General features: G+C 38.1%; 6 protein-coding genes, 6 non-coding genes and 1 pseudogene across 12 annotated transcripts; 11 read left to right on the forward strand and 2 right to left on the reverse strand.

The window, feature by feature from the left end:
• Window positions 1–3,373: 3,373 nt before the first annotated feature.
• Window positions 3,374–6,382, forward strand: LOC139144483 (solute carrier organic anion transporter family member 2B1-like). Its single transcript, XM_070715185.1, has 3 exons — window positions 3,374–4,088; window positions 4,776–5,117; window positions 6,213–6,382. Exons 1-3 carry the CDS (start codon window positions 3,380–3,382, stop codon window positions 6,380–6,382), a joined length of 1,221 nt encoding a protein of 406 aa, XP_070571286.1. The 5' UTR covers window positions 3,374–3,379.
• LOC139138586 (solute carrier organic anion transporter family member 1C1-like) lies at window positions 6,382–10,987 on the forward strand. The gene is made up of 5 exons (XM_070707060.1): window positions 6,382–6,900; window positions 7,623–7,782; window positions 8,459–8,646; window positions 9,021–9,085; window positions 9,685–10,987. Exons 1-5 carry the CDS (start codon window positions 6,788–6,790, stop codon window positions 10,008–10,010), a joined length of 852 nt encoding a protein of 283 aa, XP_070563161.1. The 5' UTR covers window positions 6,382–6,787; the 3' UTR covers window positions 10,011–10,987.
• An 11,124-nt stretch (window positions 10,988–22,111) lies between these two features.
• On the forward strand, window positions 22,112–25,267 carry LOC139144494 (solute carrier organic anion transporter family member 1A4-like). The gene is made up of 4 exons (XM_070715193.1): window positions 22,112–22,811; window positions 23,472–23,600; window positions 24,682–24,843; window positions 25,068–25,267. Exons 1-4 carry the CDS (start codon window positions 22,112–22,114, stop codon window positions 25,265–25,267), a joined length of 1,191 nt encoding a protein of 396 aa, XP_070571294.1.
• Window positions 25,268–41,061: 15,794 nt separating this feature from the next.
• LOC139144503 (solute carrier organic anion transporter family member 2B1-like) lies at window positions 41,062–45,261 on the forward strand. The gene is made up of 4 exons (XM_070715204.1): window positions 41,062–41,770; window positions 42,145–42,489; window positions 44,537–44,614; window positions 45,092–45,261. The coding sequence occupies exons 1-4, from the start codon at window positions 41,062–41,064 to the stop codon at window positions 45,259–45,261; spliced, it is 1,302 nt and encodes a 433-aa protein (XP_070571305.1).
• A 4,979-nt stretch (window positions 45,262–50,240) lies between these two features.
• On the reverse strand, window positions 50,241–66,516 carry LOC139136147 (ryncolin-1-like). Its single transcript, XM_070703909.1, has 5 exons — window positions 66,084–66,516; window positions 59,925–60,048; window positions 58,927–59,121; window positions 57,423–57,972; window positions 50,241–50,562 (listed from the first exon to the last, which is right to left on the reverse strand). Exons 1-5 carry the CDS (start codon window positions 66,444–66,446, stop codon window positions 50,448–50,450), a joined length of 1,347 nt encoding a protein of 448 aa, XP_070560010.1. The 5' UTR covers window positions 66,447–66,516; the 3' UTR covers window positions 50,241–50,447.
• An 8,452-nt stretch (window positions 66,517–74,968) lies between these two features.
• Window positions 74,969–109,209, reverse strand: LOC139136161 (ATP-binding cassette sub-family C member 9-like). The gene is made up of 30 exons (XM_070703915.1): window positions 108,466–109,209; window positions 104,568–104,807; window positions 103,339–103,536; window positions 97,775–97,927; window positions 95,888–96,043; window positions 95,139–95,273; window positions 94,231–94,393; window positions 93,790–93,830; window positions 92,313–92,585; window positions 91,218–91,418; window positions 90,215–90,293; window positions 89,882–89,987; window positions 88,805–88,903; window positions 87,531–87,696; window positions 86,995–87,132; window positions 86,263–86,482; window positions 85,824–86,035; window positions 85,260–85,499; window positions 84,442–84,599; window positions 83,970–84,062; window positions 83,528–83,630; window positions 82,638–82,751; window positions 82,075–82,186; window positions 81,568–81,698; window positions 80,495–80,573; window positions 80,117–80,225; window positions 78,865–78,968; window positions 77,131–77,264; window positions 76,655–76,717; window positions 74,969–76,351 (listed from the first exon to the last, which is right to left on the reverse strand). The coding sequence occupies exons 1-30, from the start codon at window positions 109,060–109,062 to the stop codon at window positions 76,214–76,216; spliced, it is 4,755 nt and encodes a 1,584-aa protein (XP_070560016.1). The 5' UTR covers window positions 109,063–109,209; the 3' UTR covers window positions 74,969–76,213.
• An 8,763-nt stretch (window positions 109,210–117,972) lies between these two features.
• LOC139146493 (U1 spliceosomal RNA) lies at window positions 117,973–118,121 on the forward strand (annotated as a pseudogene).
• A 2,626-nt stretch (window positions 118,122–120,747) lies between these two features.
• LOC139146471 (U1 spliceosomal RNA) lies at window positions 120,748–120,912 on the forward strand. Its single transcript, XR_011555225.1, has one exon. It is a non-coding gene; the product is annotated as a U1 spliceosomal RNA (small nuclear RNA).
• Window positions 120,913–124,997: 4,085 nt separating this feature from the next.
• On the forward strand, window positions 124,998–125,167 carry LOC139146482 (U1 spliceosomal RNA). The gene has a single exon (XR_011555236.1). It is a non-coding gene; the product is annotated as a U1 spliceosomal RNA (small nuclear RNA).
• Window positions 125,168–126,078: 911 nt separating this feature from the next.
• Window positions 126,079–126,243, forward strand: LOC139146538 (U1 spliceosomal RNA). The gene has a single exon (XR_011555290.1). It is a non-coding gene; the product is annotated as a U1 spliceosomal RNA (small nuclear RNA).
• Window positions 126,244–127,119: 876 nt separating this feature from the next.
• LOC139146549 (U1 spliceosomal RNA) lies at window positions 127,120–127,284 on the forward strand. Its single transcript, XR_011555301.1, has one exon. It is a non-coding gene; the product is annotated as a U1 spliceosomal RNA (small nuclear RNA).
• Window positions 127,285–128,207: 923 nt separating this feature from the next.
• LOC139146460 (U1 spliceosomal RNA) lies at window positions 128,208–128,372 on the forward strand. Its single transcript, XR_011555214.1, has one exon. It is a non-coding gene; the product is annotated as a U1 spliceosomal RNA (small nuclear RNA).
• A 2,814-nt stretch (window positions 128,373–131,186) lies between these two features.
• LOC139146527 (U1 spliceosomal RNA) lies at window positions 131,187–131,351 on the forward strand. Its single transcript, XR_011555279.1, has one exon. It is a non-coding gene; the product is annotated as a U1 spliceosomal RNA (small nuclear RNA).
• The last annotated feature ends 592 nt before the right edge of the window (window positions 131,352–131,943 follow it).

The raw sequence follows: 131,943 nt of genomic DNA on the forward strand, positions 1-131,943 counted from the left end.
GCGGTGAATCTCCAGGGATAGCTCGGTTCCCGCTTTTTGTTTCTAAAAGTTGAAGATAATTATTTCTAATACCGTTTGTCAGTAGAAGAACGGTGGAAATCTCGGGAAGATCGAGATAGAGATGCCCACTGTTTGTTTTCAGAAAGATCTGATCATAAAACGTTCTCATTCAGAAATCGTGGGCATTATTGCTTCAGAATGCCTGCAGGGAATTTTCAGAAGATATCATGGTAATGTGATATGAATGATAGTAGCAATGGGAGGCTATGGCTACAACACCTAGTGTTTGAATTCCGTAAAATTGTAAAGAGGAAATGATAAATTAAAATTAAGATAGCCAGAAATCTGCTTCGTTGATATTTGTGTTTTTAACCCTCCGCAAGGTAAGTCGATTTATTTTGACTATGGGCATATTAGTGTTATCCGACTGGTATAATATCAATAGTTCGCAGTAATAGATTGAACACAATAAATCAGACCACCCTTTGTTCTCCTCTTCGTTTTACGATGCCTTCACTTCATTAAGAGAACACAATGCGCAGATCACAAATGCGAGAGGGGTTTCATGACTAATCTCCTTAATGAACAATGGCAACAATCGTCTTATTTCTCGAATCGTATCAGGGGCCTATAGTTAGACAAACGTGAAAGTAGTTAAACGAAAAGAGATAGTGCATATAATAAAATTTTTAGTATGAGGGCTACTATTTACGGCGATGGTAAAATTCCTGGCACCGTCTACTTTCAGGTCTAAATGGAAGCCACGTTGGAGACTTTTTCCCTGATTGGCTTCCCGCAGAGTGTAAAATACCATGTTCTGATTGCAATTTGAAAGAAACACTGGTTGTTATTAAATACTCAGTAATTTCATTTTGAAAGTGAATTCAGACAAAATGTACCCGCTGCACAGCGCGTTCTATTTCAATATGCCGTAGCGATGCCGTGGAAACAATGATTTTAGAACCTTTTAAATGACTTCAGATGAAGAAAATTAATAGCGGTGGCATTCACACTGTGCCTTTCAGCATATAGTTTGGTAGACATCTAACCATTTGAGTCATACTTAATACACAATTTATATCTAGAGAAATGGCGATTCGGTTTTTCTCATACATCGTCTTGTCATTCAGATTGTGCTCTGTCTGGCAAAGTCGTTTAACTGTAATCATTGCTAACCCATGGTTTTCAAAACTTAGCTACACATTACAATGTAATTTGCTGTTTCGTCTACCTGGTCAGTGTATGTAGCCTTGAAATGTATTCTACCATCTAACGATTTCCAAATGTAGATCTATTTCTCGTTATGAAACAAATTTAACACCCGTGTAACCTTACGACAAGAGTACAGTATTTTTTTCTTCATTGTTTCCCTGAGTGACACCTTATGATACCAATGTCTCTCGGCTTATGGTGTGAATGTCCTTCATCTTAAATATGGCGCATATGTCTCACACCTTATGGTTTGTGAGTCTTTCAAGTCAACTTATGGTGTCTGTGTCTATCAACTTATGGCAAGCATGTCTCTCAGCCTATGATGTGTATGTCTCTAAGCTTATGGTGTGTATGTCTCTTAACTTATGGTGTGTGTCTTTCTCAGTTTATGGTGTGTAAGCCTCAAAACCTATGGTGTGTTTGTCTCTCAGCCTAGGTATGTATATCTATCATCTTCTATTTGACATCTTGGGGCATGTGATTCATATACGATGATTTTCTAGAAGCACGGTCAATTCGCATCAAAACCAGTGAGACAGAGATGGAACGAAGACTGGAGATGTAATGCAAAAGGTTGTAGTGAGAATTGGAACTATTGTTGCTAAATACAACCAAAAAACGGGTAGGTAGCATTTCCCCAAAAAAGATGGTAGATGTTTTCAAAAATATTAACGGTACACAATTAAATACGCTTCTACCTTATAATTGAAAGATGACCAAAAACCAAATTGCAAGCAAAAATAAATGTTCGCTTTGACAAGTTAATTGAGACTATTTAAGCGACACAATAACGTCAATAAAAGGGTATTATGATTGTTGTGTGTATGAAGCATATGGTATAAGCTGCTGCATGAATGGTGTTTCATCTGCCAATTACAGAGACCAAGTTTCAACAAGAGAAACGAATGTTTCTATCATATCTTGGTGATTAATTTGCTTCGTGTCTACTCTTATTTCACTTAAGAATATCAAGTAGAGAAAAGAAAATTACCTTTCTGCTGACGTCATTTATGAAGTCAACCGCGATGTCATACGTGACTATGAAGTCACATATTACGAAAGATAAGTACCTTTACTGCGCTGAAAAAAATGCAGGTGCATTAAGTGCCCGGTTTCAAATTGAATAAAGGTGTAATAGATTGTACACATTACATCCTTGTATTACATACAATATATGCATTTTCGACAATGGTGTCGACAGTAGTTGTGTTTCAATGGAAAGATACAACAGGTGAGTGATAACCTTGATGTATTAAGCATCGTTTATGTCTGTCGGTAAAACACAGTGTATTGTTCTAATCCAAATATCTTGCTTATATGCTTGGTATTGCACTTGCAAATAACACTGCAACGTGTGTGTGTATAGGGGGGGTTATATGTGTGTGTGTATGTGCGCGTGCGCAAGTGAGTGTAATACTCGACGGTATTTTTGACAGGTGAATGCTTTTCTCTCAGTGTCATCAAGATAAGTACACTGTCACACATTGATACATAGATACATGCATAAATACGTACATACATACATACATACATACATACATACATACATACATACATACATACATACATACATACATACATACATACATACATACATACATACATGCATGCATGCATGCATGCATGCATGCATGCATGCATGCATGCATGCATGCATGAATGAATATATACATACGAAAGCATTCTGATCGCTTTGATTGGAGGTTGCAGAGACACGTCGGTTTGTGGACACGTGACTACATTAGGATTAAATAGCGGCCCTGTACTGTTCCTGCTCTAATGTGTGCGTGGAAGAGGATACATTTCGACATCTGCTGTCCTTCTATAAGCCGCTCATACCTAAGCAAAGGGCCTTGACGTCGGTGAGCTTTAGAGATTGTTGAGAACACGAAATCCTTTTTCGGTTTCGTTGTTCATTCAGCATTATGAATTTTAAGGTTTACATGATCTTCGTGGCTCGTATGAAATCATACGGACGTTTCACTATTCCAGCTTACCATGCATCTGCTGCATCTATCTGTACAAAGTTTATTACGAATGTAGAATCTGCAGTAACGACAAAAACGGTTTGGTTTTTAGCCATTTTAATGCTATACATTCTCCTTTCTCCCAACAGCGTACATGTGAGACATTATATTGTGGCTTTTTAATACGAAGGATTTTTAAAATGGCAGACACCGACTTAGGGTCTTTGAAACAACCTGGTCCTGCGCTGAAGACCAAGAGTAGTGGTGCTGACTCCAATTCCGGAGCCGGCAATTTTATAACCTTTTGTCGCCAAAGATTGGCTTCGGTCAATTTTGTGTTTCTCGTGTTGATCCTGAATACTTTCACTTTAACCGTCGAACTTAGTTTTACTTACATTAGCATCACCAGCATTCAGAAACGGTACGGCCTGTCGAGTAGATTTATCGGGCTGACAGAGACACTGCAAGAAATCACCGACATAACTTCTGTCATTTTCATCACCTACTTCGGCGGCAGGCCCAACAGCCACAAACCGCGTTGGATTGCGACGGCGTTTCTCGTATGCTCTCTAGCTTTCTTCACCAAGGCCCTCACCCAGTTCGTGTCGACACCTTACAACTACGATAACTCCCAGCTTCCCGCGAATTTCCATGAGGTAAAGTTTCCAGACGTGTGCGTCGAGCAGAATGCGACTCAATACCTGCAAGACGTTGATGACATTTTACTGTCAAACACCACTGAGTGCCAGAGTACGCTGGCATCGTCACTGGTACCAAAGGGTTCAGAGCCGGTAATTCTCATTTTAGTGGCTTCTATATTGCAAGGCGCAGGCAGAAAGGCGGGTTACGCGCTCGGTGTACCGTATATTGACGACAACGTATCGAAAAACAAGTCACCTATGTACATCGGTGAGCAAGCACTACACATATTCTATAAAGTATTGGGTATATTAGCTTCCGAACATTGTGCTATCTTTTTCGCCAAGGCGATATCACCTTTTCCTGAATATAAGCTTTCATATGATTTGTTGCCCTAATGTGCAAGTGTCATATCATCAGAAAGAAGCTGTAACTGACGACGAATGATGATGTAGAACTTGAACTTTTTTATTGAATACGGAACCATTTCTACGCCTTACGGCCAGCCGCTGATACACCAGTCCGTGAGACTGCGTGAGTTGGTCTTTGTTGGTTTCACTGTGAGTTATAGTGTGCATGATCCTGATCGAGAGGAACTGTGCGTGATTTATCGCCTCCATGAACGCTATGTATCGAGAGCGTGAAACATTGATTTTCTGTGCGTCAATTAGGAAGAGTATGACGCAAGTATATATTTATAGTATATTTGCTGCATGTAGCACACTCGCAATGGCAGTCTTCTGCATGTCTGAAATATTGGATTGCTGGCTGGAGGGACAGATGAATGGATGGATGGATGGATGGATGAATGAATGAATGAATGAATAAATAAATAAATAAATGTAAGGATAGCTGGATGGATGGATGGATGGATGAACATAGGTGTGTACATTTCAATTTTCATATTTCCTATCTTATATGCCAGGAACACGGAAAAGTCTACTTTTACATTTTCAGGAACTCTGCACGCCGTAAATTTCATTGGTCCTATAGTAGGTATGCCATTGTCGGTGCAATTCATAAAACGATACGTGGACTTCTATCGAGTGGACCAAACAACGCTCGACATCGATCAACGTGATCCACGCTGGGTTGGTGCCTGGTGGATGGGCTACCTGCTACTTGGATGTCTCATGTGCATCTTCGCTTTGTTGATGTTCCTCGCGCCAAAGCAGATTCCGAGCAACCGAAAACCGACACAGGACGAACAAGGTGACGGCGAAGAGACATTAAACACAGCAAGAAACCGCCGAGTTAAAGAAATGGTGGGAAGACAGAGTATTGCACGAAATCTGAAAGGTAAGCTCACGTGATCAAGGAAAGGAAAATTCGAAAATCAAGTTCGTCCCTGAGCATTTAAGATGAAATGTCAAATAAGTGAGAGGAGTGCCTTTTGCTGTCAAAATTTAGGGAAACACTGTAAGAATAAAATCTTAAACATTTCGGGCTGGATGAGGGCCACTGTAATCTTCTAATTTATACTTCTCCAAAGCAAGCAAAATTTCAGTTGACATAACGAAGTGTCTAGGGCAATTTCTCGTAATTTGTACTAACGTTTATGAGTATAAGACAGGATATCTTTTTAATGTGTGTACGATAAAGATGTACCTGTGAAACTGTTTCTCAACCTTTATTTATCTGGCACGTTTAATTCCATATGGCTCATTTTGATTCTTCCGATCGGAAGCTACTTCAAATCAGAAGTTATAGTTTTCCAGGCTCCCTTTCACTTCCAAAGACGTCTCTCCTCTAGATATGTCTTTGAAGGCAACATAGTATCAAAGATTAGTTATCTATGTTCTAACAATCAAATTCCCATGTACTCAAACTTTACAGTATGTATACAAAATACTGAAAGCAGGAACAATCAAAGGAATGAGAGAGAGACAGACGAAGCAAGAGAAACAGAGAAAGACTATGGGGCAGGTACAGACAGAGAATCAGAGAGTGCCATAGAGTGAAAGATGAGACAGCCAGACAGTGGCACAGAGACAGGGAGGCGGGGAGAGACAAACATACATAATAGGGCAGTTAGAGCGTAGAAAGACAAACTCAATGACTGACTGACCAACTGACAGTCGAAGACAGACGGACAGAAACAGAGAGAAACAGAGAGGCTGACAGACTGACAGATAGGTGGAAGAAAAGAGGTGGTTGGAAAGAGATTTACGTTCTTCAGTAGTGTATTCGTTAAACGCCAACTACAGTCATAGGGCAAATATGTTAGATTCAGTAAAAACAGTTTGGTGTTGAATAAGAACTCGTTTAAACCTTACAGCAGATTTAATAATATTGAAAGCAAACATGTCGCACGTTGAATCAAAGATAATAGAATAGAAAAATTGCTTATTTCCCTGTTCGGCAGAGTAAGAATCAACCAACTCTTTTTCATAGATTTACCAAGAGTGATGCGAAGACTTGCATCCAATCGGACGTTGGTAGCCATTGTGCTCGGCAACACGGCTTTCTTTGCCAATGTCGGTGTTGCTATGTTTCATCCAAAGTATCTTGAAGAACAGTTTCGCATCACAGCAGCGCAGTCAGGAATGTTTGTAGGCAAGTAATTCAGTAATTTTTGTTTTTGGTATGTCTTGGTAAATTATAAAAACAAAGTATATGACGTTGGTAAAAGATAATGTAATGTTTCCAAAGGAGTTTCACGTGTTTGGTAATTCGCTCCGGGCGCATGTAGAGCAACGGTGCAATACCATGCATGCATAGCCATCAATTATTGAACGAGGAGGGAGTTGGGGTGAACACCAACCCTAAATCACACGGTTAACTCGTGTAAGTCAAAGACGATAACTGATATTGATACACATTGAGGAACAATATAGTGTTTGACATTCGTTAAAGTGCTGAACAACTACCTTTAATTTCTTGAAGTTTTAAATGTGTTTCTACCGACGTTTGCTGGCTTTCTGATCGGCGGTTTTGTTCTGAAACGCTGGAAGCCAAGCCTCAAGAAGATGGCTGTCTGCTTGGTGGTTCTGGATCTTGTTGTCTTCTGTTTTCCCTTCATCAAGATGACACTCGGATGTCAGAACGACAGGATCGCTGGGGTGACAGTGCCATACCATAGGTAATAGCGATCATATCCATCCGTAATCAAAACACCTTTGGTGAAAAGTAACATTACATCGCCCTTCTAAAAAGACAAATACAGCATAGCACATCATTGTATGCCAAATGCAGATTTTTTATCCACTCCCCAAAGCAATTTGAATCACACATTATTTAGCTTTTTAACATAGCCTGTATGTAAAATTCACTGCTATTATTTGCATCAGTGTTCTGGTCCGGACCAAAATTCTGTTGCCAACAATAACAATGCAGTTTATACAACGACAACCTGATCATACAAGCTGGATAAAGTGAGTTCCTACTTACGTTTTGGAGTACAAGAAGAAGACGACGTTGACAGCAAAGACAAAAATAGGGGGAAAAATCATCAACGGTTACAGCTACTGAGCCTTTAAATCCATAACGTAAACGCATTCCTGGTTGGAAAACGCTTGAAAATAATGATAGGTGTAAATATACTTACTCAAATTATGTATTACGAAGCATCACAGAAAATAACACAAATATCCCTATGCCATTGACAGTGGTGTAATAAAAATAGTCGTGAAACAATAAAATGCATCTTACAGTTAATGTGTCGTTTTAGATGGTGGCTTGTATTTATGTTTATCTTTTACCAATTGGAGGCATCCGCTCATTTCAAATGTTTGCAAAGATATCGGTAAAATCCACGGCACATTGTAACAGAAAATGAATGTATTTCCTGTTCTTCTTCTCCAGCACGGCATCGAAACCAAATTTTCATACACAAATGGATCTCGGTTCGACATGTAATTCCCGATGCGCATGTACAGAACGATACAGCCCTGTTTGCGGCTCTGATGACGTTACATACTACTCGGCTTGCCACGCTGGTTGCACGGTTTCCAACATTAATAAGGTAAGTCATTTTTAACCATCCAAACACTGTCATGCAATTTATTAAGCCTGTGATAGCTTCCCCGTTCAGGACAGCATATCATGGCAAGTTTGGAGACTCGACATAACTTCATCAACGACTACGGAATTCAATCAATAAATGGAAAATAATATACACTGTATCAATCGAGACAGTTTTCAAAAACGAATTCAATGTAAGATACAATCTTCTGAAAGAGATTGACTTAAAAGTTGACATACTGAATGCTTTTGAGAGAACTAACAAATTAATGTTAACAGCAGACTTGTTGTAAATGTAGAGTTTCCCCATCAGTCGTAATGATATTTTACAAAAAAGGTAAAAAATCATATATTAATACACTGAATGACGTGCAATAGTTCACTGCTGCCTGAATTTGTATAAAGTGTTTTAATTTATGGTAATCATTAAAAAAGGTTTAAACAAAAATTCATTTTTAAAACACCTTCACGATCTCGGAAACACAAACTGTGAATATGTCTGAGCATTTCGTGCTAGTAGAGACGTTAATAAAGCAAACTTGTTTCAAACAATCGCAGGTCTAGATGTTGCAATGTATATCCTGTGAATTACTCTTTTATCTGTTCTACGATGACTCTAAATCGACCATTTTCTCCAATGTGAATTATTTTCATGTCTTTACTCATGTTCTTGTAAGACTTTCGAAGAGTGTGGGTGCGTTGGAAAGCATAGAAACCTGACCGAGAACGTTAAGGAAAGAATTGCTTCAAGAGGAACATGTTCGAAGCCATGTGAACGAGACCTGTTAATATTCACCATTCTGTCGGGGATTTTCGGAACTCTGTTGGCAATGGTTGTTATCTTAAATGTGATGATAATTCTCCGGTAAGTACGATCAGTGCTGTTTGGAAGGGGTCTAATGATGCAAAGGGTCGTATTGCTTGGCTACACACCACAGTTAAAAATCATGTGAATATAAAGAGTAGTGTACTGCAGGAAAATTTTGTTTCCCTAAAATGACCATCAAGTTTGGTTTACTTTGAGGACAAAATTTCAACAAACTGCCAAGAACTGTGATGCTTAACTGTGTATATTTGAATGTTGCATTCGACTTCATTATATCATTTGGTAAGTAACAAAGTGTTCCCTTCCTCCATATCGGGAAATTAATCGACATCACGGGTTTCATGGTAACGAAAATATAATACTCACGCAAGTAAGACAGAAATCATGGATTCTTCTTGTTTTCAAATTCACAGGTGCGTATCTCCAACGGATAAACCATACGCGTTGGGATTCAGAGCTGTCGTCACTCAATTATTCGGTAGGCAAATTATCAATACTTAGGAACATTCAATAAATCAACATCATCACGTTTTGAATTCTCAGTAATTGGAAGCGTTTGATTACATCTTAGACATACCTTAGGGATGGCATATGTTTCAATGTTGCATGGATCTGCATTTAGGCCGTTTCAATAAATTACATGATTTTTTTAATCTATTGCACAGACGCCACATTCGAATAAAATGCCCCGGCCCTTTAAAACAGCCCGGCGTTTGATCTCTGCAGTTTTCTTTACGAAGTGTTAATATTAACAAGCACATTCAAACAGTCGTTCAGATAGCCGTAGCATTTGTAAGTTGTCAAACATTTTGGGGCACAGTACCAATCTCGACTGTTTGATTTGGGATTTTTGTTTTACTCAATGGTCGATACATGAACTAGAATACCGTGACATTTTCCCTTTTTCGCAAAAACTGTTCGAAACATTTCTTGCATAACAAGAAACTCTGCCGAAAGTTTACTTTGAAGCCAGAGCAGGTACATATTGCGCTTAAAATGATTTACGCCCATAGTGTAAACCCTGACAGGTTTTATATTAAAATGAATACAGCGCGGATTTATGTCATGCGTACACAGGTTCCATGCCGTCACCATTGTACACGGGAATTCTCATCGATTCTGCCTGCACCCTGTGGGGAAAGACACCGTGCGGACAACGCGGAGCCTGTCTCCTCTACGATCTGCCTGATTACAGATACAAGTTGATGGGCTTATTCGGGTTTCTTAAGGGAACATCCTGTGTTTTCTACATCGTGGCCATGGTCACGATTTTCAGGAATCCCGACCCGGGAAATACTGACAACATCCAGGGGAATCAAGGAGTTTTCGGACAGACAGCAAATTCTGAACCTCGACCGGTTTGTGACTCTGAATCTAACGACTTAGACGTGACGTCAGTATGATGACCCTAGTGTACAAAAAGTGATAAATTCACCTCAAAAGTTAATCTTTGTATTAATTTCCCATTGGAAATGTGCGCTAGCCTTCAGAAGGGAATAACTCTAGCAGGATGGTCGTTGATCGTCTGTTTTAGCTAATATGCTGGTTGACAGAGTTGTCTCCGAGGCTGTCTTTCGCCCAGTTTAAACGATTTATTCATTGCTTCGCTTCGATAAAGTTTGTGTGCGATGTATGATAGTGAGCGTACGAGTGTGAGTGCTTCACGAACTGTACAGCATGTGGAGGGGGATTGCAGTCAGAAATTGTAACATCTTAGCTCGGTTATTGAGCCAATCACTTTTGAGATTGGAAATTTGGCCGAGCGGTTTTGTCTCTGGCTTTTCCCGTAGGTGATTGGGTACCGAATGTTGTGAGTTAGAACACGACTGAACCCACCATATTTCAAAAAGGTAGCACATTGACATTTTCATTGTATAACTTTTAATAGTGTCGATTTCTCTTTTAAAAAGTAGTTTAGGCCTACCTTTCAATTATTAGGACTGGTTACAATGTGTGTAAGGCTATGATTCCAATTAACTTGAACGTCGTTCAACTTCCATAAATTTGTTGTTCCTGCTAGTGTGAAGTACCAATCCCGAAAATATCAGAAAGTACCACTCTAGAAATAGATTTCAACGATATTTGAAAAAGCATAATGTATTGTTTCGTTCTTATCAAAACTCAGATCCTAGGGTAGCATAAGTATCTCTAGCAATAGCATATATGTATATTGTACTATGTTTCATTATGCATGTGATCATTGAGGCTAAACATTATTAGTTGATATTTCAGTCTATTTGTGGCCTGTTCATTGTTCAGCTCCCGTTGGTTAAAGTGCCAACTAATAACGCGGGACGAGTGAACGATGAACAGACATGAACTACTTTTGTTGAAAGTGTGTACGGCTGAATTGAACATCCTTCTCAGTTAAAATAAATATATATATATATATATATATATATATATATATATATATATATATATATATATATATATATATATATATATATGTATGTATGTATATATATATATATATATGTATTATATATAAATTATTATGACTCTTATTATTCTCATGACACTTGATGGCACTTATGTCTACGAACGAACGTATTTCATGCTAGTAGTTACTTCTACTTCTGTCCACTTTTCCCGCTCAATGATACGTTTCGGGCATTGATAACTATATTATCAAATAAACACGATTGGAACTAATTTGGGATAATTGGATCTTCATATATTCTCAAAGTGTTAGGCGCCCTACAGCTGACTGTTGCAACATTACAAATCACTCATAAAAAAAAATGTGTAACTTAAAAAGAAAAGCAGATGAGATTACATTTGCAGATTAAATCAAAATTACTTCACCATCCAATTATCCCAAATTAGTTCTAATCGTGTTACTAGGGATTTGAGGTCAACTGGTCAGAAGAATGATGATCAGCTGATCCCACACTTTTGATGGCACTTTCACACTGCAGGATTTATGTCGCTTCGTTGAGAGCTCTTGTTTTGTAAAACTATTGAAAACGCGCAATTTTGACCCCGGTGCCCATTTGTTGGCCCACAGTGTATAGGGTCTGAGGGAGTTAAGAATCGTCATCAATTTGCAACTGGGGCTCAAATTATGTGAGAACAATTTATATCGGACAGCGGCAAATTTGATACCCTGGCAGTTGGCCTAGAGCGGGGTCAATAAGTGGTTGAGCAGCAAGAGATTACAGTGTAAACGCGGACAAAAATGTGTTTTGTCTTATCACAATCCTGAGCCAGGCCCAGAGGAGACAGGGATCTGAGTGTGAATGAAGCACCAGTCACTTATCAACCTCGCTCTAGCCAACAGGTAAGGCGTAAACTTGGCCAAGGACCGACCTCAACCGTTTATACACACAGTTCAGACCCTGTCGCAAATTTGTGTGTACTATAAACCCAACCTTAGACACTACGTATAAATTTTTCCGGTGAAGGGCAATGCATTCGCATAGTTTGTGTGGTTTTTTACAAAACAACCCAGGACCGACTCAGAAACGCGATCTAAGCTATGTAGTGTGATAATGTAACTTTAAAAAACGGCAGATAAGAATGCAAGCACGGCCATTTATTTCGAAATGTTAGACAATGCTAACAACAAAACCTGATATGAACCGAAAATGCTTATGCTTTTTAGTATATATTGCATTTGTCTGTAAATTTAAACTTTCACCACATTTTTTCAATTTCATTGAAAGTATTATGATCAACATGAAAATATTCACCACAGATTAATTCCAAAGGTGATGAAGTGTATAAATATGGAATTTGCTGAAATAAATATACTAAATTTCTTTGACTACTCTCATTATATCACCACTTTATATAGTAAGTTTTATTGCCTTTGGTCAAGTCCTTCTGGCTATATGTGCCAAACTGTGAAAGACTATTAGATGTACAAATTATAAATTAGCTGACATGAAAATGCAAAACATCTTCCACTTATACAACATAAATGTTATTATCAATATTGGTTTCACATACATTTTTAGAGTCCTTCGTGTATTATATTCGTAATTGGGAATGTTAGTTAAATATGCACATTTTTAATTTGCTGATGTAAAATGCTAAACAACTTTCATTAACATTTTACCATATTTCTTACTGAACATAGCAATTTTCATTACCTTTGAGGTAGTCAATCAAAAAACATCCGTAATAAGAAGAGTTGGTGAAATATGCAAATTTAGTATTCAGATGTTTTACAAAATCAAAACTAACTTTTGATAATATTATATCATAATATCTACGATATTCGTAGCAAGTTACGTCAACTTTGGTCAAGTCAATACAGATATACATCCCTTATTAGGAAGGTTCGTTTAATACGCAAATTGGTAATTATCAATAGGTAATCGGACGAGTAGGAGGCGGTTTAGGAGGCAGGAAAACATTGACGCGTTTTGACACCTTGTTGAACGAAAGTATAAAAAATAACCAATGATTGGATAAAACAAAGTTGACATGTGTTGCTATTGTAGTGCGATGACGTGGTTGAGCACCTGGTTTGATTTGAATGTATGAATTATGTTTGATTGATTGGTTGGTTGAATGAAGTGGAAAGGTGTTTGCAGATCGACGTTAGAGTCACGCTTTGCTCATTTTGGTCGAAAACTTTGTGCAGCATACACGCAATTGCCGAGTCGCTCTACGTATATCGATATGGCGGATGAAGTACAAATGAAAGCTGTATCCGGTGCACTTCAACTACCAAAGCCAAACATGGAAAAGAAAAGTCCCCCTGTCACGCCAGTGCTAACGGCCACAATCGGAAGACCAAGCTACACATCCACGTCAGAGAAAGGCGCAACAGAAACTGCAAGTACAAAAAAAAACGTGTAGATCCACAATGACTGTGGTACTGCGTGTGTGTTTGCCTGTAGCTAGATTTAACTTTACCAAAGGCGACTGAAACCTCTACATTCAGTGTTGATAACTGACCTTGAAGTCTTAAATTTCAGCTCCAAATGATCGTAATAACAATACCCCTAACACAGAAGTGATATTTGCAATCAATACCGTTATTTCACGGTGACCTGTAATTGATTTTGAGATGTACAGTCGTGCAAAAGTAATTCAGTCCGGTGATTCTTTTAAAGTGTCTTTACTCTGTACTTAATGGTGAAATAAATTTCTTCTGGTTAATGTCTCGCATTTGGTTTTTTTTACTCGTCGCCACGTGACTTTCTTATGTTTAAAAAGTGTCCATTTTACAAGTTCTTTTGTTTAAAAGAGTCAGATTTACTAGTAAACCGGACAGTTTTTAACAAAAGAACTGTCCGATTTACTAGTAAATCGGACACTTTTAAACAAAAGAAATCCAGGTGGTCTATAATAAAATATTCGGTTATGGAAATTAGAGAGCATGGTTAGAACAATGGGCACGAGGCGGAGAGTGTAACTGAAATAAAAGTGCTACATGTCGTAGTATCTTCAATATACATAGCACGTGTGGCCAACTTTGATTAGGCCAATCAAGATATATGCAAATTAGTATTTAGATGTTCTCAAAACGCTTAATAGACTTTTGGTCGTTGTAGTTTCTTCAATGTACAGAGCAGGTTTTTTAATGTTGATCCAGTTAATCCAGATATATCCATAATTAGGAAAGTTCTTTAAATATGCAAATTGGGAATTGCCTTAAGGAAAAATGCTTAATGACTTTCAATAACGTTGTATCATGGTATTCTTGTATTATCTTCAATTAGCACACCAAGTGTCGCAAATTTTTATTGAGTTAATTCAGATATAGATCTATAATTATAAAAATTCGTGAAATATGCAAATTAGGAATTTATCACTTTCATGGTGGATAAATCCTTGTGTGATCAATATTTATGTCAAATCTCATCCAATTCTGTACAGCTGTTCTCATTGTAGGTCTGTTTTTCTAAAATCATCAATTATGCACATGAGCAATAAATATGCAACCCACACTACCCAAAATCTAGTTACTTCTTGCTATTAGCATTTGGTACTTGCCTACCAAATCTGATTTGAATCCGTTAAGGAGTTCTTGAGATATTGTGTAAACATGGGCAGACACACAGACACACGAACACACTAACATAGACAGACAGACATCGATTCGACATGAACGCACGTATGTGACCCCCTTGAGCTAATTAACTAATAACGTAAACGATGAAACGACCATGAACACATATAACGTTTTATGTAGAAAGGAAAATTTTTAATCAAGTATAACACGAAAATCCCGTAAAACAGCAGAAAGTCACCGTATGAAAAACATCGGTAGCTTTTAACGGACTTTCATTTGAGTCGCCATCAGAGAGAGTGGGCCATCGTTCCAGGAACTCAAAAGTATGCCCACATTGGCGACGTGTTGCTCTCCCCTGTTAACGTATATACTTCCTGCGAATTGAAGAATCAAGCCCCTAGGCTAAGTTGGGATTTTTGCCGTGTTTTGTCTACACGACAGGATGGAAACTCCTAAAACAGCAAACTTGAAATTAAAAAATCAATAACTAATAGATGATATGATGATTATTATTATTAGTATTATTGTAATTATTATTATTATTATTATTAGATTTTATTTAAGAGGGTAATCTGAGTTACAAATCAAATTGCAATTTACATCAGAGCCCTCTGAGAGCTCGAAAAAAGTACATGCGTATAAATAGCAAATACAATGTTCATGTAAATACAGCAAGTGTTCAAAATAAGGATGAGTAACATCTTCATTGCAACAAAAGAAAATAAATTAATCTAAATCTGAACCCTCATTTGTAAACTTCATCATAAGATAATCTCGCAACTTTACTTTGAAAGTGGGTAAAGTTGAGCTATTTCTAATCGCAGGGGGAATTGTATTCCAAGTACTCGCAGCACGGAAAGAGAAAGACTTTTGACCTCTATGATAAGTCAATAACGGCGAAGTATTTGTGTAACCTCTACTACAAAGGGTAGTTCAGTTCATAAAATTACTCGCTCCATCATTTCTGAGAAAGAGCTTATCACATAGCTGATTTTCCTTAAGAAATTTTGATATGAAAAAAGTGTGCAGGTAACATGCAGCGCCACCTTATATATTACTCTTTATACCCACATTTAATCACAATTTCAGTTCGTAAATTATACTTCCCTTATTTCCTTTTTAAATCTTTGAAGATGAAAGAACTTCATCATGATACTATGGTGTATGTTTACCACCGTCAACGACAAAAAGCATTGTCCATTGCTACAACCATCATAATTTTTTCTGATTGTGCGAGATTCCCAGGCCGCTGCTTCTTCTCAGAAAGGGAGTTGGCTGGAATGAACCTTAACTCTTTCACCACCATGGTTCCACCCAAACCCATTGTTATCAATGGTGATCTTGGACCTGTATACAGGGAACTGGGGGTGAAAGGGTTAAGAGCAAGCATGAGAAGTCAGCAATCGACAAGGATATCAGAACTTCAATAGTTAGTGAGTCTAATTCTTTTGTACACTTGTCTGGTGGTTCATTCAGTGATGAGCTGTTGTGTAACAAATGTTATACTGATAATAGTCAACGGAACCGTAACTGTCTCTTTTCAGGATTATTATTTCTTCCTTCTTGTATTCACCATGGTTATGTCTCACTCCCTAAAGTATCTTAGATACCCAATATTCGGCTTGTCAACACTCCTATACCTGTAATTTGCAATGTTGTTTGCAAGTTTATTTTAGTCAATATAAAAATTTACTTATTAAAGGGGAAGTTCACCAAGGCTGATTTTGTCATATGTGTCTCTTTTAGGTTCGGTGAGTATGGAAGAGTCCTTTTCACCAGCCATAAATCATGCAATTTCTGTATAACAAAGGTGGAAATTTTGATAGGTATGCATTTCCAGGGCTTCAAACGAGATGCCTGGGCTCTTGAATAAGTATGAAGGATGAACCATTTTCACCAAGTGGACTTCAAAACCATGAAACTTTTAGATATTATTCCCTAATATTTTTCTTCGTTCAGCGAAGGAAAATACGAGTGACGTAATGACCGTGTCACCACGAGTCGGAGACGAGTGGTGACACGGTCATTACGTCACGAGTATTTTCCGAGCTGAACGAAGAAAAATATTAGGGAATAATATACTTATCACATGCACAAGCCAAGAATTCGTTATTTTTTGCAATATAAAATAAGTTTTCCATGACGATTCCGCGTTTAAACTTTTGAACTACTTTAGGAATAAATATCAGTACGCCGTGCACAAGTTGTCAATCATTTCCAGTCGTCCGTCGTGTGCGTTAGCGCTCACGGTCGCTCGTGTGTGGAGCAAATGACAGCTCTCGGTCTACACGTAGGCTACCTTCCGCAAAGTTATACTCTATTTCAAAGATAGCATAGTCCTAGAAATTTATCACAGACGAAGATACGCTATTTTTCGGGAACAAATATCGACTGAATCTCGACGGCGCGAACACTGTAAACGTCGCGCCTGACCCTGTTTGCACTGCGTACGGAACCCACGGTATACGCGACCAGCTTCGAGTTCGTTGTTTCCGCAAATTATTCACTTAATTCCTTCGGAATGTACAGGCGGTACACTCTTGTGTATACATTGTTCGGATTAGTAATGTCTTAGTCTGTGAAAATATCGATTTCATTACATGACTTTTGATCGTGGGAGAAACATCGGCCGCCATGTTGTTTGTTTACATATTTACGAGCACACCGAAGATCGACAAAAAAAAGGTCCGACGCACCAAAATTGATGACATAGACGCGGGTTGTCGTGACGTAGAACGACCAGAGAATAAATCCCGTATTTTTTGTTCGGAGACGACAAACTTGGCTTGTGCATGTGATAATACTAATTGTCAGTGACTGTAGAATCGCATAATTTATACTTCTGTACTTAAGAAAAGTAATATAAATTTAAAAGTTACACAAAATTTCTTTTACACAGGGTGATAAATGAAAGCAATAGATATTAACATACCAGTAACCATGAAAAGTCAACTGTATCAGCAGACCCTGTCCCTGTGCAAAAATGGTTGGCCACTCGTACATACTCAAGAGCGCCACCACTCATACAATTCAAGAGCGCCAGGAGTTGGATTTGAAGCCCTGCAAATGCACACTTGCCAGGTATTTAGCCTCTGTTTTAGAGATATCGCACGATTTATGAGCAATGAAAATGATTTTTCCTTTTACCTGAACCTAAATGAGAAACATATGACAAAATCAGCCTTTATGACCTTCCCCTTATTAACTTCCTATGACCAAGAAAGCTCAAGAAAGCATAGACTGCTTCAGTTTTCAAGGCATAATAGATATCATTTCATAACACATATTGAATATTAAATGTCAATCATATTCGTGCATTATTATGTGATTATGAAAATATCAAATACATCTACATGTATTTAGAGATGTTTTTCTTAATCTTTTTACTGTGCATACCAGTATTCTGTCAGCATAACTGCTAAGTGGACTAAACTGATGCTCGAGTGAATGCAGCAATCCTCAATCTTTTTACGAGAACAAAACATGGTAGCTTAAAGAAAAGAAGTTTGATTTTGAAACTTTGATTATTTCATGATTTGTTTTATGGCATTTTTGTTAGATTTATTTACTCCTTTTATGCATTTTGAATATTGACGTTCCTCAGTAAGTGACCCTACCTTAGTTGTCTTTGATTTGATTTCTTCACAGGAACCATAGTTGCGACAAGCTTATTTAATTTGATTCACTTGCTAAATTAGAAAATTACAAATCAAGGACAATGGATTATACTTACTGTGTGTTTGTTTTATGTCTGAATTTGACTGTTCAACTTTCTCTCACTGAATTTGACATGAATCAGGTCATGCTTTGTTCTTGACGCTGTTGATTTGTTTCTCAGCCCTCATGTAGTCCTCTTCACATTGAGAAAATAATTGATCAATGGCTCTCAGATTTTGTTCACTGTGCATGTAGAAAAATGGTCCAGTATGTTTATTTTGAGACAAATCCGACCGTAAAACCCTCTCATTCACATTTTAATGGACACATTGCTTCAGAATCTTTGCAGGGAATTTTCAGAAGATATCATGGTAATGTGATGGGAATAATAGTAGCAATGGAAGGCTATGGTTACAACACCTAGGGTTTGAATTCAGTAAAATTGAACAAAGGAAATGATAAATTAAGCGTAAGATAGCTAGAAATCTGCCTCGTTGAAATTTATGTTGTTTTACCCTCTGCAAGGTAATTCGATTTATTATAGCTATGGGTATATAGGTGTAATCCGACTTGTATAATCAATCGTTCGCAGTAATTGGTTGAACACAACAATATGAACAACCCTTTGTTCTCTTCTTCGTTTTACGATGCCTTCACTTCATTAAGGGAACACAATGCGCAGATCACAAATGCGAGAGGGTTTTCATGACTAATAAACAATGGCAAAAATCGTCTTATTTCTCGAAATGTATTAGGGGCCTATTGTTAGACAAACATGGGAGAAGTTAAACAAAAACAGATAGCGAATATAATCAAATTTTTAGTATGAGGGCTACTATTTACGACGATAGCAAAATTCCTGGCACCATCTACTTTCATGTCAAAATGGAAGCTACGTTGGAGACGTTTTCCGTCATTGATTTCCCGCGCAGTGTGTAAAATACCATGTTCTGATTGTAATATGAAGAAACACTGGTTGCGATTAATTACTCAGTAATTTCATTTTGAAAGCGAATTCAGGCAAAATGCACCCATTGTACAGTGCGTTCTATTCCATGTCGCTGCAATGACTTGGCAAGTCATAATTGTTACCTTTTTAAATGTCTTCAGATGAAGAAAATTAATGGCGGTGGCATTTACACTGTCCCTTTCAGCATATAGTTTGGTAGACACCTAATCATTTTAGTCATACTTCATACACAATTTATATGCAGAGAAATGGAGATCCGGTTTGTTATATATGACACATTACATTACATCATTTTCATTCAGTAATTACAAATTCAGTAATCGACTACGTCATTAAGATAGTGTTGTGTCCGGTAAAGTCATTAAAATGGCCACCTATGGGTTTTAAAACTTAGGTAAATTTGCTGTTTCGACTTTATCTTGTTCGTGTGTATGCTTTCAAATGTATTCGAACATCTAAAAATTTCCAAAAGCAGATCTATTTCTCTTTACGGAACAAACTTGATACACATGAAACCTTACGACATGAGCAGAGAAGTTTTCTTCTCATTTTTTTCGCTGAGTACAACCTTATGGTTGGTATGTCCCTCAACGTAATGTCTCTCAGCCTATGGTGTGTATGTCTCTCAACTTATGATGTGTATGTCTCTCAGCCTATGGTGTGTATGTCCCTCAACTTAAGGTGTGTATGTCTCTCAGTCTGTGGTGTGTATATCTCTCAGTATATAGTGTGTATGTCCCTCAACTTAAGATGTGAATGTCTCTCAGCCTATGGTGTGTATGTCCCTCAACTTAAGGTGTGTATGTCTCTCAGTTTATGGTGTGTATGTCTCTCAGCTTATAGTGTGTATGTCTCTCAACTTAAAGTGTGTATGTCTCTAAGCTTGTGGTGTATATCTCTCAACTTATGGTGTGTATGTCTCTCAGCTTATGGTGTGTATGTATTTCAGCTTACGGTATGTATATCTCTCAGTCTGTGGTCTGTATGTCCCTCAACTTATGGTATGACATGTTGCTCAACTTATCGTGTGGAGTCACTTCGCATCAAAACCAGTGAGACATGGATTGAAATTAGACTGCAGATGTAATACAAAAAGTTGTATTGAGAATTGGAAATATTGTTGCTAAATACAACCACTAAAAGAGTGGGTAACATTCCCCATCGGGGAATAACAATGGTTGATATTGTCAAAAAACGGTACACAATAAAATACGCGACTTCCTTACAATTGAAAGATGACAAAAATTAAATTGCAAGCAAAATAAATGTACACTTTCACTAGTTAATTGAGACTATTTTCCCCCATAATAATGTAAAAAAAATTCAGGGCTATTGCGATTGTTGTCTGTATGGAGCATATGGATAAGCTGCTGCGTGAATTCTGTTTAAGCTGCCGCTTAAGGAGAACATGTTTCTATGAGAAAAACGAAACTCTCTATTACATCTTTGTAATGAATTAGCTTCATATCCACCAATATTTCACTTAAGAATATCAGATGAAAAATGAACATTATCTTGCTGCTGACATCATTCATGAACTTCAAGTCAACCACAACATCATAAGTGACTATGACGTCACCTATTACGAAAGATAAGTACATTGACAGGTGCATTGAGTGTCCGGTTTTGACTTGAATGAAGGTGTAGCCTATTGTACACATTACATCCATGTTATATACCATGCATGCATCTTCGACAATGGTTCCGACAGAAGTAGCACTAAATGGAAGGATACAACAAATGGCTACCAATTAGGTCTGGTTTTTTAACAATTCGGTCAGCGATAATCTTGATGCATTTACCATCATTTATTTCTGTAAGTAAAACAAAGTAAACTATACTTATTCGAACATTCTTGTTACATGCTTGGTATTGAGCTTGCAAACAACACTGTATACTTGTATGCGTTTGTGTGTTTGTGATCGCGCGACGTTATTGTTGACAGGTGAATCCTTGTCTCCATCCTTGTCACTGTCATACATACATACATACATACATGCATGCATGCATGCATGCATGCATACATACATACATACATACATACATACATACATACATACATACATAGACGTGAATGTATGCATATATGGAAGGTGTGGGAAGATAGGCAGGCTGAGGCAATGAAAAAACAGAAAGACACATGCACAGAGAGGGAGACATATATTATTACTTTGTTCTTGAAATAATTGGTGTTATTTTATATACATATATATATATATATATATATATATATATATATATATATATATATATATATATATATATATATATATATATATATATATATATATATATATATATCATACATACAAAAATTCAACAAAAATTACTTTAAGTACAAAGTAATAATATCTGTTACTTAAGTGTCATGCTTCCTGCAATAGGGTATATACAGGGTCCAAAAACATTCTGATAAGAGTTCTGACCGCCTTGAAGGGAGGTTGCAGAGACACGCCGGTAACTGGACACGTGACCAAATTACAATATAAAACCGGCCCCAGATCTGTTCCTGCCCTACTGTGTGCGTGGAAAGCGATACGTTTCGACATCTGGTGTCCTTCCATAAGCCACTAATACCGAAGCAAGGGGCCTCGGACTCGGTGAGCTTTCGAGCGTGTTGCGAGCACGAATTCCGTTTACGGTTTCGTTGTTCATTCATAATTATAAATTTAAGTTTCGCATGATCTTCGTGGTTTGTCTGAAAATAAGGACTTTGCGCTATTCTAGCTTGTCGTGCATCTGCAGCACTAATCGTAACTGTACCAAATTTACCACGAACAAAGAATCATCAGTAACGAGAAAAATCGTTTAGTTTTCAGCCACTTTAATGCTGTACGTTCTCCTGTCTTCAAACAGAGTACATCTGAGACATTTTATTGTGCCTATGTGATACTAAGGACTTGAAAATGGCAGACACGAACTTATTGCCTTTGAAACAACTTGGGCCTGCGCTGAAGACTCAGAGTGGATGTGCTGACTCTAATTCCGGATTAAGAACCAGTTGTCGCCAAAGATTGGCTTCGATCAATTTTGTGTTTCTCATGTTGGTGCTGAACTCCTTCACACTAACCATCGAACTTAGTTTTTCGTTCATTAGTATTACCAGCATTCAGAAACGGTACGGCCTGTCGAGTGGATTCATCGGGCTGACAGAGACACTGCAAGAAATCACAGAAATAACTTCTGTCATTTTCATCACCTACTTCGGCGGCAGGCCCAACAGCCACAAACCGCGTTGGATTGCGACGGCCTTTCTCGTATGCTCTCTAGCTTTCTTCACCAAGGCGCTCACCCAGTTCGTGTCGACACCTTACAACTACGACAACTCCCGGCTTCCCGCGAATTTTCATGAGGTAAGGTTTCCAGACGCGTGCGTCGAGCAGAATGCGACTCAATACCTGCAAGACGTTGATGACATTTTACTGTCAAACACCACTGAGTGTCAGAGTACGCTGGCATCGTCATTGGTACCAAAGGGCTCTGAGCCGGTAATTCTGATCTTAGTGGCTTCTATATTGCTAGGCGCGGGCAAAAAAGCGGGTTACGCGCTTGGTATACCATATATTGACGACAACGTATCGAAAATCAAGTCACCCATGTATATCGGTGAGTAAACAATAAACCTATTCTTTAAAGTATTAGGTAGATAAGCTTCCGATTATTGTGAAATCTTTTTCGCCAAAACGATATCGCCTTTTTCGTGAACATAAAGTTCAATTTTATTGTCGACCTGATGTGCAAGTGATGGATAATAAGGGTATATTTGCATATAGCACATTCGCCAGTCTTTAATGCGTGTTTGGAATGATTCCTGGCTGGCTGAAGGGACGGGTGAATGGATCGATAGATGGATTGATGAATGAACGAACAAATGAACGAATGAACGAATGAATAAATGCAGGCATGCATGCATGTGTGAATATACATATGCATGTTCGGATGGAAGGGTGCATGGACGGATGGTTGGATGAATATAGGTGTGTAAATTTCAATTTTAATATTTCCCATTTCATATGCAACGAACATGGAAAGTTTTTTTCCACATTTTCAGGAACTCTGTACGCCGTAAAAGCCATTGGTCCTATAGTAGGTATGCCTTTGTCAGTGCAATTTATAAAACGATACGTGGACTTCTATCGAGTGGACCAAACAACTCTCGACATCGATCAACGTGACCCCCGCTGGGTTGGTGCCTGGTGGATGGGCTATCTGCTAATTGGATGTCTCATGTTGATCCTCGCTTTGTTGATGTTCCTCGTTCCAAAGCGGATTCCGAGCAACCGAAAACCGACACAGGACAACATGGCGACGGTGAAGAGACACTCAACACAGCAGGAAAACTAGTGCACATTAAAGAAAAGGTTGAAAGACAGAGTATAGCTGGAAATCTGAAAGGTAAGCTCACGTAATGAAGGTAGGGAAAAGAAAGTTAGTCCCTGAGCATTCAAGATGAAGTACCACATTAATGAGCGGAGTCCTTTTTGCTGTAAATATTTCATCGACATAGACTATAGGCACAAAGTACAATACATTCTGGATTGGATAAGAGGACCACTCTAATCTTCTATATTTGCAAAGCTCTAACTGAAGGAAGCAAAATTTCTTGTGGCATAACGAATGTAAGTGGTTTGAACAATTTGTTTTGATTTGTGCTAACCTTTATGAGTATGAGACAGAGCCTCTTTTTATGTGTGTACGATAACTAACTGGAGAGTATTACGTTTATCTTTTTTGTATGACCTTTCATTCCGTATGGCCCATTTTGATACTCCATGAGCTACTTCACATCAGAAGCGTTATTTTTTTTTCAAGGCCCCCTTCACTTCTGTAGATGTCTGTAATCCAGATGGGTCCGTGAAAGCAACATGATATTATAAATTAGTTATCTATGTCGTTGTAGCAAGCAAATTCCCATGTGCTCAAACTAAAAGCAGAAGCAATCGAAAGACAGTGAGACACACAAACAGAGGGAGAGAGAGAAAGACCGTGGGTGTCAGACACATACAGAGAGTCAGAGAGTGACATAGAGTCAAACACAGAGACACACAGTGGCACACAGACAGGGAGAAGAGTAGAGACAAACAGACAGACTAGGAAAATAAGTGAGACGCAGAGAAAGGCAAACTAATTGACTGACAGTCGAAGACGGTCGAATAAAGACAGAGAAAACAGACAGGCTGACTAACTGACATATAAATGGAAGGAGAGATGGTTAGAAAAAACTATTTCGGTACGTTGCCGGTTCAATCTTTTAAAGCTAAACAACATCTATATGGCAAAATATGTTAGATTCAATGTCGACAGTTTGAAGTTGAATGCGGCTTTTTGACTCGACAGCAGATTAACTAAAATTGGAAGCAAACATGTCGCACGTTGAATAAAAAACAATAGAATATACAAGTAGCTTTCTAATATGTACTGCAGCAATGATTTTCTCTGTTCATCAGACTAAGAATCCATCCACTCTATTTCATAGATTTACCAAGAGTGATGCGCAGACTTGCATCGAATCCAACGTTGGTAGCTACCGTGCTCGGCAACACGGCTCTCGTTGCCAATGTCGGTATGGCTATGTTTCATCCGAAGTATTTGGAAGAGCAATTTCGCATCACAGCAGCGCAGTCAGGGATGTTTGTAGGCAAGTCCATTTATTCTTGTTTTTGTGTACTTTGGTGAATTATACGAACAAATTCTGTGACGTTGCTCAAAGCTGCTGTGATATTTCATCGCGAGTTGCACGTGTATGGTGGCTCCGGGCGCAAGTGATTATGTAAATCTCGATGATCTTGATACAGATTTGGAAAAGCGATTTCTCTTGACATTTGTTAAAGTGCTGAACAACTGGCATTTATTTTCTTGTAGTTTTAAATGTATTTCTACCGACGTTTGCCGGCTTTCTGACCTGCGGTTTTGTTCTGAAACGCTGGAAGCCAAGTCTCAAGAAGATGGCTGTCTTCTTGGTGGTTCTAGATCTTTTCGTCGTATGTTTCCCGTTCATTAAGATGACACTGGGATGTCAGAACGACAAGATCGCTGGGGTGACAGTGCCATACCATAGGTAATAGCGATCATACCTATCCGTACTCCAATATTCTCTGGTCAAAAGTCACATTACATCGCCCTTGTATAAGACAAACAGCACAGCAGAGCACAACATTGTATGCTAAATGCAGGTTCTTGATCCACTCCCCAAAGCATTTCGAATAACACATTATTTAGCTTTTTCACACAGCCTTATGTAAAATTCACTGCTATTATTTGCATAAGTGTTCTTGTCCGGACCAGAATTCACTCGCCAACAATAACAATGCAGTCTATACAACGACAAGCTGACCTGACAAGCTAAATACAGAGAGTTTCAACATGCCTTTTTGAGTACAACAAGAAGACGCAGTTGACAGCGAAAACAAAAATAGTGAAAAACAATCATCAAAGGTTACAGCTACTGGGCCTTTAAATCTAGAGAAAAGTTGGAAAATGCTTGAAAATAAAGATAGGTGTAGATATTCTTCTCAAATTTTGTACTGTGAAAGATCAGAGAAAATGACATAAATATCCCTATACCACTGATAATGATGTACAAATAATAACGTGTCATAAATGCTTCCTTATACAGTTATTATGATTTTCGTTACTCATAAAATATATCTAACAGTGTCATAGTGGCATGTACTTTGGTTTATTTTGTCTTTTAGCAATTGGAAGCATCTACTTATTTCGCATAAAAAGTAGTACAACCAAGGGTAAATTACAACAGAAAATAAATGTGTTTCCTGTTACTCGTCCACAATTTTCCTCTCTCCAGCACGGCATCGAAACCAAATTTTCATACACAAACGGAACTTGGTTCTACATGTAATTCGCAATGCGCATGCCCAGAAAGATACAACCCTGTTTGCGGCTCTGATGGCGTTACATACTACTCGGCTTGCCACGCTGGTTGTACGGTTTCCAACATTAATAAGGTATGTAATCTTTTATCACCCTCACACTGCCATACCAGGTATTTTATCTTGCACACTAAGACTGGAATAGCTTCCCCAATCATGACAGCATATCATGGCAAGTTCGGATACTCGGAATAATTATCTTCATCAACGACTACGGAAATTCAATCAATAAAAAGGCAATACATTTCAGTACCGGTTTTATGTAAGCGAAATTACTATACAGACGTTCGGCCTATATTAAAATATTTAACGACGTGCACTGATTCACCGCTGTTTGAATCTATGTAATGTGTTTTAATTCTTGGTAATCTTTGAAAAGGTAAAAATAAGAAGTAATTGTTGAAACACGTCCACGATCTCGGAAATACAAACTGTAATATACCTGAGCATAAATACCTGTCAGGAGCATTTCATACTTAAACTAGTAGAGACGTTAGTTAGATCAAACTTGTTTCAAACGGTTGAAAGACTAGAGAACGCCATGCATATCCTCTCGGTAACCTTACTCTTTTATCTGTTCTATAATAAGTCTGAATCGACCTGTGTCCCAGTGTGAATTATTTTCATTCCTTTATCCATGTTCTTGTAAGACTTTCGAAGAGTGTGGATGCGTTGGAAAGCACAGAAACCTGAAAGTGTACGTTACGGAAAGAAGCGCTTCAAAAGGAACATGTTCGAAGCCATGTGAACGAGACCTGATAATATTCACCATTCTGTCGGGGATTTTCGGAACTCTGTTTGCAATGGCTTTCATCTTAAGTTTGATTATAATTCTGCGGTAAGTTTGATCAGTGCAGTTTGGAAGTTGCAAAAGGTTGTATCGCCAGTGGCTGAGCTACAGACCAGAGTTAAAAATCATATGAAAATACTTAGGTTTATAAGTCTAGTGTACAGCAGCAAAATATTGTTACCCGAAGATGACCATCAAGTTTGGTTAAGTTTGTTGACAAACTTTCAATAACCTGCCAAGAACTGTGATGTTTAACTGTATTTATTGGAACGTTGCATTAGATTTCATTCTACCATATGATAAGTTGTGTTCCCTTCCTCCATATCGGGAAATTAATCGATATCCAGGGTTTCATGGTAACATAAATGTAATACTCACGCAAGTAAAGCAGAAATCATGGATTCTTCATGTTTTCAAATTCACAGGTGCGTATCTCCAACCGATAAAACATACGCGATGGGATTCAGAGCTGTCGTCACTCAATTATTCGGTAGGCAAATTATCAATTGCCATGCTATATACTTATGAGCATTCAATAAATCAATAGCATCACATTTTCTCAGAAATTGGCAGCGTATGATTAAATGTACACCATGTCTGTCATAACTTGAGGATATTATATGTTTTAATGTTGCATGGATCTGCATTGGGACTCTGCTTCAATAAAGTACTTGTTGTTTTTTTTTTAATCTACTGCTCAGACGATACATACAAATAGAACAGACTGGTCCTTTTAAACAGTCCGTTATTCGCTTGCTCTCTGCTGTTTTCGTTTACGAAAATGGTAATATTAACAAGCACGTCCAAAGAGCTATTCAGACAGCCGTAGCATTTTGCAATTTGTCAAAGTGATTTTGGACAGTGTACCAGTCTTGACTTTTTGATTTAGGATTATTGTGTTTACACAATGGTCGATACATAACACTAGAATACCGTAACAATTTTCCTTTTCGCGATAATTGTCCGAACAATATCTTCCATCACAAAGAACTGTGCCAAAAAAATCATTTTTAAATCAGACCTGGAAAACATTGCGCATACAATGATTTACGCCCATAGACTAAACTGTGCAAGGTCTTATATTAAAATGAATACAGCTACGGATTTATCGATTCTTCATGTCTACACAGGTTCCATGCCGTCACCATTGTATACGGGAATTCTCATCGATTCTGCCTGCACCCTGTGGGGAAAGACACCGTGTGGACAACGCGGAGCCTGTCTCCTCTACGATCTGCCTGATTTCAGATACAAGTTGATGGGCTTATTCGGGTTTCTCAAGGGAACCTCCTTTATTTTCTACATCGTTGCCATGCTCACACTTTTCAGGAATCCCGACCCAGGAAATACGGACAACATCCAGGGGTATCGAGGAGTTTTCGGACTGACAGGAAACCCTGAACCTCGGCCGGTTTGTGACTCTGAATCTAATGAACTAGATGTGACGTCAGTGTGATGACCCTGGTGTACAAAAAATGATAAAGTCAGCTCAAAAGTTAATCTTTATATAAATTTCCCATTGGAAATGCGCTCTAGCCTTTATAAGGGAATGACTCTTGCAGTATGGCTGTTGATCGTCTGTTTTTCAAAAAGATAGCATATTGACATTTTCGTTTTACAACTTTCAATAGTTTCGAGTTGTCTTTTAGAAATGTGGTTTACCTTTCAATTATTAGGAGTGGTTTTACAATGTTTGTAGTGTGAAGTGCCAATCCCGAAAATATCAGAACTGAAGGTACCACTTTAGAAACAGATTTCAGCAATAATTGAAAAAGCATATATGGAATTTTTCGTTCTTATCTTCAAAACAGATCTTTTGTAACATATTAAGTATCTCTAGCAACAGTATGTATGTATATTGTATTGTGTTTTATTGTGCAGTTGATTATTGGGGCTAAACGTGATTAGCTGATATTTCAGTCGATTTGTGATCTCTTCATTGTTCAATTCCCGCTGGTTCAAGTACCAACTAATACAATGGGGATGAGTGAACGATGAACAGACATGGACTTCTTTGTTGAAAGTGTGTACAACTGAATTGAACAGCTTTCTTAGCTAAAAAGTATATATAAATAAATTATTAATGACTCTTATTTTTTTAATGTTTCATTATGGCTCTGGTGTCTCAGAACGAATCGTATTTAACATTCTAGTTATTACTTTTACTTCCTTCCACTGATCTGCTCCATGGTATTGTTCGGACTAGTCTGGCAGAGACCCTGCGATTCGCGTTCTTCCCTGTTGGAACACGCGCGCGCCCTTCAGAGACGCGACGCGAATCCCAGGGTCTGGACGTTCTTGCAAGCGACCGGTCGGATTTCTGCCTGATCCGGGTACTTTATAGAACTACACACATCCGTTAATCAAAAAAAATGACAAGTACCATAGCCAAATAAAATGAAAAATGAAAAATAAAACAAACTGCGTATATAAGTCTGTCAGCTACTGGTAAAAATTTTCTCCGCCCAGTTAGATAGTGTTTCTTTGACGACACTACCCTTATGAATATTCATATACTTGCAAAAACGGACAGTCGCTGTGTCTGGCAGCGCGTGCTCACAGCTGCACAGCGTAGCCTTCGAATGCAGGCCCATCGTGGGCGCGCACAAAACAAGGCACAGCGACTGTGGAGAGTCTAGTCTGGTTCCCTGACCCATTTCCCCGGTAGAGGGCGTGGGGAAATATAGGGTCAGGTACCGGGTAGCCATCTTGAACAGAATTTTGTTCAAGATGGCGGAGGTTAGTCACCTGACAGAACATGCTACAACAAATATGGCTGCTACTATGAAAACGCCGGTCAAAATTCGACTAAATCAGAATTATGTTCAAACACTGGTATCCGAACCAAAAACATTGGCACACGAGACGGGAAACATAAACTGAAAGGATTAATCCAGAAGTACGGGGAAATAGAGGTGATTGAAGGCTGGCTGTGATATCGCAGCAGTACGTGGCGTGTATCGAACGCGCAAGGGTCATTGAGGTCATCGCCGACTGTGGCGTGACCCCAATGACCAGAGCACGTTCGATACACGCCACAAGTACTGCTGCGATATCACAGCTAATTGAAAGCAACTTTGTTGGAACTGTGAATGACGATTGATTTCGATGGATAGAATGGTGTCCGATTTTGTGAAAAATGCAAGGCATCATGTCGACGTTCTAAAAGTATCAAGAGGTGTGCTAAATCACAGTGGCTAAATCATGGAGGTAAAAAGTCTTTCTTTCTACCTCCACGGCTTTGTGGTACAAACAAGAAGTGGTGTCAAGTGAGCCTGAAAGTGCGAAACCCAAGAAACATGAGAAAAAGTTACAAGTTTTACTTTCATCCAATCACAGCCTGTTTTATTTTAACCCAATAGCGTCCATGTTTACATTAGCCGGACCTGACCCTTTATTTCCCCACGCCCTCTATCGGGGAAATGGGTCAGGGAACCAGACTATGGAGAGTCTAGGTTCGGACGTGCATAATTATATTGTTAAATAGTGATTTGAGGTCAACTGGTCAGGAGAATGATGATCAGCTGATCTCACACTTTTCATACCACATTCACACTGCAGAGTTTATGTCGCTTCTTGGGCAGCCCTTGTTTTGTTAAACAATTGTGAAAGCGCAATGTTGACCCCGGGTGTCCATTCGTTGGCCTAAATTATGTAGAGTCTTAGAGGGTTCAGAATCGTCATAAATTTGCAACCTGGGCTCAAATTATTTGTGAACAATTTATGTCGGCCAGCGGCAAATTTGATACCCTGGCACTTGGCCTAGACCTGGCCGATAAATGACTGAGCAGCAAGCGATTATAGGGTGAACGCGGACTAAAATGTGTTTTGTCTTATCACAATCCTGGGCCAGGCCCAGAGGCGACAGGGACCTGAGTACGAATGAAAAACCAGTCATTTATCAACCACGCTCTAGCCAACAGGTAAGGCGTAAACTTGGCCAAGGACTAACTTCAACCATTGTACGTGACACACAATTTAGATTCTGTCGCAAATGTTTGTGTACTATAAACCCACCCTCAGACCCTAGAAATAAATTAGTCCGGCCCGGGCAATGCATTCGTGCAGTTTGGTTTTTTTTCAAAAAAAACAGGGATGACTCAGATACGTGACTAGACTCTCTTAAAGCTACGTAAGTCCGTACTAGTGCCCTCAGCAGTTGAGCCGAGGAAACTCGGCTCAGCGAGCAGGCGCCGAGCTTCCACTATGCTATAGCATGGCTGGCTTGGTGAGCGTCGCTTGTTAGAAAGACCGTTCAGGTCGCATACCTGCATAGCGAGTGAAGGGGCTGTGAGAGAATCTAATATGCGATCCACACTCTGTAATGTGAACAAGTAAGTAGTTTTTTAAAAATGGCAGATAAGAATGCAAATATAGCCATTTATGACGAAATTTTAGACAATTCAAGCAACCAAAACTTGAAGTGGACTGAAAGTGCTCACGTGTATCAGTGTATATTGCATTTGTCTGTGAATTTAAATTTTTGCCACAATTTTTCAACTTTACTGAAAGTGTTTTGATCAAAATCATGAACAATATTCGCCACAGATTACTTCCAAAGGTGATTAAGTATATAAATATGTAATTAGCTAAAATAAAAATAATAAATTTCTTTGACTGCTGTCATTGTATCATCACTTTATGTAGCAAGTTAAATTGCCTGTGGTCAAGTCCTTCAAGATGTATATGTCAAACTGTGAAAGCTCATTACATATACAAATTATAAATTAGCTGACATGAAAATGCAAAATATCTTTCACTTATACAGCATAATTGTCTCATCAATGTACATAGTAAGTTTCATATACTTTTTAGAGTCCTTTCAGTCTTATATCCCAAATTGGGAAAGTTAGTTAAATATGCAAATTAGTAACTTGCTGATAAAAAATACTATACAACGTTCATTAATATTTTATCATATTTACTCAATGTAAATGGCAGGTTTCATCAACTTTGATGTAGTTAATCAAGATATATCCCTAATTAGAAAAGGTCAATAAATATGAAAAATAGTAATAAGATTATCTACAAAATCAAAATTGACTTTTGGTAATATCATATCATAATATCTACATTAGACATAGCAAGTTTGTCAACTTCCAGATATACATCCCTAATTAGGAAAGTTCTTTTAAAACGCATATGAGTAATTATCTAAAATAAATGTTCTAAATGGCCTTAAATAATGTTAAATCGTAGTATCTTCAATGTACACAACACATTTGGTCAACTTTGATTAAGCTAATCCAGATATATCCATAATTAGGAAAGTTTGTTAAATATGCAAATTAGTAATTAGATGTTGTAAAAATCTAAACCGACTTTTGGTCATTGTAGTTTCCCCTGTGTACAGGACACGTTTTTTCAATTTTGATCAAGTAAATCCAGAGATACATCCTTAACTAAGAAGGTTCATCAAATATGCAAATTGGGAATTGGCTGAAGTAAAAATGCTTAATGACTTCAAATAATGTTGTATCATAGTATCTTGGTATTATCTTCAATATACATACCAAGTTTCGTCAATTTTGATTGAGTCAATTCAGATCCCTAATTAGGAACGTTCATCAAATACGCAAATTAGAATTAACTTTCATGTCACACCTCTATGTCTGTCATGGCGGATAAATCCTTGTGTGATCAACATTGGTAGCAAATCTCATCCAATTCTATGCAGCCGTTCTCATTTTATGTCCTTTTTTCCTAAAACATTAATTATGCAAAGGGCCATGAAATATGCAAGCCAGGCTAATCAAAAATCTAAACGTTTTTTGCCATTAGAATATTTTACCTGTCTACCAGATCTGACTGAAATCCGTTAAGGCGTTTTTGAAATATCGTGCAAACCGACAGACAGACACACACACTCACGCACAGACAGACAGCCAGACATCTATACGACATTAGCTCACGTGCGTGAAGATGTGAGCTAATGAACTGATAAAGTAAACAATGAAACTACCATGGCCACATATAAAGAGCTATATAGGAAGAAAAATCTGAACAAGTATACCACGAAACTCCTGTAATACAGCAGAAAGTCACCGTATGAAAAATATCTGCAGTTTTTAACGGATTTCAATTTGAGTGGGCAATTGTCCCAGGAACTCCAAAGTATGCCCTCAGTGGCGACAGATTGCTCTCCTCTGTCAACGTGTATGTATTTCCTGCGAATAGAAGAATCAAGCCCCTAGGCTTAGTAGGTGTTTTTTGCCGGGTTTTGTCTACAAGACAGGATGGAAACTCCTAAAACAGATAACTTGAACTAATACCAGATATGAACTTAAAATGCTCACGTGTTTCAGTATATATGGCACTTGTTTGTGAATTTAAACTTTTACTATTATTATTAGACAAGTCCGTTAAGTATGAATGAGGAATTAGATGTTATACATGTGCTACAAAATCAAAACTGACTGTTGGTAATATTATATCGTAGTATCTTCAATGTACATATCACGTTTTGTCTACTTTGATTAAGCCAATCCAGATATGCATCTCTAATAAGGAAAGTTCGTTGAATATGCAAATTAGTAATAAGATGTTCTAAAAAATCTACACCGATTTTTAGTTATTATATTTCTTTGATTTTGTCAATTTTGATGAAGTCAATCCAGATATATAATCCTATTTAGGAAAGTTCATTAAATATGCAAATAAGGAATAGGCTTAAGTAAAATGCTTAATGACTTTCAGTAATGTTGTATCATAGTATCGTCCATATGCATAGAAAGTTTCGTCCACTTTGGTCGAAGCAATCAAGATATGTATACCTTATAAGGAAAGTTCCTAAAATATGCTAATTATGGATTTGGCTGCAGTAAAAATGCTTAATGACTTTCAATAATTTTGTGTCATAGTAGCTTTCATGTGCATAGCACGTTTGGTCAATTTTGGTCAACACGAGTAATTTTTTCGGTAAAAAAATCATTTTCTCTAAAGTCGCCTGTCCGATTGTTTTGAAACTTGGTTTGCTTGTTCCCTGGGGTAAACTTTGTTGAGTGTTTTCAAAATACGACAAAACATACAATGTTGTATTTTTGCGGCAATGCTTGCTGTTTTTGTCCAAAAATGCCAAATATCTCATTCTTGAATTCCCAGGCCAAATTGCAAACCTTTGGAACCTTGAGAACCGCCGCAAATTACACCTTTGTATTTGGTGTGAAGATCCATACTAAACTGTAAATGGGAATTAGTTTGAATGAAGTTATCATTAGAAAAAAGTATGCTGAATGAAAAATAATGAGCAGCAAATGTGTTATCTCTGTCAAAATGTCAGTGACTGTAAGTCAGAATTTTACAGGTTTGTAATATTTCACAGAAAGACAACTGAAGACTTCGAAGCCAATAATAAGCTGTTTTCTTTAACATTACTGCTTGCTGAATCATCAAATATTGTTAACACTAATCCCATGTAGTACAATATCACAAGAGGACATCTTTACCTCGTATGGAAGATTGTATCACTAATTCTGATGTAACAGGCTCCATGATGTTTATGTATGTGTGTGCCTACTGCAATAGTTGCCATTCATAAATACTTCGCCATGGTATTTGATGCCTCAAAAAATGTATTTAAATATAGGCACTTGACATTATGATATTACAAGCTAAGACCCATAGAAGATATTAAATGTTGTATGTACACTCATTCTGGCATGCCACATCGAACCATATGTGAGTCAAATATCATTGACGCTATGTGTTTTTTCATTTAAGGTGGCGCTGTATATTAATCTTAGTTTTTTGCCAAGTTATACTTTATTGCCTTACGCTGATCGAAATAGCAGTATATGTCAATTTTAGCCTGATATTCTGGCAGGGTACACTTTTTGCAAAAACAATCAGTTGCAAGATGGGTGAGAACAAGGTGTTAATTTATGGAGATGTAATGCAAATGGCCAATTTTTGGCTTCATCAAATTTTATTCTATACATATTTTACAACAAAACGACTAATTTGTCAGGTGATTAGGTACTTAAAACGGGAATAAGGACCATTCGAATCTGACTTGTCATGATTTATTAGATGTTTTGAATACCAATGTTTTGAATGCTACAACTCAAGAATAAATGCAAAGCAAAATAATTATTTTAAATGAACTTTAGTTTCCAATGATATATTATTAGTTTTCAAGACGAGGCTTCAAGTTTTTGACTAAAATTAATTTTGTAACATAATACCAAAATGATGGTCCCCCGAAAAAGCCACTTCATGTTCAAAAAAATAATTGCTCTTATACTAAACTTCAGATACTCGGCTGTCTGAAAACGTATAGTGTGAGGGGTTTCCGAGTGATGAGAAATTTTGATTTGAAAAAAGTGTGGCAACACGCAACGCCACCTTAAACGTTACTCTTCATACCTACATGTAATATTCAGTTCGTTAATAATGTTTCCCTTATATCCTTTCGAAATCTATGAAGATGGAAGAACTTCAGCCTGATTCTTTGGCGTATGTTTACGCGTCAGCGACAAAAGGCATTGTTCATTGCTACAATCATCATACTTTCTTATTGTGCGAGATTCCTAGGCCGCTGCTTCTTCTCAGTAAGGGAGTTGGCTGGAATGAACATTAAGAACAAGCATGGAAAGTCAGCAATGGACCAGAATATCAGAACTCCCATAGTTGATGAGTCTAATTGTTTTGTACACCTATCTGGTAGTTCATGCAGTGATGAGCTGTTGTGTAACAAATTTGATGCTGAGTACTATATTGGTCATTGGGACAGTAACAGTCTTTTCATGGTTATTATTTCTTCGTCCTTTTATTCACCATGTTTGTGTTTCTCACTCCCTAAAGCATGTTGAGATGTGTAATATTCAGCTTCTCCACACTCCTATATCTTTAATTTGCAATGTTGTTTACAAGTGAATTTTAGTCAATGTAAAAATTTACTAATTAAAGAAAGGTCACGAAGACTGATTTTTGTCATATACGTCTCTTTTAGGTTCGGTGAGTAGGGAGAGTCATTTTCACCAGCCATAAATCATGCAATGTCTCTAACACAAAGGTGAAATTTTTGATAGGTATGCATTTGCAGGGCTTCAAACTGGATGCTGGGGGCACTTGAATATGTATGAGGGATAAAACATTTTTGCAAGGGGACAAAACCGTGAAACTTTAACTAATTGTCAGTGACTGTAGAATCGCAGTGTTTATACTTCTGTACTCAAGAAAAGTAATCAAAATTAAGTTATACAAAATTCCGTTTACACAGGAGGATGATAAAGGAAAACAATAGATATGAAAAAACCAATAACCATGAAAAGTCAACAGCATCGGCAGAGTCCATACCTGTGCAAAAATGGTTGTTCCCTCATACATATTCAAGAGTGCCAAAGTTTCAATTTGAAACCCCGCAAATGCACACACCTACCATGTATTTAGCCCATGTTTTATAGAGCAATCGTACGATTTATGGTCAATGAAAATGTCTTTTCCCTATTAACCGAATCTAAATGAGACATATGTCAAAATCAGCCTTGGTGACCTTCTCATTAGCTTGTGCTGAGCCTTCATTCCTATGGTCAAGAAAGCTTTTTAAGGCATAATCATTTCATAAGACATTTAAATATTGAATGCCAATCATATTTATGCATTATTTTTATGTGATCATTAAAGTATCAAATGCATCTGTTTGTATTTAGAGATGTTCTTTTTATTCTTTTTACTATGCATACCGGAAATCTGTCAGCGTAACTGCCAAGTGGGACAAGCTGAAGCTCGAGTGAATGCGGCACTCTTTGGCCTCTTCACGGCATTAATACACGGTAGCCTAATGAAAACAGGGTTATTTTTAAGCTTCATTTATTTTATGATTTGTTTTGTGGCGTTTTGTTCGATGTATTTACTCCTTTAATGCGTATTCGAATTTTGATGTTTCTCAGGAAGTAAGCCTGCCCTAGTTGTCTTTGATTTGATCGTAAACAGGAACCATATTTGCTACACGCTTATTTAGTTTGATTCACTTGATAAATTTTAACGATGCAAATCAAGGATTATGGCTATACTCACTGTGTGTTTGTTTTATGTCTTATTACTTTTCAACTTTTTCTCACTATACTACTAATTTGATACTTGAATCACTGGGGTTGGTCATGTATATTTTACATGAATGAGGTCATGCATTGTTCTTGAAGCTGTTGATTTGTTTCTTCACCCTCATGTAGTCCTTTACATCTTGAGAAAGTAATTGATTCATGGTTAACATATTTTGTTCACTATACCTGTAGGAAAACGGTCGATTTCAGTCATTTTCTGTATGATTCAATAAAGATAATGTTTTCTTCATCAAAATTTTCTTTATTTGCATTGAGACGGATGTGACCATAAAACCCTCTCATTCACAAAATCACTGACATGTTGCTTCAGGAAATTTACAGAAGATATCACGGTGCTGTGATCGGAATAATAGTAGCAGTGTAAGGCCATTATTACAATACCTAGTGTTTGAATTCAGTAAAACGGAACAGAGGAAATGATAAATTGAACGTAAGATAGCCAGAAATCTGCCTCGTTGATGTTATTGTCTTTTCACTTTCCGCAAGGTAATTAGATTTGTTGCGATTACGGATAGACTAGTGTAACCCGACTGGTGTAATCAATCATTCAATGATAGGGTCATAACAACAACAAAAACACCCCTTTGTTCTCTTCTTCGTTTTGCTACGCTTTCACTTCAAGAGAATACAAAGCGCAGATCATTAATGTGATAGGATATTCATGACTAATCTTCTTAATGAACAATGGAAACAATCATCTTATTTCTCGAATCTTATTAGTGGCCGACAGTTAGACAAACATGAGAGAAGTTAAAACGAAAACAGATAGTGCGTATAATTAATTTTAGTATGGGGGCTACTATTTACGACGTTACAAAAATTCCTGGTACCATCGGAAATAACATTGGAAACATTTTTCCTTAATTGGCTTCCTGCAGTGTGTAATATACAAAGTTCTGATTGTAATTTGAAAGAAACACTGGCTGTTATTAAATACTCAGCAATTTCATTTTGAAAGCGAATTCAGACAAAATGCACCCGCTGTACAGCGCGTTCTATTTCATTATGCCGTTGCTATGACGTGGCAAGCAATATTTCTAGAACCTTTTAAATGTCTTTAGATGACGAAAATTAATGGTGGTGGCATTTACACTGTCCCTTTCAGTGTATAGCTTGGTAGACATCTAACCATTTTAGTCATAGTTTTTACACAATTTATATCTAGAGAAATGGCGATTCGGTTTAGGTTTATTTTATAAGATCCACATTCATTACATCATTGTAATTCAGTCAATTACAATATCTCATACATCGTCTTGTCATTTAGATAGTGCTGTGTTCGGCAAAGTCATTGAAATGTGGTAATGACCACCCCATGGTATTTAAAACTTAGCTATACATTAATTTGCTGTTTCGACTAGTTGGTTCGTGTTCATATAGCTTTCAAATGTATTCAAACATATAAATTTCCAAATGATCTATTTCTCGTTACGGAACAACTTTGATACACATGCAACTACGACATGCGCAGAGAATTTTTCTTTTCAGTTTCACTGAGTACCACCTTATGAAGTGTACTTGGGGTGTGTATGGCTCTTAACCTATAGTGAGTATTTCTGTAGGCCTGTGTTGTGTATGTCTCTAAGGTTCTATTTGACATTTTGGGGAAAGTGACTCGTGCGGTTATTTCCGAGCAGCACAGTCAATTCGTATCAAAGCCAGTGAGACAAATGGAAAGTAGACCAGAAATGTAATGCAAAAGTTGTATTGCGAATTGGAAATATTGTTGTTAAAGAGTTGGGTAGCATGGAGCATATGGTATAAGCTGCTGCGCGAGTCGTGTTTATCCTGCCAATTATGGGCATCGAGTTTCTACCAGAGAAACGAACCTTTTTATTATATCTTGGCGATTAATTTGCTTCATATCTACCCCATATCATACGCTTGTTCGTATAAAAACAAATATGTGGGCCTGGTAACGGGGTAGAAACTGCAATTCTTGATAATTTTTTCAATTTTTGCTGTCTCCCTACAGCATGCTGAAACTCACAATATTAAGCCTGTCGACAAAGCATGTATATAAAATGTATTCGGTGATAATTGAATTAGAGTCCAGACTTAAAGTCATTCAATTGTCAATGATCATGGTACACATACATAGGCTGTGTTGGCAAGCTATACTGGATATTTAAACATGCTGTAGGGAGTAGGACAAGAACGCAGTTGTATAAACTAAACAAAGGCATTGAATATCAAGTTGAAAGAAGAACATTGCCTCGCTGCTGACGTCATATAAAGATTAAACCGCGACGTCATACGTGACTATGGCGTCACATATTACAAAAGATAAGTACTTTGACTGCGCTAAAAAAACCCGGCAGGTGCATTTGAGTGCCAATTTTCGAATTGAATGAACGTATAACCGATTATGAACATGACATCCTTGAATTACATGTATGCATCTTCGACAATGGTGTCGACAGTAGGATACAACAAATGGCTACCATTTAGGCCTGGTTTCTTAATAACTCGGTGAGCGATAATCTTGATGTATTTACCATCATTAATTTCTGTTAGTATAACACAGTACATGTATATTCTAATCCCAACATCCTGATTAGGCTGCGTGCACAAAAAAACGGTGAGGGGGGCTAAAGGATTTCAAGGGGATTCGAAAATTTTTGGGGTAGTAGACGGGGACTTTAAAATTTTGCTCTACCTACAGGGGACATGAAATTTTTTTTATTCCCTGTTACTTTTAAAGTTTCCGATTCCAAGGTAAATAACTTTATAATGTCATCCAATTGTTCTAATGTTAATAATATTAAACAAAATCTATTCAATTTTGTTACATTTCATGACTTTATGTAAAAAAATCTAAACACATACGCTTGTTCGTATAAAAACAAATATGTGGGCCTGGTAACAGGGTAGAAACTGCAACTCTTGATAATTTTTCAATTTTTGCTGTCTCCCTACAGCATGCTGAAACACACAATATTAAGACTGTCGACAAAGCATGTATATAAAATGTATTCGGTGATAATTGAATTAGAGTCCATTTAATTGTCAATGATCATGGTACACATACATTGGCTGTGTTGGCAAGCTATACTGGACATTTAAACATGCTGTAGTGAGTAGGACAAGAACGCAGTTGTATAAACTGAACAAAGGCATTGTCAAAATTATAAAAGTTAATGCATCTACCGTGCTGCCGCAGTGTCCCTGTCACTACATACAGAGATAGCTTTGACTCTGATGTAGTTGAAGAAAAGTTTGGCTCAAATGACGTCAATGACAGTGAAACATAGTTGTACACAAGATCATGCCAGAGAGCAACTCATGATATGGAAGACCATGAGACTTGAAAGCATCAAGGTCACTGTAGGTCACTCAGGCTGTGATCAGTTTTTCACAATTTGACTTTTCTTCCCCTAAAGAGACCTCAGATTTACACTGGTTATTCTCCCGACAATCTCTGACAATCAGATGTAGTTGTGTGATTTTTCTCATTAATTTGTACTGATCCGTCAACTCAGTTGTTAGAGCATCCGAACTGAATTAGGGGGACGTGGGTTCAAGTCCTACATTGGTCATTTTGCAAGCCCCAAAAATTTGCAGTGTAGAGACAATCAGATGTAGTTGTGTGACTTTTCTCAGTAATTTGTACAATGCATTTCCCCGCTACACAACACTGGGGAACCTGTCATATTACAAAAAAAACGTCTGTTTGTGGACACGTGACCAGGTTGCGATTTAAAAGCGGTCCCTGTACTGTTCCTGCTCAAATGATGTGTGCATGAAACTGGATACATTTCGACATCTGATGTCCTTCAATAAGCAGCTTATACCGAAGCAAGGGGCATTGGAGTCGCTGAGCTTTAGAGCGTGTTGCGAGCTTTAGAGCTGTTGCGAGCACGAATTCCGTTTTCGGTTCCGTTAGAAATTTAAGCTTTGCATTATCTTCGTGGCTCGTTTGCGCTATTCTAGCTTGTCGTGCATCTGCAGCACCAATCGTAACTACCAAATTTACCACGAACGAAAAATCAGCAGTAACGAGAAAAACCGTTTAGTTTTCAGAAACGTTTAATGCTGTGCATTCTCCTGTCTTCCAACAGTGTACATGTGAGACATTATATTGTGCATTTGTAATACGAAGGATTTTTAAAATGGCAGACACCGACTTAGGGGCTTTGAAACAACTTGGGCCTGCACTGAAAACTCAGAGTGGTTGCGCGGACGCAAATTCTGGCGCTGGTAATTTTAGAACCGGTTGTCGCCGAAGATTGGCTTCGGTCAATTTTGTGTTTCTCATGTTGGTGCTGAACTCCTTCACACTAACCATCGAACTTAGTTTTACTTTCATTAGTATCACCAGCATTCAGAAACGGTACGGCCTGTCGAGTAGATTCATCGGGCTGACAGAGACACTGCAAGAAATCACCGACATAACTTCTATAATTTTCGTTACGTACTTCGGCGGCAGGCCCAACAGCCACAAACTGCGTTGGATTGCGACGGCGTTTCTCGTATGCTCTCTAGCTTTCTTCACCAAGGCGCTCACCCAGTTCGTGTCGACACCTTACAACTACGACAACTCCCAGCTTCCCGCGAATTTCCATGAGGTGAATCTCCCAGACGCGTGCGTCGAGCAGAATGCGACTCAATACCTGCAAGACGTTGATGACATTGTACTGTCAAACACCACTGAGTGCCAGAGTACGCTGGCATCGTCACTGGTACCAAAGGGTTCTGAACCGGTAATTCTTATTTTAGTTGCTGCTATATTGCAAGGCGCAGGCAGAAATGCGGGTTACGCGCTTGGTATGCCATACATTGACGACAACGTATCGAAAATCAGGTCACCTATGTACATCGGTGAGCAACACTACATCTACTTTTTAAAGTATATGTATTTCTGACGGTATATAGCTGGAGGGACGGACGAATGGATCGATGGAAGGATGGATACATAGATAGATAGATAAATGAGTGAATGAATGAACGAACGAATGAACGAATGAACGAACAAACGAACGAACAAACGAATGAATGAATGAATGAGTGAATGAATGAATGCACGAATGAACGAATGAACGAACAAACGAACGAACGAACGAACGAAAGAATGAATGAATGAATGGATGAATGAATGAATGAATGAATGAATGTACATAGGTGTTTACATTTCAATTTTCACATTTCCAATCTCATATGCCAAGAACACTTAAAGTCTGCTTTCACATTTTCAGGGACTCTATACGCCGTAAATGTCATTGGTCCTATAGTAGGTATGCCTTTGTCGGTGCAATTCATAAAACGATACGTGGACTTCTATCGAGTGGACGAAATTACTCTCGACATCGATCAACGTGACCCACGCTGGGTTGGTGCCTGGTGGATGGGCTATCTGCTTATTGGATGTCTCATGTTGATCCTCGCTTTGTTGATGTTCCTCGTTCCAAAGCGGATTTCGAGCAACCGGAGACCGACACATGGGGAACATGGCGGCGGTGAAGAGACACTCAATACAGCCAAAAACCAAATGCATGTTAAAGGAATGGTGGGAAGACAGAGTATTGCACGAAATCTGAAAGGTAAGATCACGTTATCATGGTAAGGAAAAATTCCAAAATCAAGTGTCTCCCTGAGCATTCAAGATGAAGTATCACATTAGTGATTGGTGTCCTTTTAGTTGTCAACATTAGTTTCATCAAAGTAGGCTATAAGGCTACCTTCACAAACACCTAAGGAGGGGAGCGGGATAAGTGATGGGGGACTTGAAATACATATCAACGGTATGTTGCGGGGCACTTGAAAGGATTTGGAAACTTGAAGGGGTGACCTCGAGAAAAATTTGGTTCTGATTGATATGAAATATGTGTTAGGTTGTCAATTTAAGCTTAAGTTTGGCGAATGTTCTGTAGTTTTGTTATGTGTATCCACTGCAGTTTCTTGTTATACTCCATGAAGCATGATGAAAAGTCAAGCACAGCGATATGTGTAAAGTCAGCATTGTTTATTGTTTAAAATTGAATTCGCGTCATGACTAGGATTCATTTGTCATCAATAATAATGCTTACCGTCTTTATGCATATTACAGATACAGTGAGTTTTGTCAGGAAAAATATTTAATAGTTTACATGTAGACTGGACTAGAATGAGAAGTGAAATGATAATTTAGGTGAAATTCAATATCATTTGTTATCCGCATCTGAACTTTAAACAAACTATTTGAATGAAGCTCATTTGTATCAATTATAAAGCAAATATTAAAACATAGACTTAGTTTAGTATTTTTAAAAATATTCAGAGTTTTCTCATAGACACTAATGTACAGTGAATCAAAATTTCCGTCGAAATTCCAAAATCAAATTTCTTGTACACACAATGCACGTCACGGTCCGTGTGCACGTCTAACCGCCTCTCCTAATCAAGAACAATTATGTCAATTATCAAGGGTCCATATATGCACAAATATTGCAAGTTTCATACAGGGAAAAATTATTCACAGTTTCGCCATAGATTCCAATGTATATGTTTACCAAATTTCTTGTAGACATATGCACTAATAACCACTCTATTCTAATTAAGTACATTTGTATAGAGTATCCAACGTCTAAAAATGCACAAATATGGCTACTTTCACTTCCGGAAAAAATTATTCACAATTTTGTCATAGTCTATAAAGTGAATCAATATTTTAGTTGAAATTCCTTAATTAAAATTCTTGCACACACTTGCACTTTTAAACAGCTTATACTTATTAAAGTACATTTATATCAGTCATCAAACGTCTAGGAAAATACGTGTTCATATTTGTGTCATTGACCACCATGTATAGTGAATCAAAATGGTCGATGAAATCTAAAAATCAATTTTTTGTACACACATGCACTTTTCACCAGCCACTTCAAGCACAGTACATTACATGAATTGACAAACACGTATAAAAGTAAAGATATAGCTTGTTTTTATGGAGAAAATTGTTAATAGTTCGCCCAATAGACTCCCATATATCATAATTTGATATGTTTGAAAGAAGCACTATATGGGCGACATTTTGCCTTCCTTTGAGGGGGGCTTTAAAATTATGACAAGCAAGAAGAGGGGATTTGAATTTGAACGTATTGTGAGTTTGTAAGAGGGGTATTTGAAAAAATTTAGTACTTTTTTGAATCTCCGGAAGCACATCTCGCTAGAGGTGTTTGTGAATGCTGCCTAAGGCCAGTGTAAATTGTCAAACATTCTTGTCCGGACGGCAGGGCCACTGTATTCTTCTGCACTTGCACCGCTCTTAACAAGGCGAATTTTTTTTGACATAACAAAATTAAAGTGGCTGGGGCAATTTTCTGTGAATCGTGCTACCTTTTATGAGTATAAGACAGGACCTCTTTTTGATGTGTGTACGATAAAGATGTGACTGAAAGAGTGCTTCTTTAACCTTTATTTTTGTGTGAATTTTCGTCTGTATCCCTCTATCTATATCAGATGCTACTTCAAAAAAGAAGATTTATTTTTTCAAGGCTTCCTTTCACTTCCATAGATGTCTCTTGTCAAGATGTGTCTGTGAAGGCAACGTAACATCCAACTTTAGTTATCTATGTTGTAACAAGCAAATTCCCATATACTCAAAATTTACAGAAAATATACAGAATACTGAAAACACGAGCAATCAAAAGACAGTGAGAAAGAGAGACAGGGGAGAGATGCAGAGAAAGTGTGAGTCAGACACAGACAGAGAGTCAGAGGCAGACATAAAGTCAAAGACAGAGACAGACATTTGAATGGAAACAGGGAGACGGGGAGAGACAAACAGACACAGACTACGAGAATTGCTGAGAAGCAGAAGAAAGACAAACTAACTGACTGACAATCTAAGGCAGACGAACAAAGATAGAGACAAACAGACAGGCTGACTGACTGACAGACAAACGGAAGGAGAGAGGTGGGTAGAAAAAGATTTCCGTACTCCTCTTTAAACTCTAAACAACAACCATATAGCAAATATGTTAGAGTGAATGACAATAGTTTGGTGTTGAAAGATAATTTTAGACTCGATAACATATTTGCTAACATTGAAAGCAAACATGTCGCATGCTAAATCAAAAATTATAGACTAGAAAAATAGTTTGCCTATATGTACAGCAATTATTTCTCTGTTCAGCAGAGTAAGTATTCATCAAATCTGTTTCATAGATTTACCAAGAGTGATGCGTAGACTTGCATCCAATCCGACGTTGGTAGCCATTGTGCTCGGTAACACGGCTCTCGTTGCCAATACCGGTGTGGCTATGTTTCATCCAAAGTATTTGGAAGAACAGTTTCGCATCACAGCAGCGCAGTCAGGAATGTTTGTAGGCAAGTAATTCATTAATTGTTGTAATTGGCATGTTTTGGTTATTTATACGAACAAATTCTATTACGTTGCTCAAAGCTTCTGTGATATTTCACCGCGTGTGTGGTAATTCGTTCTGCGTATGAGGGATTTCTATGTAAATACAGATGATATTAACACATAGTTAGGAACAAGGTTCCGTTTGACATTCTTTAAAGTGCTGAACAACTGGCATTTATTTTCTTGTAGTTTTAAATGTGTTTCTACCGACGTTTGCTGGTTTTCTGATTTGCGGTTTTGTTCTGAAACGCTGGAAGCCAAGTCTCAAGAAGATGGCTGTCTGCTTGGTGGTTCTGGATCTTTTCGTCTTATGTTTTCCGTTCATCAAGATGACACTCGGATGCCAGAACGAAAAGATCGCTGGGGTAACAGTGCCATACCATAGGTAATTAATAGCTATCACACGTATCCGTACTCTAAAAAATATTTTGTCATAGTCACATTACATAGTAGTTGTATAAGACAAACACAGCACAGCATAGCATTGTATGTCAATTGCAGGTTCTTGTGGTACTCCTCAAAGTATTTTGAAACACCCTCTGTTAAGCTTATTCACATAGCCTCTATGTATGTAAAATTCACTGCTATTGTTTACATTTGCATTCTCGTCTGGACCAGAACTCACTCACCAACAATAACAATGCACTCTATACAAGGACAAACTGATCTGACAAGCTGAATACAGTGTATTTCAACATGCCATTTGGAGTACAACAAGAAATCGTAGTTGACAGCAAAAGCAAAAATAGTGGAAAACAATCAATAGAGATTACATCTATATAGCATAGACGCACTGTAGGTCGGAAAACGCTTGAAAATAACTATAGGTCTCCACATACTTTACAAATATGAATACATCGCAGAAAATGACACAAATATCGCTATACCATTGATAATGATGTAATAATAATAACGTGTCATAAATGCTTCTTTATACAATATTATGAGTTTAGTTATATAATAATATATATATATATATATAATATATATATAATATATATATATATATATATATATATAATGTAGATGTAACCGGGAGGGCACATTGTATACATTTTGTATATATATATATATATATATATATATATATATATATATATATATATATATATATATATATATATATATATATATATATATATATCAGTAAACGTGTCGCTTAAGATGGTGGCGTGTATTTGGGTTTATTTTATCTTTTAACAATTGAAAGCATCCGCTTATTCCGAATGTTGGCAAAGAAACCGGTACAGCCCAGGGCAAATTACAACAGAGAATATGTTTCCTTTTATTCGTCCACAATTTTCCTCTCTCCAGCACGGCATCGAAACCAAATTTTCATACACAAATGGATCTCGGTTCGACATGTAATTCACAATGTGCATGCCCAGAACGATACAACCCTGTTTGCGGCTCTGATGACGTCACATACTACTCGGCTTGCCACGCTGGTTGTAGGGTTTCCAACTTTAATAAGGTACATAATCTTTAATCATCCAAACACTGTCGTGCCATGTACATTATCTTGCACCCTAAGCCTGCAATAGCTTCCCCATTCATGACAGCATATCATGGCAGGTTCGGAGACACGAAATAATATCTTCATCAAAGACTACGGAAATTCAATCAATAAAAAGACAATACATTTCAGTGCCGGTTTTATGTAAGCAAAATTACTATTCAGACGTTCTGCCTATATTAAAACATTAAACGGCGTGCACTGATTCCCTGCTGCCTGAATCTATGTAAAGTGTTTTATTCGTAGTAATCCTTGAAAAGGTGAAACACGAATTCATTTTTGAAACACCTCCACGATCTTGAAAACACAAAGCGTAAATAGCATATTTGCATTTCATACTAGTAGAGACGTTAACTAAATCAAACTTGTTTCAAACTATTGAAAGACTAGAGGTCGTCATGTATATCCTTTTGGGTTACTCCTTTATCTGTTCTACGAGAAGTCTAACTCGAAAAGTTTCCCCAGTGTGAATTATTTTCATTTCTTTATCCATGTTCTTGTAAGACTTTCGAAGAGTGTGTATGCGTTGGAAAGCACAGAAACCTGAAAGTGTACGTTAAGGAAAGAAGCGCTTCAAAAGGAACATGTTCGAAGCCATGTGAACGAGACTTGATAATATTCACCATTCTGTCGGGGATTTTCGGAACTCTGTTGGCAATGGTTATAATCTTAGATGTGATGATAATTCTGTGGTAAGTGTGATTAGTGCAGATTGGAAGGGATCGTATTAACAGTTGCTGAGCTACAGACCAGATTAAAAACCCATATGAACGTACATGGTTTGATTAGTAAAGTCACAGACAAGGAGCAGGAAAATATTGCTACCTAAAATGATCATAAAGTTCGGTAAAGTGTGTTGACATAATGTTAACGAACTACCAAGAACAGTGATGTTTTAACTGTATTTATTGCATTCGATTTCACTACAAAATACCGTATGCTAAGTCACAAGGTGTTACCTTCTTCCATATAAGGAAATTAATTAACATCCGGGGTATCACGGTAGCGAAAATATGATACACACTCAAGAGAGACACAAATCATGGATTCTTCATGTTTTCAAATTCACAGGTGCGTATCTCCAACGGATAAACCATACGCGATGGGATTCAGAGCTGTCGTCACTCAATTATTCGGTAGGCAAATTATCAATTTCCATGCTATATACTTACGAGCATTCAATAAATCAACATCATCACGTTTTCAATTTTCAGTAATCGGCAAAGTTTGATTGATATGTACACCTTGTTTGGCATACCTTGAGGAAAGCATATGTTTTAATGTTGCATCGATCTGCATTGGGAGCCTGTTTGAATAAAGTACATGATGTTTTTTTAATCTACTGGTCATACACTGCACACAACTACAACAGACTAGTCCTTTTGAACAGTCTGGAATTCGCTTACTCTCTGCTGTTCTTCTTTACGAGCGTTAATATTAGCAAGCACGTTTAAATAGTCATTCAGGTAGCCGTAGCATTTTGCAAGTTGTCAAACTGTTTTGGGGCAGTGTACCAATCGTGACTTTTTGATTTACGATTATTGTGTTTTCACAACGGTCGTATGCCGTGACAATTTTCATTTTTCACAACAACAGTCCGAACCATTTCTTTTATCAAAAGATACTATGCTTAACATTTACATCGAAGTCAGTCATCGCGCACAAAATGTATTTTTACGCCCGTAGTCTAAAGTGTGAAAGGTTTTATATTAAAATGAATGTATCTGCGGATTTATGTAATATTCTTGTCTACACAGGTTCCATGCCGTCACCATTGTATACGGGAATTCTCATCGATTCTGCCTGCACCCTGTGGGGAAAGACACCGTGTGGACAACGCGGAGCCTGTCTCCTCTACGATCTGCCTGATTACAGATACAAGTTGATGGGCTTATTCGGGTTTCTTAAGGGAACATCCTGTGTTTTCTACATCGTGGCCATGGTCACACTTTTCAGGAATCCAGACCCGGGGAATACGGGCAACATCCAGGGGTATCGAGGAGTTTTCGGACTGACAGGAAACCCTGAACCTCGGCCGGTTTGTGACTCTGAATCTAATGAACTAGATGTGACGTCAGTGTGATGACCCTAGTGTACAAAAAGTGATAAATTCAGCTCAAAAGTTAATCTTTATATAAATTTCCCATTGGAAACATACGCGCTAGCCTTTAGAAGAGAATAACTCTAACAGCATATAGGCCTATGTTGCTTATCTGATTTTTAAAGACATAGAATATTGACATTTTCAATTTATAACTTTCAAAAGTGTTCATTTCTCTTTTAAAAATTGGTTTACCCTTCAATTATGAGGAGTGGTCTTACATTGTGTAAGGCTATGATTGCAATCATCTTGAGCGTCATTCACTTTCGATTAAGACTGAATGACCGGACCTTATTAAATTATTTTGTTGTTCTCGCTACTGTGAAATACCAATCCCGAAAATATCACAAAGCACCACTCTTGAAATAGATTTCAACGATAATTTTAAAAAAAACGTATTATGTATTTTGTCGTCCTTATCCTCAAAACTCAGATCTTTTGATAGCATAGGTATCCCCAGTGACAGTATGTAAGTATATTGTAATGTGTTTTATTGTCCATTTGATTATTGAGGCTAAACGTGATAAGTTGATCTTTCAGTCATTTTGTGTTCTGTTCATTGTTCAATTCCGTATGTATTCATTTGGTTAAATGTTGTTACTTTTACTTCCACTGACCTCTGACCTGCTTCACGCTACGTTTCGAACATGATTAGTTATATTATTGAATAGTGATTTTAGCTCTACTGATCAGAAGAATAATCTGCTGATCTCCAGCCTTTCATACTGCATTCACACTACAGAGTTGAAGTCGGCTCTGGGGCAGCCCTGGTTTTTAAATCACATATTTAACGCGCAATGTTTTCCCTGGGTCGGCCATGAGCTGGCCTTAAGTATGTCGGGTCTGAGGGAGGTTCAGAATCGCCACAAATTTGCAAACGGTTCTAAATTGTGCGCCTGAACGGTTTACGTCGGCCCGGGGCGAATTTGACATCCTGGCGGTTGGCCAAGAGAGCGGTCGATAAGTGACTGAGCTGCAAGAGATTAAAGTGTGAACGCGGACGAAAGTGTGTTTTGTGTTATCACAATCCTAGCCAGGCCCAGAAGCGGCAGGGGCCTGAGTGTGAACGTAGCACCAGTCACTTGTCAACCTCTCTCCATCCAACTGGTTAGGCTTCAACTTGGCCAAGGACCGACCTAAACGGATTATACACAAAATTTAGACCGTGACGGAGATTTATGTATCACTATCTGAACACACCCTCAGACCCTACATACTTTTTTCCGCCCTGGGCAATGCATTAGCATTGGGTTTTTTTTAAAACTAGGGCCGACAAAGATACGGAACCTAAACTCCGTAGCGAGAACAAGTACCTTTTAAAAACATGGCAGATAAGAATGCAAAAATGGCAATTTATTACAATATGTTAGACAATTCAGACAGCAAAATGAACTGATAAATAATCAAACTACTATTGATTCGCATAAATGGCTACAAATGAAGAAATATTTTATATACGAAGTATACGAAGTATACGAAGTATACGAAGAAGCTCATGTAAAAAATCAGAAAGTCATTGTATGAAAGATATTGTCAGTTCTTAGCGGACTTTCATTTGAGTTGCCTTCAGAGAGAGTGGGCCATCGTTCCAGTAACTCCAAATTATACCCTCAGTGGCGACGGGTTGCTCTCCCCTGTCAACGTGTATGTACTTCCTGCGAATAGAAGAATCAGACCTCTGCTTTATTCAGAATTCGCGATTCACTGCAGGGCTAAGTGAGATTTTTTGCCGTGTTTTGTCGACAAGAAAGGATGAAAAGCCCTAAAAACAACTAACTTAAACTGATAATAAATAATGTGATGCGTGACAAATAATTGTGTATTCTCTACTCTAAAGGGTATTTCGGTTGATAACATCACCCGGTTGACCGATACTAAGACATAAATTACTATTATGACATTGAGTATGCGATTGGGCATCTTTCTGTCTGTACGCAACACTGGACTTTTGTTCCTCAAAGGTATGTTTCAGTGTGAGAATTACATTGCATTAAAATTTTGATGTACAAATTACAGCAGTCAAAGGGTTAAACAAGCTATTTTTTGTGATTTCAAAGTTAAAGGTATATTTCTTTTGCATGGAAAAACGATTTTTGGGGTGCAATGATTTGCGTTGGCACTTTGTTAATTTGCATAAATCCAAAAGGGCGGCCAAAATACCTACAAAAGACATTTTCTGTCATATGTCATGTATTAAACAATCTATTTCAGCCATTTTGAAGTTTAAATATATTTCTTGAGCATGAAGAAACGCCTTTGGCGGTTCAACGTTTTAAAAAGACATTTTGATAATATTCACAAATTATATATGGCCACCAAATTAATACCCAAATAGCTTCTTATATAAATAGGATTATGGAAGAGTTTTTAGCAATAGGAATATTAAGAAAAATACCGTCAATGACGCTGTACCTTCTCTAATGTGTGGCCAGTCAGGTAATTGGTTGTTGGCATGGAGTTGTTGGTAAATAGTTGATGATGTAGGGGTAGTGTGGTGGGATATGGACCCACAGAACCCAAAAGATGATTCAATCAAAAAAAATTCTAAGCTACAGTAATAAACTGCCTAAAGATAGTTCAATGTGGAAAAAGTTAAACAATTCAGAAATAAGAATTAACAGTCCAAAATAGTAATGACGCACTTCCCTACTGACCTGAGTGCATGTGAAATACACAACCTGATGGCATCTGTAAATTAAATGTATACCAAGTGATCATTTCCAGTCACTTTTAACTGTTTTTAATGGATTTTCCAAAGAGTCCTGTGGAAATGATGAAAAACGCTTATCTGGTCTTGTCTTTGTATAACCTCATGGCTGATAATTGTCATTGAAAAAAAATTGAAAGTGAAGAAATTACAGTTTTTAATAGGCATATTTTCCTTGAAATACATGACCGTGTAAAGAATATATGCTAAAAGTGTTTAAGAGTAAATTTCTTTTCAAAAAATAATTTAATTTGTGACCAAAGGATTTTTATTCTTTGAGTTTACAAATTCAAACATTGCAATTTGTTCAATCATCTTGTGCAGTGCAAAATTTATAAAATGACTGAAAAACAAAAAAAAATTGGCAGAATTACAGTCTTTGTGATGTAAAATTATGGGGTGACATCACGATAACTGTTAATCTGTTTGAAGTACTAATATACTATAATTTAAAAAAGAAAAATTCATGCAGAAACGGTAAAATATATTGTCAGCAATGTAGTGTTAATTTTGACTTTACATCAAAATATGCCTTTGCTGGATACCAAATATATAGGGCGAAATATCAGCCATGTTCAGCAAAATCCACACAACAGCATTGATCCTTTTCTAATTTGATTTGATTTGCTTATGTTATCCTTGTATGACAGTCAGTACAATATGGAACTTGAACACAACACAGTGCATAAGTATGCTGTAAATGAAATGGTGTGGTTGCATCCACATGCAGCAATAGGAGTGCCTTTGTCTCTCACCCCTCATTTCCAACCTGTCCCATCCCTGAAAAAATAGTTTGGTCTTATATTTATAATGTTAATAATTTTTGTATTTGTTAAAATGTGCGCATCTCAAAAACTTTTGATCATAAACATTTTCGTTGTTTTTTATAGCTGACCAGTCAGTTAACCTGTTTATTTTGAATATTTGCGCATTTTTCCTCAGTATTTGACATTTTCTGAATACCTTCTTATTCAGTTTGTCATTTTCTAAAAGTTTAAATGCTCCATTGTGTGGTCAAGCTTTCCACAAGCATCAAATATGGTACTTCATATAGGAGGGTCTGCCTCTAGAGGGCGGGCATCATGAACACTCCTGTGTTTGTTGGTTAATTCCTCCACGTAAACTTATGATAGTACTGTAAACATTGAACATGGCCGACGTCCGATTTTCCTGTCTAAAACTTTCACTCATTTTCGTTCATATGACTCTGAAACTCCAGGAAACGATTGGGAAGAAAGGGTTATCTTGAAATATTGATGTACTCGCCGATATTTTGCAAAATTAAATGAGAAAAAATGCAAGGAAAATGCCGACAGGCTTACACAATGACAGTTTTCAGACTCGGAGGCATATGATCATCTCTGCAGATTATGCAACAGGCCCAGATCACGTGAGGCCATGAGGGGATATCCACGCAACTCAGTACCAAACACTAGCGCTCACAGAGTGAGCAAACACAAAGTGAGTACCCCTAACGTAAGCTCAGTAGTCTGTAATAGATTGTAGTCAACTAAGAAACCTTGGAGAAAGGCTTAACACTGTGGCTATGCCGCTAAGTCCCTTTTGATTTTTGTCATAGCTCAAAATCGTTCTCCCACACCTCAACCTGAGCCATGAACACCCCCACCAGTTTATGATATGACCCATCACAATGGCATGACGTCAACGGATCTTGACAGACGGAAGTCTTGACAGACGGAAGTTCTTGACAGCAGCATATTGGTTTTCAACTCTAATACCTTCTCTGTCTATAAATAGACACGAGAAGGTAAAAAAACCCATTGTATTGTTAAGAAGGCATTGCACCCAACACAGCGTATTTTGCTCAAAGTTTTTTGTTTGCAAATATTCATCCAATTTTGATTAATTTGTTAATCCAAGATTAAAAATTGGTTAGGTCCACCTTTTAGGTTGACAAGCAATCGTAAGTTGCATTATATAGAAGTATTAATGTTTGCAAATGTATGCAAATCACCCGATTTCCTGCTTCCCTATATCCAAATTTTAAGATTTCCAAAGAATTTAACTCCAGTCTGGCTGGGTCAAACTTTCTGAAATTTTCACATTATGTTCTTTAAATGCTATATAACAAAACTACTATTTTGTTTTGCAATACAATTCTTACATTTTGAATAAGAGGCATTTTTATTTTGCTAATCATGATTTTAAGCACTTTTTTGAATGTCAGTCTTTCAGCCCATGCCATTTTAGAATGAGGATAGATAATGAAAAATAAAATTGTCGTTTTTTTCTACATATACTCTTGTTTCAAGTGAAGTATTACATTTCACAAAATAGTTTCTATGGGTTTCCTTGTCATCTTAGACAAGAAATATTCCTTTGAAAAAAACTGTGTTGGCAACGTGCAGCTCCATCTCATGTCCTTAAACATTTATTTTTAGAAATGTGGAAAACATACTAGTAATTTACTTACAATAACGATCCATTTAAGAATAAAAGTTTATTTTACCAGGTGTCTGTGATACCTGAAATTGTTAAAATACTCCATAAATATATTGTATTTTGAAAAGAGTGTTAAAGCGAATTTGGTAGACTTACATATTTGACTTCCGAACGGATTAAAATACATATATGTTGATGTGCGTTTATAATTGAGATGTAAGAAAGCCATGCAATTTTAATTAGTTTGTGATTTTTCTATATATGACAACCGTTAATGATTGTTAGTTGTCTAATGATAATCTCTTTATGACTATAACATTTGATTCATCTGTGGACGGCATTATTTGTGATTTTTATGGGTATTTTATACTCTACAGTGTCAAAGCATGTAATCGTTAATGTTTACTGTTTTAAAAAAGTCGCGTCAAAAATCTTTAGTTTTTAATTAAGACTGAACCCCCTTCTTTTGGACGAGTGCATCTTTGCACATCCCCCTAGATGATAGGCAAGAAGTCATCACATATAACAGCAAAAATACAATAAAAATAAACACAACAAAGATAATAAAAACGCAAAAACAAAAAAATAATGTGACCAAAAATAACAAATGACACAATACAGACAAATTAAAACGTAGCGTTGTTGCAAACAATGTCAGACTCTTAAAAACTTGATCAAAAAACAAACTAACAAAAATTGAAAACCGCATGCTTAGAAAACGTTTAAAATTAATTCAAACAACTCATCAGCCCAACAGATTCCATCTGTTACACGATACTGACATGTGCATCTGGAAAATGACACTTGGAAAAACGACTCATGATGTATTTGTTTGTATTATGTAATAGTTGGATTCTGTGTTTTGATTAATTGTAAGCCTTTGCTAAATCATGCAGTATTCAGTTTTTGTTAGTTTTTGTATCCATAAAGTTTTTATGAATCTGACATTGTTTACAATAGTGGTAAGTTTACTTTGTGCGTATTATGACGTTTTTTTGTATTTCGGTCATATCATTTTTCTGTTTTTTAGCTTTGTTGTGTTTATTCTATTTTTGCTGTTATGTGTGATGACTTCTTGCCTATCATCTAGGGGATCTTATAAAGATGCACCATCCATAAGAGGGGGGTACTATCTAAATTAACAACTAAAGATTTTGAACACGTCTTTTTTAACAGTAAACATTACAGATTATATGTTTTGACACTGTACAGTGTTAAACACCTATACAAATACGATGGTATCAACCGGGACTCGAACCCACAACGCACGGCACCTAATCACCTAGCGCAGAGGACAACAGACAAACCGCTCGACTAAATCCCCAATCCTAAAAAAGATTGGTTCAATAACCGAGCTAAGGATGTTACAATTTTTGACTGCGCCCTCTGCACTCGCCGTAGAGTTCGTGAAGCACTCACGCTAGCACACACGCTATCATACATCTCACACAAACTATATCGAAGCGAAGCAATGAATACAACGCTTACAAAAATGCCATACACAGATGAATCAAATGTTACATTCGGAAAGAGAATATATTATTCGAAAGGCTAACAATCACTAACAGTCGTCATATATAGAAAAATCAAAATTTTAAAAATAAATGTCCAAAGACAATTAACAGTTTCTTCTTGATAGATTCCTAGTGCTAAAAACTATATCAAACCCTTATTTATATCAGAAGTTATTAAGCAATGGGCATTAATATGGCAGCCATATTTAATTTACGCAAATTATCAAAGGCTTTTGTGAAAATTGAACCACTCAAAGTGTTTCTTCATACACAAAGAAAAATATTAAAACTTTAAAATCACTGAAATAGCTTGTTTAATGCGTGGTATATGACAGACAATGCCTTTGTATGAATGTTGGCCACCATATTGGATTTATGCAAATTAACAAAGTGCCAATGCAAATCATTGCATCTCGAAAATCGTTCGTTCATGCCAAAGAATTGTATTTTAACTTTAAATTCACTGAAATAGCTTGTTTAATACGTGGTATATGACTGAAAATGTATTTTGTAGGAATGTTGGCCGCCATATTTCAATTATGCAAATTAATGAAGTGCCTATATAAAAAATTATACCTCCAAAATGATTCCCCGAGCCAAATTACTAGCGTCAGATGTTGAAATCACTGAAATAGCTTGTTTAACATGTGATATATGGCCAATTATGTTATTTTGTCGGATGGTTGGCCGCCATATTTGATTTATGCAAATTAGGTATATTTCCCCAAGGTGGATTCGAGTAAACTTTTAATATGTTGTTCTGGGCCCCTCTCTAAAATGCATTCCGAAGAAAAAAATTCTGTTGCAATTTGTGGTGGGTCTAACCCTATTTTGACTGAACTAATAAGAGACTGCAGTGGATACACTAAACAAAACCACCCAAAAATTAGCCAAACCATAGATTGACAACCCAATTGACAACCCAACACATATTTCATATCACTCACAGACAGTTTTGTTTCGAGTACCCCTACTTTTAAGTTCCCAAATCCTTTCAAGTGACCCCTAACACAACCTTGATATTTTCAAGTCCCCCCGTTAATTCTCCCTTCCAGATGTGTTTGTGGATGCACCTTACACGAATAATTTTCGGAAGCAACAAACTCGAAGCTTGTCGCATTACCATGGGTTTCCGGTACCATTTCAAGCACGGTTTTTGAGATTCATTCGAATTTTATTCTCGAAAAATTGCCTAAATGTATTTGTTTGAGATAAATTTCTATGCCTTTTGATATCGGAAAGCACGCATAGACAGAGGGATCGTTTGGTATTCGCCCCGTACTTGAACGTAAGCGCCGCTCCTCACTCACACGACTGACGACTAGAAATGGTTCCAAAGTAGTTCAAAAGATTAAAGGTGGAATCATAATGGAAAAGTCCAGTTATTTTGCGAAATTAAAATAACAAATTCTTTGCTTGTGCGTGTGATAAGTATATTATTCCCGTATATTCAGTTTGGGATAACATCTAATTATTTGTTCTGTAGGTAGATCTGCTGGACCGTGACAGCTCTTTGAATTATACATAGGATACAGCAAATCCAGACTTTAGCCTTAAGCTGCCATCATTATTACATAGAGAAGCGTGTAATTTTCAATCTTTTTCGTAACAGTAATTTAGAAATACTCTTAAGGGATATTTGGTTTTAGATATGATAAGTCATGGCGACTGAGTACATTATAACACCGAAAATTGAAGTTTTGAAAGAGCTTCAAGAATAAAGTGACCCCTCTGATCTTTGTTTTGTAACCGAATGCTGTGTCAGGAGCTCATGAATTCTGTATTCTGTGTTGTCAACACCGAGCTCTCCAGGCTCTCCTCACATTTTATTTTATTCCTCGGACAGCAAACGTAATGGTTAAAGTTTCTCGCTCGTCACATGACACCTTACCCGTTTAGGTTCGAAAACGCACATTCTCCCTCGCCATCTGCAATAAACCACCATCCTCCATTGTAGTATCCTGCGCATGACGGAAGTTCACGTGCGGAAGAAAACTTCCTTGCAACCTGCTCTTCCAGCGGGTCGACTCTGTACAACGGAAGTGTCATGTCGCTGTCAATTCTCCAGAGGGTGTCTCCCAGTTCGTAGTCGAGTTCCACGTCAGCCACATGGAAGTCGTAATACAAGACGTACCCAGTGGACCCATTCCAGTCCTCCAGTTCAATAAAGAGGTTGCCGTTACCCTCGTCGCACTCGGTGAGGGCGCTTATGTAATCATTCCCGAGCCAGAATTCTTCTGTCACGAGGCCAAACCCTTCGGCATAATCCTGCCTGGACCGATTGAAGTCGACACTGCCGTCATAACGTCGCTGTATGACTACCCAACCCTCCTCGTCGTTACTAAAATCACAATACACGAGGAAATTTCCCGTCATGCATGTCTTAATTCCGTACACTCCCGATGTGCTCGCCCCCATGGACAGGATCTCATCACAGGTGTCTACATGAAAGAAACGGACGTGATCGCCATTGGTATGGGTACATTTTGTTTACAGTTGAATGAGACCTCGATATGATTTTATATACTATTGAATCATACAACATTTACAGCCGGACCGAGGAAAGTTAAATATAGGATTTTCACCATTTCATTACTGTAATTTAAATCACACGATATTTCGTAGCGCGCAAAGAGTAGAAAGAATCTGTGATCGAGAACATTTTACTTTAAAATTTCAGTGGATGTAAACTTTTGATCATTTCCCCCTATTTTTGTTTTGAACCTCAACTTCAAGTTCAGGATCTGCTCCACAAACGTGTTGAAATACCCTATGCACTTTTCAGATTGTCAACCCTAGCGTGTGAACGAAGCAACACCGAATCACCAAAATGTTTAAGCTAGTGTTCCTTTCAGAAAGTATGCACATTAATAAAGACATCTTTTGGGAACTTTAAAATGGTCTCTGTCGCTTTAAAGAACACAAAAGAGGGTCCTCTTCGCGAGTGCAAAATACTGGATTACAGGAACAAGCCACTTTAATAAAAACACGATTGGAATTAATTTAGGATAATTGGATGCTGAAGTAATGTCGGTTTGATCTGCAAATATAAGCTCATCTGCTTTTCTTTAATAGACACTTGTTTTTATGAGTAATTTGTAATATCGCAACATTCAGCTATAGAGCACCTACCACGTTTCAGAAATTTGAAAAATACGAAGACCCAATTATCCCAAATTAGTTCCAATCGTGTTTAAATTTACTGGTATCACAAATTAAAGATTTTTACCGTCCTGTACGTTAACACTGTTGGGGGTCATCTCAATGTCATATTAATCAGAGCGGTTTAAAGGTAGTTTTCCTGCCCAGCTTTATTTAAATCCGAGACCAAACCAGCATTCATGCGAAAGCAAACCTGAAAACCCAAGTCGTTATATTTTGGCCAGCCAACTTACTAGGGCATGTCTCGTTTTCGGGTATACAGTACTGCTTCGTAGTATTATTTCCATTGCAGGGTTCACCGTCGCCCTCGGGTGGGGGATCCGTACAAGCCCTCCACCGTGTTTGAGAGCCGACACACTGCCACGCTGGAGAGTTCATTTGTGGTATGCAGTCGCTCCATGGGCTCCATTCACTCCAACTGCCGTCTCCTGTTCAGTATTTGAAAAAAGTTAGACGATAACTACGTCTACCATGTACAAATGTCTTTTTCATAAACTTAATTCGTTGAAGACATCTGGTTGAAATTGGTCAAAATAGCTTCCAAATACACTTTTACATGAAGCTTATAACACATAAATTTGCTGTTTAATTTGAAATGGATAGCGCAAAACGTTTGTGTTTGTACAGATAAAAAAATGATTTTATTTTGTTCGCGTACGTGTAATAAATCAATTGCATTATTTGCGTCATAATAGACATAGATACAATTGCATCAACAGAAAAGCCGGTGTTAACAAATAACCTGGTGTTCAAAGATCGGTTTTTAAGGTAGTATGTGCCTCGAAAGTGAAAGACTTAAACTTTTACTCAAAACTTTCCTCAAGGAATCTTTCAACCACTTTCTTTCAAAATCAAGAATAAAAGTCGGGGGTCACTGTGCAAATGTTGGTACAAGAGAAACAAATAACCCAAGATTTACCGATATTTGAAATTCAAAATGGCCGCCATCCTCATCTTAACTCTATGGAGAAAAATAAAATTTCCATATTTCGAAAAAGTAAGCCTGTGAAAAGTTTTCTTACACCAAGAGCTTTAAAATGAACCCCACAAGTGGTATATAAGAAAAGAATTGTAAAAGTTTTAGAGTTCAAATATCTGTCCCCGAGGCGAGTTCTACCTGAATAAAATTGCTTTTCTGTTGTGAATTTCCTTTGGCAGGTAAATTTAATGAACCAAATTCACTGTCTCGCATTTCCTTAAAAAAACTTGAGCAGGCACATCCCTTACTTACGGTTAATGCAGTGTGCACCATAGAAGCCATCGGCACACGTACATATTAGATGTCCAGTGACGTCACACTCCGAACTGCATGTTGTACCATTGACACATCGGGATTCTGGGCAAGTATTCGCTTTCTGTGGAAAGGAAGATGTTACAAAATGCATCATGGGTATCGCTGTCAAAAAACGAACACAGGTGCCACTGGCTATCTATTCAGAGGGTTAAAGATGTAATTGTTGTAGGTATGTACTTTAATACAGATGAGAAGTTGTAGTGTCGTTCAAAGAGGAACTCGAGACGGGGTCATCTATTTTGGCAGTGAGATTATAAAGCGTATTCCTCCGGTTGAACCCCTTTTAAAGAGCCTCTTCTGCAATCTTATGAACGAGTCTGTCTCTGCACGTTCCATCAAGTATTCCTTGGATGCAGTCGTTTGCCCTAACTGAAATAACAATTTCACCTCTTCATCGGACCGATTGTTGCCGCGAGACGCGGTAGTTATCGCGACTACAATTGCTCCGATGAAGAGGTCAAATTGTTATTTCAGTTTTGGCAGACTAGATCCTCCAAGGAATGCTTAACGGAATGTGTATGGACAGCCTCTTTAATAGGAAGATTGCAGCAGTAATATGTTATATGTCACGATACAGTACACAAATAGCATAAAGTATCGCCTTAAGATTGTCCGCGCTGGATAGCCTCCAAGTCGCATCAATTGAGCTCTGGCACCACCTCGCATCGTTGCAATTTCCGTATTATGTTTCGCTACGCATCATTTTCGCCGTCGCATTTTATTTTTTATTTTATTAATAATGACTTCCACAGCCGAGGCCATTTATGGAAGACTGTTAGTAAAAATACAGATACAGAGTTAAAGCAAGAAGACAAGACGAACAAACTTTAACAAATACTGAAAAAATAATGTTTTAAAACATTTTTAAAACCATTTAAATTTACAGAAAAAGGATCAATGTCATTGTATTCGTTTAAAAGCAAATTAAATTGTCTCGGAATTCTACTAAAAAGAGAGTCACGAACACAATTAACTCTACCAAATGGCACATGAAACAAAGTAGTACGCCGAGTTGAAAACCTTGGTACATGAATACTAAAAAATGAAGCTAAAGCATTAACATTAAACTTTGCATTTATGCATTGTATAAAAATATATAATCAAATATAGTCCTCCTTGATTTTAATGACTGTAAATTTGTAAATATTGCACAACGAGTCAATGTCATCACTGTAAAAACCAGTAATTCTTTTATGAAGAAATGTTAAAAATTTATGCTGTACTCTTTCAATTCTATCAGACTGGTGTTTACTAATACTGTTCCAAATAACAGAAGCATATTCAAGCTTAGACCTTACCAAGGTAAAGTACAATAATTTTAAAACGTGCACACTGTTAATACAATGGCTATTCCTCATAATAAAACCGAGAGCTTTTCTAGCACCTTGAATCATGTTATTTACATGGTCACAAAAATATAATCTTTGGTCAATAATAACACCGAGATCTCTCATGCTACTGACTCTACTCAATGCATGAGTGTCGAGTTTGTAAGGGAAAATATGAACATTTCTTTTCAATGAAACAGTAAGAACTTTACATTTAGTAGGATTAAGATTCAATAACCAAGTGTCGGACCAGCTGACAATTCTATCGATATCAGATTGCAGCAATAAAGAGTCATTATCCGAATCAATGATACGATAAATCTTCATGTCATCGGCAAAAAGTAACGAATCCGACACAAGATTATCAGAGATGTCATTAATGAAAAGAATAAATAAAAGTGGACCAAGGTGAGAACCCTGAGGAACGCCCGAAAGGACGGGAGTCCACTCAGAAAAAGCATTTTTTATAATCACTCTGTGTAGCCTGTTATCAAGATATGAATTAAACCATTTCAGATAAGTGCCCTGGACACCAAAAGAAGTCAACTTATGAAGTAAAAGTTTATGATTTATACTATCGAATGCTTTAGCAAAATCGGTATAAATGATATCACATATGTATGTATGTATGTATGTATCATTGTCGCCGTCGCATTGCATCATGAAAATATCACAGCCCTTTCGCCCTCCAACGATGCGCCCTGTAATGTATGTATGTATGTATGTATGTATGTATGTATGTATGTATGTATGTATGTATGTATGTATGTATGTATGTATGTATGTATGTATGTATGTATGTATGTATGTATGTATGTATGTATGTATGTATGTATGTATGTATGTATGTATGTATGTATGTATGTATGTAGGCCTATGTATGTATGTATGTATGTATGTATGTATGTATGTATGTATGTATGTATGTATGTATGTATGTATGTATGTATGTATGTATGTATGTATGTATGTATGTATGTAGGTATGTATGTATGTATGTATGTATGTATGTATGTATGTATGTATGTATGTATGTATGTGTATGTATGTATGTATGTATGTATGTATGTATGTATGTATGTATGTATGTATGTATGTATGTATGTACGTACGTACGTATGTGTGAATGAACCTACTCGTCTACCTACCTTTGTAAGTCACTTGAGGCATTTTTGTTTACTTCTCCTTGAAAATATCTACCCACTCAAGTATGTGATTTTTTCTCACGTACTCTGTTTATTTAAAGCAAATATAATCCGTCCGTAGTGATACATTTTACGGTAGACCAGTGTCGTGTATTTCTTTCAGAGATTGTGTGTCAAGAAGTTGTTTTCAATAAACTCAACGTTACGTTTTACAGGATTACACTGATGAGAAATATCAAATCTTACACTCAATGACTTTAACAGAAACTTCATTAACAGAGTTTAGTGAAGCAAAAGTAGGTATTACAAAAACCTTCTGTAGCGGTCCTCGGGGTTGGTGTAATTGCTTCTCAATCCTTAATAGAATTTCAGAGCTCACTGAGCACACATGGATAAAATCCTCCCGTATTCCTAACAGGTAATCCGAATTGGAACTGCTTTTTGTGTTGTAAACCTATTGAACTCACATTGAAGTCGACAGAATTGGGTCGATACAGTAAGGTATAGAACGCGCCTCGGGGACAGATATTCGGACTCTCAAACTTTTACAATTATTTTCTGATCTACCACTTGTGGGGGTTCATTTTAAAGCTCTTGGTGTAAGAAAACGTTTCACCAACTTAGTTTTTCCAAATTCGAATATTTTATTTTTCTCCATAGAGCTAACACAGGGATGACAGCCATTTTGAATTTTAAATATCGGTAAAGCTTGGATTATTTGTTTCTCTAGTTCCAAAATTTACGGGGTGACACCCGATTTTTATTCTTGAGATTGAAAGAGAATGGTTAAAAATTGCTTATGGAAAGTTTGAGCAAAAGTTTAAGTCTTTCACTTTCAAGGCGCACACTAAATAGACACAGATGAGGAATGAAGAGAATAATGAAAAAAAAACTTAAATGAAACCATCACCAACATGAATTAATGGTCATGACCATTTATTCATTTTCGCGATGGTTTCATTTATCGTGTCTAAAACCGGGGTCGAATATATGCATGGTCACCCATTCATTCAGCATCTTTCAACATGTCAAACAATATAAGTAGTATCTCGTATCAAACAAAATTCATGAAAAATGGCCGACTTTGTAATATAAAGTTTTGATTACGTTAGAAGGACTGGGAAACTATATGCAAGTAAAGGGTCAGAGAGTCAGCACTGTCACAAATAATCTTAAACCTTAGATTATTTTAAAATGACATACATATTTAGACAAGGCATATCTTTTGGATTTAACCCTGGCCCTGTGTCCTGTCCTTTCTTGACTTGCAGTGCGTCACTATTAAAATAATTAGCTTATTTTAAAAAGATTTTTAAGAAAAATGTTATGTGTACGTTGGAGACCTATCTGACAGAACTGGAAAGGTACTTGATTGGGATTTCATTTAAATGAGGTACCATCATTGTACTTTTATTGTTCGTGGTCTGTCAACCATCACATGGTATCACATGATGTTTATTGTATTTTTTTTCTTTTGTTGAGACAGCTCATTTCAAACCTCGGTGATTTTAATAATTAGCTGCAAAAAGATTGAAGATCGATGTGAAAAGAACAATCATATTTTTACAAGTTTTAAAAACTCTTTGTTATAGAGCCATAAGGTAAGATGGGGAGATATATAGAGTGCTAGAATAACACAATCCAACGTTCCAATGGGTCGAGACGGAATTTCTCACACGAGCTGGGGAATTTCTGTTTCGCAAAAGCTGAAGGTGATTGTGGACAGAAATTCTCGAAAGACTGTAAGATATTCCATGTTAGCCCGTTTGTGTGAGGAATTATACGGGTGAAACTAAAACGAAGGACAGTGAAGGACATGTTTCTCAATGCAGATATGACGAGAACAGTGTTTTCAGTATTCAGTTGACTGAATGACAGCATAACCTCTTAAAAGTAGGATGATGGACTGTGTTATCTGAACAAAATGGGTTAAAGGCCAGCATTTTACAGTGGGGTGAAGGACATTTTCACTGCAAAATAGGGCTCAGCGCCAGTCCTGCTTACCAAGAGTGGCCCTCTTCCCAGAGGCCGTACGCCGAGGGGTATGGTGATGTGTTTTATGGTAACACACGGCCAAGAGGGGTAGTAGATGGGCGTTAGAGCCGGAATAAAGACCAGTTTATAGGTGTTTTATAACACGCCACACGCTCATGTTGATGTATGTTATAGTTTTAATGTGTTTTGATATTATGCATCGTAACAATCCATTGTGACAAGTTTACTTGGCGATTTCCCCACAGCGGTAACAGTAGTACAAATTTCTTCAAAAAATATTCTGAACATACCTAGCAACATCCTGAGTTGCACTTGAATCTTTTTGTAGATGAGTTGTAAAAGTTCCTACAATGATGGAATGGAAAATCTTGCTGTTTTAGAGAGAAGCTAGTCGCTCATCCCGGACGTTATCATATACAAGTCAACCAACGTGAAATTTCAAAGCTGGCAGACGACACTATGGTCACGTGACTGGCCTTTTTCAAAATTTCGTCTAAACCTATTTCCCTAGAGAAACAGTCTTTCCAAAATACCATCTGACATCACTTTTGTCGATTCAGTGGGGACTAGACGCATCTATTTCTCGTCACGTGACGTATTCTGGTGAATCGTGACACTAAATGAGCATGTGGCGTGTTATGATGCAGAATATGGCAACGTACAGTAATTTCACCAGGCAATTGGGTGAAGGAGAACATCTGTCAGAGTAAAAGTGGGCGAAGGACAATACTATCAGTGCAAGATATTATGAAGGGCAGCATTTTCACTGCAAAATTGGGACAATGTTATTGCGCAGAAGGACAATATTTTCGTTACAGAGTATGGTAATAATACTGCTCTACATCTTATCCTGCGCTGAAAATGTTGTCCTTCTTCTAATTGCGTACACAAAGTACAATGTTTCACCACCTAATTAGGTTTTCTGCTTCGCCTTCTTTGTCCTTCACTGTCCTTCCTTTTAGTCTATGCTGGATTATACTTCTCATGCCCCATCAATGCTGTGAAAACTACAGTGACTTTATTTCAATGTTGAAAACACTGGGGGCCGTCAGTGACACACATCAGGGGCAGAGAAGCGAAAAATACATTTGACTTGCGCGATAAGACAGAGTGTGAGAACAAATCGATCCTACACTGATGTTCTTACACTTCCAGCGTGCTAGAACCACTTTTTCTCTATAGACCCACTCATTTTAGTTTGTCGAACGTGATGAATTAGTGTACTTTGCTCTTTCCATGCAGTCTTTCAACAATTTAATATTCTGCATGAATGGTTTGACTGCAGATAAAAAAAGCTGTACGGTGGCAGCGTTTTCGAGGACTAATTAAACACATACCTTACATTTAACAATGATTGGGTTTCCTTATTTATTTAGCTCGATTTCTTTACTGTCGTTCATGCTTGTTTGTCTCTCAAAAACGACATTGTAAAATTTATTAACGAATCTGAACAATATAATTTAGAGGAGGACACAGACCGATGATTCGGAGTGAAAAACAAGACGGCAATTAACCTAACAAAACAACCAAGTGATAGACAGACCTAAATTGAAATCCAACTAGCTTCAGCAAATAACGATTAGTAGTGAAGCAGCAAAACAACAAATGATTTATAAACAACAATTTACCTGATAGTATGATCTTGGCAGAGTTCGGACGTTTTCGACAATACCAGGCCCTAATTGAGGTTCCTTCGAGTAAAGAACGCACGTGCTGGTACTCCGTGAGTAACTGTAAACTAGACATGAAGCAATGCCTTGACACTTTTCATCGCAGTCCATGATACTGAATGTGCTGGAGACTTCAAGCTGGTGTTCGAACGTGAGGAACTCTCGCCTCGAAACCAAAGCGTCATCATTCGTCGATGTCCACCTTTCGGCGCACAGTTGGCACGACACGTACGATATCAGTGCCAATAATGCTGCAATTAATATTGTTATGTGTGCCTTCACCACGTCTTCTATGGTAAACGTCTTCTTACGCAATATCATGATAAAAAGATGTCCGTCTGTAACGAAACAAAAAACGCGTTCCTTTTACATCTCTTCGTCGCCCGTAATGCGCATGCTCCATCATCGATAAGATGTTTCACAATATTTTTTTTTTTGCCTATGGTTAGTAGGACAACAAATCTTCTAGATCAAATACAGTGTTAAACTGATGTACAAATGAATATCACAAGAAGAACACAGAGTGAGTTCTGATAATATGAATTAATGCATGCATTGATCTGAGGGTGGATAACGAGAGAACTAGTCATTTTGAACATATATTGTGCTTCAAGGTAATATGCGCCTCTAAAGTGAAAGACTTCAACTTTTGTTGAAACTTTCCTCAATAAAAATTCAACCATACTCTTACCAAATTAAGAGCCAAAATCAGGGGTCCACGTGCAAAGTTTGGTACTAGAGAAACAAATTACCTGGCATTTGCCGAATTTGAAATTCAAAATGGCCGCCATCCCTGAGTTAACTCAAGGAAAAATAAAATTTTCGATTTTCAAAAAACTAAGACTGTGAAAATTTCCTTGCTTCAAGAGCTTTAAAATGAGGCCTCACAAGTGATAGACCAGAAAAGAATTGTAAAAGCTTGATATCTGTGCCCGGGAGCGTTCTACCTTAAGGGTTTGAAGTTTCTGTGTTGGTAATTTAACAAATGAATGCGTTCTTTAGTCTACGCCGCACTAGGCCGCTACTAAAGAACATATAAAGGGGTTAATAAAACCTCATTTCTGCTTCAGAAAATTCCTTCTCTCAGCCAAAGTATCGAGCCTGCGCGGGAGCCCGTCGATTCAAACGCATTCAACGTAACGGCAGCGTTGGAAATTAATTTCGGATATACACAAAATGATTTATCGGTGGTTGCAGGTTGTAAAATAATATAGTCGCTCTGTCGATCCGGAAATAATTTTATTCAGCTTGCTCTGAGTCTAGAGAAATGAAAATTACTCATAGTTGAGATTTTATACAATTGTTGTTCAAAATTCAAACAGGCTCACTAATTTCATCCTTATTAGAATGCATAGAGAGTAGATTGATATCATACAATCTTAAACACTCACTGTTTGCATGTCCGCCGACGCTGTCGCTTCGTCCATCACTGAAATACGAGTTCTCCTCAAAAATGTTCTCAACAAGCAGAACAAGAACAAGATCTCACCGCTTTCGCTAAAGTCCGTATCTTTTCAGTGTGTACGGTAGACGAGCGGTAGAAACATTAGCGTTATTTAAAGTTTTTAGCGTGATGTATAGATAGTGCTAATTAGACAAACCCAACAAAAGCGTTAGATGATTAATGTTTTTTTTAGGAAAAACACTGCGTCGTGAGCCCGACAAGGTCTGTCAGGCGGTTTATTTATGAAATTTCATTTTGTTGAACACACACGGAAACGTCAAAAACACACGGTCTCGTAATGTGAGCGGTACGGGGTTACAAGGAGAAAATATTGTAGCATTGATGTAATATGTAACTGAAAATCACTGCCTGCTAAAATTGCATTGAATCACTGACTTTCTTCTGGTGCTACAGTTCGCTAGGTATTCATTTGAATTTGACCTTGGACTGACCTGAGAGGACCCGATCACTTCATTAAACACCAAATTCCACGACAGTAGAGTGACAGTCATGGTCGTGGCTTCAGAGCTCGTTGACTTTGACCATTTATGTGATATTGGTTTTTTGTTCTCCTTTGAAAAATTGTGTAAATTTCAATCAAGTTGTTCAGAGGTAAAGCAGAGAAGTAAAATGCCTTGATGAACATTGGCAGACAGAGTTTTCCATCCAGTTCTGTAACAACGGATCTCAGTTAAGCGATTTTTAACGCTTCTCACTGTTTATCACTGTTTTATCGGATTGGTTTCTTTCCTCCGTCAACAGGACACATTGAATTTAAGGTTTTGGTGGTTAAGATGAAACGATAACGGACAATTGCCTGTGCCCTCAGTGCTTATTTATTTATTTATTTATTTATTTATTTATGTGTTTTTGTGTCTATTATGTTTATTATTTATCATTTATTTATTTATTTTATTTTTATTTATTAATTATTTATTTATCTATTTTATTTACATATTTATATATTTATTTATTTATTTATTATGATTTGCAATCCCTCCAACTTTGAATGCATCGGTAGGTTTGGTAAAAACTGATACATTATTGCCTTGTACCAAATTTTAACTAAATCTGGTTCGTCCAGCGACTCTCAATTCAAACGCCAAGTTGCAACAGTTCATCAAAAGATGCAAAAATTAGCAATTGACTTTCATTTCGCTTTTTTAATATCTTCTACAGGCTGCCGTTATGTGTAATCACCGTATGCAGCAGATCTAAACAAAATCTGTGTAGCTGTTCTTGATTTAAATCATGATTTTAAATCATCAATTATGCAAAATAGCGTTGTTCAAGCCATACCCGTCTAAAATAATCTGTTTGTGACATTTTCCAACGAAATTGACGCATTCGACTCGTTTCAAATCTGATTAGCGGCTTTTGAGATGCCGTGCCCTCAGACAGACAGACATCGGTACTGCAATAACTCACGATTGTGAACTCGCGAACCATATTAAAATATTCCCACTACACAAAGACCTACTTTAAACCCATTGTCGGCTGATCAAATCACACGCTGTATTAAGTGTACAGTATGCGATATACAAGAAAATATCACTACTGGAATCCAGAGACGTGACATTTACGGCGCATTGATGTCAGAGATAAAAACGGAAATGCAGACATAAAGCGATCACCTCATGTCTCTTGGGTTATCTGTATCACAGGCACTCGACCCGTTATCTGCCAAGAGATGAATAAAAATAACTTGATACAACCCTCCGAGTCTCCTGTCATTCAGTTATAGCACACACTACACCGACCTGACCCTACCCTCGCTACGTCCCATGTATAAATAATAGAAGGTATGAAACTTAACCCACCGAGTCGCACACATCTCAGACCGACAGATTTTTTTCGGCGAGGAAATTTTAACTGAAAATGATCGAATTCCATGAAAAAATGAACATGAAGTAATAGAATAATACATTTATTGCTAGACACTTACCGGCAATTTCAAAACTACTCAACGGAAGAGTTAAAAATATAGCTACTTTGCTACGACAGGCAGCTCCGATATCGTCCAAAACACGAATTTAACAATTTACCTTTGACCTCTGAGCTCCCCATACCGGGCGGCGCCTCTGGTTGGTCTATTTCAGTCACGTGATCGCCGCACACGTCATCAGCCGTCATATTTTACAGACGACGACTTTGAGATTTTACATTTCGTATGTAGAAAAAGTTAACAATGGCAGAGTACATTTATTGGTAAGTGTTTAAATATCATTTCGTGCAAAGATAACGCGATTTTGAGAATATTCATTCCATAAACGATGCAGGAAAAGTGTATTTTGTATGTGCACCGGGGGAGTCGCACACGAACTAGTATTCACGCTCAAGCGGCGTTTACACAGTACATCGAAAACGGATTTATTGTACTCGATTTTTTTAATCACTATTTTTTTATACAATGAGCCTATTTTTTCAGTGGATTACAGAATTAAGAAACGAAATTTGTTTACTAAAAGGACGATATTTGGCTTCATATTGTTACACTTGACTTTAGGCCTAAAGTTTCTTCATGATCCCTGGCCTCAAGGTGAATTGAAAATTAAAATTTACCATGGATTGCAGCTTCGATCTAATACGTAGCCTTTGTATCAAAATGTTGATTTGCCTATAGCAGTGGTATATCCATTGCATTGAGTCATTTCTGCTGCTCGTTTTGTAAATTTTTCCACTCTACTGACGTCTACAAGAGTATCTGTGAGGTATTATTTTTTCGGAAAGAATTCGTCTGGCGTTATTCAATCACGCCGCCATTGCAACCGCCGAAGGACCTTGATCGTAATACCGACACCAGTCTGATATCGTTTACATGCAAAGGGCGGTTCGTGTGTTGATGGCGAAATATAGAATGTTTTGCTGTAGGGGAAATTTGACAGAGTCCGTATAGCCTTGTAGCAGATGTAGGGTATCAGGATCTTCAAGTTGTAGCTCGTGGTCGTAGACGCATTACACCGGTGAAATGTTTGTTCGCGGAGAAACGTGACCGAGTGTCGGTGTCCTTTCCAGTTGAAAACTAGTATTTTCAAGTTTAGTTCGGTTTACATCATCCCACAGGGCATGCGCATCCCTGACTTGGCGCACGTTGATCGCAAACGCGCACAGTTGGCCGAAAAGGGTCTACGGCAGAACCTTTATACCAGAATACATCTCAACGTTACAAACTCGATGACAAGGTTTTACATGTAAATCTGACCCAAACACATGTATTACACATTTGTTGTTAGTAAATAAATGAAGGTAATACGCCCCTGAATGTTGAAAGACTTCTCAAATTTTGCTCAAACTTTCCGTAAGAATAAAGATCAGGTGTCACCGAGCAAAACAGCTAATCAGCACTTTTGGAAATTCCAAGAGCTAAAACCGAGGTTTTTTAAAAGGTCATTTCAGGTAACGGGAGCTAATGATTTGAAAAGTTTACCTTTGTATTTCAGAAAAAAGAAAATGTTGATAGACTTTACTCACTACCAGGAAGAACCGTCTTCATGTTATCTGGAGTGATTTTTATTTCCTTTTTGGTGTATTTTTTTCAAGTCTTTACTGTCGACTTAAAGAATTTTTGTCTTCAGTTACCGATTGTTCGTCCGTAGTGACTTACAGATTTGGGCATATATATTCGTGTGTACGTTCACGCAGATATTTCTGACTGGTAATGGCCAATTGTAACAGTTGTAATACTTGCTACAAGGATAATACATTATGGGTTACATATGCATGTCAATTTGTTTTTTGATCAAATCAAATACAGCCATCAGGCACCCTTTTGGTTATGTATTTCTGGCCGTTCACACAGATATACCTTGGGTATTTTTTTTCAAACTTGGGCCAGGGAAATTACATAATAAGGTACATGTTCACGTCGATTTGTTTTTATCTGATTTTATAAGGTCCCTTGGCAGCCATTTCAGTTCTCGATATCATTCGGTGATATGGTGGGTGAATGCGGGAATTTGAAGCTGTGCACGTCAATTTGTCAGCGGTGTCACTGCATAAAGTTGTTGATACACGAATATTGCTGCCGTATTCTTTCATTTCTGGCTTAAGCCAAATATACTGAGTCGAGGCTCATGTTAGCATACTTTTGTTTTTTCGATTAGATTGTATGTGGTCGCCTGGCAGTCATTACATTTATCTTACAGGTATCTTTCGTTGATAATAGTAAAATCACGTGCGAATCCTATTTTATGCTGACAAAGAATTATATGAAATCACGGCTCATAAATCATAGACCCTTGAGTTTTTCTCGAGGGTCTATGCTCAAATTAATCGAACAATCCACACTACTGTTCCAGTGAGGATGGACGACAGTGAAAGATTGTTGATCGATCACAAGTAGTTATTTTTCACAAACTTTCACAACTTTCATTTCGACTACTTTCGTACCGTGATCAGTGGCTGCAATGACCTGGAGTCAGACATGTCAACTCTCGATCGCTTCACCAGCTCCTTCCAAAGTGTTGGATAATGGCATTTTCGATCAACACCAATGTGGCCTGTACAGATCACTTGATCCAAAATCAATTTTGTTACAGACGTACTCAGATGCTCCAAAGATGCCCTCTGTTTTTTTTTTTTTTTTTTTTTTTTTTTTTTTTTTTTTTTTTGTCAGTTCACATTACTTTTTTTTTTTTTTTTTTTTTTTTTTTTTTTTTTTTTTTTTTTTTGTTGACTCTACGTTCAGCAGATTCTTTCTTGCCCAACTCCCACAGAAGTTAGTATAATTCACAAAATCTATCTCCTTTTCACAACTAGATCAACACCTTGTCTCACAATCAACACAGTAATACTTTCTTAGGACTATACTATGTCATAAAGATGACTTGTTTATTGTAATGTACAGCATGTAAATGTCCTTGATACATTTTATGTGTCCCGACCTCCATGAAAAGAGGTTTTCAAAATTTATGGAGTTATCGAGATTAATAATTAAAGATCAATAGTAATGATAATAAATTTGGTAGGAGATAAACAAATTACCCACATGTACCAACACTGAATTCAAAATGGCCCTCATTCCTGTATTAATTTTACGGGGGAAAATTAATATTCGAATTTCAGAAAAATAATCCTCGGTGAAAACTTCATACTCCAAATCTTCAAAATGAGTTCCACTAGTGGTAGGCTAAAAGATGAACAGCTCTTTACAACTGGTCCCGAGACGTTCTACCTCTATTAAATTCGGTGATAAAATGTAGGATTAGGAACACAGCTCTGACATGTTGATTGACTTGTCGAACCTTCGAATAGAGTGCGTTTTGGCGAAGCACACGATGGCGCCAGCTTACCAGCACCAACCAGCTTACGAACGAGCGGGGTACTTCCCATTTTCATGATTTCTTACACTCCGTGCGCAAGATGACTTGCTCACTTTCGGCGGATGTACTATATTTTGATGTTGTATGGTTTTTATTTCAACTGTGCTCTCTTTGTGTTTGCTTAACTTTACGATTAATTTCATTTTACCCATCGATGGGAACAACGAAAGGTCGGAGTTTGAACTCTTTGCGAACGCATATTGATGGCCGTATCTTCCAGATAAATAAATTAATTTGAACATAGCGGACAAGAGGAGGGGCGTATATTTTTTGTAAACACACACACATGATTTCGTTTACATAGCTCCCCAATTCTCTCGTGTATACACTCTGAGAAATGAACCTCGGTTGAGCCATCTTTTTCACGGCAGGCAGCTCCACCGCAGACCGAACCATGCTGTCTGTCGTAGCTAGCTTCGTTGTAATATTTCGGATACAAATACGCAACACCGTTCGAATGTGAAAAACCAGCAAAACTATTGAAAAAATGATTTTGCATGTGTAACACCCCCTGACGGCTGATGACGTGTGCGGCGATCACGTGACTGAAATAGACCAACCAGAGGCGCCGCCCGGTATGGGGAGCTCAGAGGTCAAAGGTAAATTGTTAAATTCGTGTTTTGGACGATATCGGAGCTGCCTGTCGTAGCAAAGTAGCTAGATTTTTAACTCTTCCGTTGAGTAGTTTTGAAATTGCCGGTAAGTTTCTAGCAATAAATTTATTACTCTATTACTTCATGTTAATTTTTTCATGGAATTCGATCATTTTCAGTTAAAATTTCCCCGCCGAAAAAAATCTGTCGGTCTGAGATGTGTGCGACTCGGTGGGTTAAGTTTCATACCTTCCTATTATATACATGGGACGTAGCGAGGGTCGAGGGTAGGGTCAGGTCGGTGTAGTGTGTGCTATGACTGAATGACAGGAGACTCGGGAGGGTTGTATCAAGTTATGTTTTATTCATCTCTTGGCAGATAACGGGTCGAGTGCCTGTGATCTGTATTGTACGTGTGTACACTGAAATCCACTCATTATTCACTCGATCGCAACTACACAAGGTCGATTGGGATATACGCTGACTATAAACACGCAATTTTGTGCGCAATGTTTGCATGGTAACGACAAAGAATGGTTACGCGATCATCAAATGTCCGTAAAAGTTCACTCTTATTTGGGGAAATTGCTCATCTCAGGTTTAGGTGTCGAGTTTTCACAGACGCCGCCCACTTTTGCGGCATCGTTTAATTGGAGTATGGCACCGTGCACGTCATTTCAGAACCTGAGCGTCATATATTTTTAGGGAGGGCACATACTCATCAGTACAGCTATCTTGATATCCCTGTTTGCATGTCCAAAAATGCTAAAAAAGAAACGGAAGTTTTATGCAGCCAGTGATAAAAGACAATAACTGTTGCATCAATAGTGTCAAACCAGTATTGTTAGGAATAAAAAAGAAAGAAAAAAGAAAATGAGAAAAGCGCGTCGCCGCATCACTTTTGCCCAATGGATTAAGGTGTATTATTAGACCAAAATAAAATAACATATAAGAGTAATATTTTACGCAAAGTATGCTTAATGGTCAGGCATGCGCACAACGTATTTTAGCTTGCTCCTGGGTAATGGACAAACCTCTATTAATTCATACTTCAGTTATTGAAACTGTGACAAAAACAGTGTTCAGTTGATTTGTTTTGGGATTGAGCTGATTCAGATGACACGTGGTCATTTTTATTTCACTTGGTTGGCAATGACACTGACAAAAGTGTACAAGAAGACAAGAACAAGTTTCTATACAAGCTCAACTGCTTTCTTGACGACAATCACGGGAACCGTGTAAAACACTGATTAGAGAGATTTTGATTCAATGAATGAATATCATGATGTGCCATATATTGTGTTTACATAGTTTAATAATGAGGTTGTTGGCTTTCGTTTCCAATTGTAGTCGTGGTGAGACGTCATACATGCCTTATTTGCCGGCGACACACCACACGTGCCGGCTTACCCACTTAACCAATAAGCTTGAATTTCACACACTACTCACCTACATGGAGTAACGATATCGGCATCGTAACACAAATTAAGAATGCAATACATCAAAATTTATTTCGATTTATATAAATCTGACAAATTCAATACGTTGGTCGGAAACTCATGGCGTGTCATGGATTATGATTAGTTGAGTTTCACTCCCAGAGAAGGAAAAACTTTGTAAATTTTTAGCGCCCTCATTAAGGTAGACGCTTCGGGGACAGCTAGTCGGACTCTCAAATTTCTACAATTCTTTTCTGACCACTTGTAGGGGCTCATTTTAAAGCTCTTGGAGAAAAAAACTTTCACCGTCTTAGTTTTTTGAAAATCCAAAATTTAATTTTCCCCATAGAGTTAACACAGGAATGGCGGCCATTTTTAAATTCAAATATCGCAAAATATTGGCTAATTTGTTTCGATAGTTCCAAACTTTAAGCTTACATGGTGACTCCCGTGTTGATTTGGTAAGAGAATGGTTGAAAGTTTCATTCAGGAAAGTTTGAGCAAAAGTGTAAGTCTTTCACTTCGAGGCGCATACTACCTTAACATGATTGCGCTTTTTGTCGTACACAATATAAGCTTAAGTGGCCTTGATGTAAGATTACTGAAATTAGTTTTTATGTGTGTGTGCAAAATTTGCTCGATTTTATTCAATTTCAGCTGTTTGTTTGCTGGATATGGTGATTTGCCATGGCTACTTTGGGTGATATGTCAATGCCGACGGCTTATTATATAAATACGAGAATTTGAAGTTCAAGTAAAATTGAATCTCGAAAGACATGTGAGCTTTGTTGGTAATTAATTCAGAGATGAGAAATTACAGTGACAGGAACTCAGAATACAAAGAAAAATCTGTCCTTTCTGCAAAACAGGAGCACGATATTTACTGCAGTAGAATGCTAGTCCACAGAGTCCTGCTCGTAAATTAAAAATGGCTCCGCTGATCAAATCCCGTGGCTGTTTTTCACTTCCACTCATTTTAAAATTTAAACAAACTGTGCTCTGTTCAGTTGTAAAAACGTATGTCTGAAAACAAAATTTCTGTAATGAATGCTGTCAAAATATCGTGATTGCAAAGAGGAACTATAACCATCGTATATGTCTCTCGATATGACACAACGAGAAATTTTTTTCGATTTGTTCACTCTGCCAAAAATATGTAGCGAAATTTTGATCCTAGTTTCTAAGAAAAACTTTTCAAAAGTAAAGAAATAACTTTCGACGAAAACAAAGACTCCGCCATGGTCAAGATCAATGAAACGTTCATTTCAGCAAAAGTTCACATTTCATTCCTTCATGTGCTTCCCTTGACCAACGACGCGAAGACGCTGTCCTCTTGACTGAGTAAGTTTTGCGGTGTGTCGTACTCTATCACTTTACCGTCGCTAAGTACCAGTATAGTGTCCGAGTCAACGATGGTTGCTACACGATGCTGGGTAGATAAAAACCGAAATATATATTTGTAAGATATTTGTAAAAAAAAAGAAAGAACGGAAATATTAAGTTCTTTTATGAGTTTGCATCTTGTTTCCATCTATGACGTCTGCAATGAATGAAATAGTCCTATATTTATTGCTATTTCTATATTTCTCCTGTGAATCTACATGTACATTCAGATCTTTGCCGATTTTATTTCTCGACGCATAGTTATCTCAAAAGATGAAAAGGGGTTTTATGAACTAGTAACATATCAATTATCAATAACACTTGGGGAATCCCCATATCAGAAACTTACCGCTATCGTAAGTACAGTTCTGTCAGCAAAGGCTGTCGCTACTATGCTCTGCAAGATCGCATCCTGAAATTACAACGTGCATGAAGAATCCTTTGAGCTTTAAGGATATGAGACGGCAATCATAAGCCAAAGAACAGGTGTTGCACTATAATGTTGGCCAACATTCAAGCAAATACGTTGTATTCTTTCTGATAAGAATGTGTAATAGGGACAGTGTAAATCGTCACAGCTTAGTAATGAAATTTCAGCAGTGTATCATCAATCATAACATCAATGAAGCATCAACGAGAGATAATACCACAGAAAGTTATGATCATGCTATCAGTATTCGCGAGCAAATCGTTACAATTTTCAGCTATTATTAATATCTTTAATATAGGACGATTTGTTAACGTTCCGTGTAGCAAGGGAAGCCACTTCCAACGTAAATTACAATCTTTCGGTTTTGCACAATTAAACGCCAAAAAATCACTCACGGTCTGCATGTCCACCGACGCTGTGGCTTCATCCATCACCAAAATGCGAGTTTTCCTCAAAAACGCTCGTGCCAAGCAGAACAGTTGTCTCTGGCCAACGCTGAAATTCTCACCGCCCTCGCTAACATTTGAGTCTGTTGAACGGGAAGATGGACAGCAGAAAAATTAGTATTGTTTATGGTTCTTGGTGCGCACTATTAATTACACGAACACATCAAAAGCCTTTGGTGACGAATGTTTTTCAATGCACTGCGTCTTGATACCGTCAAAGAAAGTCTGTCTGGCGGTTTATTCGTCGTCTCGGTGATGATTTGGTGATTTTCATCTTATGTAAACCAGCCCATTAATGAGATCGCATCCTGATTGAAATCACAAACCCGCTGTATTTCAATAATGGAATCGGCCATAACACAAACAAGTCAAAACCGATTTATGTTTGGGAGTAACATAAATGAGCATTGTTGATTATATGACAAATAATTCGTAAAAGCGTATAAGTTTGAGTAGAAGAAAAATTCCTCATCTGAGGTAGATAATCGGTTCAAGCCGGTTTCAACCAGTTTTAACCGCTTTCGCCGACCGCTTAAATACTTGAGTTTTGGGTCGAGCCTTGGTTTGATTGAAGGAAAGGCTTAGTGAGCATCGACAAGGAGAAAATACGTTGTATTATTGATCTCTTTTCTTTCATATTCATGCAACTGCTCATCGTAAAAGTTCAGAAATTATCCGACCAACACGATTGAGAAAAGAGAGTGCGCACCAACAGCGACCTGGGGAAGAGCTTTGATCTTGTGAAGACGATTTTGACTTCGGAATATATAGGCACTCAGACCAAGTCAAAAATTAAATGATAATGATGTGGCCGAAAAAAACTGACTCGATTAGCCGTAGCTTTTATTGTTCCATGGATACAGTGAGTCTTATATGAAGAGGAATTGTGGTGAAGTGAACAAGTGTATGTTAGGTAACGAGAGAAAGAGATTGCTTTGTCTTGAAACTGGGCAAAATTAATATGGAGATGTCATTATCTTTTCACATTTCTTTCTTACATAACCACATCAGTATAAGATTACCACAATACTTATTTCCCCCTGACTGCCTGCTTTCCCTTTCAGCATTTTGAGAGATGGGAGTGAAACAGCTCCACAGGGAAAGTCTGTCGAGTCATGTTGTGTATGAACCGTTGGTATGGGAACACTGTCCGGTCTAAAGGATTTTGATTAAATCGCAAAAGAAGGGAAAAAACTGCATGGCTCGCAGGTCGTGAAGTGAACGAGCTACAATAAGACGTGACTCTATGTTTTGGCCTTTAGCCTAATAGCGTTTCGGATTAAATCGTGCACAATAAACGACAAAACCAATCCATTTGACAACTACCGGTTTTCTTTTACTGCTGCACTTCTTTCATCGCCGTTCAACAATGCTCAGTTGTGCAATGTATGATCAACTATCCTGAAAATAACTGACAGGTGAAATCGTGTTGAATTCATGTCTCTTTTCCTGGAGCTCGATATTCAACTGAACGTGACCATGAAATGAATGAGTACACCCTATCAATTTCTTAAACATTCACAATCCACAGCAAAGAGTCAGTCCTAAATCCCTGAATCAGTCGTTAGGCCTTGTTGACACTCATGCTAGTCGTTTTCCTCCTTTGAAAATTGTGTCCAGTTGATCAATTTGTTTAAAAGTAATCAATCTTAGAGCAACAACATGAACCATTAACACACTGACCGAGTTTTCCGTCCAGTTCCATAACAACGGACTTCAGCTGAGCGATTTCTAACGCTTCCCATATTTCGTCGTCGCTTGTAACGCCAAGCGGGTCTAAGTTAAATCTGTTGAAGGAAAAAAGGAAATTAAATGCGACGAATTTCCTTCTCAACTCGAAATGTTGAAATTAGGCATCTGGCGGGTTTGATGAAGTGAGAAAGACACTAACCATGTTGTAGACAACTGTCGACAATAAAGCTTATTTATTTATTTATTTATTTATTTATTCATTTATCTATTTATTTCTCTATTTATTAATCTATCAATTAATTTATTTATTTTTACAATCCCTGACAGCTTGAGTAGGCGTTGAAGCATTGGCAGTAGGGCTTCTCTACTGCCTGTATATTTGAAGTGACATCGCGGGTGTTAACCTTTTACAAATATTCATTCCTATCAGACTAACAGTGAAATAAGGTTGACAAGTGCCTGTGATACACCTCACTACCCGCCAAAGGCCACATAACAGCATGCAAGTTAAATCGAAGTAACTGTCTTAATGTTTGATCGTCTCATAAGGTTGAACGCTCCCGGGGACTGATATTCGGGTTCTCAGATTGTATAAACACTTTTCTGGTCCACCACTTGTGGGAGCTCATTTTAAATGTCTTGGAGTGAGGAAACATTTCACTGCCTTAGTTTTTTCGAAAATGGAACATTGTGTTTTTCCGAAAGAGTTAACAAGAGATGGCGGCCATAGTGAAATTCAAATATCGGAGAAAAATTTGATTTGAGGGACCGTGATTTAGTAAAAGAATGGTTGAAGTTTCATGTAGGAAAGCAATGAGAAAAAGTTTCGCTTTCACTGTCGAGGTTGATACTACCTTAATGTGGAATCGTCTTAAAATTGCACGCGATTGCGCATTTTTCTGAGTTGTAATGAAATGTCCCAATGCACTGTCATCATTTGAAAAGTGACATGTCAGTTACATTAGCGTAAGCTCATATCGTTTTCAATATAAACTCTAACGTTTTGACTTCTTGGTTAAAATATGTCTGTGAGTCACAACAACATTACTACAGAAAGTTAATAGCAGCTGTCAATTCTTACAGTATTGGATAAATCTTGAAAATTAGGTTCAAAGCTTTGTGGACTTAAATTTACCAAACTCGTCACTTTAGCGAATGGACGATTTGGAGGGAAGATGCAAGACGGATTCCAATGCACGGATAGCCGACAGTTAAGCATTGTTAATATTCGGTAGCGACTCACCTAATTGATCCCGTAAACAATACTGGATCTTGTGGGATTATGGCCAATCGACTTCTAAGTGTGATTAGCGGCACCTCTGAGATATCAATCCCGTCGATTAATATTCGACCTGAAAAAAAAACAAACCGTAGAGGTTACTTCGGGCTTCCTTTCTTGTTCTGCGCTTCGAAACTGGGATTTCATGTCACCTCAATTCTCATAACAGCTGATGCAATGAGCTTCCCTACCTTTACGACGCCCCCAAGAATCGGAAGACCGCAAAAGGTGACAACTTGTCAGAGCCTTCATCGTTTTATTAAACTTTGCTGCGGTAGCGAACTAAGGGCTGTGACCGTTGGAGTCTAAAGTCGTCACGTGTTACCATCGAATGTCAAATACCTGCAAACGAGTCGATCATCCTGAATAGAGACAGCGTCAGAGAGGACTTGCCACTTCCTGTTCGACCGCATATTCCAATCTAGTTGGAAAAAAATAAAGTGAAAACACAAATTAAAAATAATCCATTTGGAAATGAGAAAGTGAGATGGGCGCAAAAAGATTTAAAGATTCACTTTTGGTGGAGTCCATACACCATGATGCAATCATGCAATTATGTTGATGTGATATTGTAATAATTGGGATATGACATGAACATACAACAATAAATGTGATTATCATGATATCGGCTGTCAGTTGTCCTCGTAAAAATCATCTAAAGGAGCAGCTTTTCATAGGCTATATTTCTGAGCAAATTGACTAACTGTGCACAACTTTCAAGAGAGAACAAAGGGCTGAAATCACATAAACAGCTACTGTCAACAACCACTAATGCGAGAACAAGTGATCGAGGACTGACCCTTCAACCATAAAACTTGATCTGTGCCAATGAAATGGCCATACCGACTCGAGTTATAGCAACTAAGCAATGATGACCTAATTGAGCATCCATAACTCGTATCACACAATAACGATAGAATGTTCGGACTTATCAATTTCACAAATACGTGTTGACGATACAATTTAACGCTTTCTCGCATGGCAGATGCAGGGGGCGAATCAAAGACGCATTTGAGGATGACACAAGTGAAAACTTTCAGTACTTTATTCTCCAGGGTGTACCTACACATCAGATAACTCTCAAGCTATTTTAATTTCACCGATTGCTTTAGTTCGGGGTGAAACACGCTGTTATCAAAGTGACAAAGTTCACACCATACTCCGGGGCGCCCTCAAGCTTTAAATATTCACATTGACTTTGTAAAAGGAACAGTGTAAATGCCTATGCTCAATGGTTTCACTGCAATATAATTTAAAATGGCAATAAAAATACTACAAGTACTACAATGCATATATACCATCGTTATCCGTCCAAACAGAGCACGTTGAAGGGGTGCTGGTGGCGTTCAAATAAGTTGTGATATCAAGTCTGCACCAAATTACTTCAAGAATTTTTATTCATGATTCAGACTGACCTTTTCACCCTTCCTGAAACGTATTGTCACATTACGCAGCACTGGGTCAAGTTCAGTATCGTATCTTGCGGACAGCTGCTCTATCTGGATATCCCCTTCACTTGGCCATTTTGCAGGTGGTTTTATTTTACCTGTAAGAAATGGGTGCACCTGATAATACACGTTCTTCGTAGATTCCATGTTTGAAATTTCACTAAGTGAGCTCAAATGACAAATGTCAACAGTGAATTTCGAAGGGATGAAACATGTTGTAGTTGATTCTGAACGTAAGTATGGGACCTGTTGTTACTATGGAAATTCCAATTTGGATTTTCCATGATTTCCAAGCTGGAACTTCCATTTTGGAACCATTCCTTTCCATCATTCATGTTATTGGTAACACAAAGGACGTCCTGTCAACTGAAGCATGTAATGAACTTGAGGAATTTTGTAGTTACCAATGGGAAACTTTGTTTCTTGCCGGAGTCGACAGAAAATTCACGTGTTTGTTAGCGCGTGTAGTCTTACCTCCATACTTTTCGTTCGCCACGTTGGTGTAGTACTCAACACGTTCGATGGAGTTCATTTGGGTTTCTGTGTCGGCTACTTGACGAACCAACCAATTTAGATATGCCGTCATCTAAAAACGTCAAAGATAATGTAGCATTAGTAAGCCATACTTTTTCAACACGGATTTCTAAAAACACCGTTACATCAAAAGATTTATCTGGTGGTGGAATAAAGTTACTGAAGAAAACGCATGTGCTAATTACTACCATCATCATTTGAGTAGTGGTTGTCGTTGTTGATGTTGTTGTTGTTGTTGTTGTTGTTGCTGTTGTTATTTTTGTTGTCTTTACCACAATATATTTTCAGTTTTCCTCATTATCAAATGTAAAGAACTTTAAATGCCTCTAAAGAACATGAAAAATGCAATTAGGGTTCCATGGACGTTAACGTTGAAAACCCAATATATGGGCATATTCCGTGAGATGAAATATTCTAGTCGCAATGTTGGCGTCTCAGGCAGGAGTGCATTAGTGTAATTTTTAATTGTGTAACATTCTACATCTTTCTAAAGATTATCTCACCGACAATGAGTACGACAAGGAGAGCCCAACCAGGCTTGGCTCCAAGGATCCAAGTACGGATGAAAGCATACAGCCAATACCGGACAACAACACGACGAAGCATCCGACAAAGTCCTGCAGATATGGATCAAAGCGAACAAGAAATGCCTCATGTTACCACTGCGACTGACTCAGGGCTGAAAAGGCCAACATTCACACTGCACAATGCATTGGCGCAGGTAGATTGCCGGACCAATCTGCACATTGTACATGTTGAAAATAATACAACATATATTCTGATCTGTACCAGAAAATGTTGACGTGTGGTAAATGTGGTCATTCCAAATGGTAAAATTCACGTTGTTTACTTCAAATCAAAGTGAATCCATGAAGACACGTGTAATACTCGATGAAGAAGTCTTGAGAAACGTGATACTCTGTTAGCACGCCTAGCCTAAAAGTACTATAAGTTACCCTACATTTTATTGGTCATACTCCACGAAACCGAAAAGAAGATCTTGCATGGGATGATTGGAAGCATGACTTGGAACATCTTTATCATAAACTAACTGTGTAATTCTGTCATTGTGAATAAGGTACTGAGAAGCTGATGCATGTTGGTACAAAACCTGACGTACACACTGTGTATGTTGTGAAATGCATATTTCTATGCACCCCTTGACTTTATTTACAATGGTTAATTTTATTCGTACAATTGGTTTTATAAAGTGCGTCAATGTAACTATCTGCAAGAAACAATATTTATGCTTTCTAGGCCTCATCTTCGGTTTCTTGTTTTTCTAATATCCCATATTTTGATTTTGATAGGGTTTCGGATAAAAGCGCGCGCTTTTGCAGACGATTGCACCTCTCTCAGCGCTGAATTCTGGCACCATTCTAAAACAACTCACCAGTCTTACGCCAAGCCATCTGTTAGCAGTTTGAAAGTACAGAAACGCCGTGTTACTAGTGTTGATCGCATTCACCAACTTTCGTCGGAAACGACGCTCATCCCTGCAGGTAAATCACGTGACCAAGAAAACAATAAAGAACCTTAGCAATCGAATGAAATTCATACAGCGCAGACGGATTGTGAAGTACAATTTGAATAATATGCAGGCAAGTACAGCAAGCACATATGATCAAAAATAAAAAATCACATGCATGGATAAGTATTGCTACAGTATAATTAGTCTCGGTTACCCAGACTGCTCTGCGGGGCTCTCCTGGCAAGAGTGGCCGGAAGAGAGCCTCACAGAGCAGTCTGGGTAACTGAGACTACAACATAATATGAAGTCCACGAATGCGTTAATTTTGCAACTCCTCGCACAATGTATGCGTGTGACATCTTACCTGTACGCTCGTATGGTGGACAGTCCGCCCAGAGTTTCAGAGAAGTGTGCGAACACTGGAGACTTATTAATATTGTCAAGACGCTGCAGCTCTCTGTGAACGAAAACAATAGCCTCAGTTACTCAATTGAAAACGCTAAAATAACTGTCATTATCATTTTCTCAAACTAAATGATGTAAACACGTCCGATATCAACGTCATCAATATCGCCAACAGCCTGCTCAATTGTAAGTCTTGTATTATGATTTTGAAGTGCTCCAATTGTATAACCGAAATGGATGACTTTTGTGCAGTCCTAACAGTGCGAAAAGACTTGTTTATCTTTTATAGCTGGACTTTGCCGTCCTAGTTTAACATAGCCACACGAGATCTCGGAAAATCTGATGCATTATATACCGGTTACAGGGCGCACAAAACACGCTGCTGCTATTATACTCAAATGCAATTATTCATGATCTACTTTCTGACCCACCTCGACGTGGTGATGAAGAATCTCTGAATGAAGTAATACACGACCGCTACCGGTATTATGAAGGCAATGAAAGGGGGCACTGCTATCACGTTGACTATGATTGCCGTCAGCAGATAGAAAAGAATTCTGACTAAGTAGATTAGGGTCTGTGATAGCCTCTGTAAGAAAGAGAACAGATTCAAAGTCAAAATTGTTCAACAAAGTCAATGTTGTTAAGCTTTTCTATCGCTGTATGTTGGACATCTACTTCTCAGGCATATGTACACATGTCTATGGGGGCATAGACGCCGAGAGGAATAGACCGACCACAGGTGACTGTGATTATGCCAGCCGTAATCTCTCTCATGCACGTTAGGCCAAAGTAATTAAATTCTTTGTTTTGCGTCCACTCTAAATGGGAAAAGGTCTAAGCGGCTGAAAAACACACACAAGAAAATTAACACAATTTAATTTGATTGCAGAAAATAACAAATTGTAACAAAATTTTTGTTCAGAAAAGCTGAGCGGTCATGTCCTAAAATTTTCTATTCAAATATATTGTGTGTGTTTTTCATGGAAACCTTAAAAACCTAGGCGGGTGGGGACGCAAAACTGGGATAGAGGGCGCTGCCCTCTAGTATCGCAGCTACTATGAAACAACGTGAACATCGTACGTGTTTTATCCAAGTATGCAGTTGTACGCAAGAATCTGCCTTGGGGTAGGTCCGGACAGGCATACAAATAACACATACAGTAACTTAACAGCATAATGGTCAAAAGATTATGTGTTGCAATTGTGTATTTCAATGTAGGCTAAATGTGAGATGAAAATTACATACCTGATCAATAAGCTGAGTATCGTTAGAAAACCTGTTCAAGATACGGCCGACTGGGGTTGTGTCGAAAAATCTGAGTGGCGCATGGACGATGTTATACAGCAAGGCGTTGTGGATGCGTTGTGCAGCTCGGAAGGAGAACACAGTGTTAAACGTCATGCCTATGACTCCAAGGCATATGCTAGTTACTGAAAGGATTGCGTAACCGCTGAGGTAATATACCAAATCTTCTTTGATTTCCTCCTGAGAGAGAGACAGAGAGACAGAGAGAGACAGACAGACAGAGACGAACACAAACAGACAAAGACAGAGAGGCATATAGAGAGACAGCACACAAGGAAAGAAACGGAGAGACAGAGATGAAGACGGGTGCTAAAATGAAACACTTGTGAATCTTTGGTGGTCTTTCACTTGAAGAATATCAAAGTAATGGAATAACAATTTTTAAAGTAGCGGAATGATGGCACAGCGTTTCCACACAGAAAGGAATATGCAAGTTCCTGTTATGTGTAAACACAAGTTATGCATATAACTTCTTCAAATACGGCAAAAGATACCGTGTCCTACCGTTGTAGCGTTTGTGGAGTTGGCACCGGCCTCGGACCATGCAGACAACCAAAAGCTGGTCACGGCAGTGGCAGCTATCGCCAAAGCAGACAAAACAATTATGGCTATAGCAGCAGGAATTCTCAGGGCTTTCAGATACGCCATATAAATATGCAACGATACAGAGCCTGTTTCTCTTTCTTCCTTCTTGATAAGGTCACCCTTTGAGGCATCTGAGGAAGTAACAGAGGGGGACATGTAACAGTCGGTGCGTTCTGGGTCTCACAAATCCAAGATTTTGTGACTCATGGTACACGGAACACCCATTATGTTTTCATTCCTACGATTCTCAAACAAATTCTATGTAAGGAACTGGGACAGGTGCACTGGATTGTCAAAGAGAGATTTACGTTTCCTATTTCTCATGGTGAGACTTTAGAAGATGATTATTGATACTTGCCTTTGCCCTTTTCCTCGCCTTCTTTTAGAGAAATCTGTTTCTTCAGCTTGGCGCGTTCCTTTTCAACCGTTTCCTTCTCCTCTTCATCGTCCCTCTCTTCATCTCCGTCATCGGTGAGGTTGATTGTCTCCTCCCACTGGGCGTACAACTCTGGGTCTGTCGTTTTGATCTCGTCCAGCGTACCCTGGCGTTTAATCTTGCCGTCATCAACGACAATGACCTGTAGATTATCGATACAAGCTATGATAATTTCATCCTGTACTTGCATCAAACAGCGTACAAGCTGCCTCAAATAGACGTCAAAAGTGTTCCCCACTCGATGGAAGACACGAATCGACTGCACTCGTGATGTCAATGGAGTGGTAGTACACGTAACTTGTCACCATTGCTTACAAACTCTGTTACACATTCTCGGTCTAAAAGTGGGATAATCCGTAAATTCGATGAATTTTTGCTGTATTAAACTTCAAGTTTAAACGGTTAGAAAATTGCAACTAAAGGAATTTCGTTAAATTATGACTTTTTAGAGAACTAAAGCATTTATGTATATACATTTCGAAAGCAGTAAAATGAGTGAAACGAATCATCCTTCTAGTCACACTTTATAGAATATAGGGGCTGCTTCGAAACAAGCCTACTCATTTCTACGCCATCTACGGTGTACCTTAGACCATGTTGACCCGTGAAGATCCGAGGATTACTTCCGGGGTCATTTCCATCCAATTGACGTACCTTATCAGCATGTTGAAGGTACTGCAATTGATGCGTTACCAGGACAACTGTCCGATTTGCACCAATCAACAGCTTGATAATACCCTCCTGGAAGAGTTGTTTTCCAACGTGAACATCAAGAGCAGACAAGGGGTCATCCTGAAGTGAGAAAGAAAACGTAAAAAAATGTCAAAAAATCGCCATGGAAATCCAAGCACATTTATTGTACCTTCATTGCTAAGTTCTCAGTGGCCCTTGGCGATAAGCTTATCTACAACCAATCAAATGAATGTTTTTCACGGACGTGTGTTTCTGAACAGTGAGGGTTTTTGCTGCTATCGAGAAATGAAGTAGTCTTTGCTAGATAGGTTCTCGATCACTTGTTAGAAAGAGGCTACCGGTGGACTCTGTTCATACAATACAGTCAAGAATCGTTTTCTTCTTTAATGTCCATTAACGTGTTTAAAATTCGTAAATTATGGAAAGTGGAATGTTCAAAAAATTAACCTCTATTTTCTTGTACTCTGCTTCAAAGCGTGGCTTCAAATACTACGTACCAGAATGACGATATCTGAATTCGAATAAATAGACCTAGCGACGCTTATTCGCTGTTTCTGTCCTCCACTAAGGTTGATACCCTTCTCACCAATCTCTGTCATATCGCCGGCTGGTAAAATATCGATGTCAGGCTGCAGTGCGCATGCTTCAACCACAGATTGATATCTGCAAGTACGATTAAAATCAACGACGCCATGAAATACATTTGTCCACCGACTAGACCTGAAAAAATCACGAGTGTTCGGAGACTGAAGAAAATCTTTGACTGATTCCGTTCAGAGTAGTAGTATTTGTGGTTATTCTTCGATATTTGCACGTGGTTATGCTTTGATTCTGATCTAAAATGTAATATTTGTCTGTTGTCACGAATATAAGCGACTACGCCTAGTTTATCACAACTCATCTAAACACGATTGGAACTAATTTGGGATAATTGGATTTTCATATTTTTCAAATTTCTCAAAATAGTTAGATGCCGTCTAGCTGAATGTTACAATATTGTTAATTACTCATAAAACAAGTATGTACTGTAAAAAGAAAAGCTGATGAGATTACATTTCGTAGTCGATAGTACTTCACCACCCAATTATCCCAAATTAGTTCCAATCGTGTTTCTACTGATTTTCAACCTTGTTATCAGATTGGTGGATTTGTCTGTTCCTAAAATGTCTTCCCTTCTAATTAAGGATAAATATTCCTAACTCTCTCTCTCTCTCTCTCTCTCTCTCTCTCTCTCTCTCTCTCTCTCTCTCTCTCTCTCTCTCTCTCTCTCTCTCCCCCCTTGTAGTTAACTGTGGATCTTTTCAATTTGTTGACCTATAAAGCGCTGTAAAACGAACGACATGTCAACATACATAAACTAATCATATCGAGTGTGGACCTTTCATACTCGCAAATCGTTGACGCCTACAGTTCTTTCACCTGTTCCATGATGCAGTGCTAGGTTATACAAGCGTACGTTACTCAGATAACTTTATAGCCGTAGGATAAACATAGGATATGTTATTCATAGTACTCTATGGCAGATGACACCCTGACCTATATTTTCGTCGCTGATGGTTAGAATATACACGAGCATTATTTGGCATTACAAGTTTGTGTCATTCGTGTATCCGTTATACTACACAAAATCAGTATGTTTTCGTTGTTTTGAGTGTCTATACGGTGTTTGATGTAGCCACAGCAATGCCTTGTGGGATAACCGGGAAAACGTCCGTTGCCAATGGTTTAACCCTACCATAAACAGTAGAATAACTACAGTCTATGACCCTACCTGTTACCGTCATACGGTTCTCCAAAGAGGATGTTGTCCCGCAGCGTGTTATTCTGCAACCAAGCTTTCTGAGCTCCATACGACACTTTGCTTTGATCTCTGGCAAAACACAAAGCAGAGTTTACTACGTCAAAGAGAAACAATTGATATAAATAAAACAACTAGCAATATGTTGATTGATTTATAGCAGTCAATGAGGATTTATAAACAAAGATCAATGACTACTCTATATAACATTGTACGCTATGACATTCAGAGCTTTGAGATATGTATTATATAGCCTAAACAAGGAACTATGTGCCCGACGTCAGGAGGGCAAATTGTCTCCTGCCTCGAGCGTGCATAGTCCCTCGTTTGGGCTGTGTTTCAATATATGCCTGTCTTACATAGCTTTCATTCCGAATTTGTGATTGTTTGCAAATGACAATATATTATGCTTTACGTCAATGTTAGACGACGATTCATTATAGATAGTACGAATTTCATCATCGGACCGCGCATCGATATATTTAAATCACTATTATGCGGTTTATCGATTTTATGAATAAATGTCTGAAAACCAGATTCCCTACGAAAAGCGTGTAATTTGATTTAAAACTCGAGATTGTCATGTCGAAAATACTTAATCCGGTTCACTTTGAGTCAAATCATCAAAAAGTTACCATCGAATCCTATAGGGCGCGCGACTTCGATATAGGAGGCGTAATAATAAACCCCTATTACCTGGTCATGAGGGCTATAGCACCTGTTTGTTACCCCGAGGAGCCGTTCGTTGCCAGAAACATGACAGTGAAAAGACTTAATACGAAAATTTCAGACTTAAAGTTTTGCTCAAACATTCCTCAGGGAATCTTTCAGCCATTCACTTTCAAAATGAAGAGTAAAAATTTTCGATTATCATAAATCTAAGATGGTGAATTTTATTTTCTTACTCGGAGGGCTTCAAAATGAACACCTACAAGTGGTGGATCAGAAAAAAAATTGGATAATTTTGAGAGTCCGAAGACCTGTCCCCGAGGCGCGTTCTACATTATCTCTGTTGCTTGTTTTATAAATGGTACAGGTGGAATAAATTACTTGTTATAGAGAACGTTGCCGGACACAGTAACCATTTCTCCGAGCATCGCCGATAAGAGAGACGACTTGCCGCTTCCAACCAAGCCAGCGACCATGGTGAGTTTACCTGCAAAGAGGGAATGGATCATCACGTGACTGGATTAGACGGAGTTTTAGGCGTAAACGAATCGTCCTTCGTATTTATGGTGCAGAGTGGACGATGAATGTGACACGTTGACCTTTAGGTGAAATGGGCAACTTGTCATGACCAAATGACATACGAATGTTGTCAAACATGGAGGAAAAAGACTTGAAAGAGCTGCACTGGACGGATATAAGATACGGCGCACATACCTGTTGGTATTTCGATATTAATGTTTGACAAGTAGGGTTCCGAACTGTCACTTTCCCAGGAGAAACCGCCGTTAGTAATCTACGTGTCAATAAGAAAATATTGATAGAGTGGACAACTTTAACATGGTCCCTACACCATGAGGACATTACATAAATCAAATGGGTCGAACTGTAGGGGGTAGTGATGGTGATGGCGGTCGTGGTGATTGTTTATCCACACCGTCTTCGGTTCGTCGTCGCCGTGGTTGGTGATGCCAGTATGCAAAACGTAGGTCGCTGTAATTCACGAACAGTACACAACTCCGTTGGCTGTGCATACTTCTCCGCTTTTCCTAAAATCACGTTAAAATCTTTGTCCAACTTGACAAACCTTTACACGCATCATCATTGTAGTTGCTGGTCGTGTCTGAACGTGCCTTTCAATCGACACAGAATTCGTTTTTGCACACAACTGCAATGTTCGTTGTATACAATGCGCTGTAAATGCAAAGCAATTACGAAACCATGGATTTGTTTCTTTTACAGAAATAATCAAAATAAAATCTAAAACTACTGGTTTTTTATCTCCATTTAACAGCAATCACAGCGGGTTATTGTTGTAAGTTATCTTGTTATAACGAATAACACACGAATTCAGAATACATGCTTTTGGTTGATGTATAGTGGTAACGACACTAAAATATTGTGTCCTTGAATCGACACGGCTGCAAAGTGGATTCATTCTGTAATTTTTAAGATATTTTAACTAGTTTTGCACCATAAAGTATATTTTCTTTCTTCTCCCTATAGCATGCTGTGATATAAAATATTAGCTTCGCAATAAATTGCAGTATTGCTGAAAGATGAAATTATAGTCTTGGTAAAACTTACGTTCTGGTTATTTTTCCAAATTGAATGTTGGCAACAAGAAACCTTTACTTAAAAATGTAAGAGAACTTAAATTAACATGCATGACAGATGCACCACAATTTCCAATACACATACCATATTTACAAGCTCCTACCTTAATGGCAACTTCATCGGACATACCCGACGGCATTTCGTCCAACGTAATTTCCTGTTCGTGGGTCTCAAAATCTCCCGAGATTCTATACTTTCTGGGTGCACGCTTATCCTTCACCTTGACCTCAGGGAAGACTTCAGGCGATTTGAACGGTGAATGGCCGTTGACCTGCACGTCGCCCGAACTGTTCATATCTTTTTCCTGCGTACAGAACATAGCATAACGGTTACGTCATGACTTCAATGACTTCTATTTTCAAGACTCTCAGAAGATATCGGCATTATCGCACCAATGATGCATAGCAAAGTTAGCAGCATACATTATGGATTGCAATGCCCAGTATCATTCAAAAACAGAATTTTCAAATTGATTAAATAAGATGCTGTCCTTGACACGTAAAAATATCTTTTCGGTTATTTTTCTATGTTAGCGTTGGTTTTTTTACAATCGACTTCTGTACAGATAATCGACTTGAAGGTAGAACACGCCTCGGGGACAAATATTCGTACTCTCAAATTTCTACAATTCTTTTCTAATCTACAACTTGTGAGGGGTCATTTTAAAGCTCTTGGAGAAAAAAAAACTTTCAAAGTCTTAGTTTTTCGAAAATCCAAAACTTAATTTTCCCTCATAGAGTTAACACAGGGGTGGCGCCCATTTTGAATTTCAAATATCGCAAAATGTTGGGTAATTTGTTTCGGTAGTTCCAAACTTTGCACGGTGACCCCCGATTTTTATTGGTGATTTGGTAAGAGAATGGTTGAAAGTTTCACTTAGGAATGTCTGAGCAAAAGTTTAAGTTTTTCACTTTTGAGGCGCATACTACTACCTGAAATTCAAGACGACGACACTTGGAAAATGCGATTCGTTCAAACGTACATCATGGAATTGGTTGGCAAACTAATTTTTCTTTCTCGAACAAGATATTTTCAAACCCATCCTTGATGGCTATCTGAAGGTATTGTTGACTTCCGTGCTGAACGTAGTTTGGTCCATTTGTATAGGAAAATAGGCATGCATGCATGTATCGAGTCGAAACGCTGATTGGGAGTTTAATGCTTCCAAAGGGCTATATGGAAAAACCTTAAACTTTACCTTTGTCATCACGTCATCTTCATCCAAATCTCCCTTGTAGTCGATTCCAGTCCCCCACTTGAAGCGAGGTCGCCCGTCTTCTTTGCCTTCGATTTCGGCGGCAATGAAGAACTTTCTCAATCTCCTTACACTGACCATCGTATTGACGGTGAATCCTATCACCATCGGCACTAACATGAGGGGGATGTTCAACTGGTTGAAGAGCGCCACCGACGAGAAAGCGACCTCTGGTGTCAGGGGAGTGTTGTACAGGTAAGGGTACAAACCGAACGACTGTACGTAACGAAATGAAAACAAATAAATATCTTACAAGGGTTGGTGTACAGGAGATTTACCGATATGTAGAATTCAAAATGGCTGCAATCCCTGTATTAGCTCTATGGGGAAAAATGAATTTTTCGATTTTTGAAAAGTAAAAGCATGAAAATGAACCCTCGCAAGTGGTAGATCAGAAAAGAATTGTAAAAGTCTGAAAGTCCGAATATTGTCCCGGAGGCGCGTTCTGCCTTAACGCTACTAGCAGTAGTAGTACAGTAGCTCACATAGTGACTCGTTTAAAACCAACTGGCAAATCTTTTGGTTTCGTCCATCGTTGCCGAGAACTCATGATCACAATTTCATTTAATGAAAAGAGAAAACAAAGTAATGTGTCACAGGTGCTGCTACCACAGACTAAACACACAGACATATATCTGTAAAACGTTCTCCCCAATAGAACTTACAGTTCCATTGACTCATAGTCAGCAAAGACTAAACGAACTGAGCACAAAATGGACGAGAGGGTATTGTTTTGATTTTATTGCCTTACAATAAAGGTCCAAAGTTTTTGTTTTGACTTTTTTGCCTCCAGATAAATAGAATTACCGCCATTAAATCAATCATGAAGCCCCATGATTACGGAGTCTGTTAGCAGAGAAAGGGATCTGTTCCAAATGTGTTCGTTCCGGATGCGAAAAAATAACATCATATCTTTATTCATCCGATTACGAGTCATACACGTACCCTGTTCTTTTCGATGCATTGCAAAATGTTGTTAGTGAAAGGGACTTCTCAAAACAATACAATGGCGACAAGTTTAACCCTTTGAGCGCCAAAGTCAATTGTTATCACTTTTATAAAATGTACCCCTGTCAATTTTCTTCTGATTTTCGTCAAAATGTTGACAAAAAATGTAGCCAATGAAATATGATATTCATTTGGTCAACATTATAAAAAAATTTTTAAAAAAATTGTTAAAATTGATAAAAATGTTGCACTAAAATTTTGGTTGGAAAAATTATGGCACTAAGAGGGTTAAAGTTCATCTCAAATAAATTAAAAGCGGAGAGGTAAACATTCTGTACTTTATTTGGACATTAAGTCGTAAAAGGATAGACGAACAACGTATACAGGCAAAAAGGTGAACTCCGCTGTGGAAACAACAGTATCATAAAAATGTTAATTAGAATATCATGGAATGAACTCTGAATGCACTTACCACTAGCGTTACAATGATGGGAGTGGACTGTACGACACCCACTAAAATATGAAAAAGAAGTTGTCTGTTATAACAAGGATTTCATTGGGAAATTACCCCAAAACTCACATCATGATCAGAATATGACGCCTCTTGCTAGCCAAAGTGTGAAATCTTTCTATGCATACTGTATTGGCAGGGAAATATATTGATAAGCGATAGATGTGCACATAGACAGACAGACAGACAGACAGACAGACAGACAGACAGACAGCCAGCCAGCCAGACAGACAGACAGACAGACAGACAGACAGATGGACAGGCTGTCAGATCAGTCGCGGTATGTATCGGTAGGTAGGTAGGTCGGTCAAGGTAGGTACTAGGTAGATAGATTTGTTGATGGACAAACCGGCTGATAAACAGGGTGATGTACAGGGTGATATACAGGGGAGACACTCTTACTTGTAGCAACCATCAGCATTCCGCCGCGGAACATTTTCTTTATTTCTTTCAGACGAACTTCTTGAATTGCCGAACAAAAAATCTCTTCCCATCCATACAGCTTCAACAGTTTCATTCCTTGTAGCAACTCATTTGATTTCTTAAGACGGTCATCAGAATATTTCTGAAGTTTGAGAATATATAAAGTGATGTGGTAAATTTCTCGATCTTTGTACCTGTTGGTGCCTATTGAGCGGCTTCTATGCCCAGCGATTGAAGTCATGATGTTTAGGGGTACAATTGGAACGGGTGACCAAGTGTCTCATCATATCTTTCGCCTTGATGTAGTATGTGCCTCGAAATTGAAAGATAAGCTATTGCTAAAACTCTCCTCGATGAAACTTTCAAACATTCTCTCACCAACTGCAGGGAGAACATTTGAGGTCACTGTGCAAAATTTTGTACGAGACAAGCACATTACCTATTAACACGATCGGAACTAATTTGGGATAATTGGATCTTTATGTTTTTCGATCTTCATGTTTTTCAAATTTCTCAAAATTTGTAGGTACCCTGGAAAGCAGACGAGTTAACATTTGCAAATTAAACCAACATTACTTCACCGTCCAATTATGCCAAATTAGTTCCAATCTTGTTACTATAACGTTACGTTTTACTGAAAACTGAAATTCATTACAGCCGCTATACTCTTTGGGGAAAAAATAAACATCTCGAATTTTAAACAACTAAGACGATGAAAATTGCTCTTACTCTAAGAACTCTAAAGTAAGCTCCAACAAGAAGTAGATGAGAAAAGAACTGTAAAAAATTGATCAAAATAATCGACTAATGTATTACTTCTGGCTCCTGTTCAAACTATTAAAACGGCATTGTTTTTTGCAAATATGAGTTATCCCAAATGAACTTACCAAGGTTCCTTTCTGCACCCTTGACATGGCGGTACCAATGACAGCTTGTATCGGCGCAGTTAACAGAATCACCGATGAGCCAATCAGCGCGGCGTATCCCAACTCCAGGTACAAAAGCAATAATATGACGGCGATCTGAAATATGATATCAGTCGATCATAATCATGATGGTATGATGTGATGCTAAAGCACATCAATTAAGAATTATACAATACTTTACTGTGGTTTTTGAGTTCACTGAATATTTAGTTACAGACATTTTATGACATCGAAAAACAAACATCAGAGTGTGTGTGGGCCACGTCAGTATATTGCTACCATATCAATTTGGGTACATTCAAGGAGACATTTATGGCAGACCAAAGTAAAAAGTGCATAAGTCATGCGCAATTGTAAACACTTCATTTTTAATTTTCTCTTCTGGTTTTTGTTTGTACATTGAATTCAAATATACTGAACGTCTTCTTCATGCAAGGAAAAGACCAGCTTGGGAAGAGAGGGATTTTTCTTTTTCTGACGTCAAAACGTCAAGCAACTGTGTTCAAAGTTTTAGTGAACACTGAATCCGATGTGCATTTTCCCCTTTCCATACATAAATCATACAATCCTAATCAGTTACAGTCACAATTTGATTTCAATTTGCACAGTTCTGTTCCGAAAATATTTTCGGCTTCTTACTGAACACCCCCGGCGCCATTATTGACTACTCTCTGTATGACAACATGTATGCCTGCCGTCGTCCGCCTTACCTGGTAAGGCACCGACCAAATGTAATGAACGGTTTGGAAGAAGTACAGAAGGGTGTTAGCGTCGACTGACATATGGTTGGTTATCTGTCCCATCGTCATCTCACCACTCGATATCGTCCAGCTGGACAGGTGCAAAGATTTCTCGTAGACAAAGGTCTGCAAGGAAATGATACGTGAGAGGGTGATTTATAGTATTTTGTAAGACAAATCTGTTTCATGCACACTACAAGCAGCAGTGACGCTCTATAGAAAGAATTATACCACTTTGATGGGACTGTCGGGCACATGCACACCTTCTCTTTGGCACCCCTCCCAACATCCAATGTTGCATCCTAAACGTGCCTAAAGCCTATTTGGGGTTAATGTGCAGCGTCTCACAAGGTATTAGCCCATTGGTTGACTGAAACTAATCGCTCTTATCGAAGCATTTCCAAACTACCAATCAGTTACACAATAGCCTTAGTTTCAGACTCCTTAAGTTGGTGCAAATAGTGACAGTCTACCAATCGGATGTAATCTTCCCAGCTGCTGCATATCTGCATATCGGCAGGGGCTAGTTTCAAATAAATATATGTCAAACAAGAAATGTCTTCACGTCGAAAAAAAAACACATGGCAAGTGTTAAATTAAGGTCATAAAGATGTAATTCAAAAATTCAGTCATAACACAAATAAAATAAGTAAACACTAAACTAATTTAATATTCAAATATCAAATATAAACATAGACATAACATTGAATATCTTATCAGAATATGCAAACAAAATGTATTTAATTTTGCATTTATTATATTTATTTTATTTTACATATACTATACCTGAATACTAGCACTTTGGCAATGATAAACTTTAAAGAGGCACTCCCACTTGGTAACATTTTTAAAACACATTTTTTAAATGCCAATGGTCGATATTTGACGTGGCGACTGCGCGCGGATCGCGAGATATCGATAAAAACATGTCATTTCCCGAGCGTATTTTTCACATCCCGAAGTTTTACGATCGTTTCTGATTTTGACCCGAAATCCCCCGAAGGTTTGTTGTTGTGCTGATTGACGATATTCTAGGGAGTCTACAATAAGTTCGAACGACGCAATTAATTTACTTCCCACTGCAAAGACTTTATATACAGCATTATGCCATTACCTCAGGTAAGTTTTGTAAAACTCCTTACTTTTTGTCGTTTTCATTATTCTAAATCAGTTGTACTATATTTTTAACTAATACCACATAAACATCAGTTTTTACGTGTCAAATATTAGCCGCCTCCGATGACTACATTTTGTCGTCTGCCACACAGTACGTCGCGCGCGTGGTATGCGTCCATGCATGCCACTGGGCGGCCACTATGTATCAAACGCACGTAACTGTGCTAGTCACCTATGCGAATTCTGGTGGAATCAAACTTTGTTTTCCGTTTTTTCTCAGAGTCAGTAAGACTCGGCTTTCCCCCAGGGGGCATGACCGATCACCGACGCGAGTGGTATTACTGTGGCATAAAGCAGCGGAAGCGTAGATTCGTACTCCATAGCTTAGTTGACAATGGCCCCAGTGCCGAACGTTCGATGTTCGGGAGCTGAATTTAGGTGGGCCACCGGAATTCAAACTTTTACTTTTTTGAGGACATGTTTTTATCGATATCTCGTGATCCGCGCGCAGTCGCCACTTCAAATATCGACCGTTGGCATTAAAAAAATGCACTTTAAAAATGTAACCAAGTGAGAGTGCCAATTTAAAACTACTTCATCTTTTAAGTTATAAATTTTGTTTGGGCACGTGAGAGAATACAGCTATGTGATTTGATAACGCTGCAAATTGATTTCGGATGAATGGTGTATTTCGTGAAGCATTTAAAATTTCAACTACTGAGAAGTGACGGTTTACAATACCTGTATTGCCGCCCTGGCGTGGACACTCTCGCGGATGACGAGAAAGTAGTGATACTGTAAAGTGGCTAGTCTCGCTGCTGACGCCAGGAACATGACGGCCACCAGAACAAACCCATTGGTGAAGAATTCAGTGATGGTAACAAAGGGATCTTCCTAAAAATAAGCATCGTTGATGACACAGTCCCCACTTGTAAATAATGGGTACTTTGATTACATGTCCTCAGAGAGGATAGAGTCCTCTTCATTAATTAGGTCTGTGATAAAAATACTTTGATACAGATGGCGCTCAATGGCCAAGAATGAGTTCCATGGTGATGAAAACATAAAACCAATGTAGGCCACCATCCTAAAGTTCATAAAATGAGTCAACTAGGAATTAATCAACAGGATGTTGCAAAACATTTTGCATACAATTCTAACACTTAACAGATTATCACTGGTACCATATTTCATAAAGTTTGATGCAGTATTTACAACACTATGAGATCAACATCTGTATCAAGTTTCATCACATTTGACGTTGTATTAATTTGTGGCTATATCACCCTAATTAGGAAAGTTCATTACTTATGCAATTACAAATTAATTAAAATGACACTGATAAATGTCTTTTTCAATGTTAAAGCAATGTGAGCTTAACATCGGTTAACATCTGTATAAAGTTTCATGAATTTGATGCAGTACATATTTCTTGACATATCAGCCTACTTACGAAACTTCAGTAATTGACATGTTACTGCTACATGACGTGAAACAAATTGACGAGCATATGTATGAAATAGGTCAATGTCAACTTTGAATGATACTGGTGGAAATATGTCTGAGTTATGGCTCTGTACATGAAAACATCGTAATAAAATGGCTGCCTAGCAACCATATTGGATCGTATCACATAAAAAATCGACGTACATATGTATGACATAGGTCAATGTCCTTGTACCAACTTTGAATAAAATCGGTTGAGATATGCCTGAGTTATGCCTCTGTATATGAAAAAATCGTAACAAAATGGCCACACAGCAGCCATATTGGATCGTATCACAAAACAAATTGACGTGCATATCTATGACATTGGTCAATGTCCTTGTACCAACTTTGAATAAAATCGGTTGAGATATGCCTGAGTTATGCCTCTGTATATGAAAAAATTGTAATAAATGGCCGCCTAGCGGCCATATTGGATTGTATCACAAAACAAATCGACGTGCATATCTATGAAATTGGTCAATGTCCTTGTAGCAACGTTGAATAAAATCGGTTGAAACATGTCTGAGTTGTGGCTCTGTACATGAAAAAATCGTAATAAAATGGCCGCCTGGCGGCCATATTGGATCGTATCACAAAACAAATTGACGTGCATATCTATGACATTGGTCAATGTCCTTGTACCAACTTTGAATAAAATTGGTTGAAACATGTCTGAGTTATGGCTCTGTACATGAAAAAATCGTAATAAAATGGCCGCCTGGCGGCCATATTGGATCGTATCCCAAAACAAATCGACGTGCATCTGTATGACATATGAAGTAATCCTTGTACCAAGTTTGAATGAAATCGCTTCTTGCATCTCTGAGATATCTGTGTGAACGGACGGACGCACGCACACACGCACGCACGCACACGCACGCACGACGGACATGACCAAACGTATAAGTCCCCCGGACGTGTGTCCGTGGGGACTAATAAAATGAATCAACAAAGGTCAGTTGCTCTCATCTACTGTCTCTGTTGCCATGGCAGCAAAATATTTCCGGTGTTTCTAGTTTCCACGGATGCGGCCAACCGTGAGAAATCAAACCTTAACATCTATGATGTGGCCATGCTAACACTTTGAGGAAAACGATTTGACGTTTTCCAGGCGTTTTAAGGTTATGGTATCATCATGTCTTAAATTACCATGACAATTGTGATTTAAGATGGCGTTGAACTTAACACACAAATCTTTTCAAGGCAATACTTCTTACTTAAGCTGACATAACCCCTCCCCCCCTCCATACTATAAATGTTCGAGAATTCACTCGAAGAATGAAGAGGTATATATTTTGGGTAGAAAATATCAATTTTTATATTAATTATAAAATTTAAGACAAAAGCTTGATACTACTTCGTGAAATTTAGTATATCATTTGAAACTAGAGTAAATATAGAAAAATACCGCAATTATAGGGTGTCGCTCAAATTTGATCAGAATTGGTATATACCAGTATGGGTTACCAATGATCAACAATAAATGTTGTTTCTATCTGTTCAGGGGAGGAAAATTCTACGTTGATGTTTTGACAATGATTTCTGCACAGTACAACCAGAAAAACAAGAATGACAAAAGTAATTAAGGTCTGAAACTTTAGGTACTGGAGGTCAACTTTAGCAACATGCATAGCAGAAACAAGCCCCTCTTAGTTTGAGTATAGACGGTCTTCCCCCTTCTACTGTCTATGGTTTCAGCAGGTCTGTTAATATGTAACAGTTCATAAACAATGACAGAAAATGACTCAAGATCAGTGGAGTTGGCCTGTTTCTTACTGGCATGCCATCACTCCTGCACATTTGCAGGATTTCACTTTTTCTTACCTCATTTGCACATTTTTGACACTGATGTGTTCATTTGAACAAATTCACATCTCAACCCCTGCATCTACCTGTACACCAAATACTGAGATGGTAGCTCTGGCGGTATGGGAGCCTTTGTGTGTGACGGACATACATCCGCACATACATACCCACAAATATACAGACATACAGACGTCACCGACTCATCACATAAGCTCTTTTTGATATTTATATACAAAACCAAATATGAGCTAAAAATGACAATTTTGCTTTGCATTAGCTATTATCTTTTTGAAATGGCAGGGATTGAAAGCCTGTCATGAAAAAAAGTTATTAAAATCAAGATAAGCTAAATTATAATGACTCTTATTCAAAATGTAAACCTTGTTGCCGAACAAAATTGTCTTTTTATTTTACAGTAGTAGCTTCATATGAAAACTTCAAAACATTTAACCGACAAGAGTGGCATTAAATTTTTTGATATTTTGAACACCGAAAAAAAAGAACTAGAAAATCGGGTGATTTACATAAATTTGCATAAATGTACACTTCTTACGACTACATATCATACCCACGGTCCCTCCACAAAACCGTGTCATACCGAAAGCTGAACCCTTCCAACATTTCAATCTTGGGTCAACAAATTCATATAAAAATAGTGACAATATCACTGTTCGCTCCCATATAGTTATCAAAACAAGTCAACAATTGTATGAAACACGGACATACATATACAGACAGACAGACTGACATACACAGACTGGCACAGAGTGATGACATTGACCCCAAGTGTGCCTTGGCCCATGGAGAGTGATAAAGATATAACAAACAGCTGAATGTAATGATAAAATAAGGATAGGCTTATACAGGCACTGAGAGTGAATATGTTACAGCAATTTGATTAGTTTCTTTTCCTTTTCTACTTCTGTAATAATATTTAAGACAATCAATCTGCAAGGCAGTTTATGTATTGACAAATATGTTATCTTTTACAAGCACACAGTAAACTGTTCTTGATTTTTCATTTACAATATTTGACATAGACTAAATACATAACATGCAACCAATGTTTACACTTTGCCATACACCAGATACATGGAGAAATTTCAACATACATCATCAACTCAGAAACCCTACAGGAAAAGTAAACATTGTTTTCTTCCAGAACAGCTGGTACATCCACATCTGGAACAAACTTACAAACTTAACCAATTACACAAGGATGATGACACAAGAGATAAAGTTAAACTGTGGTGAACTTGACTATTCCTTTCAAATCCTTACCTAACTTGACATCTTAAACTAAAATACACTGCATGGTTAATTGTGCACAAAAATACATCGGGGTGGACCATTTGATAAGGGATGGTGTCTGGAAGATCGATGAGGTACATTATCTTTTTTATCCGATCCATTGTACATTCTTTTTTCCCCACTCTCCCACCTTTTCTTTTTGTCAAACCTTCTCTGGCTGAATTTTTTATTGGCATTTGTTTGGAATTTTTTCAAAATCTGCCAGGATTTTTTTACGCATTTCAACACCAAATACAGTTTACCATATCAAATGCTTACTAAATCACCACATTATATACTCTTAGTTCCAGTAGGTATAAAATTACAAAAAAAATCTTAAAAATACAAAATGAAAGATATCCCAGTAAAACTGAAAGTTTCGCAAAGTTGCCCCAAAATTCAAAATTCCGGATTTCAACTTAATTTCAATATATCTTATTAACAAAAACCCTAAGGACCGGTTTACTAAATATCAAAGCAATCAGACTGGTAAATTTTGAGAAACAAATTTTTTGACCAAAAATGAGAAAAATTGCCCCCCAAAAGACAAAATTGCAGATTTCATCCTAATTTTAAATATATCTAATTAACATAAACCCTAGGAACCTGTACACTAGATATCAAAGCTACCAGATCAGAAGTTTTAGGAGAAAAATTTTTGACCAAAAAAGGCAAAAATTGCCCCCAAAATAAAAAAAAAATTGCCAGTTTTCAACATACTTTCAATACATTACATTGAGATTAATCTTAGATACCTGTATACCAAATACATGTATCAAAGATATCAAATCAGCAGTTTTTGGATTAAAAATCTTTTTATCAAAAATTGGGAAAATTGCCCCAAAATTACAAATATGACAAATATCAATACAATTTGTACAAGCATGACTTAGGTCATCCTGAGGAACATGAATATTAAGTTTCATAGCAATCAGACGAGCGATTTCAGAGAACAAGATTTTTTGACTAAAAATGGAAAAAATACCCTAAAAATACAAACATGCAAATTTCATCCCAATTTTTGCACACATAATTTGGAATACCTAAAGAAATCTGCATACCAAGTTTCAACTAAATTTGACCAATGCTTACTGAGTATTAGCCATTTGCAGGATTTTTCCTTTTTCCCTCTCATATGCATATTTTTGGCACTGACAAGTTTATTTGAACAAATTCACATCTCCACCCCTAGGTGCACCTGTACACCAAATACTAAGACAGTAGGTGCTACGGTTTAGGAGTTTTTGATGTGGACGGACTAACAGACATACATACATACTTACATACATACACACAGACGCCATTTTGCCACCTTATACGAATACCTTCCATTTGCATATATACATATGCATATATGGGAGCGTAAAAATCGAAGCATTCTTTGCAAAAAGTGCTTTGAGCACAATGTGCTGTGTTACGAGCAGCGCCGCGGGAGTTTAATTGTTTTTATTGACACACTGTTTGCACAGTATCGCGTTCTACGGTCGATCTCATTTGGTCTGATACCTGCAATTTGCCTTAGAATCCTGTGTGGAGGGCAATGCCCTCATGGCACGTTACCATACGCCAGAGATCAAAGGGTCAAAAGCCATTGCCACACGACTATTGTCTCTTCTTCTGGTCCTTGCCACCTTTGCTTACAAATATTGACACCTTGTTGTATCTGCTAAAATTCAACCGTATGAAGGATGCACGACGCCAATAGGGCAACAAATACTCACGTGTTCTGTAGAGCTGTCAGGAGATCCATAGTATTGTACAGTGGCATAGGATACCACACCGCCAAGGGCAACGGGACTAATAAAGCCCAGGCTGTCGCCTACAAACTTCAACAGCCCGGCCCAGGCCATCACTTTCCCATACGCTGTCATAAACGTCCGCCATATTGAAGGAACTTGGCCCTTCTTTTCGGCCCTAATCTAGATTGAGAGATAAAAATGTTTTAAAAAGATTTTAAATTCCGACAGAGAATCATCCGTGTATCGAAATATTGGATTCTTTGAAGAAAACCGATAAATGTGGCCCAAACGTTTACAGATAAAAATTTAAACTTCACCATCATTTATGCTGAAGCGGTTAGATTGAAGGCACCCTTCGATATATTTACACTAAATTGAAAAGCTTTCATACGAGGGAAAAATATTGTGACCAAAACTTTAGTAAAATATTTAAAAATATAAATATTCAAGGTTCAAGACCAAGTCCATAGATAGCATCTGAATGACGTCATCAATAGACGAAGCCACAAATACATTTATCGAATTCAGGACGGTCGTTGTCAATAGATTCCCAAATTCAATATTAAGCAAAATAGCAGACATTATACAAGCCTATGGCCAACCAAACTCTCGTACGTTTTTTTTCATACTGGGTAACCTATACAGCAAATTTTGGTTGCATCTGATGATCTATTTCCGGAAAATTATTTTCCAGGGCGAACAAACAGACGCACAGACCAAGTGGGCAATATCAGATCCCGTGTGTGTCAAACATGGAAGCCAAGATATAAGTTTCTGAAGTGTGTCGGAGACTAAAAAGTGTCACCTCTAACAGAAATGAGAAATCATTTTCAGACTGTTTGTTTCGAATGCGTACTATTGCTCCTTTCGATACGTTTTACGGTAGTTTTACATGAAATTGAAGTTAAAAGCAATTGCTATAATATACTGAGGAAGTGTGACAAGTTTCAAAACTGAACAGTCGGGAACTGTTGGTCGGGAAATTTGTATTCTTTTTGATAAACTAAACGTTTACTGTATTTATTGCAGCTGTCATGTCATACAGGGCGAGGTAGGGGTAATAACATAATTGATTTAATTTTGATTTATTCCTCCATCGATCTACTTTACATGGTAACAAAATAATGTTATGGTCAGCGTGTTCTACATTCTGTTGAATTCGGCTACGGGTAATATATCATTACAAGATCGTCACGCATGCGCACTCTTACCTTCTCCTTTTCATAAGCTTTGCTGAACAGTTCGTAGTGGTGCTTCGCCCCCTCGTCTTCGGATAATTTTCCAAGGTCCGGTAACTCCAGGTCTTTCTCGTAACCCGTCTTCAACAACCAGTTCAGCCACCAGAAACTTATCCTGGACGGCAGGTTGACGTATTCGTGATAGAAATACATATCATTCTTCCTCAAATCCCTGTGAGGAATCGGTTCCTCGTAACCACAACAACCACATATCTGAAAGTTTGTGTGTTGCGTATATTATGTATAATGTCACTGACAGATACAACAGCAAAGCGACATAGCGTCGGGTATCCATATTAGATATACATCAAAACAAAACGGACGATAAATAAAATTCTTTGTTTGCCGTCCGCGTGCTGATAGGTTTTCAGAGAAAATTAAGAAAACAAACACAATGTTAACACTATTACAAATAAAGATATCATTTTTCTAAAAGAAACAAAATTAGAATTGAGCTTATGTGCACTTGTGTTTTTTGTCTGTTTGTTTTTTCCCTGGCTGGCATTTAGGTTTTTTCAAAAATCCAAGGACGGCAAACAAAGAATTTTCTTTAAGTGGCCTTAAGGAGATTTGACAATGAAGCCATTTATTATTTAGCATGCTTGATTAATGCTACAGAAAATAAAATGAGACCAGGTTTGATAGCCTGTTCACGCGACATTTACTTCCAAAAAATAACGGTAACCTTCGATCGAGCCATACATGACGAAGTGGGTGCGTATTTACATTACGGTGGTCTGTAAAATGCATAACAACAGAGCTAAGTTCATAGTGTATCTACCACATTCGTTAATGCAAAGTCTCTCCATCCACTGAGTAAAGTACCCTGCCGGCCTGGTTTAACAACACGGAACTAGGGTTACTCTCGGGGGGGGGGGGGGCTTGCAACTGGGCAAGCTGGTGTTAATTACGCTACTTCATGCACGTATTGAGTACCGCCCTCAAATTTTCGATAACTTCCAAGGATCTACTCCCAGTGTTTCATAAATGTTAAGATTCCACAGTTACGTGTGATTCGATACTCATCGGCCGCCGTAGTACGCAAAAAAGGGGCCATATAGCGGCCATATCCTTTCCTAGCTTCCCCCTTTTCGATACATACCACGGCGACCGCTTTGTATTGAACCACACGGAACTGTGTAAGATTCGCATACAGTTTTAACAAATTAAAGGCTGAGGTTTCCTCGGTAAATCCGAACCTAGCTGACTAAAACCCCCAAAGATATGTGTACCAAACGCGCGAGAATAGTTGGAAATGTCATAGAGTGTGGATTAATGCTATGTCATGATATAACGCTGACGGGCCCTGGGGTTCTATCGGTCAAAGATAACGGTTACGTAATTTTTAGTCGACTGATATCGATCATGTTTTTGATGACTCATTTACCTTAAGAATGAAGGTAACTTATTAGTCTCACTACTCAAGAAGTTTGCAAAGTATATGAACAATCAATTGGAGCCTTACAGCAATTTTTGGCCAGTTTTCGCCTGTTTTCCTACGAAGCACACGATTTTGATAAAGGACTCAATGTAGTACGCGTTGTGCATTACGTAATAAAATGAACAGCAATGACTAGCTACAATGGCTTGATATCTTATATTTTGTAGACAAACAAATGTGACGTAAGGAACTAAATTTATCCTGCATGCTACACGACCAGATTGGCCTTTTTAAGGTAGAAGGGGCCTTGAGAACAGCTATTTGGACTCTCAAACTTTTACAGTAATTTTTTGGTCAATCACTTGCCAAAGTTGGGGGGTGTTATTTTGAAGTTCACTGTGTAAATAAGGTTTTCACCCCCTAATTTTCATGAAAATAGAAAACTGAATTTTTCTTTTAGAGTTTACGCAGGACTGGCGGCCATTTTGAATTTCAAATACCGGTAAATACCAGCTACTTTACTTCCCTAGTACCAAAGTTTGTGTGATGACCCCTGGTTTTTTTCTTGATTTCGAAAGGTTGAAGGGTATTTCAAGTGATGACGACAAGGCTAACTTCATAACTTAGTTTACCTACCCATCTGCATACAATGGGTAAATTTTGGCCTTGCTGCACACGTGACGCTTTATTGTTGCTTGCCTGATAGACACAAGCGAAAACAATTTCGAATTGGGTTTGCTGATATCAGAGGTGAGGTATCATAGTATACCGGGTATGAAGTCTGTGACACATAATTATACATAATTATATATCTGTACAATTTGCCGGCAGGTTAGTCTTCAAAAGTTGTGATGTTAGGTGTTTGGTTGTTATTTTACACGAAATTCCATACACTGATATGCTTTGCTGTGAACGTTGTATCGTCATACTATAAATTCACGATCCTGGTACACAAGGGGTCTTTCTTGGAGTGAATTATATTCATACTGTCGGGGGTTTCAATCATGGCAGGGGGCATCGCACCGATTTTGATAAGAAAACGCATTCATGAGTGGATGGTAGTCCGCCAATAGCAGCGCCTAGATGGCGGGGCACCCATCGAGCACGATTTGATTTGCGTCGGGAGATTTTATTCAGTAGCGCAGGGTCCAATTGTGGTAGTAAATACTTTTGTATATATCCCAAGCTGCGTCATGTTTATTATACATAAATTAGCTAATTAGGGCATATCCCGAGTCTTGTCGGTGGGAAAATTAAATAGTGATAAAATCTGCTCTTTAAGACGAAGAATTACTTCGAACTACGAAAAATAAAAACTTTGCTAAATATTGAAGTGAAACTAAAATGTGATGGTCTGTGCTGACTGAGTTCCATGTTTGTATCAAATCTATTATGGAAGCTCTTTTGACATAGAACTTAGCAGTTTAGTTTATTAATCAATCAATCAGTTAAATAATACAAAATATGCAGCATCAGAAATTAATCTGTCTACATTATGTTTACGAGTTTGAACTTGAATTGATTTTTATTTGCGATGGTTCTATTCTGCCATACCAGACTGTATTGTCATCGCCTGATTTCAAGATATAAAATATGCAGCGTCATCGCCGAGTCATGCTGGAATTGGCGATTGTCCCAAAGTCACATTGCCTTGGCGTCGCACACACGTGCCTCAATCAATGGGACATTATCTTGAACCGTCGATTGTGTCACGCATGCGCTTAGTGTTACTTTGGAAATGAACCAAGAGTCAGGTATCTTCGTCAGAAACGTCATAATACAGTAACTTTAGTAGGGGTTCAACTCACGTGAGACTTTCTAGTGAGAGGGAACTCAAAGATCACCCTTCAACAGTTTTATGTTGTTTTTTAGGCAAGTAACCTACAGGTGACTTCAGAAAACTAGTTAGTGTCTGAACTAACTCTAATCGAAAAAGAAAAATATTTTTGTAAACTTTGGCATGCAGATTTCATTTTGTGTGCTTTAGACATAATGAAAAGCAAGTCATTTTTATTATATAATTCCAAATGGCTGTTTATAAACATGTCACAGTTCGTAAGGTCAGAGTTATAAATGATTTGGTTGGTAATAAACAGATAAATGGACTTTGTACTGGGATTTTTTATGGATAGCATGTGACGTGTGTCATATACCTGTGAGCACAATGCCATATTGCTAATTTAAGCTATAAGAACTGCAACACTTAGCTCCCACATATCATAAAATTCTTAAAAATTGTCTAGAATTGAAACCCAAAGAGTGTATTCGTATTTCATTAATCGTATTAGTGGTTCGGACGGACAGTAACGCCCTTGCGATATTGACAGATGACGCTGCAGTGCGCACAACTTTCGAGGCTTGAGCTGTGAAACAAAAACGTCATAAAATATGAAATGTCAGCAGGCGACTGTTCCCTGTGCGTGATTCTCGATACACAAACCACAGGTATTGGACAATGTACATGTGCTTGTAATGAAGACAACTGCTTACCTTGGTGAAGATTATTGTCAATTCTACAAGTATGTTTATGGTATAGAGTACTAGCGATGCGATTGCGACATCGAGCCTTAGAATGGTATAATCCAGACCCTGGTCTATCATGTCCACAGTTTTGACCGCTTCCCCGCCTGCAGCCGCAACCCAGTAGAGGAGTAAAAGCCAGCTCATATGGGGGAGCTGCCAGCACTCCATGTGGTGGTAGTACACCATGGCCACTGGCAAGGTGACGAAGGAAGCGATGGCGGGAACGTACAGGTGTGGCTGGGTCGAGCCAGCGTGCCTAGTCAGGTCCGTGACGATGCCTTCCGCCAGGCCGGCTAGGAGTACGACCCATAGCACAAAGAAGACGACCCATCGTATGTCGTGGCCGGGAAACTGTATGAGGGTCTTGGACGAGTACCGGCGAAAGCTTGTGCAACACCCGACGATTAGAAGCAGGAGGGACGTTAAGACAAGGAAAACGGTCTGAATGCCCGCACTCAACAGGTCCACAAAGCACATATTATAGACAGTACTGTCTAGGTCCCACTGAAAGTAATCAAAGTCTGTCGAGTTTTCCCCGCAGAACCAATCCATGTCGACGTCCATTGTTATCAGGCTGGAAAAGTTGTGAACCGAGAGACTGGAGAAGAGACTGGAGAAGTAAGCTGGTCTTGCGCTGTCACCGCCACCTGCCTGCAAGTGACAACACCTTCGTTGTCATGCGTGTTAAAGACACTTCGCAGCCGTTCCCTACGTTGACCTTTACCACTGTTCTTATATTTATGCAAATATTTGATATAAAATCTTTGTGACCGATCATTTGTTACGAAACACAAGACCATAGTCAATTCCATTCAGTATTAAATGTAAACAAACAGTCATGTTTGAACTCCCCGTCACTGAAGGACGGTTGAATTTCTGCACTGTATTACAATTGCGAGGCAATTAGAAAAAAAGTACGCCTCCCAGAAAATAAAGAATACGTGAAAAAATTCACAGGAAAGACAAGTAACACAGCTTGATTTAGTACACTCACTCTCCATGGTTGAAACTCAACAGGTTGTTGCCAATATGCCTTCAATCAAAGCTCTCAACATAATGACACGTCGGTTATGAATCACCATGTAAGAGTGTTTCATGATAAATCATGGGTAGCTATAGGGATATTGGACACGCCAGTGTTTGTCCAGCAACGCATCATGTACTGACCCAGAGAGGGGCACCCCTGATAATTTTTTACGGGTTGTGCCGCCCACATCGAAAACATCAACCCATGTACATTCTAAAAATATGACACATGGTTAAAGACTTGCTTTAAACTTTGAGAAAAATTTTTTCACCTTTATTATGTTGCAACTTTGCATGTGAAGGTTTCCCTAAAGCATGGGACACCACAGGCGACCCAGACACTATTAATTAGCATATTATTGAGTTTTTCTCACTGTTTTCTCTATCAATTCCTCTCCTTTTCTTCGTACAGTCCCTCTATGGATATAGGGACTGTGTCTTCATGCCCTGACTGATCGGAGTAATTAAAATAAATGGTTATATAACCTAACCTAGCCTCTTGACTCTTTATTCATTCAACAACCCATTACAACGACGCTTATCTCTCATAAATACATCTTGCAATTAATTAGTCAACACAACTAATTATACCAATCCGTGGACTTATCAAGGGTTGGTCAACATTGGAAACATAAGGGCCGTTCTGACACAGCATTTAACAACGTTGTGAACGCCGTTGTTATGGTAAACAACGACGAAAACCACGTGTGAGAACAGTTAACGACGGTGCTGCGACGGCGTCGATCTACGGCGTCGAATTTCGTCAGACCTGCAACGGCGCGCCGACGCAAATTGTGTGTCAGAACGGTTAACGACGGTGTAAACGCCCTCTCGCGACGACTTTTGTCCAAAACATTACCTCTGACCTATCAGCTCTAGTGCACAGTACGCATAGCTGGACTCGACACGAACCATGGAAGACAACAGATCTCTCGCTCCCGTTCAATGCCCTCCAGCTTTCAGGGAAATAACTGGTCGGAAGATGAAGTAGCCCTCCTGTATTGTTTAAATGCTGAAGCAGCATGTACATGAAACGCATGGTCGATCGCCTACGGCGTTCTTGAAAATTTCTTGCGTACTCGTTCAAACTGAAGTACGTTGTGTCCATGTTGCTGGGCATTCCTGAGGCGACGATTGAACTGTTGAATCCGTCTGGATCGCATATGAAGGTGAAAATACAGGAGACACGCCGCTACAGTTGCGTCCTGGACATCCGCCATTGTTGTTTATATCCAACCTGTACTATAGACATATATTGAACGTAGAGGGCGCAAAAACACCGGTGTTTTCCTCAAAACACCCAGGTATTTCAAGGTATCAAAAACGGAGGAGTGAGGGACATAGTGCGGGACACGCAAACTGCAATTTATGGCACTCTGAGGGACGTCCCGCACTGTGTAAAATATTGGACTCTGAGGGAACGTCCCGCAGAGAGTTAAAAACTGGACTCTGAGGGACGGGGGCGCCCCCAACGATGTGCATTGGTATAGCACAAAATCACGATCAGGCCCATGGAGATAGGGCTTACTAAACATTGCGCTGCAGGTCGCTGAAACTGCATGTACTACGTGAAAATTTATCAAAAGGCGTGTAGGTGAAGAGAGTTGCGTGTTCCCCGTGTTGGGGCTGTATGCTATGGGCAGTCTTGAATAATTGGAACGACGAGGATGAAATTTACGCGAGACATGACATGTTTGCCATGTTGAGACTACTTCAAAGCATGGACTGTGAAATTTTGTGAGGTCGACAAATTAGGTAACAAAAAATCCTCAAACGCACGTGGGTGTCACATCAAAAGTGGCCGCGATTACAGACGGAGCGATCTGTGACACTGCACCGGCCGCTCGACGGACGACGCGTAAGTTGACATCGCGTGCCAACCCTGGAAACATATTGTAACTCCACAGGCATATGTGATAGTCTAATGGCGTTTGATGCATTGAAAGTTTGTAAAAATAATAAAAAATGACATCACCGATCATAAGAAACGTGGTGTTGAAGAAAATAGTTTTTAAGAGAAGACTATGACGACCATATTTCTGTAAGTATTGTCTAACTTTGGAAAACCAACATCTGAAGATTTACTTCAACCAACACTTTTGGATTTGTTCTACTCTTATTATAAGATTTGTCGAATTTCTGGAAAGTAGGTGTACATTTTCGATGTCCGTGTATCGTCTATACCGAAGTCATATCCGAAAGAGTATAATCAGTTCGCGACAGCGTAAACCCCCCCCCCCCTCTCTCTCTCTCTCTCTCTCTGGCATTTTTCAATGTTTTATATTGTCGACATTTATATATTAGTCCGAAGTCACTGCTCAATGCAAAAGTTGATGTCAATTTCCCGTATCGGGCATGGTCTCTGTCGTCACTCTAATCGTTAGTTTTTTCCTGTTATATTCGATATCAGACTCAAAACACAATGTGAACAACGCTGATAATATATTGCATCTTTCGTATCGAAAACCGGTAAAGTTCGTAACTGGTGACATGTCACGGCCTGGAGAGAGTTCATCACCATCGATCGAATGTCCGTGACGCTTTTGCTTCCAAATAGACATATTGAAATGCACAGGGAACTTCGCGGTATGGTAATTATATGAATTTTACCGTGAAGAAAGTCTTTGACTTCAAACTGGCCGTACAACCAACAATAAACATGGAGCAGCAATGATACCGACTTCAGAGACTTCGATTTTTTTTTCATTGCGACCGCTGGTGAGAGCGAGTCGTCGATTTTTTTCCCACTGGCTATTTGGCTTTGAATTTTCAATTGCCATCATGTGCTAAGTTAAAGCTAAAGAAAAGACGGGCGTTCTCTGTAAATCAATAAGCCTTTTGAATATGAAAAAATCGGACATCTGAACCTCAACACGCAGCTTGAAAGTTGTTCTCCGAATCAGGACAGGGACATCGGTGAGGCCGGATTTCACGTAGTAGCTATGGAAACCGATGGCTCGTTCGTTGTAAGAAAGCATGCGATGTACGTCTCATGCTCCCTTGGGCCGTGGACTTTCGCCGCATAGCCTCTACAACACCGTCTATTACCTAACCATGCTAATAATCACACGATAGTTCAGTGACATATGTCCTTATTAATCTACCGATCATCGACCGTCGAACACTTCAAAAACAATGGTCGCGGTCACGGATTCAAAGACGTTCACAAGAAGACACTATCAATAAGTGGTGCGCAGAATTATTTTTACTGTTTTGAGAACTTCTAAAATAACTTGTAATCTCACATCAAACCGATATTGTATACCTATCACCGTCGAAGTTTATGTCTTTCTCTGCAGAGTTCTTTTTATCCAAAACACATATCCAGAAGAGTCCCACAGAGCAGTCATATGAAAGGATAATTGCTTCAAACGAATGAAATTGCACGAAAGAATGAAAATCAACAGCACATCCTGGACGTGATTTAAAACGATAGCGCTTGTGAATATGACTATTCTATTTGAGTAACAGGGACGGAAAGCACAGAACTGTAAAAGTACTGGAAAAACATGCCGTTTTTCTCGCAATTTTTGCAACTGTAACGACCCTTTATTCTTTACTAATACCTTTCCATAATTGAACAATGTTTAGGGCTTACACACACAGTGTACAATGATGTGCAGAACTTTAAAAAGTACTCTGCTGGGAACGAGCAGGTGTTTACACTATAATGGGCGCAGAAAAACAATGGTCACGTCCATAGGTTCAAGGACGTTCACGGGGAGACACGATGACAAAGAGTGTCGTAAAATTGCTTTATATGACTAGTTTTAAGAACATACAATATCTGGTCATCGGTGTACCGCTACCTGTGAATCGAAACGACAAGTGTAGGCCTATAGATTCGAAAATTTAGGGAGAGACACCAAGACTGAGACCGACGTAGCACAACAAACTATTCCGAATTGTGCGTCCGTGTTTAATACAGACATCTCTGTAGGTGATTCTGGTTTCTCAATCGAATCAAAAGTCCGACATTGACAAAATTGACATAAAATATGTCCGAAAAGTTATGTTTTATTAAACTGACTGATTCATCTGCTTTGATATCCCCTAAGCTACATGTAAACAGTCCGGAAAGACTGACATCGATGTGTCCCGGGCCCCCATGCATACAGTATGGTCGTACGTGTTCAAATATTTCTTCACAGTTTTGCAAAATATCTCGTCAACCGGGCGCATGGGCAACGTCTTTGTACGTTGGTCAAAACTAATGACACTATAGGTCAGGATATAACATCGGTCAAAGTAAGATTGAAATATGGAAGACGAAAATGCTTTCATCGATTGACAAAAATGAGAAGGAACGAGTCAGTAAATATCAAACCATAAAGGGGAGATCTAGACTGCCCTCCCCCATGATTAATCAACTGGGAACAAAATATATATTTCGATCGACAGACTTACACAACCAGAAACAGCATTTTATTCAGATTTAAAATAAGTCACTGCCTTTCCTATAACACCCCGTTTGCGTTTCGATCTACTCTACTCTGTTCCCGGCGTTATACGGCCTACATGTGAGAGGCCGTATGACGAAGGAAAACACATAGACCTGTACGCAAGGCTAGGACTGTGGTTGCTATGTCATAATCTGTTCACACGAGAAATTACGTCTCCATACAGATTTTACGTAAAAGCATTTCGATAAACTTCGAGGCACGATCTGCTTGTGATATTATACCATTGCTCGCCATGACAGTGGTGGCAATCCAAGCGCCACATCAGACAGGGCATAATGATGAATGGGCTACATAGAAAGTTATATTTTCTTCTAATGATTTTGCTAAAAACGAAATAAACGTTGGAAGCGATTTCCTGGCGTAGCTTCATCTTTCTTTTCACGTTCTGTTGGCGGGATTCAAAATGTCCGAGGACGCTGTTGGCGATCCATTGCAAACGAAAAAGCCAAACTGAAAAGTAACGCGTCAGCGCGTACCGGACCAATGCACATCGTAGTGGGCGCCCCCGTCCCTCAGAGTCCAGTTTTTAACTCTCTGCGGGACGTTCCCTCAGAGTCCCATATTTTACACAGTGCGGGACGTCCCTCAGAGTGCCATAAATTACAGTTTGCGTGTCCCGCACTTTGTCCCTCACTCCTCTGTTTTTGATACCTTGAAATACCTCAAACACCGGAGGAAATTCCGTGTATGGACATAAGTAGAATTAAGGGTTAATCCACAGGTGTTTACCAATCAAAACCGTTAGTTACCGGCGGCGTTGGTTTGGCTAGTGGGAACACAGTAATAGAGATGTAACCTTTCCTATCTTTCGCGATGTTGACCAACCAATAAAATCCCTGATAAATCCACGGATTAGCATAATTAGTTGTGTTGACTAATTAATTACAAGATGTGTGTATATGAGAGATAAACGTCCTTTTAATGGGTTGTAAAATAAATAAAGAGTCCAGAGGCTAGGTTAGGCTATATAGTCATTTATTTTATTTACTACGATCAGTCAGAGCATGAAGAAAAGGAGAGGAACTGATAGAGAAAACTGAGAAAAACTCAATAATAAGCTTATTAATAGTGTCTGGGCCGCCTGTGGGGACACTTGCTTTGTTGTCGACCACATCGACCAATGCTTAGGGTTTTCGCGGATAAAAAATAAACCCATGTGTGTTTTGGGAATTTTATCGACAACCCTTTGGGATGTCACATACCCGTACACCCTTTCTATGGGAGTACCACCCCCGGGTTATTGACCAAAGCTCTATATGCCGCAGGCCAACTGCTAGGGAACACAACATATTTTCGTAAATTCCAAGCGTAACTGAAGCAAAAAACAGGATGTTTGGACAGTCTCATATACATTACGTTTACTTTTTTGTACGTGGCACACAAGTTTTGTAGATAACATCGTACATAAAAAGAACCGACTCATTAGAGTGTCTGGATAGCCTACACATAAGGGCATTGCTAAATTAGTTATCGAGTTGATAGTAGAGACTGAAGTTAATTAGGACAGCACCCTGGCTAAACAAACCATGATGCAATGTAGACGAGCTGATGCCAATCTGTTTCTTATAGACACACAAGGATAAACAGAGGAGTGAACAGTGAAGAGTTACATGATTAGTATTTCACTCAAATGAGTTGGTTCTTTTTATCTACAATGTAGTGTATCTACAAGCTCGTGTGTTGGATATACAAAAAAGTGAACGTAATGTATATGAGACTGTCCAACCATCCTGTTTTTTGCTGGATCACGTCCAAGCTTGTTTTAAGCAATCATTTATGCCATCATATCAGCGAAAATTCGAAACAAAAGGGATTAACTATACTATTCTAGGGTTGCTAGTTAAATCGCTCCTTTTCAAAACCGCCCGATTCCAACTCGCTCGATACCAACTTGCCCGATTCCAACTCGCCCTACACCCACTCGCCCGACTTGCCCGAAACCAATTCATGGTTTTTATGACTACCATCGACTCCAAATAACGTCCGACCACAGACTCCATGTACACACGTGGTCTGTCAGACGCGATTTACATGGGGAGCAATGTGTTCTTCATTTAAGTGGAAGAAGGGCAGTTCATTTCGCTAAGGGACCGTTCAGTTTTTACGGTCAGGGGGCCGGCAAAATCCACGGGGGGGGGGTCATCGTAATTTTGGAATCCGCAAAGGGGGGGGGGTCATCGCTTTTTCACTGGTAGGAAAGGGGGGGTCACCACATTTTCAAAAACATAACACCTACAATAAAGTTAACTTTAGGCCATGGTCATGATCGACCCTCTTTACCGGCGGGCCGCCTTCGGCGCCCCACTACAATGAATAGGTTTACTTCATGCAGTGGCCATGATCGACGTGTGGCCCATGATCCTCTTTACCGACAGGCCCGGACTTTGCCAACCCACTACAATAAGCAGCGGGCTGCCTTCAGCGGCCAACTCATATACAGTATCTGGTTAAGTGCCTATCTCATCTTTGAAAGACCATTTACATGCTCGCGACCCTGAATGGTAGCACTGAGACAAAAAGGGGAATTTGCGTAAGAGTGTGATGGACATAAGTTGTCTGTGGAAATGAAGTTAAAAATTGCCTTACAGTTGTCCTAATTAACAGACGTTTGCATGGATGTGGCTGAGAAGTGTGTGCACTGGCATATCTCTGCTACACTGATAAAGTGCGCCGCGTACCGGAGTTCAAATCCAAACCATGCGGGTAAATTTGACATATGGATTTTGGTTATTTTTCAGCCGGAGGGGGGGGTGTCATTAATTTTTTTCGTCTGACAAAGGGGGTCATCTTTTTTTCACCAAAAATGCAGGGGAGGTCTAAAATTTTTTGAACATCGGCGACAAGATTTTGCCCCCCCCCCCTCCAAGGCCGTAAAAACTGAACGGTTCCTAAAATGTAGTGAATTTTGGCGAAAAACTACCCACGTGTCAATAGCCAATTTTTAACAGGCATTTGTCAACTCCGTAGAACTTCACAACACAAGGTACATGGAATCTGTAACACAAGATATATTATTACTACGTGTACATCTCAAACAAAGGGCGAGTCTGTTTCGGGCGAGTCAGAACCAGGCGAGTTGGAATCGGACGACGGTTGGAATCGGGCGAGTTCGTTCTGGGCAGGTTGGAAAAGGTGCCAATTTAACTGTAACTCTACAAATAGCCTATATGGTCATCAAGATTGATAAATCTTTAGTATGCATAAGAACCGTAAAGAGTTGTCGGTGCAAACTGTTGTTCTGTTAGTTTTATCATTGGTGGCGCGCTTTAGATGTGAATACCATCTCGTGAAGACATGTTTTGGAAACCGGATTTTGAGTGAAAAAAGTTTAATATAATTTGAATATACACGACAGTCAGACATATTCGTCTGTGTGTTTAAATTTAAAACATAAAAACCCATTTATTACATGTAAACAAATAGCTTTTGTAATTCCATTAACAAAAAGCTATTTTACGTTGCATATCTCGCTGATACTTCTCCTATTATATAATATTATGTATTTTTTTCCCATGAACTGATTTAATCTTTTTAGACAATGGGGGTGAATAAATAAGTGAATGATGAATAATAGAATAAAATGATGAAAAGAATGAATGGTGTTTTGTCATAAAGTTTCGCGTTATTTATGCCGGAGATGTGTACGTTTTTCGATGTAACGAATAGGGGTTATTTATACGTGTATTCACACAGATTATTTCGGAACAAAGATTATGTTGAGCATAGCTGAACCAAAATACATGTAGAGGAGAGATTTATGGATATTTTCATTATTTCGCAACCGATTATCAATTAATCATACACGGAATCCTATTGTGTGCAATGGCAAGCGAGAGAATCCGAATATTTACATGGTAATAGCGTTCATACGTGCCAATAAATGACAACTCATCGCAACGTTGTCTCGACGTTTCATCATAGACTCACCGTAGTGTATTTGCCACAACACAGCACCGTATAAATTTAAGGTCTTGCCAACACAGTCATACTTCAGGGATCTGGCACAAATTTGGTCAAGCGGGATCACGAAGCCGGTTGCACCCCCCGAGGGTTGACCCTTGCGATCACCCCAAATGTGGGTGACTCGGGTGCATAATTTCTGGTAGTGGGGGACTGCGTTCGCGCTATCCCCTGATAATCGAAACGAAAAATAGATGTTGAACCTTACAGACGTAGTATGAGTCTCGTATAAAAGGCAATTGTTCGATTTCTTTTGTGTTTGACCTGTAAGGGTCAATAAGTTCAATTAATATATTGCACATATGTATACATAAAAGTGTATGTTCTGCTACAAAAAATTCACGTGAATATACAGATTTGGATTTTTATAAATCTGCATTTGAACAATTATCAGGCACATAATTTATTGTAACATTGGGACTGCGCTTCCGCTATACACTATCATTCTAAATGAAAATTAACCAAATGAATCCAAATTCTTAATCTAAATTCTTTCAGAGAGAGTTTGGCTTTCAGAATGTCAGTAATCGCCAAAAGTCTTAATGGGTTGAATGAACTAGTCAAGTTCCTCATTCAGATCGAGAACAAAGTTGATGCTTGTTGTAACCTGGTAACTAAGTTACCTGGTTACTAAGTTACTATGCAATTTTCTTTGTTCAAGTAGGCTGCTACATTGAGCAAGATTGGAGAGCACTCGAGCGGGATTTCGATCACGTCAGATTTTAAAAGTTTAAACAGTGTACAAATTTGAGATGTATAGGAGAATTTCGGTGAGCGCTGAGCAAAGCATATAAGTATAAACTGTACAGTCTGTCAGATCTATGTTGATATACATACACTAGCGCAGTACATACACTAGCGCAGGATATACACAATGTGATTAAAATCCTATGCAGAGATGGTTCGCTTTTTTACCCTGTCGTATTACGGCCTTTTTTCTGCGGCCGATACGATAGCGTAAAAAGACAGACCCATCTCTACACAGAATTGTAATTAGACTGAGGATATAAATAGATGATGAACATTGCAGACAATACCCTGCATCTGAAAACAGTGCCCTCTACATCCAGCACTTGACGCATTGGTTCTGAACAAAGATACATAGCCAGCGTCCAAATGCGGATGCGTTTCTCATTGTTTGCAAAGGCAGAACTCAAAGCTTGTTTATTACGAGCCATTGCAAGTAGTGAGATTGCCTCGTATTATTAAATACTGGCTTAAATTGTTAAGTAGTGAAAATGCTACATGTATTAAACAATGTTATGATTATCAATTTGATGTGGCAGGGGTACTGTTGCTGGGCTAAAAAAAGACCTTTTATTTAGCTTTGGCTTTGGTATTATTTTGGTACTGCAAACCGTAGGTAATGAGGTCACACTTCATGAAAACCCAATAATTCAGATAAATTCACATAAATGAGTTGCCTGTATTATAGTATAATACACGTGAATTCACATGAATCCACATGAATACAGGCTTGCTGAATACAAAAAATGAATCTTTGACTGTATTCATCTGTATATGCACTCTTCAGCTAAAATACAGGCAATAATCCATGTTTATACAGTAAGTATTATAGGGTTTTATGCAGTGTCACTTTTCTTTCTGTTTTCAAACAAAGATCCTTTAATATTGGTTCCCGGCAATGGAAAATAATCTTGATACTGTCTCCAAGCTGGATACTTATCGACTGTATAAAAATAACATTGTTTTCGAGAAATATTTATGTGTTGTAAATATTGATATATTTTGAAGGGCACTTTGTAAACTCAGAGTTGCAAACCATTATCTCCGCAGAGAAAGTGTTCGAATTGAAAATGAGTTTTACTTCTGTTTGGTGTGTCCTGTTTACACTGATTTGAGAAAACGTTTTCTTTCACCATATTATTATGAAATACCAACTCTCAGGAAATTTATAAATCTGATGAATTCTCCACATCATCGTACAATATTTAAATCTATTAAAGTATATTTTTTACTGTTTCAGACGCAGGGATAATTCAATGTAATTATACCCTTCCAGAAATACTTTCGATGGTATTTTATTGTAAAACAGTCTGTGTGAAAGCCCCAAGTTCTTCTCTGATTATTTTCCTGTATTGTAAAAAAGGCCGTGGCCTATATTACCAAATAAATATTATTATTTTATATTATATCACGAGTCGAACAGTATAAAAACCGCTTGTCTTCCGATGATGAGTATATTCTGTTATGGATGTGTTATTTTATATCCATTAAACTATCAATTTTGTAGCTAGGGTTGAAGAATGTTTATAGGTTTGTGAATTTTATAAAAATAATACTGTTTTGTTGCTTCTCATGTTTGATGTTGTACTTGATGAGTAAATATTGACCTCGATGAGTCTGCGCAGTAATCTGAGGGCGATACAGTTAGTTTACCTGTAAGTACATCTCAGCTTGATGGCGTTCACTCCAGCCGTACATTTTTACATAAAACTATCACAGACATACGAATGGGTTTCATGAACAATGCAATCATGCCCTTAACCAAACGTGCGTCGGTTTTATTGTTGTCTAGTCTGCATGTTTGATTTCCCGGACACTTTTTCTTTTCCTAATATCGACTCAAAATAAATCGAATCAGACAAACCAAACGTGGCATAACTTGACGAATGATTCTGAAGCAAAAGGTGTGAGAAGGTGTTACGTTCTGGAATTTAAATAACAATATTATTCACACCTGCCGATGTCCACGTTGTCTCGACGTTTCACCTTAGACTCACCGTTGTCTTTTTCACGTCACAGCACTTCATAAAGTGACGGTCTTCTCTTCCCAGTCATACTTACCTGGCACAGAGGTTAACCGTGATCACGAAGCCGGTTCCTCCAGGGCGAGACCTGTCCATTGCACTCCGGGCGGGTTGACCCTTGCGATCACCCCGAATGTGGGTGACTCGGGTGCATAATTTCTGGTAGTGGGGGACTGCGTTCGCGCTATCCCCTGACAATCGAAACAAAAACTAGACATTGGACCTTCTTATGAATCTCGCAAAAGTCACCAACAATTACCTTTTATCATTTGTGTTCGAGTTTCACACAGCTTAGACTTAATCTGTCACTGTCAATATTTCAGAATAACAATACTTTTGCAAGCAAACTCAATTTATTCCATAATAGATTCGACTGTCATGATATTTCCAGTGAACACATACAAATACGAAACCATCTTTGTGCTTCCTGGGCGCAATGATGATGAAGTTTTTTTCGACAAATGAGGAGGAGGTGAACAAATTATTCAATAATGTGAACCCCACAAAAGCATCCGGTCCCGATAGAATATCTCCAGGGATACTTAAAATATGTGCAAATCAACTTGCCAACATATTTTCCATCATTTTCAATATGTGTTTCAAAAGTAATTCTCTTCCTGAAATATGGAAACGGTCATGTATAATTCCAGTGCCTTAAAAATCGGTTGTTTCAACTATGAATGACCTTCGTCCTGTTGCTTTGACGTCACCAATTATGAAAGTTTGCGAGCGCATTGTTCTTACCCAACTTATAAACTTTTGTTAAAGATTTTATTGATCCATATCAATTTGCATACTGGCAGAACGGGAGTACTGATGATGCAATTTATTGGTTCTTCACAATATTTTTTCACATCTTGATCATGCCGGTAAATCTGTTAGTGTTATGTTCTTTGATTTCTCAAGTGCATTCAATACCATTCAGCCACATCTTTTAGTTCAGAAATTACTGAGAATGAAGGTCCCCACAAACATGATCGCCTGGATCTTTAATTATATCTAACAAACAGGTCACAATATGTTCGATTAGGAGACATCAAATCAAACATCATTAGTTCTAACACAGGTGCATCCCAAGGTACTGTCCTAGCCCCATTTCTTTTTACTTTATACACGGCAGACTGTCGTAGTTGCACTGAGACCTGTCCACTTGTCAAGTTTGCAGATGACACAAGTTTGGTAGGCAAAATTAACCAGGACAATCATTCTCAGTATATTGATGAAATTGGTCGCTTTGTACAGTATTGTAAAGAAAATTACCTGCATCTTAATGTAAAGAAGACAAGGAAATGCACACTGACTTTAGAAGAAATGCGAAAAAACTGATCCCATTTCGATAGACGGGGCCAAGGTTGAGAGAACAAGTACATATACATATCTTGGTACAAGACTAGATGACAAATTGAAGTTTTGTGATAACGTGGATTTTATCATAAAGAAAACTAATAGTCGCATGTACTGCCTTCGTAAATTAAGATCATTTGATGTTAATCGAATACTCCTTTCCATGTTTTATAATGCTTCAGTTTTGAGTATTCTTTCTTTTGGTATTATCTGCTGGGATGATGTGATTTCTGGTCATGACAAGGGCAGGTTGGACAAAAATCGTTAAGAAAGCCAGTATAATTACAGGGGAAAACCAGGCACCCATTCAAGATCTGTATAACAGACGACTTACTGATAAAGAGAGACAGATATTATCTGACACAACTCATCCCTCGTACAGTGACTTTGACAATGAACGTATCGACAGGAGTGGACGTCGACTGAGAATACCATGACAAATACAAAATGTTACAAAATGTCTTTTGTACCGAGAGCAATTTTGGTCTATAATTCAGAATTTTTTTTATAGAAACTAAGGTCCGCGTACATGACCATACGAACATATTTTCAACATGCAGAAATGTAAATATGTGCATGCTTTTATGTCTACCTGTCTTTCTTTCTGTCAGTGTTTTTATGCTATGTTTGCGTTGACTTGCTTCTGTTTTCTTTATGTGGCGAGCAATCGAATTTCCCAACGAGGATTGATAAAGATACTAATAATAATTTCCAATCAATATATTGCATATAAATATTATATTATTATATTTATTTCATATACTATAGGCCACCGGCCCGTAAGTATACATATCACAAAATATAGTTATATCTCTGAAGACGCTGTAAATACACATGTAGACAGTGCTCTACAAAAATTCATTTCAGTTATACAGAACTTGTTACATTTGGAATTGCACTAGAACGTTTCTTTGAGGCGTAAAATATAAATTTTGATAGATTACGTATAATAGACATATTTTCAGATTGCAATAATTTTACAAATTTAACTGTGGATGGTGGAGTATAGAAATATCTTGATAAGTACTTAGCTCTCAAATCTGTATAAAATGGACATATCAAGCAAAAGTGAAATTTATCTTCAACCTGGTGTGTATCACAAAAAAGACAGATTCTATCAGCACGAGGGTTGTGTAAATATCTATCTGTCTCAACTCGTAGAGAATGAGCAGAAACACGAAAACGGCACAGAGCATGACAAAATTTCTTCTTATCTAAGACTGAAAAATATTTCTCTCTATTGAATGTTCTCTTAAATTCACAATAAGTATCCAGCTTAGAGAAAAAACTCAAATTAGCTTGCCATTCTTGGATGTAAATTTCCTTACAACGCTGTTTAAACAAATTAATAAAAACATTTATGTTCCAACACCTTGGTTTATCCAAGCTTCTCCCATCCCCACTGAGAAAAGCAGCTGTTTCACCCCAAGTGCCCAACAGTTTTTACCTTCTTTTCGCTTCACCAAATGAAACTTATAACAGTGTACGAGAGACGGTTTTGAGGAAGAGACAATAATCTAAGCCAGAAGTTTACAACTCTTGCCAGTCTAAAGGTGCGAACTGAGAAACGCCCCAATTCACCCTTGATGGCCAGATTTGGTACATTATGATACAATTTCAAGATATAGCGACAAAACTTATTTTGAACTACTTCCAATTGTTCCCCAGCATGTAATCCCCACACTTCACTCCCATACATCATGATTGGTAATATTTTACAATCAAATATTTTAAATGCTAAGCTGATATCCATTGAACTGAATTTACAAAGTGCTTTTTTAACATTAAATAAAGTTTTTGTTCCTTGAATTGCCAATTGTCTTTTAGCTTTGTTCCACAAACCAGAGCTTGAGAGTAGCACACCAAGGTAATTATACGTGGGGACCACCTCAACTTTGTTACCATCTATGAACCATTTTTCACAAGATTTCAGCCTGCCTGATTTTCTAAACACAACAATTTTGGATTTTGAAGCATTAACTTTCAGCTTCCATTTACTAGCATAGTGTGATAAATTGTTCAATAACCTTTGGAGTCCAATTGATGTTGAGCTAAAAAGAGTTAGGTCATCAGCAAAAAGCAAAAAGAAAAGTTTAATGGTAGCTATATGTATCCCTGCAAAATCATGTTCAAGAGCTTCACCCATATCGTTAATAAACAGAGTAAACAGAAGGGGAGAGAGGATACTACCTTGTTGTACACCAAGCATATAAATATGTATTTATAAAGGTGCAAGTTCTAGGGAAACATGAATATAAATATACAGATTTAAATTTTTAAATAGGTGGATTTGAACAATTGTCAGGTGAATGATTTCATGTAGTCGGGGACTGCGCGTGCTCTATTCCTATCAACAAAAAACCAAAACAAAGCTCCCCCCCCAAAAAAAAACCCAACCCCAAAACAGAAACAAAACAAAAACAAATCACAAACAGATTGAAAGCCAAAAGAATCTAATTTCTAATCTAAATTCTCTAAGAAACAATTCGACTTCAGAAAATCAGAGTTTCCCAAAAATGTTGTGTTGCTGATTGGGATGAACAAGTCACGTCCCTCATCCTCATCGAGAACCAAAATTAATAAATTACCGCGGTTAAAAGCGACATTGTGGGCAGGTTGTAGAGTAGGATTTTTGATCTGGTTATTGAAGGTGCGTCAGTTTTATGTTGTCTTGTCTGCGTGTTTGATTTCCGGAACACTTTTCATTTTCCCAATATCGACTCAAACTAAATCCAATCATATTGACAAATCAAACGTGGCATAACTTTTCTACTGATTTTGAAGCAAAAGGTGTGAGAAGGTGTTACATTCATAAATTTGAATAACAATATTATTCACACCTGCCGATGTCAACGTTGCCTCGACGTTTCACTTTAGACTCACCGTTGTCTTTTCGCACAACACAGCACTTCTTAAAGTGAAGCTCTTCCCAGTCATACTTACCTGGCACAGAGGTTAGCCGTGCCGTGATCATGAAGCCGGTTCCTCCAGGGCGAGACCTGTCCATTGCACTCCGGGCGGGTTGACCCTTGCGATCACCCCAAATGTGGGTGACTCGGGTGCATAATTTCTGGTAGTGGGGGACTGCGTTCGCGCTATCCCCTGACAATCGAAACAAAAACTAGACATTGGACCTTCTTATGAATCTCGCAAAAGTCACCAACAATTACCTTTTATCATTTGTGTTCGAGTTTCACACAGCTTTAGACTTGATCTGTCACTGTCAATATTTCCAATCAATATAAATATAATCAATATAATTATGTATACATAAAGTGCAAATTCTAGGGAAACATGAATTTAAATATACAGATTTAAACTTTTATAAGGTGGATTTGAACAATTATCAGGTGAATGATTTCTTGCAGTCTGATACTACGCTTGCTCTATCCCTATCAACCAAAACAAAAACAAAAGCAAAAAACAAAAAAACACAAACAAAAACACAAACAGATTGAAAGCCAAGAGAATCTAATATCTAATCTAAATTCTCTAAGAAACAATTCGACTTTCAGAAAATCACAGTTTCCCCAAAATGTTGTGTTGCTGAATGGGATGAACGAACAAGTCACGTCCTTCATTCTCATCGAGAACCAAAATTAATAGTTATTGTTACCTGGTTACTAAGTCATCGCGGTTAAAAGCTACACTGTGAGCAGGATTGTAGACGAGTCGAGTAGCATTTTTGATCTGGTTAGTTGAAGGTGAAGTTTGTTCAAGATGCATCAGTTTTATTTTTTCTAGTCTGTCACGGTGTGTTTGACTTCCCGAACTCTTTTCATTTTCCCAATATCGACTCAAACTAAATCCAATCATATTGACAAATCAAACGTGGCATAACTTGACTACGGATTCTGAAGCAAAAGGTGAGAGAAGGTGTTACGTTCTGGAATTTGAATAACAATATTGTTCACACCTGCCGATGTCAACGTTGTCTCGACGTTTCACAGTCGACTCATCGTTGTATTTTCTCACAAAACAACACTTCATAAAGTGACGGTCTCCTCTTCGCAGTCATACTTACCTGGCACAGAGGTTAACCGTGATCACGAAGCCGGTTCCTCCAGGGCGAGACCTGTCCATTGCACTCCGGGCGGGTTGACCCTTGCGATCACCCCAAATGTGGGTGACTCGGGTGCATAATTTCTGGTAGTGGGGGACTGCGTTCGCGCTATCCCCTGACAATCGAAACGAAAAATAGACATTGGACCTTCTTATTTTATATGTAGTACGAATCCCGCATAAATCACCATAATTACATTTTATCATTTGTGTTCGAGTTTCACACAGCTTAGAATTGTCACTGTCAATATTTCCAATCAATATAAATATAATCAATATAAATATAATCAACATAATTATGTATACATAAAGTGCAAGTTCAAGTGAAACATGAATTTAAATATACAGATTTAAACTTTTATAAGGTGGATTTGAACAATTATAAGGTGAATGATTTCTTGCAGTCTGATACTACGCTTGCTCTATCCCTATCAACCAAAACAAAAACAAAAGCAAAAAAAAACAAAAAACAAAACAAAACACAAACAGATTGAAAGCCAAGAGAATCTAATATCTAATCTAAATTCTCTAAGAAACAATTCGACTTCAGAAAATCAGAGTTTCCCAAAAATGTTGTGTTGCTGATTGGGATGAACAAGTCACGTCCCTCATCCTCATCGAGAACCAAAATTAATAAATTACCGCGGTTAAAAGCGACATTGTGGGCAGGTTGTAGAGTAGGATTTTTGATCTGGTTAGTTGAAGGTGCGTCAGTTTTATGTTGTCTTGTCTGCGTGTTTGATTTCCGGAACACTTTTCATTTTCCCAATATCGACTCAAACTAAATCCAATCATATTGACAAATCAAACGTGGCATAACTTGACTACGGATTCTGAAGCAAAAGGTGAGAGAAGGTGTTACGTTCTGGAATTTGAATAACAATATTGTTCACACCTGCCGATGTCAACGTTGTCTCGACGTTTCACCTTAGAGTCACCGTTGTCTTTTCTCACAACACAGCACTTCATAAAGTGAAGGTCTTCTCTTCCCAGTCATACTTACCTGGCACAGAGGTTAACCGTGATCACGAAGCCGGTTCCTCCAGGGCGAGACCTGTCCATTGCACTCCGGGCGGGTTGACCCTTGCGATCACCCCAAATGTGGGTGACTCGGGTGCATAATTTCTGGTAGTGGGGGACTGCGTTCGCGCTATCCCCTGACAATCGAAACGAAAAATAGACATTGGACCTTCTTATTTTATATGTAGTACGAATCCCGCATAAATCACCATAATTACATTTTATCATTTGTGTTCGAGTTTCACACAGCTTAGAATTGTCACTGTCAATATTTCCAATCAATATAAATATAATCAATATAAATATAATCAACATAATTATGTATACATAAAGTGCAAGTTCAAGTGAAACATGAATTTAAATATACAGATTTAAACTTTTATAAGGTGGATTTGAACAATTATAAGGTGAATGATTTCTTGCAGTCTGATACTACGCTTGCTCTATCCCAATCAACCAAAACAAAAACCAAAAAGCAAAAAAACAAAAACAAAAACAAAAAGACCAAACAGATTAAAAGCCAAAAGAATCTAATATCTAATCTAACTTCTCTAAGAAACAATTTGATTTTCAGAAAATCACAGTTTCCCAAAAATGTTGTGTTGCTGAATGGGATGAACAAGTCACGTCCCTCATTCTCATCGAGAACCAATGTTAATAGTTATTGTTACCTTGTTACTAAGTCATCGCGGTTAACAGCTACATTGTGAGCAGGACTGTAGACGAGTCGAGTAGCATTTTTGATCTGGTTAGTTGAAGGTGAAGTTTGTTCAAGATGCATCAGTTTTATGTTGTCTAGTCTGCGTGTTTGATTTCCGAGACACTTTCATTTTCCAAATATCGACTCAAACCAAATCGAATCATATTGACAAATCAAACGTGGCATAACTTGACTACGGATTCTGAAGCAAAGGTGAGAGAAAGTGTTACGTTCTGGAATTTGAATAACAATATTGTTCACACCTGCCGATGTCAACGTTGTCTCGACGTTTCACAGTCGACTCATCGTTGTATTTTCTCACAAAACAACACTTCATAAAGTGAAGGTCTCCTCTTCGCAGTCATACTTACCTGGCACAGAGGTCAACCGTGATCACGAAGTCGGTTCCTCCAGGGCGAGACCTGTCCATTGCACTCCGGGCGGGTTGACCCTTGCGATCACCCCAAATGTGGGTGACTCGGGTGCATAATTTCTGGTAGTGGGGGACTGCGTTCGCGCTATCCCCTCATAATTAAAACGTCAACAATAGATTCCGGTACAAAATTGGTTTAAATACCAAATGTAATTGACTCAGAAAGAATTTGGCCCATACGATTGATATTTTCAAATATGTCTTTTTGTTGCTAAAATATGTAGATACGTAGTTTTCACTGTCCACATTCTCACCGTTAACAAACCTCATCAAATCCCACTACACTGAGGCATTTTAGAGCAGCCAAACGGATGATTACTTGATATTTAAAAGTGACATTTTAGGCTTCAAACGATGTACAAATTTCAGACGTATCTTGACATCGATTATCATGCAGCTAGGCTTAAGGAAGTATGCGCCTCGAAACTGAAAGACTTAAACTCAAAACTTAGGCGCAAACTTTTCACAAGGAATCTTTCAAGTATGCTTTTTCAAAATCGAGAATAAAAATCAGGGGTCACGTGCAAATTTTGTTTCTAGAGAAACAAATTACCTAAGATTTACCGATATCTGAAATTCAAAATGGCCGGCACCCCTATGTTAACTCTTTGTAGAACGATAAAATTTTCGATTTTTGAAAACCTAAGCCGGTGAGAAGTTTTCTTACACCAAGAGCTTTAAAATGAACCCCAATAAGTGGTAGATCAGCAAAGAATTGTAAAAGTTTGAGAGTCCGAATATCTTTCATGACGAGCCGCATTCTACTCAAGAAGACGACAAGTCGATGTGTTATAAAAGTAATGTTTTTTGTGATGGTTTCTCATTTTTTGCTCACGTGTTTACACACGTGAGCATATGTCGCAGCGATGTCTGTCTGTGTGTGTGTGTGTGTGTGTCTGTCTGTCTGTCTGTCTGTCTGTCTGTCTGTCTGTCTGTGTGCTCAATATCTCAAAAACGGGTCATCAGATCAGAATCAAATCTGGTACATAGATTCAGTTTACAAATGGCAAGAACTGATTAGTTTTTGGTGGGTGTGGCTTGCTTACTTTTTGCTCATTTGCATAATTAATGATTTTAGAAAAAACGGATATACATTGAGAACGACTGCACAAAATTTGATGAGATTTGCTACAAATGTTGATCACATCAAGATATATCAGCTGTGAAAGTTATTAAGGGGTGACGTGAAAGAATATTAATAATTTGCATATTTAATGAAATTTACTAATTAGGCATATATATCTGAATTTACTTGATCAAAATTGACGAACTTGGTATGTATATTGAGGATACTATGATTTAACATTACTGAAAGTCAATAAGCATTTTTACTACATCCAATCCTAATTTGCATATTTAATGATCTTTTGAAATTAAGGATATATATTTGAATTTACATGACCAAAATTGATTTAACTTGCTATGTACATTAAAGACACTATGATAGAATATTATAAATGTCATTAAGCATTTTTACTTCAGCAAATTCCTAATTTGCATATTTTATGAACTTTCCTAATTAGAGGTATTTATCTGAATTGACGAGACCACAGTTGACAAAACTGGCTATGTACATTAAAGATACTATGATAGAACATTATTGAAAGTCATTAAGCATTTGAACTTTAGCCAATTCCTTATTTGCATAGTTAATGAACTTTCATAATCAGGGATATTTATCTATATTGACTAGACTAAAGTTGACGAAACTTGCTATGTACATAAAGATACTATGATACGACGTTACTGAAAGTCATTAAGCACTTTTACTTCATCCAGCTCCTAATTTGCATATTTAATGAATTTTTGAAATTAGGGATATATATTTGAATTTACATGACCAAAATTGATGAAACTTGCTATGTACATTAAAGATACTATTATGTAGGCTAACATTATTGAAAGGCATTAAGCATTTTTGCTTCAGCCAATTCCTAATTTGTGTATTTAATGAACTTTCCTAATTAGGGATATATACTTGGATTTATTTGATCAAAGTTGGCATAACATGCTATGTACATTGATGATTATATCAGGTTATACCAATATTGAAAGTCATTTCGCACTTAAGTTTTCGTGTCAGCTAATTTATAGTTTGCATATCTAATGAGCTATTAAAGTTTGGAATATATAGTTTGAAGGACTTGACCAAAGGCAATTACACTTGCTATATAAAGCGGTGATACAATGACAGCAGTCAAAGAAATTAACTATTTCTCTTTCAGCTAATTGCGTATTTGAATACTTAATGACCTATAAAGTTAATCTGTGGTGAATACTGTTCATTATGTTGATCATTATACTTTCAATGAAGTTGCAAACATGTGGCAAAGGTTCAAATTTACACATAACTTCAATATATAATGAAACACGTGAGCATTTACAGTTCATATCTGGTCCATGTTGTATTTGGTGTTCGATCGGCAAACTTTGATCATTTACATGTAACGCTATCATGGAGAGGAGTCCATATTGCGCTCTGAAGATGATACAGTTAGTTTATATCTGACAGAACTATTTAGCTTTGTAGCGTTCAGGAAGCCATTACACTGCTTTACATAAGACGATCGAAAACACATGCACTAAACTCTTCTATGAATGACTGAAATCATATCCCTTAGTGAGACTTTCATATCCAGTGTCTAATCTTCTTTGTTTGTTTGATTTTCTTGACAGGCGCTTCCTTTCTTGTTTTTAGTTTATTCCCATGCAAAACCAATCGAATCATTTAGCTACAAAATCACTTGGCGAGTGATTTCTGCGGTAAGGTAGGCCTACTCAGAAATTTGAATAATAATATTGTTCACACCTGCCGATGTCAACGTTGTCTCGACGTTTCACCTCAGACTCACCATTGTCTTTTCGCACAACACAGCACTTCTTAAAGTAAAGGTCTTCTCTTCCAAGTCATACTTACCTGGCACAGAGGTTAACCGTGATCACGAAGCCGGTTCCTCCAGGGCGAGACCTGTCCATTGCACTCCGGGCGGGTTGACCCTTGCGATCACCCCAAATGTGGGTGACTCGGGTGCATAATTTCTGGTAGTGGGGGACTGCGTTCGCGCTATCCCCTCATAATTAAAACGTCAACAATAGATTCCGGTACAAAATTGGATTACATATTAATACCATTCTCTCAGAAATAGTTTTGGTCTCTACGATTGATATTTTCAAATATGTCTTTATGTTGCTAAAATATGTAGATACATAGTTTTCACAGTCCGCATGAACAAAACTTAATCAATAGCCACTACACTGAGGGATATTCGAGCAGCGGAACCGATGATTAATTGACGTACTTAGCAATGGCATTTTTGGCTTCAAACGATGTACAAAATTCTGAAGAATAGGACAATTTCGGAGTCTCAGAATACTTAACGAAAAGACTCGACAGTGAAAAGATTTTTTAAAAATTGTGGTTGTGTCACATATATATTTATGTGTGCATAATCCTACATAGTAGACATACAATAATCACAGGTAGCCTTCCAATTCAATAGATTTAAGCTGCAAACAAAATGTAGACCCTCTATATCTTGGAACTTAAAATATTGACTCTTTACATCGATTATCGTGTAGCTAGGCTTATGGTAGTATTCGAACCTCGAAAATGGAAGACTTAAACTTGTACGCAAACTTTTCTCAAGGAATTTTTCTACTATTCTC

The sequence above is a fragment of the Ptychodera flava genome, chromosome 1 (genome assembly GCF_041260155.1).
Source record: "Ptychodera flava strain L36383 chromosome 1, AS_Pfla_20210202, whole genome shotgun sequence".
Classification (NCBI taxonomy): Eukaryota; Metazoa; Hemichordata; class Enteropneusta; family Ptychoderidae; genus Ptychodera; species Ptychodera flava.

Excerpts from the sequence above, each read along its gene's own strand:
- LOC139144483 (XM_070715185.1), top strand. The coding sequence starts at position 3,380 with ATGGCAGACACCGACTTAGGGTCTTTGAAACAACCTGGTCCTGCGCTG. Across the intron at positions 4,089-4,775 it reads CAAGTCACCTATGTACATCG|GAACTCTGCACGCCGTAAAT; the intron begins GTGAGCAAGCAC and ends TTACATTTTCAG. Across the intron at positions 5,118-6,212 it reads TATTGCACGAAATCTGAAAG|ATTTACCAAGAGTGATGCGA; the intron begins GTAAGCTCACGT and ends TCTTTTTCATAG.
- LOC139138586 (XM_070707060.1), top strand. The coding sequence starts at position 6,788 with ATGGCTGTCTGCTTGGTGGTTCTGGATCTTGTTGTCTTCTGTTTTCCC. Across the intron at positions 6,901-7,622 it reads GTGACAGTGCCATACCATAG|CACGGCATCGAAACCAAATT; the intron begins GTAATAGCGATC and ends CTTCTTCTCCAG. Across the intron at positions 9,086-9,684 it reads TGTCGTCACTCAATTATTCG|GTTCCATGCCGTCACCATTG; the intron begins GTAGGCAAATTA and ends ATGCGTACACAG.
- LOC139144494 (XM_070715193.1), top strand. The coding sequence starts at position 22,112 with ATGGCAGACACGAACTTATTGCCTTTGAAACAACTTGGGCCTGCGCTG. Across the intron at positions 22,812-23,471 it reads CAAGTCACCCATGTATATCG|CGGATTCCGAGCAACCGAAA; the intron begins GTGAGTAAACAA and ends CTCGTTCCAAAG. Across the intron at positions 24,844-25,067 it reads GCAGTCAGGGATGTTTGTAG|TTTTAAATGTATTTCTACCG; the intron begins GCAAGTCCATTT and ends ATTTTCTTGTAG.
- LOC139144503 (XM_070715204.1), top strand. The coding sequence starts at position 41,062 with ATGGCAGACACCGACTTAGGGGCTTTGAAACAACTTGGGCCTGCACTG. Across the intron at positions 42,490-44,536 it reads TATTGCACGAAATCTGAAAG|AAAATATACAGAATACTGAA; the intron begins GTAAGATCACGT and ends CAAAATTTACAG. Across the intron at positions 44,615-45,091 it reads GGGAGAGATGCAGAGAAAGT|ATTTACCAAGAGTGATGCGT; the intron begins GTGAGTCAGACA and ends TCTGTTTCATAG.
- LOC139136147 (XM_070703909.1), bottom strand. The coding sequence starts at position 66,446 with ATGATATTGCGTAAGAAGACGTTTACCATAGAAGACGTGGTGAAGGCA. Across the intron at positions 57,973-58,926 it reads CGAAAACGAGACATGCCCTA|ACACCTGTGATGAGATCCTG; the intron begins GTAAGTTGGCTG and ends TCTTTCATGTAG. Across the intron at positions 50,563-57,422 it reads GCGTTTTCGAACCTAAACGG|GAAGTACATACACGTTGACA; the intron begins GTAAGGTGTCAT and ends TTCTATTCGCAG.
- LOC139136161 (XM_070703915.1), bottom strand. The coding sequence starts at position 109,062 with ATGGACGTCGACATGGATTGGTTCTGCGGGGAAAACTCGACAGACTTT. Across the intron at positions 89,988-90,214 it reads TAATATCGAAATACCAACAG|GTAAACTCACCATGGTCGCT; the intron begins GTATGTGCGCCG and ends CCCTCTTTGCAG. Across the intron at positions 84,063-84,441 it reads TTCTTCATCACCACGTCGAG|AGAGCTGCAGCGTCTTGACA; the intron begins GTGGGTCAGAAA and ends TTTCGTTCACAG.